Consider the following 126,101-nt stretch of genomic DNA (forward strand, 5'->3'; position numbering starts at 1 on the left):
CAGGACCCCAAAGTACGCTACCCTCAGGCTCTAATACAAGCATGTGCCCAGCTCTCTCCACTCTCTCTTTCACACTCTGGCTTGACTTCCCCATGTGGCACCTTGAGTGAGCCTTGTGCCTCCTCCAGAACCAGTGATTAATAAACCTCTCCATTTTGCTTCCTGTGTGGTCTTTTGTTGAACCCTGGATCAACAACTTACACACCATCTTTACTTAATTAATGATAATTTAACAAAGTCACAGCACAGTAGGAAGCAGAATGGTTTTAATGGATGGGAACTGAAATGAATGTTGGAAAGAGGACTTCTCTATTGAAAGTCATATTCATTTGAAATTTTATTTTAAGCCACACCAAAATGGTAGCACTATACCTATGTGCAGAGTAGAAATAGGGGTCCAGTGAAGTGAAATTAAGGTTCAAATGACAATATAAAAAAATCACATAAATTAACAGTCACATGAAGATTACAGTAAAACAGCAAAATCAAAATTACATTTTGTGTTTAATTTTTACTTATGTTTATTTACTGTGTCTCATATATACTTATACAAGTGTGCAAATGTATATATATATATATTGATACACACACACACATACATACATATACATGTATCTGTTTATGTCTATAGTGGATGATGGAATGGAATACACTCCATTCAGTAGAAACACGTAATTTATACACGACAAAATTGGAAAAGTAAAAGTAGCCCATATTTAATCCTTTTGTACCCTGAATTTATTTCATTTCATAATTTTAAAAAATTCAAACAATTAATAGATGAATCTATTATAATTATTATCTGTCTAAATCACTTCCATTAATCCTGACAATAGCATGCATCTGATGAGACGTTTTGTCTAGGTCTCTGTCTTTTGTGTGTTAGGAAAGCCTGTTACGTTTCCTGCTTCTGAGAATAATGGCTTGGTAAAAAGAAGTCACTTAATGTCCATGGCTTTGAGCTTCAAGAAGTGTCTCTGGTGTATGCTGCATGCACTCTACTGCTGTGTTTTGTCTACTCGATCCCTCAGGTCAGTCCTCTGCAGAGTTTCTCTTTGCCTGCTATGGAGAGTGTTTGGACATTGGACAGAGTGTGGCTAGTTTTACCTAGGTGTGCTCTGGTCTGGTTGTCAAGGGAGACCTGATGCTATTTCCACTAGAGCTGAAGCTCTGCAGAACTCTATGCTCAGTAGAGGTGGTATTTGTGGGATTTGTGCTCATGTTCTGGGGGGAGAGGTCCCACCATGCTGGTTCTCAGGCATACTTGCCCAAGAAAAGCAGAACCATCAGAGAGCGGGTTGACAGGACTTGTGTAAGCAGTAAGTGGCACAGCACACAAAGTGGAGGCTGGAGCCACGTACACCAAGCCCCATACCCTGTGCTCTGCAGGTGCTTCTGAACTAGGACAACTGTGAATGAGAGAGCAGCAGCCAGACCTGTTTGCCAGAAGACCAACACAAACTGTCTACATGCACCACGTCTACTCACCATAGAGTGAAGCAAAGCTTCACCTCTAGAGGAAATAAGATCTAGACTCTTTTAACAAGCAGACTAAAACATACCTAGTTAAAAGTTTCCAGACGTGGAAAAGGTCCAAATGCTCCCCACCTTAGGCAAGGAGGAACTCTGCAGAAGACTGACCTTAGGGAAACACAGCTAAAACACAACATCAGAGGGGCACCTGGGTGGCTCAGTCAGTTGAGCATCCGACTTCAGGTCAGGTCATGATCTCACAACTTGTGAGTTCAAGCCCCACGTTGGGTTCTGTGCTGGCAGGTCAGAGCCTGGGGCTTGCTTTGGATTCTGTGTCTCCCTCTCTCTCTCTGCCCCTCCCCTGCTTTCACTCTGTCTCTCAAAAATAAATAAACATTAAAAAAACACACAACAACAGAGTGCATACAGCATATACTACAAACACTTCCTGAAGAGCCAGGCATTGGACAGTATAGGACCTCTTTGCAACATAGCCATTATTCTCAGAAGCAGAAAACATAGCAGCCTTTCCTAACACAGAGAAAACAAGGACCTAGACAAAATGCCCAGATGGAATAATTCATCTCGAAAGAAAGAACATGAAGAGGTCACAGCCAGGGACTCCACCAAAAATTGCTAGAACTGATACACAAATTCAGTTGCAGGATATAAAATCCACGTACAGAAATCTGTTGCATTTCCATACACCAATAATGAAGAAGCAGAAAAAAAATTAAGGAATCATTCCCATTTACTATTGCACCCAAAACAGTAAGATACCTATGAATAAACCTAACCAAAGAGGTAAAAGATATGTACTCCAAAAATTTTAACTTATGAAAGAAATTGAAGACGAGACAAAGACATGGGAAAACACTCTATGCTTATGGATTAGAAGAACAAACACTGTTAAAATGTCTATACTACCCAAAGCAATGTGCACATTTAATGAAATTCCTATCAAAAGACCACCAGCATTTTCCACAGAGTGGAACAAACAATCTTAAAGTTTGCATAGTATAACAAAGACCCCTGAGTAGCCAAAGCAATTCTGAAAAACAAAAGCAAAGCTCGAGGCATCACAATTTCAGACTTTAAGCTACACTACAAAGCTGTAGCCCTCAAGATGGTATGGTACTGGCAAAAACAGACAAATACATCAAGAGAACTGAACAGAAACCCAGAAATGGACCTACAGCTATATGGTCAACTAATATTTGACAAAGCAGGAAAGAATATCCAACGGGAAAAAGACAGTCTCTTCAACAGATGGTGTTGGGAAAACTGGACAGCAACATGCAGAATAATGAAACTGGACCACTTTCTTACACCATAAACAAAAATAAATTCAAATGGATCAAAGACCTAATTGTGACACAAGAAACCAACCAAATCCTAGAAGAGATCACAGACAGTAACCTCTTTGACTTTGTCTGGAGCAACTTCTTACTAGACATGTCACTGCAGGCAAGGGAAACAAAAGCAAAAATAAGCTATTGGGATTTCGTCAACATAAAAGAGTTTCTGCACAGCAAAGGAAATAATCAACAAAACTAAAAGGAAGCCTACAGAATGGGAGAAGATATTTTCAAATGACGTATCTGATAAATATAAAGAACTTAAACTCAACACCTCAAAACCAAATAATCAAGTTAAGAAATGGTCAGGAGACATCAATAAACATGGTCCTCAAATAAGACATCCAGATGGCCAACAGACACATGAAAAGATGCTCAACATCACTCATCATCAGGGAAATACAAATCAAAATCACTATGAAATACCATATCAAACCTGGCAGAATGACTACAATTAACAGCACAAGAAACAACAGGAGTTGGCAAGAATGTGCAGAAAGGGGCACCCTCTTACACTGTTTGTGGGAATGCAAAGTGGTGCAAAAACTCTGGAAAACAGTAAAGAGGTTCCTCAAAAAATTAAAAACAGAACTACCTGTGACCCAGAAATTGCCTTACTGGGTATTATTCAAAGGATACAAAAATACTGATTTGAAAGGGCATTTGGACCCCCAAATTTATAGCACCATTATGAACAAAAGCCAAATTATGGAAAGAGCTCAAATTCCCATTGACTGATAATTGGACAAAGAAGATGTGGTATACATATATACAGTGGAATATTACTCACCCATCAAAAAGAATGAAATCTTTCCTACTGCAATGATGTGGATGGAGCTAGAGCATATTATGCTAAAGTAAATAAGTCAGTCAGAGAAAGACAAATACCATATGATTTTACTCACATGTCGAATTTAAGAAATAAAACATATGAACATATGTGATATAAAAAAGAGAGAGGAAGGTAAACCAAAGATACCTATAACTATAGAAAACAATATGAGGGTTGCTGCAGGGGATGTGGATGGAGGATGGGATAAATGTGTGATGGGCATTAATGAGGGCAATACTTGTAATGCGCACTGAGTGTTATGTAAGCAAAGAATCACTAGTTTCTACTCTTGAAACCATTATTACAGTGTATGTTAACCAGAATTTAAATAAAAACTTTTGAAAAAGAATATGAAATAAAAGCATATTAACAGTATCTGTGGTGTTAACAAGTTTATAATCTTAAATCATATTCTTTCCCAACTTCATACTAAACTTTAAATTTTTATAATCAGATATCCTCAGGCAGAGTGTCCATCACTTGGACCTATATGTAAGGCAAAACTCTGAAACTCTTAAAAACACAGAGAAAACCTAGATGATTTTGATTTTGGCAGTGATCTTTTAGATACCACATGAAAGTTATGATCCATGAAAGAAATGATGGGTAAGATGGACTTCATTAAAATTAAAAACTTCTGCTGTGCAAAAGATAGTGCCAAGAAAATAAGAAGACAAGTCACATACAGGGAGACAATATTTACATAAAATACATGTGAAAAGTAACTCAAATATACAAAAACTCTTAGAATTCAACAATGAAAATGAGAAACTGAGCAGGGAAGATGGCAGCATAGGGGGACGCTGGGCTCACCTCATCCTGCTAATCACTTAGATTCCACCCACATCTGCCTAAATAACCCAGAAAACCACCAGAAGACTAGCAGAACTAACTCTCCAGAGCCAAGCATAGAGAAGAGGCCCACAGAAGAGCGTAGGAAGGGCGGAGAGGCGGTACGTGCTACACGGACTGGTGGGAGGGACCTGGGGCGGTGGAAGGGCAGCCCACCCAGCAAGGCAGAAACCCGGAGTCTGGCTTGCAAAAGCAGAGGGGCAGGACTGTGTAAGTTCTGACAGCCAGCAGGACTTAACATCTGGAATGTTAAAAGTCAACAGCTCTGCTCTTGGAGAGTGGGGAGAGTGAGAGGACACTGGGAATGAGAGTTGTTGAGCCCCAGAAGGACAGAGCTCAGTGGGGGAACAAAGGCGCTAGTAAGCACCATCTCCCTCTCCCATCCCCCCCCCCCAAATTCCAAAGGGAACCAGTTCCCATCACCAAACTTGCTTGCACCATGCATATGCCTAATACTGTGCTTCTGTGGATCCATCCCTCCTATGGTCCTGCCTCCCTCCCAGTGCTGCAGGGCCCCTCCCGCAGGGGACCATGGACAGCAAAGAAAGCTAAGCCTGCCCCTCCCACACCCTGGCTAATATGCCAGATCCTGTCCAAACAGACTACAAGCCTGGCAGTGTGCAAGTAGCCCTGAGAGGGGCCACCCACAGTGAGTCCTGCCCCTGGGAGAGGTGAAGATAAGGTACATACAAGTCTGACTGTGGCCCCAGCGGTGGGTTAGGGGCAGACATCGGGTCTGACTGCATCCCCTCCCACCAACACAAGTTACTCCGGACAGCACAGAAGTGCCCTGCAGTTTGCAGCGACTGCAGGGACTACCCAAAATGATGAACCAGAAGAATTCCCCTCAACAGAAACCCCAGGAAGTAGTGACAGCTAACAAACTGATAAAAAACAATTTAAGCAAAATAACAGAACAAGAATTTAGAATAACAGTCATAAAATTAATCACTGGGCTTGAAAAAAAGCATAGAGCACAGCAGAGAATCTATTGCTACAGAGATCAAGGGACTAAGAAATAGTCATGAGGACCTAAAAAATGCTATAAATGAGGTGCAAAATAAAATGGAGGCAGCCATACACGGATGGAAGGGGCAGGGGAGAGAATAGGTGAATTAGAAGATAAAATTATGGAAAAAGAGGAACCTGAGAAAAAGAGAAAAAAATCCAGGAGTATGAGGGGAGAATTAGAAAACTAAGTGATGCAATCAAAAGGAACAATATCCGTACAATAGGAATTCCAGAAGAGGAAGAGAGAGAGAAAGGGGATGAAGGTGTACTTGAACGAATCATAGCTGAGAACTTCCCTGATCTGGGGAAGGAAAAAGGCATTGAAATCCAAGAGGCACAGAGAACTTCCTTCAGACATAACTTGAATCGATCTTCTGAATGATATATCATAGTGAAAATGGCAAAATACAAGGATAAAGAGAAAATTCTGAAAGCGGCTAGGGATAAACACACTCTAACATATAAGAGTAGTGGCAGACCTATCTACTGAAACTTGGCAGGCCAGAAAGGAATGGCAGGAAATCTTCAATGTGATAAACAGAAAAAATATGCAGCCGAGAATCCTTTATCCAGCAAGTCTGTCATTCAGAATAGAAGGAGAGATAAAGGTCTTCCCAAACAAACAAAAACTGAAGGAATTCATCACCACTAAACCAGCCCTACAAGAGATCCTAAGGGGGATTCTGTGAGTGAAATATTGCAAGGACCACAAAGTACCAGAGACATCACTACAAGCATGAAACCTACAGACATCACAATGACTCTAAACCCATATCTTTCCATAATAACACTGAATGTCAATGGACTAAATGTTCCAACCAAAAGACATAGGGTATCAGAATGGATAAAAAAAATAAGACCCATCTATTTGCTATCTACAAGAGACTCATTTAAGACCTGAGGACACCTTCAGATTGAAAGTGAGGGGATGGAGAACAATCTATCATGCTACTGGAAGTCAAAAGAAAGCTGGAGGAGCCATCCTTATATTAGACAAACTAGACTTTAAATTAAAGGCTGTAACAAGAGATGAATAAGGGCATTATATAATAATTACAGGGTCTATCCATCAGGAAGAGCTAACAGTTATAAATGTCTATGTGCCAAATACGGAAGCCCCCAAATATATAAAACAATCACAAACATAAGCAACCTTATTAAGAATGTGGTAATTTCAGGGGACTTTAATACCCCACTTACAACAATGGATAGATCATCTAGACACAGGATCAATAAAGAAACAAGGGCCCTGAATGATACATTGGACCAGATGGACTTGACAGATATATTTAGAACTCTGCATCCCAAAGCATCAGAAGACACTTTCTTCTTGACTGCACATGGAACGTTCTCCAAGATAGATCACATACTGGGTCACAAAACAGCCCTTCATAAGTATACAAGAATTGAGATCATACCATGTGTACTTTCAGACCACAATGCTATGAAGCTTGAAATCAACCACAGGAAAAAGTCTGGAAAACCTCCAAAAGCATGGGGGTTAAAGAAGACCCTACTAAAGAATGAATGGGTCAACCAGGCAATTAGAGAAGAAATTTAAAAATATATGGAAACAAATGAAAATGAGAATACAACAATCCAACACTTTGGGATGCAGAGAAGGCAGTCCTGAGAGGAAAATACATTGCAATCCAGGCCTATCTCAAGAAACAAGAAAAATCCCAAATACAAAATCTAACAGCACACCTAAAGGAAATAGAAGCAGAAAAGCAAAGACACCCCCCCAACCTGGCAGAAGGAGAGAAATAATAAAGATCAGAGCAGAAATAAACAATATAGAATCTAAAAAGACTGTAGAGCAGATCAAGAGACCAAGAGTTGGTTTTTGAAAAAATAGACAAAATTGATAAACCTCTAGCCAGGCTTCTCAAAAAAAAGAAAAAAGGAGGGGAGAGTACCCAAATAGATAAAATCATGAATGAAAATGGAATTATTACAACCAATCCCTCAGAAATACAAGCAATTACCAGGGAATACTATGAAAAATTATATGCCAACAAACTGGACAACCTGGAAGAAATGGACAAATTCCTAAGCACTCACACCCTTCCAAAACTCAAACAGGAAGAAATAGAAAACTTGAACAGACCCATAACCAGCAAAGAAGTTGAATCAATTATCAAAAATCTCCCAACAAATAAGAGTCCAGGACCAGATGGCTTCCCTGGGGAATTCTACCAGACATTTAAAGCAGAGCTAATACCTATGCTTCTCAAGCTGTTACAAAAAATAGGGAAGGAAAACTTCAAGACTCATTCTATGAAGCCAGTATTACTTTGATTCCTAAACCAGACAGAGACCCAGCAACAAAAGAGAACTACAGGCCAATATCCCTGATGAATATGGATGTAAAAATTCTCAATAAGATACTAGCAAATTGAATTCAACAACATATAAAAAGAATTATTCACCATGATCAAGTGGGATTCATTCCTGGGCTGCAGGGCTCATTCAACATTCACAAATCAATCAATGTGATACATCACAGTAATAAAAGAAAAGAACATTATGATCCTGTCAATCGATGCAGAAAAAGCATTTGACAAAATTTAGCATCTTTTCTTAATAAAAACCCCTGAGAAAGTCAGGATAGAAGGAACATACTTAAACATCATAAAGCCATTTATGAAAAGCCCACAGCTAATATTATCCTCAACAGGGAAAAACTAAGAGCTTTCCCCCTGAGATCAGGAACATGACAGGGATGTCCACTCTCACCGCTGTTGTTTAACAGTGTTGGAAGTGCTAGCATCAGCAATCAGACAACAAAAGGAAATCAAAGGCATCAAAATTGGCAAAGATGAAGTCAAGCTTTCACTTTTTGCAGACGACATGATATTATACGTGGAAAATCCGATAGACTCCACCAAAAGTCTGCTAGAACTGATACATGAATTCAGCAAAGTTGCAGGATACAAAATCAATGTACAGAAATCAGTTGCATTCTTATACACTAATAAGGAAGCAACAGAAAGACAAATAAACTGATCCCATTCACAGTTGCACCAAGAATCATAAAATACCTAGGAATAAACCTAACCAAAGATGTAAAAGATCTGTATGCTGAAAACTATAGAACGCTTACGTAGGAAATCAAAGAAGATACAAAGAAATGGAAAAACATCCATACTCATGGATTGGAAGAATAAATATTGTCAAAATGTCAATACTACCCAAAGCTGTCTACACATTCAATGCAATCCCAATCAAAATTGCACCAGCATTCTTCTCAAAGCTAGAACAAGCAATCCTAAAATTTGTGTGAAACCACAAAAGACCCTGAATAGTCAAAGTAATATTGAAGAAGAAGACCACAGCGGGAGGCATCACAATCCCAGACTTTAGCCTCTACTACAAAGCTGTAATCATCAAGATAGCATGGTATTGGCACAAAAACAGACACATAGACCAATGGAATAGAATAGAAACTCCATAATTGGACCCACAAAAGTATGGCCAACCAATCTTTGACAAAGCAGGAAAGAATATCCAATGGAAAAAAGACAGTCTCTTTAACAAATGGTGCTGGGAGAACTGGACAGCAACATGCAGAAGCATGAAACTAGACCACTTTCTTACACCACTCACAAAAATAAACTCAAAATGGATAAAGGACCTGAATGTGAGATAGGAAACCATCAAAACCCTAGAGGAGAAAGCAGGAAAAAACCTGTCTGACCTCAGCCGTAGCAATTTCTTACTTGACACATCTCCAAAGGCAAGAGAATTAAAAGCAAAAATGAACTTATGGGACCTCATGAAGATAAAAAGCTTCTGCACAGCAAAGGAAACAATCAACAAAAGTAAAAGGCAAACGATGGAATGGGAAAAGATATTTGTAAATGACATATCGGACAAAGGGCTAGTATCCAAAATCTATAAAGAACTCACCAAACTCCCCACCCAAAAAACAAGTAATCCAGTGAAGAAATGGGCAGAAAACATGTATAGACTCTTTTCTAAGGAAGACATCCAAATGGCCAACAGGCACATGAAAGGATGCTCAACGTCACTCCTCATCATGGAAATATAAATCAAAACCACACTCAGATACCACCTCACGCCAGCCAGTGTGGCTAAAATGAACAAATCAGGAGACTATAGATGCTGGTGAGGATGTGGAGAAATGGGAACCCTCTTGCACTGTTGGTGGGAATGCAAACTGGTGCAGCCACACTGGGAAACAGTGTGGAGGTTCCTCAAAAAATTAAAAATAGATCTACCCTGTGACCCAGGAATAGCACTGCTAGGAATTTACCCAAGGGATACAGGAGGGCTGATGCATAGGGGCACTTGTACCCCAATATTTATAGCAGAACTTTCAACAATCCAAGTTATGGAAAGAGCATAAATGTCCACCAATTGATGAATGGATAAAGAAGTTGTGGTTTATATACACAATGGAATACTACTTGGAAATGAGAAAGTATGAAATATGGCCTTTTGTAGCAATGCGGATGGAAATGAGTGTTATGCTAAATGAAATAAGTCATACAGAGAAAGATAGATACCATATGTTTTCACTCGTGTGTGGATCCTGAGAAACTTAACAGAAGACCATGGGGGAGGGGAAGGGAAAAAAAGTTAGGGAGGGAGCCAAGCCATAAGAGACTCTAAAAACAGCATAAACTGAGGGTTGATGGGGAGTGGCAGGGAGAGGGGGGTGGGTGATGGGCATTGAGGAGGGCACCTGTTGGAAGGAGCAATGGGTGTTTTATGGAAACCAATTTGACAATAAATTTCATATTTAAAAAACAATGAAAATGAACAAGATTAGAAACTGGACCAAAGATCTTAACAGATACCTCACCAAAGATGATACATAGATGGAAAATAAGCACATGAAAAGAAGATCCACATCATATATCATCAGGGAGATGTAAATGAAAACAAGGAGAAACCACTGCACACATATTAAAATGGCCAACCCTAGAACACTTAAATCACCAAAGGTGATGAGGATGTGAAGCAACAGGAACTTTCATTTTTTTGCTGGTAGAATGCAAAATGGTACAGCAACTTTGGAAGACATTTGGTGGTTTCTTACAAATTAAACACTCTTACCATATGATCCAGTAATCACCCATCTCAGTATTGACTCACCAAAATAGGTCACACAAAAACCTGCACACAGATCCTTATAGCAGCTTTATCCATAAATGCCCAAACTTGGAAGCAGCTAAGATACCCTTTAGTAGGTAAATGGGCAAACTATGATGCATCTAGAAAATAGAATATTATTCAATCCTAAAAAAGAAATGAGCTATCAGACCATGAAAAGACATGAAGGAAACCCGAGTGCATGTCACTAAGTGAAAGAAGCTAATCTGAAAAAGCTACATATTTTATGATTCCAACTATATAACATTCTGCAAAAGGAAAAACTATGATCACGATAAAATAAGCAGTTTTTGGGGAGTGAGGGGTGAGAAGTGATGAATAGGCAGGGTACAAAGGATTTATATCTGTATATCTATGTATATCACCTATATATCTATATATCTTCCATCTATATCATCTGTCAACCTACATATCTATCTATCAGTAAGTATACTTTTGTCCAGACCTATAGAATGTGGATTCATCAAGAGTAAACCTTAATGTAAACTATGGACTTTAGGTAACTATGCTGTGTTAATGTAGGTTCACCAATTATAAGAAACATATCACTCTGCTGAGGGATATTGTAAATGGGGGAGGCTATGCATGTTTGAGGTCCATGGTTATATGGGAAATCTCTATACCTTCTTTTCAATTTTGTTGTAAACCTAAAACTGCTCTAAAATTAACACATTTAGGGGCGCCTGGGTGGCGCAGTTGGTTAAGCGTCCGACTTCAGCCAGGTCACGATCTCACGGTCCGTGGGTTCGAGCCCCGCGTCGGGCTCTGGGCTGATGGCTCAGAGCCTGGAGCCTGTTTCCGATTCTGTGTCTCCCTCTCTCTCTGCCCCTCCCCCGTTCATGCTCTGTCTCGCTCTGTCCCAAAAATAAATAAAAAACGTTGAAAAAAAAATTTTTTTTTAATTAACACATTTAAAAACTTGTACTTTTCTGGGACAAATTTCTAGAAATACTTGGCCTGTGGTATTCAGATAAACATTAAGTAAAAACCTAATAGATAAAAAATATAGGGAATGAAATTCTTCTTAGTATTCATTTTCTCTTGCTTAATACCTGAGGACAAAGCCACCAAGGGCCAAGAGATACACAGTGGGGTAGAGAGAGCATTTAGTAGATACGACAATTAAAAAGACTCATCTTGGTTATGAGTATAGGAAATCCAACCTGAAATTCTACGGGATGCTAGCTTTTGTTATTTTTGGTTACTGAAAATGAAAAAAATGAAGGTATTGGTACTCATACTCTCTTATTTTTTTTCCTTTTTGGTTCTGCCTTTCTTTACTCTGGCTTCATAGTGAGGTATACATGTTCTATTTAATGGATCCCTGAAAGTTCTGTATTTATTTTTTATAGCTGTAAACATACAGTAAAGAATATTCTCTCTAATATTTACAAAAATTTATTAAATTGTATTTTACTGAACTGACTTTGGTCTCATGCCTAACAGTAATTTAGTTGTTTGTAGAGAGAATATGGTCATCTGTAAAACCTAGGATACAAGTGTAACCTTGAGCTAATCAGAGAGTCCAATGCCTTGATTGGCTAACTGTGGTTTATGGACTCATATACAAATTATGGAAATCATCCTACAAAAAGAAAAAGAAAAAGAAATTATTGAGGTAGATATAGAGATAAGTATGTTTGTGTGTGTGTATATGCACGTGTGCATGAGAGAAATAGAGACAGAGATAGAGACTGAGTGGGAGAGAGAGAGATTATCTTGGGCATACAAAAGCAATTATCTACTTCAGGACAATTTGACTCTATGACTCGACAGCAGGTCATATAGTAAAACTGTAAGAAGCACCCTACAAGTACATAATTGCTATATTACAAAGCTTTCTAGATTTTTAAGTGGCATGTCACATATATAAAATAACAAGACACTACAGTAAACTACAACACCAGCCAACATAACCAGCTTGAGAGTCTTTTATTGCACCTCTACATCCAACTCCAAAACTGAAGCCATAATCATTTTGGTATACATGTAAACGACTCTTTGCCACAAACTGATTGTGAAGTGCTGGTACCATAGACATAGCCTCTGGAATCAAGCAGAAATGATTTCAATTCTATCTTTCTTACTAGTCATGTGACCACGAGTAACTTATTATACCTCTTAGAAGATCATTTTTTCACAAGATAAAATCAGAATAATTTATGCTATAAGTTTTGTTTTGTTTTTTAATATGGATAGTATACTTATTTTATACTTTCAAATTAGCCTTAAAAACATCACAGAATAAAATACCTGGTTATTATTACATTATAAATGTAGACTCTAAGGAAAACAATTATAACACGTATAAGGAATAGCTGTTAAAGTATCAAATGTGATCTGTCTAGGCAGCATTTTATTCTTATTCAAAGTTACCCAGATTGAGTACACTTACATGAGTCAGTATTTACTTATAATATAGAATAAGATGTAGTTTAAAATATATATACCATATTTTTTATTACACTAGCCTAGTGGGATTTCTTTTTAAATTCTCAAATTGGCATTTTAATCTCAACTTTCTACTCTTAAATATATATATTTAAAAACAGTAGAGAATGAATATCAAGACATAAAAAGCCAAACAAAGGAAAAATCCCAAGGAAGAGACATCATTTAGTTGTTTTGAATTTATCAAGAGTTTACAGAAAATCAAATGTAAGGACAAAATATACTGCACATGCATGGAAATAATTAAGTCTCCATGATCTAACGCATAAAGTTGATGAAAACAATCTTTCATATATTTGCTACAATTAAATGGAAGAAGAGGAGAGGAAAGGGTCAAATTTGAGAATGCTTACAATGGAACAGAAAAATAAAGTGTCAGTATTTTGAACAGGAAGGCATATATTGAGAAAAAAGAGCCAATGTAAACATCATGATACTTCACAAATAAGTGAAAGAACAAGTATGATTATATATTGGATGATGCAATAGTGACATCGGGACCCAATCTAAACACTTCCTTTGCAAATTGCCTTATAAATTTCCTTATAAACCTCATTATGATTCTACTGGGATAAAGACAGGACCCTTTGTAGCAAGTTCTTAAATGCTTGCTTCACCTGTTGGTTCCTTAGAGTGCAAATAAAAGGGTTCAAAAGTGGTGCGACTGAGGTATTGAGAGTTGCTACTCCCTTCATTAAGGATATCCTCTGTTTGACCGAGGGTTTAATGTACATGAAGATGCAGCTGCCATATGAGAGGGAGATGACAATCATGTGAGAAGAACAAGTGAAGAAAGCCTTTTTTCTCTGGGTGGCAGAAGGGATTTTTAAAATTGTCAGGCAATATATGTGTACGGTAGAATCAGTAATGCCAAGGTGACCAGCAGAGTCACCAAAGCTAAGATGAAACTCATAATTTCCAACACATGTGTATCTGTGCAGGAGATCTGCAGGAGGGGAGCAGTGTCACAGTAGAAATGATCAATGATATTGGAGTCACAGAAGTCCAGGCTTCTGTGGACTAAAATGAGTCCTGGAAAGATTATGAGGGAACCAGTGATCCAAGAGCTTAGGATCAGCTGGATACAGATTTTGCTGCTCATGATGGTTGTATAATGCAGGGGCTTACAGATGGCAACATAACGATCATAGGACATGACAACTAGGAGATAAAATTCGGATGCTCCAAGAAGGAAGGCAAAAAATAACTGAGCTGCACAACAGTTATAGGAAATGGTTTTGTCCCCAGTTGCCATGCTTACAAGCAATTTGTAAATACACAGTTATATAAGAAATTTCTAAGAAGGAAAATTTTTGAAGAAAGAAATACATAGGGGTCTTGAGATGAGAACCCAGCAAAGTAAGGGTAATGATAATTAAGTTGCCTGAGATGCTTAGCAAGTAGGTGAGAAGCAGGAAGACGAATAGCACAATCTTCACCTTTGGGTCCTCTGTCAATCCTGCTAAGATAAATACTGTCACAGTTGTACGGTTTTCCATCATTACCTCCTATTATGCTTCTGTTCTGGTAAAAATATCAAGAAAAATTATGTAAAGATATCAATTGTAAAATATTAAAATAACAATGTCAAAATATTAGTATTTGCTATTAATTATATATACTAATGGGACATTATTTGAAATGATTAATGTAAGATAAACTCTAATAAAAGCTCTTACTTTGCTTTTGAGAAATGATAATATTTTCTACAAATCTGATGAAATAAACTATCTTATAAATTATCTTTATATTTTGACTTAGGTATATTTATGGTAATGAGATGAAGAAATGAACATGTAGGTGAAAACAATATTTCCTCTTTTCTCAATATGTAAGAACTAAAATGTCATAATACTTATACTCAGCCTGATGATTATATAAATATCATTGCCTCAAGGAACTGGCCATGAATGCAACAGAAGCAAGATGATAGATATATAAATACTTATGATGGGTGAAAACAGAAATCCAGCTTTAGGTTGGAGATAATCCTGAAAGTCATTCAGTAGAACAACCAGAGCTCTTCAATGGTTTGGCCTTTGCCACATCTGCTCAGGTAATCAACATTCTGTCTTGGTCCTATCTGATTTTTATTTCTGTAAGTCAGTGTAGTCTGTTTTGTCTTTATTCCGTCTCTTCATTTTACCACCTCCTATGCCATTCATTAAATTCATCTGTGTAGTAAACCTGACTTGAACAGAATCAAACAGATTCAGTGTCTCTTCTGGTTACAGTTCTGAAAACAGGAAGAGAATCACAAAGTGAAATGCAAAATGAAGTGAATAAGAGTTCAGAAAGAAGGATAATGAAAAAGGGAAGAAAAGATAAAAGAAGTGGAAAAGAGGTAAGACAGTAAGGGAAGACCATAAATTTAAATACTTACCATTAAGATAGGATTTTTCTTCAGATGAGACAATGACTTGTATCTGGCTCTTGGCTTCTTACCTGATGTATAGAATGAGTTACGGCAAAGCTCTAATTTACTTCTACATAAGAGAGTACAGAGGAGAAACTGTAGGCAACTTTACTTGGATGACCAGTCACTTGGCAAGTGTTCAGACACTTGCAGGTAATACTGACTGCCTCCAAATTATATGGTATTCAAGAGCTAAGCCAATTCAAATGGAGTTGATTGTGTGGTTGAAAATTATATAAGCTCTCATTAAGCTAAATGTCATGAAAACTCCTAGGTATAAACATTTCATCCCTTGGGGGCAAGTTTCTTGTTTGATGACTTCATTGATGCTTCTTTAAGGACTTCATTATCAATACAAAACATTTATTAAACAATTTAATAGATCCATGGAGAATGCATTGTTATACACTGAGGCGTCAAAGCAGTATAAGTCAATGTCCCTGTCTATCGTGCTTTACCAACATATTGAGGAGACAGAATTTCTGCATGAATATAGCAATGTATAATGTGCCATAAATTTAAAGGTAAGTGTGATTGCTTAGGGCAGTCAAGGGAGATTAATAAGAAAATATGTTTTAAAAAAAGATGGATCCAAAGCTGTCTTGGAGACATATTAGGAAGTAAAGTAAGGCATTTTAGGTAGGAAAAGAAGTGTGGAAAAGGTACATAAAAATAAAAACTCAAGAATTAATAAAAACTCATCAGAGAGAATATGATAACAGTTTTCTCCAGGGAATAGTTAAGGTTCTAGACATTCTAGCTATTAGTGCCAAAGTATAATAACATTTTCCTAGTACTTACAAACATTCTCCCAAACCTAAGGGACAATTCCCAAGGAACTTAATTGTATTACAATGGCTATAGTCATCTGAGTCAAAAACAGACCCATCATCCCCACAAGTAAGAATGATATCAAATCAGACCTAGTTTTTCTCCTGCTAACCCAACTCCCTAGAGATACACTGGAACAGTGTATTATAATATGTTTAGCAAGCCTATTACTTTTATTTATGTTTACATTAAAACATGAAAGAGAATTTTCCCTCCTTTCAAAATCATGAACAATTTTTTTATTCAAAAATGGTATCATTTCAGTTCAAAACATTTGGAATGCAGGAAAGGCAATCCTAAGGGGAAGTATATAGCCATACAGGCCTAACTCAAGAAGCAAGACACGTCTCAAATACACAACCTAACCTTACACCTAAAGGAGCTAGAAAAATAACAGAAAATAAAGCCTAGAGTCAACAGAAGAAGGGAAATAATAAATATTAGAGCAAAAGTAAATGATATAGAAAGAAACAAAAAAAAATAAAAAAAGTAGAACAGATCAACAAAATGAAGAGCTGATTCTTTGAAAGAATTAATAAAATTGGTAAACTTCTAGCCAGGCTTATCAAAAAGAAAATTGAAAGGACTCAAATAAATAAAATCACAAATGAAAGAGGAGAGATAACAGCCAATACCATATAAATATAAATAATCATAAGAGAATATTATGAAAAATTATATGACATCTAACTGGGCAATCTCAAAGTAATGGACAAATTCCTAGAAACATTCAAACTACCAAACTTGAAAGAAGAAATAAAAAATTTGAACAGACCCATAACCAGCAAAGAGATTATATCAGTAACCAGAAATCGCCCAACAAACAAAAGTCCAGGGCCAGATGGCTTTTCAGGGGAATTCTGCCAGACATTTAAAGAAGATTTAATGCATATTCTTCTCATATTGTTCCAAAAAATAAAATGAAAACAAAAAAACCCTCCAAACTCCTACTACGAGGGTAACATTACCTTGATTCCAAAACCTGACAAACACCCCACTAAAAGAATTACAGGCCAACATCCCTGATGAACATGGATACAAAATTTCTCAACAAGATACTAGCAAATTGAATCCAACAGTACATTAAAAAGAATTATTCACCACAATCAAGTGGGATTTATTCCTGGGCTGTGTGTTCAATATTTGCAAATCAATCAATGTGATACACCATATTAATATAAGAAAGTATAAGGACTATCTGATCCTCAGTAGATGCAGGAAAAGCATTTGACAAAATACAACATCACTTCTTGATAAAAACCCTCAACAAGGTAGGGATAGAGGGGTAGAGAATGTACCTCATAAAGGCCATTTACGAAAGACCCACAGTTGACATCATCTTCAGGGGGAAAAAATTGAGAACTTTTCCTCTAAGGTCAGGAACAAGACAGTAATAGTGGCTCTCATCATTACTATTTGACACAGTACTGGATGACTTAGCCTGGGCAATCAGAAAAAAAAAAAAGGAATAAAACGTATCCAGATAGTTAAGGAAGAAATCAAACTTTCACTATTTGCAGATGATGTGACACTTATGTTGAAAACCCAAAAGTCCCCACCAAAAAATTGCTAGAACTAATACACAAATTCAGCAAAGTTGCAGGATATAAAATCAATGTACAGAAACCTGTTGCATTACTATATACCAATAATGAAGAAGCAGAAATAGAAATCAAGGAATCAATCCCATTTACATCAGAAACCATAAGGTACCTAGGAATAAACCTAACCCAAGAGGTAAAAGATCTGTACTCTGAAAACTATAGAATACATATGAAGGAAATTGAAGAGGACACAAAGACATAGAAAAGCATTCCATGCTCATGGACTGGAAGAACAAACATTGTTAAAATATCTATACTACCCCAAATAAATTTACACATTTAATGCAATTCTTATCAAAATACCACTAGTGTTCTTCATGGAGTTAGAACAAACAATCCTAAAATTTGTATGGAATCACAAAGGACCCCAAATAGACAAAGCAATGCAGAAAAAGAAAAGAAAAGCTGGAGGCATCATGATTCTGGACTTCAAGCTATATTATAAAACTAGTCATCAAAACTGTCTGGTACTGGAATAAAAAGAGACACCAAGATCAGTGGAACACAATAGAAAACCCCATAAATGGACCCACAACTATATATTCAACTAACCTTTGACAAAACAGGAAATAATATCCGATTGAAAAAAAAGTCTCTTCAACAAATGGTGTTGGGAAAACTGGACAGCAACATGCAGAAGAATGAACACGGACCACTTTCTTACACTATACACAAAAGTAAATTCAAAATGGATGAAAGGAATGAGAGAAGATATTTGCAAATGACATATCAGATAAAGGGTATATCTATAAAGAATTCATCAAACTCAATACCCTAAAACCAAATAATCCATTTAGGAAATAAGCAGAAGACCTGAAAAGACATTTTTCCAAAGAAGACATCCAGATGGGCAACAGACACATGAAATAATGTTCAATATCACTCATCATCAGGGAAATACAAATCAAAACCACATTGAGATACCATCTCACAATTGCCAGAATTGCTAAATTTAAGAACACAAGAAGCAACAGGTGTTGGAAAGGATGTGGAGAAGGGGGATCTCTCTTACTCTATTGGTAGTATTGCAAACTGGTGCAACCACTCTGGAAAACAGTATGGAGGTGCCTCAAAAAGTTTAAAATGGAACTACCCTATGACACAATAATTGCACTACTAGATATTAACCCAAAGGATACAAAAATACAGATTTGAAGGGATACACGAAGGGGTAATTTCAGATCCTCTGTAATTAAAATAAAATCAGAATAACTTAAATATATTAATATAAAGTACTCAGAGTTTTAGAGAGATTTATTTTCAAAATGTGGATTATAAATCAGTCTGCAAAACACTAAAATTTACAAACTATTATCCTTAAAGGTATATAAACAGAATTATTCAGGCAAAGTATTTTGTTTGTGATGGTCTCATTTTTATATTTCTATTGCAGGATGAAGCACTTAGATTTATATCTTTTTTTCTTTCCAAGCATCACACTGAAATGTGTAATTTTTATAATAAATTTTAACACTTATGGACATTTTGTGATTAGCTATTTCTAGCTTAGATCAACAATTTCTAAAAAAAATTTTTAATGTTTATATTTGAGAGAGAGTGCACAAGCAGGAGAGGGGCAGAGAGAGACACAGACAGAGACAGAATCTGAAGCAGGCTTCAGGCTCTGAGCTGTCACCACAGAGCCTGATTCAAGGCTCAGACCCACAAACCCTGAGATCATGACCTGAGCCGAAACTGGACACTTAACTGACTGAGCCACACAGGTGTTACTAGATCAGCAATTTAAACTATCCAGGTATCTCTTTTATTCTTCATATTCAATGTGTTTTTAAGTCAATACAGCACAGTACTAAAATTAAGCAATGATTTATCCTGTCAAGTGATTATGGTTTATTTCCAGGGAATTCTGTAAACTGTGCGCATATGTCTCCAAGGAATTCAGCTCCAAAAGCAATGTTTCCCTGAGGATCTTTGGCTTGCTTCCTATATAAGAGATGCCAAAATACACAGACTCCTTTTTATATTCTTCAACTATGTTCTCAGAAGATTCTGTACAAAATGCAGTATCTTAAAGTACCAAGTGCCCCCTTTACCTTCATTAATTTGTGAATACCTATTTATTGTGTGCTTGAAATGTATCAAGCACTCTTCTGTGTCCAGGGCATACATCCTGACAGCTCCCCTGCTCCCTTCTACCATGTGAGGACCTAGTTAAAAGTGTATGAAATCTATGCAGCAGGCTCTTACCAGACACCAGATCTGTTGGCACCCAGATCTTAGACTTTCTACCTCTAAAGCTGAGAAATAAATGTTTGTTGTTCAAGGCACCCAGTTACAGTATTTTGTGATAGCAGCCCCAACAGACTAAGCAAAAATAAAAACAGAGAATTCATTGCCAACAGACTTGTCCTGCAAGAAATGTTAAACAAAGTTCTTTAGGGAGAATTCAAATGATATAGGTCACAAATTCTGATCTACATCAAGAAAATAAGAGTGTTGAAGAAGTAAAGGGATAAGTACATTCAATTGCATTTTCTACAAAACTGACATTCTGTATAGCACCAACCATTTATTAAAATTAATTACAAAGCCAATACCATGAGTATGTTTCTGTCTTTAATAATAGGCGATATTCTGAGATCCAAATTAGATTATCTCTGAACACCTTCCTCCTTCACTCCCTGTTTTCTTCTTTATTTCCATCATAGACTTTCCTACTTTCCTTTTCCATTATTTATTATTTCCTTCTTTCTTGCTTTAATCAACAGACAGTTTTAAGGAGAAACTTTATCTGACAAGATTGGCAAGTGGGGTTATAAAAATTTACAAAATGCCTTTCATAGTGGCAACCTGGACATGTGATAGCTTTGAAGAGTCAATGGTCCCAAAGTTCATACATTTGAAGAATGACATAAATTTACAGAATCAAGAAACCAAGCTAACTCCAAGCATGACTAAATGCCTAAACAAATCATAATCAAACTACTAAACACCGAAGACAATGAGAAAATCTCAAATCTGGCTAGAGATAAAGGATGAATTACATACTATGACTATTAGAGAACAAAGGCTTAAACAATTTCTGACTTCTTTTCACAAGCTATGGAGACCAGGAAACAGAGGGCACCTTTAGAGTGTTGAAACAAACAAGCAAACAAACAAACAAACAAAAAACTACTTGTCAATTTAGAATTCTATACAGTACAACTATGCTTCAAACATTACAGGGAAATAAAGACATTTTCACATAAAATCAAACTAAGAGCATTTTTCCGTAACACATCTGCACTACAAGAAATGCTGCAGGAAATTTGTTAGCTGAAGAAAACTGAATCCAGCCAGAAAGTTGGAATTTCAGGAAGAAATTAGAAATAGCAAACATTTTAAACATGGGGTAAATATTGAAGACTGCATTTTTAAAATAAGCTTGAAATAAAGTAAAAGTTCATCACAAAGAAATTTAAATATTCACATATTTAAAAGACTCTTTTAAAAATACTGTAACAAAAATTCTATCTTAAGTAAAAGTTCAGTGGATGGGCTGAGGAGCAGAAAGATGATTATAAAACAAGAGTAAAAAAAAAGAGTCAGTTAACTTAGAGATTAATAGAGACCACTCAATTTGAAAAACAAAAAGCCAAATATATATATTTAACGAACAGAGCCTCTGTGACCTATGGGACAATATCAAAAGATTTAACATACGTGTGTAATTTGAATTTTAAAAAGCAGAGGATATTATAAGTCAGCACTGTCCAAAAAAATATAATGCAAAACACAAATGTAAGCAACATTTGTCATTTTAAATTTTCTAGTAACCTTATTTTTAAAAAGTAAAGAGAACAGGTGAAATTGATTTCAATAAGATATTTTAACCAAGTATACCCAAATGATTATCATTTCAACATCTAATACATATTTAAAAATTAAAGAGATATTTTACTTTTTTTGTACTAAGTCTTTGAGATGTGAGGTACATTTACATTCACAGCACATCTCAGTTTGGACTAGCCACATTTCAATTTTTAGTGGCTACCAAATTGGATAGTGTAAACATAGATAATGTAAATGGTTTGTTGTTAACTTCTTCATTTTGGCTTCTCAGAAGCTTCAGATCAAATTCATGGTAAGTATGAAAAAACATGTGGAAATTAAAAAACACTCATAAACAACTAATGGGCCAAAGAAGAAGTTGCAAAGGAAATTCGAGAACACTTGAAGACAAAGCAAACACACAAGATACCAAAACTTATGAAACACAATGAAAGCAGTGTTCAGAGGCAAAATTATAGCTTTAAACATCTGCTTTAACAAAAAAAAAATAGCTCATATCAATAATCTAATTTCAAAATTCCAGATTTAAATTTAAAAAAAAGCAAAATTGGGGCACCTACGTGGCTCAGTTGGTAAAGCTTCCAACTTCAGCTCAGGTCATAATCTCATGGTTGTGGGTTCAAGCCCCATGTCAGGGTCTGTGCTGACAGCTTGGAGCCTGGAGCCTACTTAGGATTCTGTGTCTCACTCTCTCTTTGCCCCTCCCCTACTCATGCGCTCGCGCGTGCGCACTCTCTCTCTCTCTCTCTCTCCCTCTCTCATTACATGTTAAAAATTTTTAAATTAAAAAAGAGCAAAATAAACCCAAAACGAGCAGAAACAAGTAAATAATAATTAGAGTGGAGATAAATGAAGTAGTAGAGAGGGAAAAATTGAGAAAAATCAACAAAACCGAAAGTTGGTTCTTTCAAAAGGTCAACAAAAGCAGACAAGCCTTTAGCTTGATTGACAAGAAGAGAGGAGAGAAGGTTCAAATTGCTAAAATCAGGAATCAGAGTCATTATTACTGACCTTCTGAAAATAGAAAGGAATATAAGAATAAATACGAACAATTGTGCATGGACAAATTAGCATAATTGAAACATTTGTAAAAACCCACAAATTACCACTTAACTCAAGGTTGAACAGAATATCTAATACACCTGTAGTTATTAAGGAAATTGAATCAGTAATCTAAATAAAGAATATTCAAGACCAGATAAATGTTCCTGAAACTTTAATTTTTTTTAATGTTTTGCTTATTTTTGAGAGAGAGAGGACAGGGGGAAGGGCAGAGAGAGAGGGAGACACAGAATCCAAAGCAGGCTCTAGGCTCTGAGCTGTCAGCACAGAGCCCAAAACGGGGCTTGAACTCACAAACCGTGAGATCATTACCTGAGCCAAAGTTGGATGTTTAACCAACTGAGCCACCCAGGTACCCCCTGAAACTTTAAAGAAGAATTAAAGAATTAAATAATTTCAACTTCCAAATATTAGAGATTATAATGCCCTTCTTACTTGATTGCATGAGGACAGCATTATTCTGATACTAAAGCCAGATAAAAACATCACAAAACAGAATAATACAGATCTATATCCCTTAAGAATATAGATGAAAAAATCCTCAACAAAATATTAGCAAATCAAATTTAGCTGCATTTAAAGGTAATACACCTTGATAAAATGGGATGTAATGTACAGTGATCCAACATACAACAATCAATTGGCATAATACACCAATGATAGAAGATAAAATAAAGGAAGAAAAAAAAAACATGGTCATTACAACTGATACAGGAAAAGTCTTTGAGAAGATTCAAATGATAAAACTTCGTGATAAAAATATAGCAAACTTGGAATAGAAAGAAACTTCCTCAAACTGCTAAGTGTTCATGAAAACCCTACAGCTATTGTCACACTTAGTGGTGAAAGATTGAAAGCCTTCCCCAAACCTCCAGGACACAACAAGGATGTCTACATTCTCAACTGCTATTCATTATTGTGCTGGAAGGTCTAGCCAGAACAGTTAGATGAAAATAAATAAAAACACTTGAATTGGAAAGAACTTTAAGTTCTTTATGGAAAAATCAAATAGAAATGGAAAGTCCAGAATAATCTCATACATCAATAGCCAATCAATTTTCTCATAAGGTACATAGACTATTCAATGGAGGAAAGAATAGTCTCTTAAATGGTGCTGGGACAACTGGATAGCCACATACTAAGTATAGTTAGAGCCCTAGGTCACCGCTATTCACAAATTAACTCTAAGTATGTCAATTACATAGAAGTAAGAGCAAAACTATAAATTTCATAGCAGAAAATATAGAGGTCTATTTTCACAACTTTGATTTGGATTTAGCAGTTGATTCTTATGTATGACACCAAAAACGTAAGCAACAAAAGAAAACATTAAATTGGACTTCATCTAAATTTTATCCATCAGAGGGCATTATCATGAAAGTGTAAAGTAAACCTGGAAGGGCAACTGGGTGGCTCAGTGGTTAAGCATCTGACATGATCTCAGGGTTCATGAGTTCGAGTCCCACATCAGGTGAGCACAAGCCCCACATTGGGTGAACACAAGACCCACTTCGGATGAGCCCCGCTTCTCTCTCCCTCTCTCTCTCTTTCTCTGCCCTTCATGGGATTCTTTGTCTCTGCCCCTTGCTCACTTGTGCCCCCTCCCCCCTCTGTTTCTCAAAAAGTGAAAACCTGAAAAAAGTATTTTCTTTTAAAAAAATTTTTTTAAATGTTTTATTTTTGAGACATAGCGAGACAGAGCATGAGCAGGGGAAGGGCAGAAAGAGAGGGAGACACAGAATCTGAAGCAGGCTCCAGGCTCCGAGCTGTCACCACAGAGCCTGACGTGGTGCTCGAACCCACAAACCACGAGATCATGACCTGAGCCAAAGTCAGATGCCCAACCAAGTGAGCCACCCAGGCGCCCCTGGAAAAAGTATTTTCATATCACATATCTGATAAGGTTCTAGTATTCAGAATACATAAAGAACTATTTCAAATCAGCTGCAACAAAAACAATCACAAATAACCCAATTTTAATATGTGCAAAGGATTTGAACAGACATTTCTCCAAATGGCCAACAAGGACATGTAATAATGTTACACATCATTAGTCATTATAAAAATGCAAATTAAAACCACAGTGAATTGCACCTCAATTATGGCCACACTGGGAGGATCCCAGCGTGGCCATGCTGGGAGGATCCCAGCGTGGCCATAATTAAAAAAAGAAAAGAAATTGATATGGAGAAATTGGAAATCCAATACATTGTTAGTGGGAATGTAAAACAGTGTAGGCACTGATGAAAGTTTGGGAGTCTCATTAAAAAAGATAAACATAAAATTACCATATGATTCAACAATATCATTCCTAGATATTCACCCAAATAACTGAAAACAGGCTTTCAAATTCTTGTATGCTATTGTTTATATCAGCACTATTCACAATAGCCAAAAGGTGGAAACAATTCAAATGTCCATCTACAGATAAATGGATAAAATGTGATATATATGCATAATGGAATATTATCCAGCTAGAAAAATGAAGTATTAATTCATGCTTAAGTATGGATGAACGTCAGTATCATGATGCTAAGTGAAAGAAACCAGACATAAGAGGTCACATATTGTATGATTCCATATATATGAAATACCTACAGGGTTAGAATAGATTGGTATATGCCAGGGGCTCAGAAAAGAAGGGATGGGAAATGACTATTAAGTGGGTACAGTTTCCTTTTAGGAGAGCAGTGTTTGGAACTTAATATAGGTGGTGGTTGCTGAACAATGTGGATGGACTAAATGCCACTGAACTGCACACTTTAAAATAGTTGACTGGGGCACCCGGGTGCTCAGTTGGTTAAGCATCCAGCTCTTGGTTTCAGCTCAGGTCATGATCTCACAGTTTCATGAGTTTGAGTCCTGTGTTGGGCTCTGCGCTGGCAGCACAGAGCCTATTTGGGAGTCTCTCTCTCCCCCTCCCTCTCTGCCTCTCACTTGTGCCATCTCTGTCTCTCAAAATAAACTTAAAAAAAATGGTTGATTAAAAAAAAAGACTATAGCAATATAAAAACTACAATAAAAATTTTTAGTAAAAAAGAATATTAGAGAATCATATCATATAGTTAATGCAAATTTTCTTTTCTGGACTTTATGATTTGAATAGCTTAATTAAGTTCTGGGGGTGCCTGGGTGGCTTAGTCGGTTGAGCGTCTGACTTCGGCTCAGGTCATGATCTCGCAGTCCGTGAATTTGGGCCCCGTGTGGGGCTCTATGCTGACAGCTCAGAGCCTGAAGCCTGCTTCGGATTCTGGGTCTCCCTCTCTCTCTGCCCCTCCCCCACTCATTCTCTCTCTCTTTCTCTCTCTCCCTCTCTGTCAAAAATAAATAAACATTAAAATTTTTTTTAAAAAATTTGTGATTGGTTATCCATAATTATGGTATCACATGCTTTCATTGCCCTAAAAATCCTCTGTCTACATCTATTCATCCTTCACCCCTTTCCCTAACCCCTGGCAACCACTGGTCTTTTTACTATTTCCATAATTTTCTTATTCTGTAATGTCATATAGTTGGAATAATAGAGTATGTACTTTTCCAGATTGGCTTCTTTCACTTAGTAATATGCATGTAAGATTCCCCCATATCTTTTCATAGCTTGATGGCTCATTTCTTTTCAACTGGTATTTTTCTCATTTTAAAATACTTTATCCTGAAGTTATTTTCAAATGCTTCCAGAGTTGCATAAGTTTTAATTATTAGTTTTCAGTGTAGATTATTTTATTTGAAAATTGGAAAGAACTATATCAGAAGATTTTTATATAGATGACGCCCTGAATTTAATATTTTAAAAATTAACTCATCATTATTCCCTCTCTCCTCCAAATTTCTTCCATGCTCATTCCAGGCTTCCTGTTATGCCACATCTTACTTAGTGACATTGTCTAATTTCTTATTTCATCATGCTCAAAATTTCAGAATAACCATCAATTGCTCTCATATCCACATAACTCAACTTTTTAATTCATCACATACTTTTTAAATTTCAAGTTTGAGGGCTTTACCAGATCCTAAATATATAGGGATGAATAATATAACAGACAACTCTCTGCCCCTAAATGGCTTAATTATCTAAGAGAACAGAGATGAGAGAGAGACAGAGACAGAGACAGAGAGAGGAGAAAAACACATAAAATAAATATTGATAGAGTTGTAAAGAAAAAAATGTTGAGATAATGACTATAAAGAAGGGGAGGGTCTCCTCACAAATGGTTTCCTCTGAAAATGACTGTTTTATGGAGATGATATTTAATTAGAGCCCTGGAATTTGGAGGCAAAATGAGAGCAGATGTAGGGAGAGAGGTGAAAAAGAGCTTAAGGAATGGAAAGAGAGTCGGTATTACACTGATAACAGCAGATAAGGAAAGAATGGAAGAGCATGAAGAAGGGTAGTGAAGAGCTATGCCAAGGATTCTTATTGGCCACTCATCTACAATTTAATGTGGCTTTGGGACATAATTTTAGCAAAGAAGTAGCATAACTTGAGAAAACATATTTTTATCTTCTCTACAGAAAATAGATTGGATAAGGAAAGGAAGCAAAGATCATTTAGGAGCTTATTAGAGGCTACTATTTAGACCAAGTGGAGGGGAATGGTAGAGTGGATTCAGATCTTAGCAGTTGTAGCAGACACTATGTTTAATCACAAAACGTTTCCTACTGGACACACATCAAGACTGGACATCTGGACATTTTGCATTTTGGTATGTCTGTATAACTGGGTTATTATCAATGGAAAATAAATGGAAATTATGAGAATTACCTCCAAGCCTAGCAATAAAAACCTCCCCTGTGATGATTTACCAGACTCTCTTCTTCTGTCTATTGTAGATATATGTTGAAGAGGCCAGAGCTTTAAAAGTTAATTTCTGAATGGTGGCACAGAATAGAGTAGGCACATCCCACTCTACAAACATAATCTCTGCCATCTGTGCTGCATATTTGACTTTAAATTTCCAGGAAATAACTTTTCATTGTGTTAAATCTGGCAAAAAAAAAAATGACCCAATTCATTGAAAGTAAGAATAGTGGCTAAACCTTGAGAGGGATAATGACCAGAAAAGAATAAAAGGGAGGATTCTGCAGTACTGGTAACATTCTACTTCTTTATCTGAGTACTGCTTATGTGAGTATGTTAAATCTGTGAAAAGTGACCAAGCTATATAGTACAATAATTGCATATTCTATACATACATTTTTACTTAACTGAAATACCTTTAAAAATCTACTATGTAATATTGCAATGATTTTAAGTTTATCTGTTATAACAGGATTAGTTTAAGTACTTGGCAGTAGAAATAAAGGTAAAATGAATTGAAATAAAATTTTATGTAGAATCAACCAAATTTCCTGCAGATTGGGTGAAGACACTTAGATAGCTGGTGCAAAGATTAGACTCTTATTGTCTGTCTTGAGACACTCATTTCCCCTCAATCTAGAGCTCTATGATTTTGATCCTTCCAGGGTAATATCACACACTTAATATTTCCTTTGTCAATGATGACATGTCTTGCTTTCAAATCCTAAAACTAATTAAGTCTCTAAATTCAATCTGTCACTCAAGAAGATGGCCTTGAAAGGTTTAATTTAGGTAAGTATAAGCCCCTTATTGAATCAGGATTCAAATTTTTAGTAATCCCCTTAAAGTCTTTTCACAATATGGATTGGGGAGTTTCACTTTTCTTGTGTAGAATGTATATTTGTCATGGATATGTAAGCTGTAAGTTCCAAAAACTCCGTATGGCTTACAACATATAGCTGCCTCAAAAAGAAGGTTTTGTCTTGTCTTTTAAACTTGAGTTTATGGATTATAGAGTTTTCTCCACTTAATAAATAAGTCATGTATTTTTAATGTATTTGTACAATGGTCTCCCAGGGAATGTTTCCATCTTTTAAAAATTGTTTCATCAGCTAATCCTCTTGAGATCAATGGCAGAGTACACAAAAATGATTATAGTTCTTGCAATCTTAAAAACTACAAAAGAAGCAATAGTGGTTCTCATGGAGGCCAGACACATTTCAAAGTAAACAATGAGACTGAAACATTCCCTTTTTACCACTCCATTCTAAAATTTTTAAAGAGATGTATTTATTTTATATGTAATGCAAAAAAATGTGCTCCAAATTTAATATAGAATAAATTGGAGATATGGCTCTTTAAAGAAAATGAGAAGAAATGAAATTAGATGAACTTCTTGTTATCATAAAAATCTTTGAGCTCATGTGTCTTGAGTGTGAGGTGCTGGGATTAATGTATTTTGGATGAGAATGTAAGATAAAAGTAGGTTAAAGCAATATAAAAAAATATGATGAATATACAACATTCAGAAATTGCCTCTGTTCTGGGACTCAAATCAAAAGAAGACAATTGGGGATGAAATTGCTACTAACAACAATAAGGTTTGGAAAAAAAAGTATTTTGGTCATATTAACTGCACAAAGTGGACAAAAAAAGTTGATTTATTTGTAAGTCATTGAAATATATAGTATGATGTTAAAACTATTTTTTTATCAACTCAGTCGAGTTGTTTTAATAAGAAACCTTTGAAACTGCATTTTGTAGGAATCAAGATTTAAATAGATACCCTTCATAGGCTTCAACAGAATCTCAGAAATGAATTTTATTAAATGAATGTGTTGTTTTCCTCACATAATTATAATTATATATGCCTTTAGTATGCAAAGTCAATGTGAATATCATAAAATATGTCACTAGAAAAATGAATTAGTCTTGAATTTGAGAAACTTCATTTTGTTGAACTCAATAGAATTTAAATATTTCATGAACTCCCCAGTTTTCATATCCCAAAGGAGTCTCCTCTCTCTTACCTATAAATTACCTAAGTAGGTACAGAAGTCCCTAGGACTATAAAAATGGTCAGAAATAATGACTATTTTACTGCCATTCAGCAAGTATTTTATTTGGAATTAAAAGGAAAAAAATGATGTAAAGTAATTTACAGTAGTTTTTGTTGGGGAGGTTGCAATTTTGTAATTTAAATTTAGCCTTGGAATATGCATGTATGATTCACTTCTATCTTTATAATTTGGCACCCTATAGAATTCATCCTCTGCTGATTGACATTTCCCTATGCTTTTGACTTAAATGGCCAGAATGCAGACATTTTTAGAAAAATGATACACTGAGAAGTGTGGGAAAAGAAAGAAAACAAATAAGAAAGGAATGAAGTGAAAGAGGAAAAAAAGAAACAAACCTTAGTTCATTATAATTATTTATAACCATTGGAAATATTTGTACATTCTCAACCTCTGAACTGGAATATATGAAGTGTAAAAAGTTTATTTTTTTCAGTTTATTTATTTATTTTGAAAAAGAGAAAGTACAGATCAGGGAAGGGCAGAGAGAGAGGGAGACACAGAGAGAATACCAAGCCCATGCAGGGCTTGTACCCACAAACCATGAGATCTTGACCTGAGCTGAAGTCAGATGCTTAACCGACTGAGCCATCCAGGAGCCCTAAAGTATAAAAAGTTTAAAATGCAATGTAACATATGACATGATATTCTTCTTAAGAAATATGGTCATGCTTTACAAAAATTTGGTGATAGACTTTCAATATAATACACATGAGGATGTAGGCATGGTCTGGAAAAAGATGGAAAACAAGAAAAAAATGAAAAGGTAACATAATTCTATGTAATTTTTTAAGTTTATTTTGAGAGAGATAGAGACAGCACAAATGGAGGAGGGGCAGAGAGACCGAGGGAGAGAGAGAATCCCAAGCAGGCTCTACACTGTCAGTGCAGAGCCCAATGTGGGGGGGACTCAAACCCACAAAGCAGTGAGATCATGACCTGAGCTCAAACCAAGAGTGGACACTTAACCGACTGAGAATAAGAGAAGAGAAGAGGGACATGAGTAAGAAAGAAGTGAAGAGTCTACCGCGACAACAGGGGAAGCCATGCAGAGCAAGGACACTAAAAGGAACTAGTAGGCAGGGGTAGATAAAATTTTTGTATGGCTTGTTTTCTAGAACCCTTTTCTGTTACTGCAAAAACTAAATAAGGCATGCTACATAAATAATACAATCATCATGCATGAGGATACACTTCCTCTCTGCTTGGTTTCATATCACAGAAAGGAGAATAAACAGGGCTGGTGAGATGAAAGTAAATCCAAAGGAAAAAGGAGAAAGCAGACCTAAAGTGGTCATGAGGATTTCAATCTTGAAGAGTTTGCAAAAGTTTGGTGAAAGTACTGAGTCCCCACTGTATATGGGCCTCAGATGTTTAGGTCAAGTTTACATTTCTTAAAAGTTGAAGAGTCCTCAGCTGAAATCTGACTTACAGAATACTATCATAAGGAGTAATAAATAGAGAAAAGAGACACGATTAGCAAAGAAGAATGAGCCAGCTGATGGTGTAAAATAATGTAAATGTAAACTAAATAGATTGGAAAAAATTGCAACTACAGAAGATGCAAGTTAAAATATTATGACAGTTTTTCTGTTTCTTTCTTTGTTTCTATTTTAATATGACTTTGTAAATGCCATATATTATCCTTTTGGAATGCCTGAATTTATGACACTTGAGAAAAGAAACTCAGAGAGTTGCACTGAGTTAGTGAAATTCTGTGTACAAATTATATGAGCGAATTTTTAGAGGCTGTTACTGCTGACTAGCAGAATATCGAAGGAGTTTAGGTGTCAGTAGCAACATGTATATGGATGATCTCAAGATAATAGGTATCTCATACAGCCTTATCTCCTTTAATTCTCATTTTTTTTCTTATTCCTTATTTTATTATTTCATTGGTAGAAGTCAGCCATGAGAAACCACACCACGGTAACAACCTTCATTCTTCTTGGACTGACCGATAACCCACAATTAATTACAAGTGGTTATTTTTCTTCTCCTTTTTTTCACCTACATGTTGAGTGTCACTGGGAATCTAACCATAATCACCCTCACCCTGTTGGATTCTCATCTAAAGATACCCATGTACTTCTTCCTCCGAAGCTTTTCATTTTTAGAAATCTTATTCACAACTGTCTGCATCCCCAAATTTCTTGTCAGCATGGCAACAGGTGACAAGACCATTTCTTACAACAGTTGTGCAACACAGCTGTTTTTTACTACTGTCTTGGGTGCAATCGAATTTTTTCTTCTGGTTGCCATGTCTTATGACCGCTATGTAGCCATCTGCAAACCCTTGCATTACACCACCATCATGAGTGACAGAGTCTGCAACTTGTTGGTCTTTGCTTCATGGTTGGCCGGTTTTATAGTAATTGTCCCACCACTCCTTGTGGGTCTCCAGCTAGACTTCTGTGCAGCCAACACTGTAAATCATTTCTTCTGTGATTTTACTCCTATATTACAGCTCTCTTGCACAGACACAGCTGTAATAGAATTAATGGCATTTCTCTCAGCCATTTTGACACTCCTGGTTACACTGGTATTAGTGATTCTCTCCTATGCAAACATCATCAGGACTATCCTGAAGATACCTTCTTCTCAACAGAGGAAGAAAGCCTTTTCTACATGTTCTTCTCACATGGTGGTTGTGTCCATTTCTTATGGCAGCTGCATCTTCATGTATGTGAAGCCTTCTACAAAGGAGAGAGTGTCTTTAAATAAAGGGATAGCCTTGCTCAGTACTTCTGTTGCCCCCGTGTTGAATCCCTTCATTTATACACTGAGAAACAAACCAGTGCAAGATGCTTTTAGGCACATGCTCAAAAAGATTAAGATTTTCTCAAGTAAGTGAACCATTTTAGTGATATTACTGAGGTTATGAGTAAAATAAAGCAAGAAGGGTAGAGTGTTTCACAGAGCTCTTCAAAGTTTGTATTCAAAATAATACTGTTTTTCTTGACATAATTTTCATAGTGGCCTGCCTAACTTCCAAAGCCTAATTCTTTCTTTTCCCTTATCTGTCCCTTATTTGGACCAAAATTATTTGCCTTTTTATTTGGTGCTTTTATCTATTTCCTTTTAAAATTCTCTCAGAGGAAGACAAAGTTAGACTTTAATTTTTCCATGTTCCTTTCTGCTCTTCTGGAATTCAGAGATTCAATTTTACATATATTCTATATAGAGTTAATTCACTACCTAGATTTTTAAAACTTAGCTGAAAAGCACATATTTCTAGAAACCCACAAATTATCACTGACTCAAAGGAAAATAAAAAATGGGAATTGACCTATAACTATTAAATAGATTGAATCACTAATCATATGTCCTTAAATAATGTGGATTTTGTTTGTTTGTTTGTTTCTGTAAATAGAGGTCATGGCAAGCATTTCAAACAATTTATAAATTGCTTTTGCTTATTATTACTCTTTATCATATATTGTCGGTAAAAAACAAAACACAAACAAAAATACTTGAATTTCAAAGTATATGTATATTTATTTGTTTATAAATTATACAATTACAGTATAGAATATTTAAACACTTTAATACAAAAATAGAAATTAAGCAAGGAAATTAGGTAAAAGAATTAATATATTTTATAATATAACTATTATATAAATTAATTTTAATATTAATGGTACAACTATTAGATTCAATTTGATAAAACACATATTATTATATTTGCAAATATCAGTTTAGTTATGTGATAAATTATCTGAAAGTCTTATTCCAAGCCTATCTGATCTTGGTACTTATCTAGAAGGACCATCATAGTTCAAAATTGATGCCTTACAATGCATACTGATCACATCGAAAGAAGTAAAAATAAAAATAAGATAAAAACAGAGAAGAAGGAAATCCATAAGAGACTCTTAAATACAGAGAATAAATGGAGGGTTGCTGGAGGGGTGCTGGGTGGGGGGGAAAGGGCAAAATGGGTGAGGGGCATCAAGGAAGGCACTTGTTGGGATGAGCACTGGCTGTTATATGCAAGTGATGAACCACTAAATTCTACTTCTGAAACCATTATTACATTATATGTTAACTAACTTGGATGTAAATAAAATTTTTTTAAAAAAGAAAAAAAAGATTTAGATTGGAAAAAAAGAAGTGAAAACCACAATAATTATTCTTTTGTCCTACTTGAATTTTTGACATTGAGTTACTACATTTCTGTCTTCTCTAATGTTAATCTGCTGCCTAAACTTTTATTTTTATACAAATATTTTTTACAGTGCAGAGAAAGTCTTTGGAATATTTTAATAGAGATTAAAATAATTCTAAGTTTTCCAATGGGTGGATGAGTATTTTCATAATTAATCAGCTTATATACTCTTCAGTAACAATAACCATGGCAAAAATTTCAAGCAATCAGTTTCTAAATTTCTTTAGCTTATTACACCTTTCTTTTGAAAACTGGTTACTTTTTCATTACTATTAAAATACCACATATTTTGGAACAAAATGGTAGGGAAATATCTTCATGAAAGCATACTATTAATGGGTATTTGTTGGGTATTGATGGGTATTTGAAAAGAGAAAATTGGAATATGTTTGTAAAATAAAATTGTGTATTTCTCTTAATGTGTATTTAAAAAATACTTTGCCTGAGAAGTTCTGATTCTCTGATACAGTTTTGAAAAAGATACCTTAACATATCATTACAAGCTTCCTTCTCTCTCTTATCCCCACTCCCTCACCTCCTCCTCCTTACTCCTCTGATCCTTTGAACGTAAAAAAACTATTCTTAGATGAAAGGCTATGCAAAAACAGCCTGTATTTGTCCTGCAGATTATGGTTCACTTGCCCAAGGTCAAAATTATGGCAGAAGGCCAGAGGTGGCCCTAAAGCCTTATTTCAAGGTGCTGAAACCTACCTGTTACACTCCATTAGTCCACAAAATTCAATAACTCAGTATTTAGTGCCAAGATTATTTTAATTTAAACCAATAAGTGGGCCATAACTTAAAATGCAGTTGCAATTGATGTTACCACCTAATTCAGCCTATGAATTTACTGTCACCCTCTGAAATTCATCTGTGATAGGACAGCTAAACATTTGAATTAAATGGCTATATGGAATGGATCACCATTTCTGTATCATTTTTTAAAGTATTAGATGGCAACACCAAGTACTGCAGTTTTGCCAGGGAAAGAAGCTTTAGATTTATTATTTTTTAATGAGGGGGAACTCCATGGTTTTCTACTTGGCCTTGAGTATATATATTTTAACAATATATTCAGGATGATTTTTCACATGCAGTAGAATCACTTCCCACACCCCTATTATCTTCCACTCTAATAAGTGTATACCCTGACATTCTATCATCATTATAATTAAGATTAACTCAGAGATGAGGTCAAACAATACCTCAAAGTTCCAGGTTTTACCCTCTTCAGTGCACAGTTTTCCTGGCAAAGGAATATATATCCATTCAGGAAAACTAAAGGGAGAATTTAGATATTAATATCAATGCATGGCTCTACCTCACAGATAACTTCTTTCATGGGTTCTGGCTCTGTGAACTCACTAAAGTCTTTAATTGGATAAGGATCTCTAACTCCTTATGATGCCTGGATCATCCCTTCTTTCACCTAACCTAGAGTTCTTTTAATTATATAGGTCATATAGGAATTTAGTGGATTGTCCATTTATTTGAGTCTTGGGGCAGCATGATGTTTTATTCAATTTACTACTAAAGTGTATCATGCAATTTTGATAACCACTCTAACCCTACCAACTAGTAAGTAACCAAAACCATCTTGCTAAGGGCTATAACATGGTCTCTGCCCTTCCATGGTCCCATCATTTCCAGTGAAGTGAGGAAGCTCATTTTAATGAAATTATCTCCACTTTCATTTGAGACCAGCAGTTACAATACTTTTCAATGCTGCTCATACCCCCTTGTACCTTGTACAAAGAATTTTCCTCTAGATCTTCACCAGTTACATAGTTAAGGGACATGTAGGCAGATTGCACATGATAAAACTATTCCATATTGTTGTCATTCTACAACTTTGGATTTTTCTTATATTTCAACTTTAATCAGGATAAATCATTCACAAATCCAAGTTGTTATCTAATTGAACAAAAGATTATAGTCATTATCAGAAGCTTGAACTCTTCCACTAAATCCACAATCACTACTCAGACCTCACCCTTACCCATTATTTGCTGGTAAACTAGCTTTCTGAAAGTAAAAGCCTAATAAATAGGAAAAAAATCCACAATTAAAAAAATATATATCAATAAATTAACTTTGGTATATAATTATTTTTACTTTATCTCTGATATATCACCCTTAGAATCCATTCTCCATTCTCCACATTTATTTTCTCAGACTTTTGATTATGTAAATTGATAAGTTATTGCTTTGGTCTTAATATGTACCCCAAAATTCATATGTTGAAACCCAAATCCTGAAAGATAATAGTATGAGGAGAAAGGGCCTTTGGGAGGTGTGTAGGTCATGAATAAGATTAGTGCTGCTGTAGAAAGAATCCCAGAGAACTCTTCTGTACCCCTCTTTCCACCATGTGAGGCTACAATGAGAAAACAGCAACCTGGAAGAGAGCCCTTATCTGGCCACACTGATCTCAGACCTCCATGCTCCAGAATGTGTGAAATACATTTCATTGTATACAAGACGCACAGTCTTCTGATATTTTATTATAGTAGGCCAAATGGACTAAAACAATTATTATAATACTTTTTGATACATAAGTCTTCTCCTTTGAGAAGAATGTTAACCTCTCTAACAGGCTAGGTATGACTTTTTTAACACAGAGATGATGAATTTTGGTAGATATGGGTCAAAAGGACACCTGGATTCACTCTAAAGTTACCTATCATCTCTCTGGTCATTAGGATTTTATTTTATTTTTTTCTGCTCATTTGTTTTTTATTTTCTAATAATTAAAAAAGTGTTTTTAGAAGTTTAGCATAAAAGTGGATGAAATTAAAACTGTATAGTTTGATGATTATTCTAAAAAGACTCAGGTAATAGCTGAACAAAGCTTAAAAAATAAAAATAAGTAATCAAACAAAGATCAAGGTATAAGGCATTACTAACACACTGTAGGAAACAAATATTCTAATACCTATAGATTATTTCTGACTGCACAGGAATGTTATGAATATGGAATAAGCAGTATGAGTTGGGCCTCTTCTGCCTAACATGATGTCTGTAGAATCTCTACAAGCTGTTGTATCTTGCGTGATTTTGGTCATTTTCATTGCTTTATGACATTGCATTAAGTGACTATCCCAAATGTGAACTGGCATATGAATTGTTTAAGTGTACGAATTTCATGAAGAGTATTGTTATGGACATTTTTTGTATATTGTATATTTTTTATTTAGATATCGTTTCTCCTTGGGTTAGTTTTGGTAATTTGTGTTTTTCAAGAATTTGTCCTTTTTCATTTAAATATTCAGATATATTGGCATGTAGATAGCATTTTCATTCTCAAATCCCAGTGTTCATTGCTTGGACCTGGTCTAGTCTTCATCCTCACTCATTCTCCTATGGTAATAATCCCCAAATTCCTTCTGTAGCCTGGAACTCCTCTTTGCATAAAAGAACTACCTGCTTATTCTAAATCTCTACTTGGACGTCTAAGAATCTCAGATTAACAAGCTCTGAATTTAAACTCTATTTCCCCCCAATTTTTTTTTTCTTTCTCAAACATCACCTCAGCAAACAGCAACTGTCTTTCAGTTGTTCAGGCTAAAACCTTGAGATCATCTTTTTTTTTTCTTTTCTTCTTGTTTCCCCTCATACCTCTTAGCAATCTCTTGGCAATATCCGTTGACTATTTTCAGAAAACAACCTCTACTTCTTCTTCCATTGCAGCCACTCTGGCCCAAGTCAAAGTCCCTTTTTGCTGTGATGATTGTGATAGCCCTTTGGTAACTCTTCCTCCTTCTCCACCTCCTCTTCCTCTCTCTTCCCTCTTCCGTTCTTTTTCTTCTTCACCTGCTCCTGTTTTTCCTCTTCTCTTCCCTACTTTCTGTACCTTCTCCTCCACCTCTTTTCATTTCCCCCCATCTCTCACATCATGTATTTCAGCCTTCTACCCAAAACCCTTCAAAAACTCTCATCTTAATCATTTTAAGAGAAAAAAAGCTTTAAAGTGGTCCACATTACAGCTATATGATTTCCAAGGTTTTTTTTTAATTCCATTAGCCTCATCTTTTCTAATTGTTCTTTCTTACTATTCCACAAAAGACAGAACATGTACCTGTCTTAGAGTCGTTTTCACTTGATTTTCCTTTGCTCAAAATATTTTTTTCTTGATCCACATGAATCAAATATTCCTCCATGAATTTCTGTATTGTATTTAAATCATAATTCCACACCAGACACACCATAGTTCCTTCTCTGATTTACTTTTCTTATTATCTACATGGCATATTTAATTTAATTTAATTTAATTTTCAATATATGAAGTTTATTGTCAAATTGCTTTCCATACAACACCCAGTGCTCATCCCAAAAGATGCCCTCCTCAATACCCATCACCTACCCTCCCCTCCCTCCCACCCCCCATCAACCCTCAGTTTGTTCTCAGTTTTTAAGAGTCTCTTATGCTTTGGCTCTCTTCCACTCTAACCTCTTTTTTTTTTCCTTCAACTCCCCCATGGGTTTCTGTTAAGTTTCTCAGGATCCACATAAGAGTGAAACCATACGGTATCTGTCTTTCTCTGTATGACTTATTTCACTTAGCATAACACTCTCCAGTTCCATCCATGTTGCTACAAAGGGCCACATTTCATTCTTTCTCATTGCCACGTAGTACTCCATTGTGTATATAAACCACAATTTCTTTATCCATTCATCAGTTGATGGACATTTAGGCTCTTTCCATAATTTGGCTATTGTTGAGAGTGCTGCTATAAACATTGGGGTACAAGTGCCCCTATGCATCAGTACTCCGGTATCCCTTGGATAAATTCCTAGCAGTGCTATTGCTGGGTCATAGGGTAGGTCTATTTTTAATTTTTTGAGGACCTCCACACTGTTTTCCAGTGTGGCTGCACCAATTTGCATTCCCACCGACAGTGCAAGAGGGTTCCTGTTTCTCCACATCCTCGCCAGCATCTATACACTCCTGATTTGTTCATTTTGGCCACTCTGACTGGCGTGAGGTGATATCTGAGTGTGGTTTTGATTTGTATTTCCCTGATGAAGAGCGATGTTGAGCATCTTTTCATGTGCCTGTTGGCCATCTGGATGTCTTCTTTAGAGAAGTGTCTATTCATGATTTCTGCCCATTTCTTCACTGGATTATTTGTTTTTCGGGTGTGGAGTTTGGTGAGCTCTTATAGATTTTGGATACTAGCCCTTTGTCCGATATGTCATTTGCAAATATCTTTTCCCATTCCGTTGATTGCCTTTTAGTTTTGTTGATTGTTTCCTTTGCTGTGCAGAAGCTTTTTATCTTCATAAGGTCCCAGTAATTCATTTTTGCTTTTAATTCCCTTTCCTTTGGGAATGTGTCGAGTAAGAAATTGCTGCGGCTGAGGTCAGAGAGTTCTTTTCCTGCTTTCTCCTCTAGGGTTTTGATGGTTTTCTGTCTCTCATTCAGGTCTTTTCTCCATTGTGAGTTTATTTTTGTGAATGGTGTGAGAAAGTGGTCTAGTTTCAATCTTCTGCATGTTGCTGTCCAGTTCTCCCAGCACCATTTGTTAAAGAGACTGTCTTTTTTCCATTGGATAGTCTTTCCTGCTTGTCAAAGATTAGTTGGCCATACATTTGTGGGTCTAGTTCTGGGGTTTCTATGCTATTCCATTGGTCTATGTGTCTGTTTTTGTGCCAATACCATGATGCTGTCTTGATGATTACAGCTTTGTAATAGAGGCTAAACTCTGGGATTGTGATGCCTCCTGCTGTGGTCTTCTTCTTCAAAATTATTTTGGCTATTCGGGGCCTTTTGTGGTTCCATATGAGTTTTAGGATTGCTTGTTCTAGTTTCGAGAAGAATGCTGGTGCAATTTTGATTCAGATTGCATTGAATGTGTAGATAGCTTTGGGTAGTATTGACGTTTTGACAATTTATTCTTCCAATGCATGAGCACGGAATGTTTTTCCATTTCTTTATGTCTTCTTCAATTTTCTTCATTAGCTTTCTATAGTTTTCAGCATACAGATCTTGTACATCTTTGGTTAGATATATTCCTAGGTATTTTATGCTTCTTGGTGCAATTGTGAATGGGATCAGTTTCTTTATTTGTCTTTCTGTTGCTTCATTATTAGTGTATAAGAATGCAACTGATTTCTATACATTGATTTTGTATCCTGCAACTTTGCTGAATTCATGTATCAGTTCTAGCAGACTTCTGGTGGAAGTCTTCTATCGGATTTTCCATGTATAATATCATGTCATCTGCAAAAAGTGAAAGCTTAACTTCATCTTTGCCAATTTTGATGCCTTTGATTTCCTTTTGTTGTCTGATTGCTGATGCTAGCACTTCCAACACTATGTTAAACAAGACTGGTGAGAGTGGGCATCCCTGTCGTGTTCCCAATCTCAGGGAAAAAGCTCTCAGTTTTTCCCCATTGAGGATGATGTTAGCTGTGGGCTTTTCATAAATGGCTTTTATGATATTTAAGTATGTTCCTTCTATCCCGACTTTCTTGAGGGTTTTTATTAAGAAAGGTTGCTGGATTTTGTCAAAGGCCTTTTCTGCATCGATTGACAGGATCATATGGTTCTTATCTTTTCTTTTATTAATGTGATGTATCACATTGATTTGCAAATGTTGAACCAGCCCTGCATCCCAGGAATGAATCCCACTTGATCATGGTGAATAATTCTTTTTATAAGCTGTTGAATTCGATTTGCTAGTATCTTATTGAGAATTTTTGCATCCATATTCATCAGGGATATTGGCCTGTAGTTCTCTTTTTTTACTGGGTCTCTGTCTGGTTTAGGAATCAAAGTAATACTGGCTTCATAGAATGAGTCTTGAAGTTTTCCTTCCCTTTCTATTTCTTGGAATAGCTTGAGAAGGATAGGTATTATCTCTGCTTTAAACTTCTGGTAGAACTCCCCTGGGAAGCCATCTGGTCCTGGACTCTTATTCGTTGGGAGATTTTTAATGATTGATTCAATTTCTTCGCTGGTTATGGGTCTGTTCAAGCTTTCTATTTCCTCCTCATTGAGTTTTGGAAGAGTGTGGGTGTTTAGGAATTTGTCCATTTCTTCCAGGTTGTCCAGTTTGTTGGCACATAATTTTTCATAGTATTCCCTGATAATTGCTTGTATCTCTGAGGGATTGGTTGTAATAATTCCATTTTCCTTCATGATTTTATCTATTTGGGTCATCTCCCTTTTCTTTTTGAGAAGCCTGGCTAGAGGTTTATCAATTTTGTTTATTTTTTCAAAAAAACAACTCTTGGTTTCGTTGATCTGCTCTACAGTTTTTTTTTAGATTCTATATTTATTTCTGCTCTGATCTTTATTATTTCTCTTCTTCTGCTGGGTTTAGGCTGTCTTTGCTTTTCTGCTTCTATTTCGTTTTGGTGTGCTGTTAGATTTTGTATTTGGGATTTTTCTTGTTTCTTGAGAAAGGCCTGGATTGCAATGTATTTTCCTCTCAGGACTGCCTTTGCTGCATCCCAAAGCGTTTGGATTGTTGTATTTTCATTTTCATTTGTTTCCATATATTTTTTAATTTCTTCTCTAATGCCTGGTTGACCCATTCATTCTTTAGTAGGATGTTCTTTAACCTCCATGCTTTTGTAGGTTTTCCAGACTTTTTCCTGTGGTTGATTTCAAGCTTCATAGCATTATGGTCTGAAAGTATGCATGGTATGATTTCAATTCTTGTATACTTATGAAGGGCTGTTTTGTGACCCTGTATGTGATCTATCTTGGAGAATGTTCCATGTGCACTCGAGAAGAAGGTATATTCTGTTGCTTTGGGATGCAGAGTTCTAAATATATCTGTCAAATCCATCTAATCCAATGTATCATTCAGGGCCCTTGTTTCTTTATTCTGGTCATTAGGATTTTAAACAAAGCAGTATCGATGTTAAATATAAGACATAATGGGGGAAGAAGAGGGTAGCTTTTGCTGGCAGTGAATTGTAATGTGATTTTTATTTAGGAAAAAATAGAAATATATCAAATATCCCAATATATACATTCTGATTTTCTCCAAACCCTGAACCATTATTTCCAATCTATGAGCTTTCACAAATAAGATCTGGTAAGGATGCAATTTCAATTGATGTTGTTATTTAACACACTACACAATCAGAGCCTACCTTTGATGATAATGCTTAACTGTATATTTGAAAGTTGCTAAAAGTCTAAATCTTAAAAGGCCTCATCACAAGAAAATAAATGCAACTATGCATGGTGGCAGATGGTAACTAGACTTATTGTGGTTGTGATTATGCAGTGTATATAAATATCAAATCATTATGTTATATACTTGAAACCAATATAATATGATATGACAATTATACCTCAATTGAAAAAAGAGATCAGAGCCTACCTTTGTTTACAGCAATACCTAATATAAGGCTATAAGAGGTAATAAATTTCTTCAGAGAAGTCACGGGAACTCCATGGTTTTCTGACTATAAATCAAGCTAAGAATTTAAAGCCACAAATTTGTCATTTTCTTTCTTTAGATCCTTGATATGGTTAGAAATAACCATCCTGCCTCATAGCACTATAGTGACTATATATCTGTCACATTTATCATATTGCTATCATCTCCATCTAGTTTGGAAAAGGTTATCCTTTAATGTAAATTTCTTCCTAAGTGATAATCTAAGTAACTCTGTCAATACTTGATGCCATGGATTCCTGATGTCTTATTATGGTCACAGCCCTATCTTCAAACACTTCATGGTCAGAAAACTACTTAAAAAAAAAAACCCTCCTTAAGCGTATATTTCATGCAACCCCCTGTGCTTTCATGACTACTGAGTGCCAATTTTCCATGGACTTGCTACATACGTATCTTGTATTAGCTCTTGCTCTAGATTATTTTTACAACTGTTTTTATAGCATTCAGCCATGGAGATAGAGATTATATCTCCCTCCAGGCAAGAAGGCAGACTTTTTTCCTGACCAGGATTAGAAAACTCATGCCTCTGCATATGGCAATATTGGCCAGGTTTGGTAGCAGCCTCTTTAAATACTGTGATTTTTTCCAAGCTCAGAGTTTCTCAGCTCTGACACATACCTATTGTATGTGTAGCGTCCATGTGCATCCTCTCTGCATTGCTCTGTGTGGGGACTGGGAGGCAAGGGGAACTGTTGCAAACATGAAGTCTATGCCACCTGCTATGCTGTGAGTAATAATATCTATTGTCTCTGACTCAGGAGTCTTGTGTTTTCTGCCAGAATCTATGAAACTGTGGTTGGGTGACCTATTATCTCCCTCCAAGTTCTTGACAGTTTTGTTGAAGAAGATAAATTGCTAGAAAAGATATGGCTCTCTGGAAAAGGAGGGCACAGGGATCATCCATGGGCAAGGTTAGGAATGTGAAAGATCCCTCATCCAATTATAGATGCTCTTGAGCAGGTAGTAAATGAAGAGGTATGAGTCCCTAACTCACCTACCTCTTAATGAGCCTGAGGGTCAGGAGGTAGGATTGAAACTATCCAACAGATCACTGCTTTCAGTTATTGTTTATTCCTCTAGGTGGAAAGAGGATGGCCAAGGATGCACCAAACCTGACTTTGGATGTAAATGATATACATAATATTTTATATGTTTATATATTTTATATATAATACATATATATAACATATGTATGTTTTATATATAATTGGCAAAAAATGAAAGCAATTCACAGGCTATTCAAAAGGCAAATGGCTAAACATACAGCAAAAGGAATAAGCTATCAAGCCATACAAAGACATAGATGAATGTTAAATGCACACCCTTAAGTAAAAGTCAGCCGACTTCAAATGCTATACAGTGTATGATTGAACTTATATGCTATTCTAAAAGAGACAAATTTATAGAGAAAGTAAACAGATCGGTGATTTCAAGGACTTGGGAGCTGGAGGGTTGAACAGTTGAAGCACAGCTGGTTTTTTTTAAGGTAGTAAAGTTATTGAATATGATGCCATGAAGATGGGTATATCACACTACAGTTGTAAAAACAAGTAAAAAGAACATTGCAACACAAAGAATAACTCCAATGTGTGAAAATTAAAAATAAAAAATTAAATCCAGGATCTTAAAATGGAATGCAGAGGATTTAATTGTATTATGAATGTAAGAAACAACTTCACTGAAGGGAGTAGGGGAAGTGATACTAATCTATGGGTGGAAATGAGTGAATCAGTAAGACTCAAGTCATAAGCCCTATACTCTAGTTGATATAGTTGCTTCCTACTGGACATTTCTATTGGAATTGAATAATTAAGTCAATTGCAGATGGAGGAAGCCATTGTTTCACTGTTGGAGTAATACATAGGAGCAAGAGGACAAAGGTAGAATGATTCATGTGATACTGGGTTAAAGTTGAAGATACTAGTATGAATTCATGTGTAGCATAACATAGATACAGAATGATGCACATGTAAATGCATAATTGTGTGTATAAATCTGGATAGATATAAATATATATTCCCTTGCTCTATCACCTGAGGGTATCCAGAACAGATACTCCAGACACATTCCAATAAAGGGAGATTCTAGAAAATGCCTGACAAGTACTTCTCAGAACTGTCTAGGTTATAAAAAATAAGAAATGTCTGAGAAACTGTCAGTCTACAGAAACCTAAGGGTACAAGTCTAATAAATTTAATGTGATATCACCCAATACATTGTTATATTATTGCTTTAAACAAACTCAAATCAGTCAGGTTTACACATTCCAGGTGGGAACACGGCCACAAGGGGTCTAGTGGATTTAAGTTTAATTCTGGATAAGTTTTTAAAAAAATGTCCTTGTCCCTTCTGCACCTGATCTTTCTAGATGAAAGGTCTCAGTGTGAGTAGGGGATAACTGGAAACTAGATGCAATTATAGCTACTGGAATGGACCACTCAGATTTTGTAGAAGTGGAGAGAGAGAAAAACCTGGTATCAGGCAAGATACCTGCCTTCCTCCAGAAGACAAATACTCCAATGCAAGAGCCTTAAATTTACATGTTAGGTCTGCCATCCTCCACCAGCTGGTCTCTGAGGATATCAGAGACAGGAGGGGACCACTCCAGTACCTCCTGGTCACCCCCATACACCTACCTTCACCCTTCGGCAAAATACTTCTTTTTATTTTTTATTTAATTTTAATTTTTTTTTTACTATTTATTGATCTTTAAGAGAGATAGAGAGCAGAGGAAGGGCAGAGAGAGAGAGAGAGAGGGAGACACAGAATCTGAAGCAGGCTCCAGCTCAGAGCTGACAGCTCAGAGCCTGACATGGGGCTCAAACTCATGAACCCTGAGATCATGACCTGAGCCAAAGTCAGAAGCTTAACCAACTGAGTCACCCAGGCGCTCCAAAATACTTCTTTTTAAAATGTATTTTAATTCCAGTAAATTAACATACAGTATAATATTGGTGTACAATATAGTGATTCAACAATTGTATACATTATTTAGTGCTCATCATAAATGTACTCTTGATCCCTTCACCTATTTCACCCATTCCCTATCCATCTCCCCTCTGGTGACCCTCTGTTCTCTAAAGAGCCTGTTTCTTGGTGTGTCTCTTTTTCTTTCTTTCTTTGTTTTGTTTCTTAACTTTCACATATGAGTGAAATCATATGGTATTTTTCTCTGACTTATTTTATTTAGAACAATATCTTCTGGATCCATCCATGTTGTTGCAAACGACAGGATTTCATTCTTTTTGTGGCTGAATAATATTATTTTATATTTACCACCTCTTCTTTATCTATTATCTATCAGTGGACACTTGGGCTGCTTCCATAATTTGGCTATTCTAAAGTACTACAATGAATGTAGGGGTACATACATCCTTTTGAATTAGTGTTTTCATATTCCTTGGTGGAATTCCTGGATCATAGAGTAGTTCTATTTTTAATGTTTGAGGAAGCTCCAAACTGTTTCACACAGTGGCTGCATCAGTTTGCATTCCTACCAACAGTGCATGGGGGTTCTGTTTTTCTCTGTACTCCTCTGTACTCCTCACTAGTACGTTTTTTCTTGTGTTTTTATTTTAGTCGGGAAAAACAGTTCCAAATGTCTTCCTCACTCGTATTTTGAGTCATAATGAAGCAGACAAATGTAACATGGCTAATGGCTTGAACAAATAGAACAAATTGGATTAAATACACTTAAGCAGTCCCTCCAAAAATAAGTTACTGAATTGGGAGCTCTAAGGCTTACCAGCCAGCTGGAAGTTACATGGGAGTCTTGCTAACCTGTAATCTGAATGATGCATGCTTAATGTGGCTGCCAACCTCTAAAATTGTAAACTCTTTCTAGGAGACCTCATGCACTCTTGGGTTTATACTTCCTGTCTGAGGGCTGGACATTGGTTGGCATCTTGTTGGAAAACACTGTGGTACCTTGGGAGTAATAAGAGAGACCTGCAGGTTAATCAGAGAGGTTAACATAGGAACATGCTTAGGGGAATTTGCAGCTGAAGCCAAGTTGGTATAGAAATGAGGGATGGATTTGGTGGAAGGAAATTCTGAAACATTTCCACATGTTGTGATAGCTTTTGTTCTGGACTCTGTTTTCAAGAATGTTTTGTAATAGATTTGACCTATTTTTCCCCTTAGCAGTATATTAAAGACACTGTCTTCTAGTAGGGCAAAATTAAGCAGATTTTCTCTTCACAGGACTGAGAATTTCCTAACCTGGTGTTTCTCAGCTTTAAATGTAGGTGTATTGTGTAAATAACAATATCTATTAGGGTTAGGGCCCTTCCTTGAAGAGAATTTAGGGGTCAGGAGAACAGATGAGAACATGAAGCTCCTGCTTCCTGCTATATAATACATAATAAAGTTTTCTGTTGCTGACCTGGTAGGCTTGCCTCCCCATCAGTATCTATGAAATGATGGTGGGCCAACCTGTTAGACTCTAGGTAAAAGTTCAGACCCTTCTCGGGTTTTGATTAATACCATAGATTTGGTAGAGTGTAAGAAAGACAAATATCACATCATGGAACTCTTCTATGAAGTCACTGTGTTTCTTAGCTGGTAGGACCTACGATGGTGTTAGGAACGTGGGTCTGCTGTCCCGTATTGAATGGCCAGTGTATTCCTCATGTGCTTGCTCATACTCATGGTTCCAAATGGTTTGCCATCCAACCTGCATCACAACAGTGTGAGGGACTAGCAGAAGGAAGAGGAGGGCAAACCCCTCTTATCAAAGAACAGTCAAAGGAAATTGCACAACATCTCCACTTATGTCCTTTGCTCATAATTTAGTCACATGGTCACAACCAGTTGCAAGGAAGGCTAGTTGTAGACAGAGACAAATATTCCATTAATACAGAGAAAGTGGAGAATGCTTGGGTGTTATGAAATAATCAGTCTTAAGATCTATAAGATCAGATTGTAAAGACGATTTGGAGGAAAGACTGAATTCAGAATAAAAACGAAATGATTATATGGAATAAAATGTTAGATATTTCAGGTGCAACTTTTTCTATGACAGGTTAATAACTTCTCCAACTAATATTGTCACTTGTTATTATCAACTGAAATTTTCTTTTTTGACTTCTAGTTTGTTATCTATGTATTTAGGGTTTCAAAACACATCTGTGTGGAAGGGCAAACACACATTAGGGAAATCTATACTGAAAGCTTTGGAGACAGAGTTTAAAGCAGTTTTGAAAAAAAAGTATATAATTTATTTTTTTTTTAAGTATTTAGTGCCTAGGGAGAACTCGTGCGTAATGTATAAATTTGTGACCCTTTGAGAATGGTCTTCTTGGATCTCATATCCTCTGGGGACTCCTCATAATCTTTAGATATTTTCTTTCAAGATACAGACAGTATAAATATTCAATGAGATCAAGTGCTGATGAATTTCATATGGCACTGTGAATAATACCAAGAAAAGCACTCAAAACATAAATAAGTCAATTGTAGTGACAGGGAAATTTAATAGTCTAAAACTCTGAAAAAAAAAACCTTTTAAAACCATTTACAAAGTTGCCATAAATAAGAAAATCAGTCACAGATTGTGGGGTAGAGGGAGAATCCTACAGAGAAGAATGGAATTATCACTGTGGTCTGTTCAGCATGATAAAAGAGTTAAATATTGAAGCAGAGATAATTTGCTGGAATAAATCTGTTTAATATCTTCAAAAAATGTGTTTGTTTTTTAAAGTGCTTTTGGCAGACTGATTAGGACTCAAAAGAATGAAAAAATTGGTATGTCGAAAATTTAAAGACCATATTTCCATTAGACTTGTTTTAACCCATTTTGTCTTATTTTTACCATTATGGTATTAACCTTATTTTTCTAACCTTCAAATTTTGATTAAGGGGAAATCATGAAAAAAGACAGAATACAATGAAAATTTAGTTTGGAAAAACTTTAACTTTTTAAAATTTCACTAATATTCATAATATTTAACATAAGCTTGACTTCTAATGGTTTTGTGTGTGAGCTTTGTTAATTTTTGTACAATATGTGTTAGGGATAGTTGGTGGGTGTAACTGTTGTAGTTGGACAAAGAAATAATCTGACATAGTAAAACTCTGATTTAGGTGTTTTAGATATAACATTCCTACAGTTGTTGCCTTTGGAGTAATTTCTGTAAATGAAGAAAAATTTATGATTAATCGTTTCACAATTATGTGAATGTAAGAGGAATGTCCAGGAAAAACAACCGTCCTTTCTTTTATACCCATATATGTCTACATTATTAACATGAATTTGACAACAGATCTTATTTTTTACCTACACTTTTAGATATAACTGGAAACAATTTTAATTTGTACTCTATGTTTATTTTTATTTATGTATATATCTTTGAAATTATACTCTGTTTTAGAGATTGAAATAATTATATTGATATTCTCAAAACAGAAAACATTGTCTTATCTATGGCCCATTACTAAACCTTATTTATTTTATGTGTTTGATATGAAGGTACCAAGGAAAGAAATCTTCCTTAGAATCATTATTAAAAAAAGAAAAAAGCACAATAAGCTGTCCTATAATCATTGGTAGAAGTTTTTATTTTTCAGAGCACAATGTAGTGAAAAACACTCTTTCAAACTTAATCTTGGTGTCCAATTTGCTAGCTGTGCAAACCAGAACAATCTGATTGTCTCTAATATATGCCATATGTTGAGATGACTACTGTTATCTATAGTTAATATTTAATTACATTTTAGCCAAACATTTGAATATCCTTATGATAAGGAATACATGCCTCCTAAAATTTTGTCAACACTATTCTGTGATTCATTGTATTTGAAATTTACCAAATACTGTTCATCTCTTTTAAGCCATGCTGACCTCAAATTGTTCATCTTTTCAGTCTGTATTTTACAGAAAGATTAAAATGGTAAGTGTAAAGCATAGAAGCAGAGAGAGAAATTTCATGACAAATATTTTCTTATAATTTGTATTTATTAATACTTACAAACGTACATATTTTTAATTTCAGGATTATTACTAATTTAAATGTCTTAATCTTCTTTCAATTTTTCTTACTAATTTAATTTCTTCCTTAAGCTCAATAACCTATTTCTAAAAATCCCTTCTATATCTCTAGGTTTCCATACAGATTTATCTTTATCTTTCTCCCACTTCATATGATTTCCTGAACTCATATTTATATATTTCTATATGCTTCTATATCCATTACTCTCATTTTTTTTTCATTTTTCAGAATCATAACTTAGGAAAACTGCAGTTTCTTATTAGACACACAAATATTACCAGAATATTCCTGCTGATTTTGTTTGGGAGTACAACGTGGGAAGAGTGGGAATGATAACAGAGTTTGATGGGATGGAAATACTACTAAGGACAGAAAATAAAACTATTCGTGATGTTTCATATTCACTTATTGGAAACTGTATCTCATTAGCCATGAAAGTAAATGACAGAAGAATCAGGCATTTGAATTTGATTAAGTAAAATGGTAAAGTTATATAACCCTGTCTATTGATGATGGTGAGGTGTGTGTGTGTTTGTGTGTGGTGTGTGTATTTTATGAAAACCATTTTCTGATATAATTTTAATGACAATCATTTTGGTTCTGAATGTAAAGCTCTTAAATGAGTAAGAAATGGTATCCATCTCAATTCTTGCTAAAATCAAGAAAGAAGCATTTGTGCATGCTTTAAAACTCCTTCTAATTTCCCTCATATAAAAACAATCAACAACCGCTATCATATCAATCATCGCTATCATTATTCTCTGGCAGAATTGCAAAGTAAACATAAAATTCTCTATCCAGATACTTTGGAAATGCAAAGTATTGTTCTTCCTGGCATAACGTCCTAAAATATGAATGGTGTTACTCTAACTGAAAGATTGCTTTCCTAATTTTAGACACTAGTTACCACTGCTATTTTCCCCTTAGGACTATCAATTTCTTTCTTTCTTTTCTATTTAGACCTGGAAAAGTAGAGGACAGTAATGGGAAATCACACACAAGTGACAGTGTTTATCCTGGCAGGTTTGACTGATGATCCACAATTGAAAGTTGTGCTATTTGTCTTCCTGCTTCTCACCTACCTGCTAAGTGTCACTGGCAATCTGCTCATCATCACACTCACCCTGGTGGATATCACCCTCAAGACCCCCATGTATTTTTTCCTTCGGAATTTTTCCTTCCTAGAAATTTCCTATACTACCACATGCATTCCCAAATTGTTGGTTGCTATGGCAACTGGGAACAAAACCATTTCCTTTAATTGTTGTGTTACTCAAGTGTTTTTTGCCTTCCTTCTTGGTGCATCTGAATTTTACTTGCTGGCAGCCATGTCCTATGACCGCTATGTTGCCATCTGTAAGCCCCTGCACTACACAACCATCATGAGCAGTAAGATCTGCATGCAACTTGTCTTCTGTTGTTGGCTTGCTGGGTTTTTTGTCATCTTTCCACCTCTCCTCTTAGGCATAAACCTTGACTTCTGTGCCTCCAACGTTGTTGATCATTTCTACTGTGATACAACTCCCCTGCTGCAGATCTCCTGCTCAGACACACAGCTCTTAGAGACCATGGGATTCATTTCTGCATCAGTGACACTTGTGGTCACGTTGGTAATGGTGATAATATCATACAGCTTTATTGCATTAACAATTCTAAACATCCCTTCAACTAATCATAAGAAAAAGGCTTTTTCAACATGTTCCTCTCACATGATTGTGATATCTCTTTCTTATGGCAGCTGTATTTTCATGTACTTTAAGCCGTCAGTCAAACAAAGAGTATCTTTTTCCAAGGGAATTGCAGTGCTCAATACCTCCATTGCCCCACTTTTAAATCCTTTCATTTACACTTTACGGAACCATCAAGTGAAAAAAGCCTTCATGAACATGATACAAAGGGTTGTTTCTTTCTCAAGCAAATGAATGTCTTGTTGCATAATGTATAATGCAAATGAACAAAGGAACCCCAATAATACCAATGAATCTAATTATAGCTTCCAATACATAGTTTCTTTCAATGTTTTTTGCTTTCATGTCTTTGATATTCATCTTTATACCTTCTCAAGCTATATTTACAAAAAAAAATCTTTGTTCCAAAGAAGATAATTTTATTGATAACCTTTAACAGATATTTTTTCTCATCTCACATCCATTTCCTATAAATATCTGAAAGAAATGGAGTTGAGATTTTCAATCGGTCTCTGTTGTCTTTGAATGCTAGTCAAGGATCAAAATATTTTTTTATTTATATTATATTTCATGTAACATACAACGTAAAGTATTACATCTTTATTTATTTTAGTTGAACGTACTTACAACTAATATTCATTTATAGTTTTTGTAACACTACCAAATTATTGCTGCATACTCTAACAAAATGAGAGGAAAATTTTGGCAGAGATTAAAGATTAGTGTTGATGCTCAAATTAGAAAATGTTGTCTATTTAAAAATTGTTCATGTGTCTAAGTAGATCCCTTAGAAATTAGTTTTTTAGTTTCTATTAGAAAATTGTTAGCGTTTATAAGTGTATCAATTATAGGTGACAAAATGTGTTATTTCACTGCTATATTTTAAAAATTAATTATGAAATTCAAACTTATTTGGTGTTTCTATGCTCAAAAAATCTCTTCAACAACATGGGATACTCTGGAGCTAACTGGAAACTATAAGTGTAATTTGGAAAAACAATGGTAACTCAGTGTATTTATTCTTTTCAGATTTTTATAGACATATATATAAACACAGATAGTTATCCCAGTAAAATCAAAATAGTAGAATTAAAGTAAAACTTTACTTACAGATTTTTGAACTGTAGGTCATAATTTAGAATTTCAGGGTTTCAAAACTTTTCTGTGTCATGGAAAAAATGTAAAACATTAAATATAATAAAAACATTTTCACAGTTACATATCATGTTTTTTAATAGAAATGTATGTGCATTAGGCCTTTTTTTTCATTTCTTTTTATCTTAATTATGGGTCTTGATTTGAATATTTTGAAAAATACTCTCTAAATACTTCTGAACAGTTCATTAATGAACTGGATCTTAAAAGATATTTGAGTCATGAATGATTTCAGGAATAGTTAATGAAAACATTGATTACATTTTTTCCATGATAATTTATGTATATACTTTTTTTAAGTTTATTTCTTTATTATGAGAGAGCACACTAGTGAGCAGGAGAGGGGCAGAGAGACAGGAAGAGAGAGACTCCCAAGCAGACTCCATGCAGTCAGTGCAGAGCCAGACATGGGGCTCAAACTCTCAAACTGCAAGATCATGACTTGAGCTGAAATCAAGAGTCGGAGGCTTAACTGACAGAGCCACCCAGGCGTCCATATACCTATACTGTTTATATTTTGAGAAAGCCAATCTAATGATCCAGGAGCATTATCTAATTTTAGAAATTAAAAAAGCACAGAAAAATAATAAAAGATACATATGACATATTGAGACAATCTAATAGAGTGAAGTCTAAGATTCTCAATGGTGTTGTTGTTGTTGTTTTAATTCTTTCAGTATCAATCCAATGAGTTTGTGTTAGACACACTGTCCAAGCTAAGGCATTAATTTATCATTCTCATTCTAAAATGCTTTATTTATATATTTTAATGTCTGTCAACTGCTAGTTATTTACCATAGAGGATATTAACATTATTTTTTTAATTATTTTTTTTTCAGTATATGAAATTTATTATCAAGTTGGTTTCAATACAACACCCAGTGCTCATCCCAAAAGGTGCCCTCCTCAATACCCATTACCCACCCTCCCCGCCCTCCCACCCCCCATCAACCCTCAGTTTGTTCTCAGTTTTAAGAGTCTCTTATGCTTTGGCTCTCTCCCACTCTAACCTCTCTCTTTTTTTTTTCCTTCCCCTCCCCCATGGGTTTCTGTTAAGTTTCTCAGGATCCACATAAGAGTGAAAACATATGGTATCTGTCTTTCTCTGTATGGCTTATTTCACTTAGCATCACACTCTCCAGTTCCATCCACGTTGCTACAAAAGGCCATATTTCGTTCTTTCTCATTGCCACGTAGTACTCCATAGTGTATATAAACCACAATTTCTTTATCCATTCATCAGTTGATGGACATTTAGGCTCTTTCCATAATTTGGCTATTGTTGAGAGTGCTGCTGTAAACATTGGGGTACAAGTGCCCCTATGCATCAGTACTCCTGTATCCTTTGGGTAAATTCCTAGCAGTGCTATTGCTGGGTCATAGGGTAGGTCTATTTTTAATTTTCTGAGGAACCTCCACACTGTTTTCCAGAGTGGCTGCACCAATTTGCATTCCCACCAACAGTGCAAGAGGGTTCCCGTTTCTCCACATCCTGTCCAGTATCTATAGTCTCCTGATTTGTTCATTTTGGCCACTCTGACTGGCGTGAGGTGATATCTGAGTGTGGTTTTGATTTGTATTTCCCTGATAAGGAGCGACGTTGAGCATGTTTTCATGTGCCTGTTGGCCATCTGGATGTCTTCTTTAGAGAAGTGTCTACTCATCTTTTCTGCCCATTTCTTCACTGGGTTATTTGTTTTTCGGGTGTGGAGTTTGGTGAGCTCTTTATAGATTTTGGATACTAGCCCTTTGTCCGATATGTCATTTGCAAATATCTTTTCGATTTCTGTTCGTTGCCTTTTAGTTTTGTTGATTGTTTCCTTTGCTGTGCAGAAGCTTTTTATCTTCATAAGGTCCCAGTAATTCACTTTTGCTTTTAATTCCCTTGCCTTTGGGGATGTGTCAAGTAAGAGATTGCTACGGCTGAGGTCAGAGAGGTCTTTTCCTGCTTTCTCCTCTAGGGTTTTGATGGTTTCCTGCCTCACATTTAGGTCCTTTATCCGTTGTGAGTTTATTTTTGTGAATGATGTGAGAAAGTGGTCTAGTTTCAACCTTCTGCATGTTCCTGTCTAGTTCTCCCAGCACCATTTGTTAAAGAGACTGTCTTTTTTCCATTGGATAGTTTTTCCTGCTTTGTCAAAGATGAGTTGGCCATACATTTGTGGGTCTAGTTCTGGGGTTTCTATTCTATTCCATTGGTCTATGTGTCTGTTTTTGTGCCAATACCATGCTGTCTTGATGATTATAGCTTTGTAGTAGAGGCTAAAGTCTGGGATTGTGATGCCTCCTGCTTTGGTCTTCTTCTTCAAAATTACTTTGGCTATTCGGGGCCTTTTGTGGTTCCATATGAATTTTAGGATTGCTTGTTCTACTTTCGAGAAGAATGCTGGTGCAATTTTGATTCGGATTGCATTGAATGTGTAGATAGCTTTGGGTAGTATTGACATTTTGACAATTTATTCTTCCAATCCATGAGCAGGGAATGTCTTCCATTTCTTTATATCTTCTTCAATTACCTTCATAATCTTTCTATAGTTTTCAGTATACAGATCTTTTACATCTTTGGTTAGATATATTCCTAGGTATTTTATGCTTGGTGCAATTGTGAATGGGATCAGTTTCTTTATTTGTCTTTCTGTTGCTTCATTGTTAGTGTATAAGAATGCAACTGATTTCTGTACATTGATTTTGTATCCTGCAACTTTGCTGAATTCATGTATCAGTTCTAGCAGACTTTTGGTGGAGTCTATCAGATTTTCCATGTATAGTATCATGTCGTCTGCAAAAAGTGAAAGCTTAACTTCATCTTTGCCAATTTTGATGCCTTTGATTTCCTTTTGTTGTCTGATTGCTGATGCTAGCACTTCCAACACTATGTTAAACAACAGCGGTGAGAGTGGACATCCCTGTTGTGTTCCTGATCTCAGGGAAAAAGCTCTCAGTTTTTCCCCATTGAGGATGATGTTAGCTGTGGGCTTTTCATAAATGGCTTTATGATGTTTAAGTATGTTCCTTCTATCCCGACTTTCTCAAGCGTTTTTATTAAGAAAGGTTGCTGAATTTTGTCAAAGGCCTTTTCTGCATTGATTGACAGGATCATATGGCTCTTATCTTTTCTTTTATTAATGTGATGTATCACGTTGATTGATTTGCGAATGTTGAACGAACCCTGCATCCCAGGAATGAATCCCACTTGATCATGGTGAATAATTCTTTTTATATGCTGTTGAATTCGATTTGCTAGTATCTTATTGAGAATTTTTGCATCCATATTCTTCAGGGATATTGGCCTGTAGTTCTCTTTTTTTACTGGGTCTCTGTCTAGTTTAGGAATCAAAGTAATACTGGCTTCATAGAATGAGTCTGGAAGTTTTCCTTCCCTTTCTATTTCTTGGAATAGCTTGAGAAGGATAGGTATTATCTCTGCTTTAAACGTCTGGTAGAACTCCCCTGGGAAGCCATCTGGTCCTGGACTCTTATTTGTTGGGAGATTTTTGATGACCGATTCAATTTCTTCGCTGGTTATGGGTCTGTTCAAGCTTTCTATTTCCTCCTGATTGAGTTTTGGAAGAGTGTGGGTGTTTAGGAATTTGTCCATTTCTTCCAGGTTGTCCAGTTTGTTGGCATATAATTTTTCATAGTATTCCCTGATAATTGTTTGTATCTCTGAGGGATTGGTTGTAATAATTCCATTTTCATTCATGATTTTATCTGTTTGGGTCATCTCCCTTTTCTTTTTGAGAAGCCTGGCTAGAGGTTTATCAATTTTGTTTATTTTTTCAAAAAACCAACTCTTGGTTTCATTGATCTGCTCTACAGTTTTTTTAGATTCTATATTGTTTACTTCTGCTCTGATCTTTATTATTTCTCTTCTTCTGCTGGGTTAGGCTGCCTTAGCTGTTCTGCTTCTATTTCCTTTAGGTGTGCTGTTAGATTTTGTATTTGGGAGTTTTTTTGTTTCTTGAGATAGGCCTGGATTGCTATGTATTTTCCTCTCAGGACTGCCTTCACTGCATCTCAAAGCGTTTGGATGGTTGTATTTTCATTTTCTTTTGTTTCTATATATTTTTTTTATTTCTTCTCTAATTGCCTGGTTGACCCACTCATTCTTTAGTAGCATGTTCTTTAACCTCCATGCTTTTGGAGGTTTTCCAGACTTTTTCCTGTGGTTGATTTCAAGCTTCATAGCATTGTGGTCTGAAAGTATGCATGGTATAATTTCAATTTTTGTATACTTATGAAGGGCTGTTTTGTGACACAGTATATGATCTATCTTGGAGAATGTTCCATGTGCACTCGAGAAGAAAATATATTCTGTTGTTTTGGGATGCAGAGTTCTAAATATATCAGTCAAGTCCATCTGATCCAGTGTATCATTCAGGGCCCTTGTTTCTTTATTGACCATGTGTCTAGATGATCTATCCATTTCTGTTAGTGGAATGTTAAAGTCCCCTGCAATTACAACATTCTTATCAATAATGTTGCTTATGTTTATGAGTAATTTTTTTATATATTTGGGGGCTCCAGTATTCGGTGCATAGACATTTATAACTGTTAGCTCTTCCTGATGGATAGACCCTGTGATTATTATATAATGCCCTTCTTCATCTGTTACAGCCTTTAATTTAAAGTCTAGTTTGTCTGACATAAGTATGGCTACTCCAGCTTTCTTTTGGCTTCCAGTAGCATGAAAAATAGTTCTCCATCCCCTCACTCTCAATCTAAAGTTGTCCTCAGGTTTAAAATGAGTCTCTTGCAGACAGCAAATAGATGGGTCTTGTTTTTTTATCCATTCTGATACCCTATGTCTTTTGGTTGGTGCATTTAGTCCATTTACATTCAGTGTTATTATAGAAAGATACGTGTTTAGAATCATTGTGATGTCTGTATGTTTTATGCTTGTAGCGATGTCTCTGGTACTTTGTCTCACAGGATCCCCCTTAGGATCTCTTCTAGGGCTGTTTTAGTGGTGACGAATTCCTTCAGTTTTTGTTTGTTTGGGAAGACCTTTATCCCTCCTTCTATTCTAAATGACAGACTTGCTGGATAAAGGATTCTTGGCTGCATATTTTTTCTGTTCCTCACAATGAAGATCTCCTGCCATGCCTTTCTGGCCTGCCAAGTTTCAAAAGAGAGATCAGTCACAAGTCTTATAGGTCTCCCTTTATATGTTAGGACACGTTTATCCCTGGCTGCTTTCAGAATTTTCTCTTTATCCTTGTATTTTGCCAGTTTCACTATGATATGTCGTGCAGAAGATCGATTCAAGTTACATCTGAAGGGAGTTCTCTGTGCCTCTTGGATTTCAATGCCTTTTTCCTTCCCCAGTACAGGGAAGTTCTCAGCTATTATTTCTTCAAGTACCCCTTCAGCACCTTTCCCTCTCTCTTCCTCCTCTGGGATACCAATTATGCATATATTATTTCTTTTTAGTGTATCACTTAGTTCTCTAATTTTCTCCTCATACTCCTGGATTTTTTTATCTTTCTTTTTCTTAGCTTCCTCTTTTTCCATAATTTTATCTTCTAGTTCACCTATTCTCTCCTCTGCCGCTTCAATCTGAGCCGTGGTCATTTCCATTTTATTTTGCATGTCGTATAAAGCGTTTTTCAGCTCCTCCTGACTGTTCCTTAGTCCCTTGATCTCTGTAGCAAGAGATTCTCTGCTGTCCTCTATACTGTTTTCAAGCCCAGCGATTAATTTTATGACTATTATTCTAAATTCACTTTCTGTTATATTATTTAAATCCTTTTTGATCAGCTCATTAGCTGTTGTTATTTCCTGGAGATTCTTTTGAGGGGAATTCTTCCATTTGGTCATTTTGGATAGTCCCTGGAGTGGTGCAGACCTGCAGGGCACTTCCCCTGTGCTGTGGTGTATAACTGGAGTTGGTGGGCGGGGCCGCAGTCAGACCTGATGTCTGCCCCCAGCCCACTGCTGGGGCCATAGTCAGACTGGTGTGTGCCTTCTCTTCCCCTCTCCTAGGGGTGGGATTCACTGTGGGGTGGCATGGCCCATCTGGGCTACTTGCACACTGCCAGGCTTGTGGTGCTGGGGATCTGGTGTATTAGCTGGGGTGGGTAGGCAAGGTGCACGGGGGCAGGAGGGGCAGGCTTAGTTCGCTTCTCCTTAGGTGATCCACTTCAGGAGGGGCCCTGTGGCAGTGGGAGGGAGTCAGACCCGCTGCCGGAGGGGTGGTTCCACAGAAGCACAGCATTGGGTGTTTGCTCGGAGCAAGCAAGTTCCCTGGCAGGAACCGGTTCCCTTTGGGATTTTGGCTGGGGAATGGGCGAGGGAGATGGCGCTGGCAAGCACCTTTGTTCCCTGCCAAACTGAGCTCTGACGTCCCGGGGCTCAGCAACTCTCCCTCCCTTTGTCCTCCAGCCTTCCCGCTTTCTGAGCAGAGCTGTTAACTTATGACCTCCCAGATGCTAAGTCGCGCTTGCTGTCGGAACACACTCCCGTCTGGCCCCTCCGCTTTTCAAGCCAGATTTGGGGGTTCTGCTTGGCCGGCGGGCCGCCCCTCCGCCCTGGCTCCCTCCCGCCAGTCCGTGTAGTGCACACCGCCTCACTACCCTTCCTACCCTCTTCCGTGGGCCTCTCATCTGTGCTTGGCTCCGGAGACTCCGTTCTGCTAGACTTCTGGTGGTTTTCTGGGTTATTTAGGCAGGTGTAGGTGGAATCTAAGTGATCAGCAGGACGTGCGGTGAGCTCAGCGTCCTCCTATGCTGCCATCTTCCTGATTTCCCTCGGATATTAACATTATTATTAACATTATGCACAGTAGAAGCAATGGTCAGTGAGGCTAAAATCAGTTTGAGGGATACACAGCTAAAAAGATTAGTGAAAATTTAAACTCAGGAAGACTTAGTTTTCATTGGTCCAATTGAAGTTCTTGAGATCTTCTAAACATGTATCTTTAGCCTAATCTCTGTACAGTCCTGAGTTGTGGTAGAGGACATTTCTTTACCTTGTGAACACTCTGAAAACAAAGTAAGGGTATTAACAGTATTAGTTTTGCTTGCAATCATCCTTACCTAAATTACTAAGGTTGTACCATTCCCTTTAAACATCCAATTTGAATAACACCTTTAAGAACATTTTGTCTTTTCAGATTATAGTTAATCACTTAGTTCTTTTTGCAACCCACCCTTAATAGTCTTTTGAGTATCTCAATAACATCTTTCCTACAAGATTACTGTAATTTGCCAGTTGATCTGCCCATAAATTTAGCAGTTTCAAATTAATTTTTCCAAAATAAATTATAATAAATATGGACTTCTCTATTTGATTATGGTCACAGTTTTGCTTGTGTTCATTTATCAAATTAGTCTTCCAGATTTTAAATAAAATACCCATGATTGAAAGACTCATATTTGTTATTCAAAAGAATCTATGGAAACTCCCACACTTTGTCTCAAGAAACGTCTCAATGTTTCTTGGTCAATTAAAACATAATATAAAATCCTTTCTCTTCTAAAAAGGTTTTGTCATTGCCACTGTATGAATACAACATCCATATTTTGTTAGGTTAAACATTATTTAAGGTTAAGTCAATTTGGCATTAAACTATGACTAGACTCTCTAAAAAGTACAGGTATTTCTCCCATAATAAGTTCTTTGCAGAAATTTGTTCTTGTCTAAATTATCTCCAATGTAATTTCCTAATTGTAGACTCTATTTCTCATTTTTAGTGCTCTTTTATCCAATATGACATAGTAATTTCAGATTGTCTAACAAATCTCTATTTTTAGTTAGTTGGTTATACTTTGAAATTTTTGGTAACAAATGCCCTCTTATTTATTAGGATTTAAAATTATACATGATATTATTTACTAAACGCTGAATTAGTTTTTATACTGTGTTCAAATCCTTTGAAATATTCTATTCCTAATAAATGTCTCCTTGCTTGTTCTGTAATCTAAATTTTAAAAAGCATCAACTTTAGCCTACATTTTGCTATTATTGTCATCACTACTTTTTTACTTCACATTTCTCTCCTCAACCCCCTTTCATTAGTTTAAAGCCTAACAACTCAGTAACCTGTGTCTTTCAAACTCTTAGTTTTCCAAAGACGTGAGTGTTCTTTTTACTGTTATCTTGCTCAATCTCAACAATATTTAGCACAATTGATCACTGTGAGCAATGTGGAACATTTGCCCAGAGTAACCTACTTCAGCAACCGAAGGCCGTCCCTGGGGTGCAGAGTGTTGGGGGAGCCCCATTTGAAAATATGATGGTGGACTTCATTGAGCTTCGCTGGGTCCAAGGCTATAAATATCTGTCGGTCCTTGTGTGCACTTTCTCAGACTGGGTGCAAGCCTTCCCTGCTCACACAGAAAAGGCACATGAAGTGGTCCAACTTCTAAAAGAAATCATTCCTTGATTTGGGATCCCTATCACTATGGGATCAGATAACAGGCCAGCATTGTGGATGAGGTGTTGCAGCTGGTGGCAAAGGGTTAAAGATCACCTGGAAGTTACACAGGCATACCGACCCCAGAGCTCCAGGAAGGTGGAAGGAATGAACTGAACCCTGAAGCTGCAATTGAGTAAACTTTCAGGAAACCCACCTACACTGGCACCAGGTGTTTCCAATCACTTTGCTGAAATTCAGACGTAGTCCCACAAAGCAAATGGGGTTCTCCCCTTATGAAATCTTTTATGGGAGCCCTCCCACCATTATCAAGGACATAAATGGAGGGATCTAAATGCGATAGGCAATCTAACGCTAAGGCAACAGATATGGGCCCTTGGCTCTACCCTAACTACCTTACACTGCTGGGTTAGGGAGCAATTACCTGTGAGTCTGAGCACAGATTCTCACCCCTTTATACGAGGAGATGCTGTATGAGTGAAGAAGTGGAATGTCCAACTCCAAAAAACCCCTGTGGAGAAACCCATTCACTGTTATTTAGTCCATCCCTACTCCAGTAAAGATGGTGGGTCCCTGGATTCACCACGGCAGAGTGCAGCCAACATCTTGAAACTGGTAGAGCATTCCTAATCCACCAACGCCATGCAAACTGACCATACAAAGGAAGCAATCTGCAACTCCATAGGCTCTGGAAGACCGCAGCCCTGCTTTAGTCACTCCAGAAGCTGACTAATCTATGCAAGGCAGAAGCTTGATGGGCCAGTGGAACAAATGGACTGTCCTTATTTTCTATATCTGTTTCCTTACTGTGATGCACTGTCACCCCTTGTTTCTCTCTGTTAGTGTGATTCTTGCTCTACTTTTTGCGATAGGATTGGCAGAGGCCGCCTGGCTGGCTGGGAGTGTGGCAAGAGGTTTCTGTTAGCATTCACCTTCCTTTTGTGGGTAGGATGCTTTGTAGGTATTGGTTGCTTCTAATCTGGACCCCTGCTGTAGACCTAGATTCCTCATCATGTGACCCATGTATTCACAGAACCAGGTCAGGCCAAGGAGTCTATATTTAAAATATAGTTTTAAAAAACCTACTTTTAACCGCGTCTCCTGTGAATTCAATACAGATTTCCATAATCTGTGTTTGCCCTTCCGCAGTCATTTTAATTAATTTATTTCCCATTTTTAATTTATTTTATTTTCCCATAGTTAATAATTTATTTAATTAAATTAAATATTAAACATATTTACATAAATATTAAACATATTTAATTAAATTTAACAATTTAATTATTTTAATTTCCCATATTTAATTTACTAATTTTTTTTGAGTATAGCTGACACTGTCATGTCTCAAATACCAAATATACAGGTAAGGACTTAAAGACAGGAAAAAAAGATAATTTTAGTTGGTACATATCCTATACATCTTCAGTTTCTTTTCTGATAGCTGTCTGATAGCTGTCTTTAAGATATAGTAGATCTTAAATTGATATTTCATAACACCCAAGAATTCTCCACTTCCTCTGTATTAATGGAATACTTATCTATGTCTATAGTCAGCCTCCCTTGCAACTTGTTGGGACCATATAACTTAATTTTGAGCAAAAGTTGTAAATGGAGATGTGTGCAATTTCCTTTGATTGTTCTTTGATGGAAGGGGTTTGCCCTCCTCTTCCTCTACCCCTTTTCTGAACAAATCTCTGTATATATCTTCTTTAAGAAAGGTGTTTGAGTTTTTAAATGCTTTTGGCAGAATGAATTTGAAGTGAAAAAGATGTAAAGAATTAGTATGTCTAAAATTTAAGAGAATATATTTCCTGTTGGTTATGTTTTGACCTCTTTTATTCTATTTTTATCATTAATGTCTTATTTTTTCTAACCTTTCAATTTTTGGTATAGGGAAAATGGTGAAAGAAGACGAATGGAATATAAAGTCAATGTAGTATTAAAAATTATTTACTTTTAAAGGTTATCTTATATTCACAATATCTAACATGAATAAACAATACATTCATAGGCTTGACTTTTAATGGTTTTGTAATGTAAACTTTTTTAATTTTTGTACAATGTGTGTAGGAGATAGTTGGTGTCTGTAACTCTGAAGTTGGATGAACCATGAGATCATGACCTGAGCTGAAGTTGGCTGCTTAATGGATTGACCATCCAGGTGCCCCTAAAACATATGTTATTATTAAAAAGGCATATGCATAAATAAAAACATATAAGGACAAATAAAAGTTGCTCCCAGTTATATGTAGAAATATTTATAGGAAAATTCTAAGAAAAAATGAGATTTATTGTCAAAATCATGTTAATAAGATAGGCATATATAAATGAAAAGATTGTTTTTCCTGGACATTTCTTTTACATTCACATAATTGTGAAGCAGTCTATTATATATTATTCTTCATTTACACAAATTATTCCAATGGCAACAACTGTAGGAATATATCCAAACCCCCTATATCAGAATGTTACCTCATCAAACCATTCCTCATCCCAATTCAGAGTTATACACACCAACTACTAACTTTGGAAATAATCAGATAAATTTCATTTTGGCAAACAGGAACTATACAAGTTCATAAAGAGAGAATGTCTCTCAGGTATGGTCATCTCTAAGCTGATCTGTTATATGACTTTATCATTTCATACAGGAAAAAAAAATACCTGCTCATAGATCAGATTCTGAAAAAACTGTCTTTCTTGGTTGTCAGCATCTTTAAAAACTCACCTTGTAATAACATTACAGTTTAGTAAGCTTAGTTTAACTATTTTTATTTGTGTAGTTTTGATAAGACACATAAAAGGGAAAGAGCAATCAATAATGGAGACAGAGTTCATTTGGAATGGATTGACAGATGAAACTTCACTGCAAATTGTTATTTTTCTCTTTTGATTTCTAAGGTACAATGTTGAACATGATGTATAATGTATAATCCCTACTTAAATATTTTAATGTATTTCTTCAGCCAAAATTTCTCCCTTTTTGGAAATCTCATTCACACTGATTTATATATCTAAATTCCTGATAATTCCCATGACTGAAGACTAAACAATTTCCTAGAGTGTTGGTACAACTCGATTATTTTTTTCTTCATCTTTTTGGAAGCTTCAGAATCGTATGTTCATATGTCCTGTCACTAATTTGCTGTAGTCTGCAGCCCACTGCATCACCTGGTGATTATGCCCAGCAAAATGTGCTACCAACTTGTGTCAACTTGTACTTAGTTCATGGGACCTGGATTAATCTCTTAGTATACTTGAGACACAGATTGAAGTTCATTTGATATTATTTGGATATCCAATTATTTCAGCAGTAATTGCTGAATACTATCCTGTATCCACTGAATTACTAAAAAAGAATTATCTGAGACAGAAAACAGAAAGCAATAGTAAAAACCAATGAAGACAAAAGTCAAATCTTTAGAAGATAAATATAATTGATATATCTCTAGTTAGATTCATCAGGGAAAAATAGAAGGTACAAATTACTGATTTTAACATAAGATGACTTCAGTACTGATCCTATGGACTTTGAAAGAATAATGAACAAGTTTATGGCAAAAGTAGATCATTTATATGAAATGGATAAAATCCTTGTAAAACATAAACTTCCAAAGCACCCAGAAGAAATTTATAAATGGAGTACTATATAACTATTAAAGTAAACGACGTGTAGTTAGAAATGTTCCCAAATGCAAAAACAACCTAGGTTTAGATGGCTTCACTTTTGAATTCTACCAAAAATTTATAAAAATATCAACTATACACACAGTCTTCAAAAAATTGAAGAGGAGGGAATACTCAATTCATTCTTTAAATTTTTTTTTTCAACGTTTATTTATTTTTGGGACAGAGAGAGACAGAGCATGAACGGGGGAGGGGCAGAGAGAGAGGGAGACACAGAATCGGAAACAGGCTCCAGGCTCTGAGCCATCAGCCCAGAGCCTGACGCGGGGCTCGAACCCACGGACCGCGAGATCGTGACCTGGCTGAAGTCGGACGCTTAACCGACTGTGCCACCCAGGCGCCCCAATACTCAATTCATTCTTAAGCCATCACTACCATTACACAAAAACAAAGGCAAGGAATTAAAAGAAAAATAAATTCAAAAAATATTGCTTATGATTAGAGATACAGAAATTTTAAAATAACATATATTCAATCCAATAACATACAAAAAATTATAGTATAACATGACCAAGTGGGGTTATTTTTTAAATGCATTGTTCATTTAACATTAAAAAATATACCAATATAATCTTTAACATATATATACCTAACAATAAAGCACCAAACAGTGCAAAGAAAAAATAATAGAATTGTGAAGAGAAATAGATGAACCCACTATCATAGTTAGAAACTTCAGCAACTCTATCCAAAATGGACAGATCCACCAAGCATAAAATCAGTAAGGACACAGTTAAACTCAACAACACCATCAATCAGCTGTATATAATTGACATCCATAGACTATTTTAACCAACAACAGCTAAATACCTTTTCTTCTCAAATTCACCAAGACAGATCACATTCTGGGCCATAAACTACACTTTAAAAATTTTGAAGACTACAAATGATACAATAACTGCTCTCAAACCACAATGGCATTAAATTAGAGATCTATAAAAAGGATGACTGAGAAATCCTAAATTATGTGAAGATTAAATAACACTTCTAAATAATACATGGATCAAAGAAGAAATCTCAAGAGAAATTTAAAATTTTTTAACTAAATGAAAGTGAAATAACACCTTGTTAAAGTTTGTGGGATACGGTGAAAACAGCGCTTAGAGGGAAATTTATAGCATTAAGTGAATCTATGAGGAAAGAAGAAAAATCTATAACCAGTTATCTAAGTTTCCATAATATGACATGGACATTAAAAGGATAATAAGGAAACACTATGAACAATTCTATGATCATAAATTTGCTAACCTAAATGAAAGTGACCATTCCTTGAAAGAAAGGATTTGCCAAAATTCACACAAGAATAATCTGAAAAGGCTTATACCTATTAAAAACTCACTTAATAATTATCTTCTGGGGCGCCTGGGTGGCTCAGTCGGTTAAGCGTCCGACTTCAGCTCAGGTCACGATCTCGCGGTCTGTGAGTTCGAGCCCAGTGTCGGGCTCTGGGTTTATGGCTCAGAGCCTGGAGCCTGCTTCCGATTCTGTGTCTCCCTCTCCCTCTGCACCCCCCCCCCCCGTTCATGCTCTGTCTCTCTCTGTCTCAAAAATAAATAAACTTAAAAAAAAATAATTATCTTCTAAAACAGAAAGCATCAGGCATTCCATGTTCATAGTTCATCAGACAAAATACTGTTAAGGTATCACCCAAAACAATTTACAGATTTAAATCAATCTCTATCAAATTCAGTAGCATTATTTTTTTTCAAAAATGGAAAACTTGATTCTCAAATTCAAACAGAATTACAAGGAAACTTGAATACCTAAAACCATCCTGAAAAAGAAGAAAAAAGTGGGGACACTCACACTTCCCAACATCAAAGCATACCCCAAAGCTACAGTAATCAAAAAAAGTGTGTATTGACATGACAGATATATAGAAACATGGAATAAAATGAGTCCAGAAATAAGTCTATGCACCTATCACTAATTTTTCACTAGGCTAACCAAGATCATTCAATGGAGAAAGAATAGCCTTTTCAACAAAGAGCGCTGGGATAACTAGATAATCACAGGTAGAAGAATAAAATTAAACCCTGACCCACATACTACAAAATTATCTCAAAGTATATCTATTACCTAGATGTAAAAGCAAAACTATCCAACTCTTTTAAAAAGAGTGTATATATGTCCATGACCTTGGATTTGGATTTGGAAATGAATTTTTAGATATGGCATAAGCAACAAAAGGATTAAATTTGGCTTCATCAAAATTAAATACTTTTTATTCAGCTAAGGATATTACCAAGAAAGTGAAAATAAAACTTACAAAAAGGGAGAAAATTGTATAAGGTTCTAAAATATATGAATCCAGAATATATGAAAAACTATTTCAAATCAGAAACAACAACATAAAGAACTAACCCAATCAGAAATGTGCAAGGATTTGAATACAAATTCTTTGAAATGGCCAATGAACACATACAATGATGCTCAACATCATTAGTCATTATGGAAATGCAAATAAAAACCATGAGATACCACTTCAAACCCACTAGAATGTCTATAGTTTTTTTTTTTTTTTAATGTGGATGTGGAGTAATTGGAACCCTTTTGCATTGTTAGTGGGAACGTAAAATTGTGTAGTTTGGCACAGTGTGTGGGCTAGAGATGTTTAGGTCAAGTTTGTGTTATTTCCATAGGTAGAGTCCACTGAAATCTGACTTCTAGAATAGCAAAGTCTATTACAAAGAGTAATAAACAGAAATATAGTTTTGTGTATTTCTCTTTGTGTTTATTTTTATGTGACTCTATTAATGCTATGGGTTATCCTTTAGGAAAGCCTAGATTAAAAGAAAAAAAAAAATTCAGAGACTTTCATAGAATTAGTGAAATTTTGAGTAGAAATTATATGAATGAAATTTTAGAGGCTGTTAACTGCTGACTTATGATACTGAAGGAAGTTGGATGTCAGTAGCAACGTGTTTATGAGGATATTAAGATAGTAGGTATCTCTATAGTCTTTCCTCTTTAATTCTCCTTTTTCCCTCCTCCTCTCCTCCTGCTCCTTCTTTTTCATAAAAGTCAGCTGTGAGAAACCACACAATAGTGACAGCCTTTATTCTTCTTGGACTGACCAATGATCCACAATTACAGGTGGTCATGTTTCTTTTCTGTCTGTTTTAAATCTACATTTGAGTGTCAGGGAATCTAATAATCACCCTCACCCTACTGGACTTTCATCCAAAGACACCCATGTATTTCTTCCTCCAAAACTTCTCATTTTTAGAAATCTCATGCACAACTACCTGCATCCCCAAATTTCTTGTCAGTATGACAGCAACTGATAATGAAGTAGGGAAGCTGAAGGGTATCCATGTTAGAAAGGCTCCATCTCTCCTGGTTTTCTGCTAGGCCCCATTTACTCATGTTTCATATTTTGCTTCTGAATAAGCCAACGAAGCTATGTTCCCATTTCAAGAAGGGAGCAAGAAAGTTAATCATTATCTGAGTTTTGTCCTAGGCCCAAACACCTGTTAACACCTAACAAGAGCCAAATTCAAACATGTTCCAGGACATTAGCTTCAAACAAACCTCAGTTGACACTGGCATCAATACCCCTAACTTTGGTAATTTATGGAATAACATTTATTGTTCACCTGGCATTTGCTTTTCTCTGGATTCCTGAATGAACACATACTCTAGACCTTCTTCTAATATAAACCCCTAGCCCCCCCCCCAAAAAAAAATAACAAACTGACTCATTCTCCTTTCCTTTCCAAGTCTCCCAGATACTCCATCTGCTATTCTTTGTGTGTCATTCACGCTATCCAATAAACTCTGTTGCTACTTTCCCTGGCTTGCATTTGATTTCTACCCTGAGTGAAGCCAAGGACCCTCTTGGCTGGTCCTGTAGGACCCTCCTCTGGAGTCTGTCTGCATCGGTATGATCATTTCTTACAACAGTTGTGCAGAACAGCTATTTTATACTCGCTTGGGTTCAATACAACTTTTTCTCCTGTTTCCTTAGGCAAATGTTTGCCTTTGGACTAGTACTTCATGTACTCTGGGAAGACTTCCTTAAAGATTTCTGTAGTTAAACTATTTCAATAATGTGACCCTTATTAGTGAATGAAAGGATTCAGATAAGGTTACTCTTTTAATGATCTAAACAATAACCTTGTTTTCTGAGGGGTTGAAATTCCTAATTATAAAGCTTTCTGAAGAAATGGAAAATAGAATGATAAGAGTAGATCATTGGAAAAATATTTTTAATAGTCTTAGGAGATTCTTAGAATCATTACATGAAAGTAATAGTAATCATACTTTTAGTAGTAAATAAAAAAATAGTTTGCAAATGTGTAAGTCAAATGAGAATTTCCTGTTGCCTGTGAATTGCTAGTAAAGGACCAAAACCAAAGTTTTCTTGTATATCAGATTCTAAAAACAGCCACCAACAATTAGGGTCAGATGCATTTACACAAGGTTTATAAACAGATGGAAGTATTAGCCTAATTACCATGAAACAAAAGGAATGAGATAGATGAAAGATATGGTTCTATCACCTCCCTAAATCAACAGTAAGGGACGGAACACCTACACAAAGGAAATGTATCCTTCCTGGCTGGAAGTTTGCTGAATTTTTTAATATTAACAGATACACTATTGTTGCCAAAGGGAAAGAATCTGTGCATTATTTCCTCAGGTCAGAATTCACTAACAGTTTTGCTAGGTAGAAAAGAAACTGAAATTGACAGAAATATTTTGGCAAATAAACCTTATATCAGGTAACAACACTCTGTTATTATCAAACACACTGAATTTATTTCATAACAATTTTAGAAAACAGATGGATAACATAGCATATATTGGTTGTATTCCAGACATAGGGATGGTAGGGACAGGAATGATAACCTTAAATTATATTTATAAGACTACCAAAGTGATTCTTACACAAAACCTTTCAAAATTACTGATATACCAGGTTTAAGTCCAAAATATAATTTTAGCATACAGGTCCCTCTAACTTCTCTAGACTTGTTACCTCTATCTTTATAACAGTATATTAAGCACTTGTTGGACCACATTCTTGAATTGTTCAAAATAAGCAATATCTTTTACTGAGTGCTAAATAGTTCTAATAGCATATATTTAATGAACTATGAGCTGTGGATTAAATTTCTCCTATTTTATATATGGAAATTATTAGGCACAAAATTTTTATGTATTCTTTGCAGTATTCTACATTGTGTATGTAAGGAAACATTTACTGAACCCAGGCTGAATATCTCACAAATCCTGTTTGAAATATTTGATATACCAATTTTCCAAATGCATGTAGTTATCTAATACCTCCATATTATCTGCATATATTTGTTATCTGCATATATTTGTACCTCATTCATCTTTCTCTATGTGTATTTTTAGTCTCAACATAATTATTACTTTCTCCTAAAAGGCCTCCCAGATCTCCAAAATTACTTAGAAGCCATACGATATGCCGTAAAGTATTTTAATATTCCTTTATTACAACACTAATTATACACTCTGTAGCAATATTGGAGTTTTGTGTTTGTCTCTGTTAAGCAATGCAAGCTTCTTAAAGGTAAGGACTGAGCCCCTTGCAATGCCTGAAATAAGGGAGATACACAATATGTATTTAACTACCAAATGACATATAACAAGTTATACTTATAAAAGACATACTTTATTTAAAGTATGGTTTCTAGAGGCTAATATATAACAAATAAATGTTACTTAAAGCTTGTATTACAGACTTGAGGGAATAAGTTATTGTAGCAGGGTGCTTTCATTAGGAAGAATAAAATGTATTGGTGGCACTGAGCTGCAAGATTCTTCAAGAGACTGTCCTATATGAGTGGTGCCTGGGTGTCTCAGTTGGTTATGTGTCAAATTCTTGATTTCTGCTCAGGTCATTAATCTCATGATTTGTGAGTTCAAGCCCTGTGAGGGCTCTGCACTAACAGTGCAGAGCCTTCTTGGGATTTTTCTCTCTCCCTCTCTGCCCTTCCCCTTCTTGCTCTCTCTCTCTCTCAAAAAATAAGTAAACTTAAAAAAAAATTAAAGGCGAAACAAAGAGAATGTCCTATATAAGTAATGAGGTAGAAAAACATGTCACAAGAAGTGAAACATTTTTTTTGTTTTTATAAGATTATGATTTGTAGCATTTATTACAATTGTTTTTATGAAAAGCACATCTTTTGTAACGTATCCCAGAAGACTTCTTTTACCTGCTGGTTCCTTAGGGTATAAATGAAGGGATTTAGTAAAGGGGCAACTGAGGTATACAGCAAAACTACACCTTTGGATAAAGTCACTCTTTCTTTAGCAGATGGTTTAATATACATAAAGATGCAACTCCCATAAGTCATGGAGACAACAATCATATGGGAAGTATAGGTGGAAAAAGCTTTGGTCCTTTGCTGTGCTGAAGGGAATTTAATAATGGTCTTAATAATGTAAGTGTAAGACAGAATCACCAACACCAATGTGATCATAAGTGTCACGACAGCGAAGAAAAAAAGACACCAATTCTAGGACATGTGTATCTGTGCAGAATATCTGCAGGATAGGAGGAGTTTCACACATAAAGTGATCAATTATTTTGGAAGCACAAAAATCCAGCTTGAGTCCCATGACCAATGATGGAAAGATGATTAGGAATCCAGTTACCCATGAGGAAAGTACAAGTTGATAGCACACTTTGCTGTTCATAATGATTGGGTAATGCAAGGGTTTATAGATGGCAACATAGTGGTCGTAGGACATAGCAGCCAAGGTAAAACTCCATAACTCCCAGTAAAAGAATAAAAAATAATTGAGCTGCACAGTTGTTATATGAGATGGTTTCTTCTCTAGCCACAATGGTTATCAAGTATCTGGGAATACATACTGTTGTGAATATGATTTCCAAAAATGAGAAATTATGGAGAAAAAAATACATTGGTGGCTTGAGGCGAGGATCTAGCAGAGTAAGGAGGATAATGATTAAGTTCCCCAACAAGCTCAATATGTAATTAAGAAATAGAAACATGAAAACCACAATTTGCAATTGTGGGTCATCTGTCAATCCTTGGAGAATGAAATCTATTTCCATCGATTGGTTTTTCATTTCTCTTTTATGAGACTTATCAAATGTTCATAAGAAGACAAATCAACCTATATATAAATCTATATATATATAAATCTATATATAAATACATAAAACATAAAGATATATAAATTAGCCTAAGTGTATATAAATTAACTTAAATATATATAAGTGAACATAAATAAACTAAATATATATACTAAATCTATAGTTTAACTAAATATATATAAATTAACTAAATATTTATGTTTACCCAAAGCAGAAAAAAGTATATATTCTTTACGAATTTGCAAACGATTTCTCCAGTCTGAAATTGGAGATGCCACATAATTACATGCTACAGTCAATTCTAAATTCTTTCCCATCCATTAGTTCTCCTTATTATATTTCTCACAATTTTTCTCTGGAACTTGGATATTTTCTTTGGTTAATACACATTTTTACCCATTCCCCCTGAGTGGACTCAACTCTGCATGCATAATTTAAATAAAAGAATATGAATTATTTTAAATGTATTTTTCTATCATTTTTATTCCACCTGTACAAATGCACTAGGCTGTTTTGTGTGTTAGAATGTGTATCATGGTGATTTTCAAAGCAAGGATTTAGAATTATATTACAATTCCTGTGGTAGCCAATGACCAGGTAGCACTGATTTACATTAATTAAAGTGAAATTTTTGTGCACTGAAAGTATATAATAATTATTATAAATTTTCTTGACTGGATCTGCTATATTAAAATGTACAGTTGTTTTTTCAGTATATATAATAAAGAAAACAATGCAGCACATGACAAAGACAGACAACATTTTAATAAAAAATATTGTGTCTTTTTTTCAATTTTTTTGAAGTGTATTCCTACACGTGTCTACATAATCTGGGTTGCTGTTTCTTTGTTTTACTTTCTCAATATTCTTTGTAAAATTGTTGAATAATCCAGAAAATATTATAGGGAAGTAAAATGTGCCACCTCAAAATTGTCTCTTTGGCTCGATGATTGATTTAAGCAGATTATTTTTAAGAAATGGAAGACTCACAATGTTTTTCTTTTTACCTCCTCTTCAAATGCCTAAAAGAATTTAGACAGAAGACCTGCTCCAAAAAGGGAACTATCACCATAGATAACTACAGTGTAATATGAGTTAGATGTGGTAGAGAGGGAGGAAGTTAGTCTCATTGTTTCTGTATGGCCCAGCAAACATTTGTTTACCAAATACTTACCCTTTTTCATTTTCCTTTGAATTGTCTTCCTTCTCTTCAAAGTCCCAGCCCCTGGTATACCCTTCTTCTTAGCTCAGAATGGCATGTAAGCCTCAATTGCCTGACTGCTGATAATTCTCATATCCTTATGGAGCCACCCATAAATATGTAATTAATTTGATTTTCTCCTGTTAATCTGTCACATGTCAATTTCATTCTTAAATAAGCCAAAAGAATCTTGACTAGTAGAGTAAAATCCCCCTTTCCAACATGATATTACTACCTGTCCTTTCTATGTATAGCAATTCTACTTATTTCCATGTTATATTATCCCCTTTTATATTAAACATGCCAGTATATTTCATTATATGTATTACTTGCAGACCTTTAAAAGAAATGGTTTACTAAAGCATTTTTTACTAAAGCATGTTATTTTTATTCTTTTTTATTTGTCTTATTAATACTGCTATTTGTTTATTAATTTTTCTTGTTTGGGGAAAAAATAAAACTAAGATGTTCCATGATTAATGTGATTTTCTAAAGCAGATATTAGGGAATAGCTTCAATATTTTTAACAGTAATTAAAGACTTGTAGTCTTTAGCTACTAAGTGATCACAAACTTTTATTGTAAAAAAATATATTTATCTCCTTGTTATAACTCCCATCTTTGCTCTATTTCTGACTTGAAACGGTATGCTCACAGAGTTATTCATACAATTTCTATTACTGTATGGGTCTAACAGAATGTTCTAGAACTATATTATTTCAAATTTTAAAGAAGAATTGCTCAGTATTTTTTCCACATCACTTTACCCAGGGCAATAATTAATAAAGAGAAGCAGAGAAAATGAAGGTTAGTTGCAACTATATATAAATAAAATAGATTACAACATTTGTTAATACACAACCATAAAATGACACTACTATTAAAAAAATTTGTAACTGTAGTAGTCATAATAGTAGTCAAACTCAACTTCTTGAATTGGACTTGTGTATTTGACTTAATTTCCGATTTTGAAGTTAAGTTAAAATTGTAGTTGTCTTACCTCCTTGGATTTATTGTGTCTATTGTTCCTTTATGTATGCATGGCAGAAATGTATTTTAACATAATTAATTATGATTTTACTCTTTTTTATTTTTTATTTTTTAATGTGTATTTTTCAGAGAGAGAGAGCACAAGCAGAGGAGGGGCAGAGAGGGAAACACAGAATCTAAAGCAGACTCTAGGCTGTGAGCTGTCAGCACAGAGCCCTACTTGGGGCTCAAACCCACAAACCATGAGATCATGACCTGAGCCGAAGTTGGACACTTAACTGACTAAGCCACCCAGGTGCCCTATGACTTTACTCTTTTATGATCATAATTTATTATCTAATCTGGACAAATACTATTATCTATTTACTATCATTGATTTTTGTGGGAGCAACCATGTACATATGATACTTCTGTAAAGAATTCCCACATTCCCTCAAATTCATACTTACTTTGAAGGTCAGAACTCAGGTATTAACAGTTTTAATGGACATCCATCTTCTATTCCAGACAAGTTGCATTTTGTGAAATTTTGTTGTTATGGCCGCTGTCATTCAAAACCTCAAAATAGGTACTTATATTTTAAAATAAAATAAAATATGGCAACCGAAACAACTCATGGCATAATAATAAGCAACTGTTCCAAGAAAGACTCCATATTGCTATCTGTACACTTATGAAATGCTGCAGTTTTATCATTTTCTACTTACTACTTCTCATTTCTACTTACTACTACTCAAGTGTTATATTGAAACAAAACAAAGTTGGGGGAAAACCTCTTCTTTGGGGATCCAGGTTCCAAAAATACTAACTATTGTCAATAAAAGACACCATTGTATTCTACTTCAGATAAAAGCTGAAGTGAAAGTATCCCAGAGGAGTATCATAAGTGATTTAGAAAAATAAGTGAAAAATTTAACAGGATCATTAGCAGTTCACTGTCGTAGGGCAACCCTGAAAAATCCCAAGCTGTTTTATACAAGCCCAAGACATTGTCTTGTTTCAAATTAGCAACAGAAGCAATTTTAGACTTTATTGTAAACCATTTTATACTCTGGAACCTAGTGTCCTATTTGTTTATGAATAATAATTAAGCAAAATATATTCTCAGATTAATAAATTGAGAATTCAGTGGGATTTTTGGTGAAATTACTTTGATCTTTCAAGTGAACTGAATTTTATCTATTAAATATATTGTATGTTAATGCTCAAACCTGGAGATTCCAATGTCTATCAACTAGTAAATGTTTTAACAAATTGTGGTATATACATACAATGGAATAAACTAGTCATATGTAAAACAAAACAAAACAAAACAAAACACGATTGAATCTTAGAAATATTATGCTAAGTGAAAGAAGCCAGATATAATATTTAGATACTCTATGATTCTAGTTCTATAATTCTGGAAATATCTGAATTACAGAGACAGAAATCTGATCAGTGGTTTTAAGTGCTAATGGTGAGAAGTGACTGACTACAAAATGTCAAGAGAAAACAGTTTAGGATACTGGAAATATTTTATATCTTAATTGTAGTGGTAGCTGCATTGCTATATGTGTTTGTCAAATTTATCAAACTATATACACCCCCAAAAAGTGACCCTTCTTGTAGTTAAATTCTATTTCAATAATCTATCAAATATATTTAGATGTCGCTTACCTTTTGTGTTGTTGTTGTTACATTACTAATAAGATTACTTAGGTCTGTACTATCCAATAGAATAGCCACTAGCTACATGGGGATATACATATTGAAATTTAAATTAATAAATATTAAATTAAAAATTAAATATTCAGTTCCTCAGCTACACTAGCCACATTTCAAGTGCTTGATAGCTATAGGTGATTAGTGACTACCATCTTGGACAGCACTGACTTAAATAATTTTTAGCTTTTGTCTTTTCTAAAGCATATATTTTATTATATAAATTTTGATATGCTACATTTTATTATCATATAGTTTAAAATTTTCTCTAATTCCTTTCTGATTCCTGTTTTGACCAATTGGCTATATAAAAGTATATTGCTTAATTTCCAAGTATTTGGTCACTTTCTATTTGTCTGATATTAATTTCTTGCTAATTTCCATGATAATTAGAAAGAATACTTTCAAGAATTTATCCTGTGAAAATTTCTGAAACTTTCTTTATGCTAAACTCATAGTCAACTTTGTAAATATTTCAATATTTTTGAGAATATTAAGTATTTTGAACTTGGATGCAGTCAGCATTCTATATTTATGAGGGAGTAAAAAAGAACAGAGCTTAAGATTTTTGGTATTTTTGCAAAGACTAATCATTTTATAGCAATTTAGTTATTGTAATTTTCATCTCCATCATTTCTTTTTGCTTTCTTTTAGGTTTTCTATCTCATTTTTTATATTTCCATCTTGTTCATACTTTACTTTCTTGACTTCGCATCTTCCTTTAATTCTTTTAACACCTTTAGACAGTTGTTCTAAACTCTGTCTAGTGGATCCACCATTAAGTCTTTTTCAGGGAAAAATTCTGTTGATTTCTTTTGAATGCGCCATATTTTCTTGTTTCTTTTTATGACTTGTGATTTGTTGTTGTTGAACACTAGATACTTGAATCCAATAATGTGATAACTCTGGAATTCAGATTCTTCTCCTTCCCCAAGGCTGCTATTTTTTGTTATTGTTTCTGATTTCATTTATTTTTTGATGGTTGTAGACCAGTGCAGACTCTGCCAACACTGCATCTCTGGTCTTGTGCGCTTTGCAGAGCCTCAGTCCCAGTGGTGCTGCTGAGCCCCTCCCGTGGAAGACCTGCACACACCTCATTAAAACTACACAACCCACCCCACCAGCCTGGTCCTAGTGGCAGTGACATGTTTCTTGTCACTGGCACACAAACTTTGCAGGCACTGTGTGCCCCACTCCCTCCAAGATGTTCTTGGAGGCACAAACCAGGCACAAGCCTGACAGTGTGCAAACAGCCGCAACAGGGCCAGGACCACTTCAAAGTGCCCTGGGGCTAGAGGAAGTTTACCACACAGCAGTCCCCTGTGGTCCCAGCAGTGGGCTGGGGGAGGACATTTGGTCTGATTGCAGGCTCCACCCACCAAGGATAGCTTCTCAGGAGACCACACAGGAAAATCACCCTGTACTTGGGTGCCGCTGCATCTCTGGCAAATACCTGGTCTGACCAAATGCAGCCCAAAGCAGACACAGATTGATCCACTAACACCCCAGAGACACAAGGCTACCCACAACAAGCAAAGAGAGCCACTGCAAAAGATTGGAATGTAGGAAAAAGTGGCCAAGACTCAACAGCAGGGCACATGCAACACAATACACATAGGAGACACCCATGAAGCACCAGGTTCTAGTGAGCAGAGGGCATGTCACTGCAGGACACTACAGGACCTCTTCTTCAAAAAGCCATTACTTTCAAGAGCAGGAGATGCAGCTGACTTTCCTGACACAGAGAATTAGAAAAAATGAGATAGAGGAATATATCTCAAATGTAATAATAGGACAAAACCACAGAAAGAGACCTAAGTGAAATAGAGATAAGTAATATGCCTGATAGAGAAGTTAATGATCGTAAAGATACTCACTGGTCTTGAGAAAAGGGTGGAGGATCTCAGCGAGACCCTTAACAAAAAGATAAAAAGGAAACCATCAGGGGCGCCTGGGTGGTGCAGTCGGTTAAGCGTCCGACTTCAGCCAGGTCACGATCTCGCGGTCCGTGAGTTCGAGCCCCGCGTCAGGCTCTGGGCTGATGGCTTGGAGCCTGGAGCCTGTTTCTGATTCTGTGTCTCCCTCTCTCTCTGCCCCTCCCCCGTTCATGCTCTGTCTCTCTCTGTCCCAAAAAATAAGTAAAAAACGTTGGAAAAAAAAATTAAAAAAAAAAAAAAAAGGAAACCATCAGAGATGAAGAACACAATAAATGACACTTTAAAAACCCTAAATGGAACAAATAGCAGACTAGAGAAAGTAGAACAACAAATCAGCAACCTTAAGGACAGAATAATGGGAAGTAATCAAGCTGAGAAGATGAGAGAAAAGAAATTATGCAACATGACAACAGATTTAGGGAATTCAGTGACTACATCAAGTTTAATAACATTCACATTATTGGGATCTCAGAAGGAAAAGAGAGAGAAAAGGAGGCAGAAAATTTATTTCAAGAAATAATAGTTGAAAACTTCCTGAATCTGGGGGAGGAAACAAAAATCCAGTTCCAGGAAGCAGAGATTCCCCAACAAAGTCAACCAAAGGAAGTTCACACCAAGACACATACTAAAATGGCAAAATGTAGTGATAAAGAGAGAATTTTACAAGCAGAAAAGAAGATAGTTACATAGAAGGTAACACTTATAAGTCTATCAGCTGATGTTTCAGCAGAAAATTTGCAGGCCAGAAGTGAATGGCATGATATATTCAAAGTACTAAAAGGAAAAAAACCTTGCAGCCAAGAATACTGTATCCATCAAGGCTATCATTCAGAACAGAGGAGAGATAGAGTTCCCCCAGTAACAAACAAAAGTTAAAGGAGTTCATGACAACAAAACCAGCCCTAAAAACAGTCAAGAGATTCACAAGTAAAAGGGTATAAAGTATGACACCATATACCTAAAACATGGGGGGTTGAGGAGTAGAGAATGGGTTCAAACTTAAGCGACCATCAACTTAATATACACTGCTATATGCAGGAGATGTTATATACAAACCTAATGGTAACTACAAATCAAAAGCAGTAATAGATATACAAAAAATAAAGAGAAAGGAATACAAGTACATCACTAAAGAAAGCCAGAAAACTGAGAGAAGAGAGTAAGAGAATAAAGAAACAGAGAAGAGCTACAAAAAAAAAAACCAAACAGGTATCAAAATGGCAATAAATGCACACCTATTAATAATTACTTTGAATGTAAATGGACTAAATACTCTAATAAAAAACACAGGGTGATGGAAACGTTAAAAACAAGGCCCATCTATATGCTGCCCACAAGAGACTCATTTCAGGCCTGAAGACACCTGCAGATTGAAAGTAAGGGGATGGAGAAACTTTGATCATGCAAATGGCTGTGAAAAAACTGCAGTAGCAATACTTATATCAGACAAAACAGACTTCAAAACAAAGACTGTAATGAGACAAAGGATGCTATGTAATCATAAGGAGAACAATCCAGCAAGAAGATATAACAATGTAATTATTTAAGCACCAAACATGAAAGCACCCAAATACATAAAGCAGCTAATAACAAACATAAAAGAACTAATTGATACAATAATACAATAATAGTAAAGGACTTTAACACCCTATTTACCTCAATGGCTAGATCATCCAAATAGAGAATCAATAAGGAAACTGGCTTTGATGACACATTGGATGAGATGGATTTTACAGATATATCAGAACATACAGATATATCTGTCCTACAACAGCAGAATACACATTCTTTTCAAGTGCACACTGAACATTCTCTAGAATAGATCATATGTTGGGCCACAAAACAAGTCTCAACAAATTCAAAAAGATTGAAGTCATGCCATGCATCTTTTCTGACCACAATGCTGTGAAAGTAGAAATCAACCACAAGAAAAAACCTGGAAAGAACATAAATGCATGAAGGTTAAATAGCATGATACTAAACTATAAATGAGTCAACCAAGATGCCACACAGGAAATCAAAAAATATATGGAAACAAATGAAAATGAAAACACAGTGGTTCAAACCTTTGAGATGCAGCAAAAGTGGTTCCAAAAGGGAAGTTTATAGCAATACAGGTCTATCTCAAGAAGCAAGAAAAAATCTCAAACAACAAATATTATATCAAAATAGGAATAAATAAGACATAAACCCAGTGGAAGAAAGAAAATAATACAGATTAGAGCAGAAATAAACAAAATAGAAACTAAAAAAATAGAGACTGGGTCTTTGAAAAGATCAATAAAATGGATAAACCTTCAGTTAGACTCAAAAAAAGAGGACTCAAATAAACAAAATCACAAAAGCAAGAGGAGAAAGAGCAACTGACACTACAGAAATACAAAGAATTATAAAAGAATATTATGAAAAATTATGTCAAAATATTGGACAACCTAGAATAAATGTATAAATTCTTAGAAACATATAAGCCACCAAAACTGAAACCAGAGGAAAATTTGAACTGATAAATTACCAGCAATGAAATTGAATTGATAATCAAAAAAACAAAAACAAAAACAAAAACAAAAACAAACAAAAGTCAAGGACCAGATGGCTTCACAGGTGAATTCTACCAAACATTTAAAGAAGAGTTAATATGTATTCTCAAAATTTTCCAAGAAACAGAAGAGGAAAAAAAGCTTCCATATTCGTTCTATGAGGTCAGCATTACTCTGATACCAATACCAGATAAAGACATTAAAAAAAGAAAACTAGGCCAATATCTCTGATGAACATAGATGCAAAAATCCTTAACAAAATATTAGCAAACCAAACCCAAAAATACATTTAAATAATTATTCACCATGATCAAGTGGGATTTTTTCCCCTGAGATACAAGGGTAGTGCAAAGCAATCAATATGTTATATCACATTAACAAAAGAAAGGATAAAAATCATATAATCATTTTAATAAATGTAGAAAAAGCATCTATTTGACAAAGTATAATATTCATTCATGATAAAAACCCTCAACAAGGTAGGTGTGAAAGGAACATACCTCGATAAAATAAAGGTCATATATGAAAAACTCACAGCTAACATCATAGTCAATGGAGATAAACTGAGAGCTTTTCCCCTAAGGTCAGGAATAAGATAAGGATGTCCATTCTTACCACTTTTATTCAACATAGTACTAGCAGTCCTAGCCATAGCTATCAGACAAGAAAAAGGAATAAAAAGAATCTAAATTGGTAAAGAAGAAGCAAAACTCACTACTTGCAGATGATGGCATACTATATAGAGAAAACCCTGAAGACTCCACCAAAAAACTACTAGAACTGATAAATGAATTCAGTAAGAAAACAGGATATAAAATCAATGCACAGAAATCTGTTGCATTTCTATACACCAATAATGAAGCAGTAGAAAGAGAAATTAAGAAAACAAACCCATTTAGGGGCACCTGGGTGGCTCAGTCAGTTGAGCAATGGACTTCAGCTCCGGTCATGATCTCACAGTTCATGGGTTTGAGCCCTGCATCAGGCTCTGTGCTGACAGCTTGCTCAGAGCCTGGAGCTTGCTTCAGATTCTGTGTCTCCTTCTCTCTCTGCCCCTCCCCTGCTCACACTTTGTCTCACTCTGTTACTCAAAAATAAATGTAAAAAAAGCATTAAAAGAAAAGAAAAGAAACCCATTTACAATTACACCAAAAATAAATAAATAAATAAAATACCTAGGAAAAAACTTAACCAAAAAGGTAAAAGACCTGTACTCTGAAAACTATAAAACAATGGTGAAAGAAATTGAAGATGACACAAATTCAAAGATATACCATGCTCATTGCCTGAAAGAACAAATATTGTTAAGATGTCTATAGTACCCAAAGCAATCTACACATTTAATGCAATACCTATCAAAATACCAACAGCATTTTTCACAAAACTAAAACAAGCAATCCTAAAATTTGTAAGGAACCACAAAAATAAAAAAACCCAAATAGCCAAAGAATCTTGAAAAAGAACAAAATCAGAGATATTACAATTCCAGACTTCAAGTTACATTAAAAAGCTAGCTACTAATCAAAACCATAGGGTACTGGAAGAAAAGTAGACACCTAGATCAATGGAACAGAATAAAGAGCCCAGAAATAAACACATGATTCAATAACTCTTTGACAAAAAGAAGCAAAAATATGCACTGGGAAAAAATGGGGAAAACTTCACCAGTGGTGCTGGGAAAACTGGAAAGCTACATGCAAACCACTTTCTTACACCAAACACAAAGGTAAACTCAAAATAGATTAAAGACCTAAATGTAAGACATAAAACCATAAAGTTCCTAAAAGAGAGAACAGGTAATAACTTCTCTGGCATTGGTTGTAGCAACATTTTTCTAGATATGTCTCATGACATAAGAAAACAAAAGGAAAAATCATGTTAGGATGGCTAAAAACAAAAACTAAAGAAACAATAAGTACTGCTGCTGATGTGGAGAAAAAGGGACCTTCATGCGCTATTGGTGGAAATGCAAACTGGCGCAGCCACTGTCGAAGACAGTATATATGGAGGTTTCTTAAAAAATTAAAAGTTGTGGGGTGCTTGAGTGGCTCAGTCAGTTGACTCTTGATTTCGGCTTAGGTCATGATCCCAGGGTTGTAGGATTGAGCCCCACACACTCTGTACAGATACAAAGCCTGCTTGATAGTCTCTCTCTCTCTCTCTCTCTCTCTCTCTCTTTCCTTCTGCCCGCCCCCCATCTCTAAATATATATATATATATATATATATATATATATATATATAACTACCATAAGATCCATTAGTTCCACTACTGGACATTGACCCAAAGAATATGAAAATACCAATTTGAAAAGATACATGCACCCCTATGTTTCTGAAGCATTATTTACAATAGCCAAAACGTAGGAGCAGCCCAAGTGTCCATGTATAAATGAATAAAGAAGGTGTATGTGTGTATATATATAAATATACATGTAATGAAATATTAGTTAGCCATAAAAGAGAATAAAGTCTTGCCATTTTCATCAACATGGATGAGTCTAGAGAGTATAATGCTAAGCAAAATAAGTCAGTTAGAGAAAGACAAATACCATTTGATCTCACTCATGTGGAATTTAAGCAATAAAACCAATGAAGAAAGAAAGAAAAAAAAAGACAAACCAAAAACAGACTCTTAACTATAGATAACAAAGTGATGGTTACCAGAGGGGAGGTGGGTGAGGGGATGAATGAAATAGATGAAGGGATCAAGAGTACATTTATCATGGTGAGCACTGAGTAATACATACAATTGTTGAATCAGTATATTGTACACCTGAAACAAATACAACATTGTATGTTAACTACACTGGATTAAAAATTTTTACGTGTGCTTATAGTCAATTTAAAGAAAAAACAAAGAAAAAGGAAAAAAAGAATTTGCAACCAACATTCTTGAAAGTGAAGGAAAGACAGGGATGCCTGGGTGGCTCAGTTGGTTAAGCAACTGACTTTGGCTCAGGTCATGATCGCTCAGTCTGTGGGTTTGAGCCCCGCGACCAGCTCTGTACTGACAGCTCAGAGCCTGGAGCGTGCTTCGGATTCTGCGTCTCCCTCTCTTTCTTCCCCTTCCTTGCTTGCACTCTGTCTCTCCATCTCTCTCAAAAATAAATAAACATTAAAAAAAAAACTTAAAAAAAAAAAAGAAAGTGAAAGAAAGACTAGGGAACTATTCCAAATTAAAGGAGACTAAAACATGGTAATTAAAGTAACATGTAATTCTAAATTGAATTTTTTTTGTATAAAGAAAATTTTTAGACAATTGGTGAAACTTAAATAGGATTGGAGAAGAACATGTTAATAATGTAGCAATGTTAATGTCCTGATAGCAATGGTTATATTGTACTTATCTAGTAGAATATATTCTTTTTTGTCATAAACACATACTACTCTACTGAGAGCAGATGGAGGGAGGATCAAATGGTGCAGGAATAAAAGATCTTCATCGTGTATTTGTTCTTTTTATTTACGTTTATATTGTTTCAAAATTTAAAAATAAGGAAACATGTAGGTACTGCCGTACACCTTCAATTTGGGGCATGTGTCATAAATTAATGAAATCCTAACATTGACTAGGAAGCAAAAGAGAGGTTTCTTTTTGGGGTAAAACCTCTTACATGTAGAATTGGTCATATTGTCCCAGGGAAGTGGAATATGTGAAATTCTTGTTGGCATCAACTTTAGAGTTTAAATTAGTTCTAGCTACCTTTTGGGGGGAATATCTGTTCTGTTTTATAGTCAAAGAAATTAAGTTTTTTAAATTTATTTATTTTTGATAGAGAGAGAGAGAGAGAGAGAGAGAAGTGGGGAGCAGTAGAGAGAGAGGGACAGAGAAGATTCCAAGGAGGCTCCACACTGTCATGAACTGTGAGATCATGACCTGAGCCAAAATCAAGAGTGGGATGCTTAACCAACTGAGTCATCCAGGTGTCCCAAAAAAATTCAGTTCTATGGTTAAAGCAATTCACAGTTTTTATTTCCTTCCTTCTTTCTTTTGGTTGTTATTGTTTTTATTTTATATTTTACATACATGCCCCCTGACACTAGTCTTAGGGGGCATTATTATTATTTTTTTTGTAATTTTAATTAATCCCCGTGTGTCTCTTATGAGCAAAATGATAAAACTGTGGCTCTAATTGTTAGCACACAATTTGAAGCAAGAATTCTTTGTTACAAAATTCGGGTTCCTTTCATATGGGAAACTTCCTAAAACATCTTTCTATTTAGAGCATTGCATTTTCACTTAGAGTTTTTATGGAGATATTCTCCTTCATTTTAATATATAAGAAAAGAAGACAGAAAATGAATCTTATCTGGCCTGAAAGAGGATTTTAACTGAATTATTTGTAATGTCTGGGTCATTTTAATGAGCGTGAGTGAAAGTGAAAGATATTAAAAGATGCAGATAATTTCCAGAATACGTATCTGTTTTAGAATTCTTCTCCAGAAAACCTTTGGAATTAAATTGCCTCTTAAAATATTGAATTTTTTTATAATATTATAAGAGAGAAAATACTCATCATTTATTTTTTACTCCTGTTTTTACCATATTCCCACAGGGAGAAAAGTATATCAACGTATCCAAGATATGGTAAGTCATTTATAATTAGCAATAAATATCTAGATCATATATAAAAAGCAATTCTGCAAGTACAAGTCAGATAATATCCATTGACTTTAGAACTGTCATAGATTTTTCTATTTTCATGCAGATGCAATAGTCAAAACTTCCTGATTAAATGCAACTAATATGAGAAGACTGATGTGTTTGAAACCAAAGAAAAATAATAAAGTGAAATGAGATGAAGGAACAATGGGGATGTACTACATCGGGACAAAATAATTAATGAATATTAATTATTAGAATATTTCAATCATATAAAAATATGTAATTGTCATTATTTCTATATTTCACATATTTTTTAAGTGTTTTAGTGAGCTAAGGACTTTTGAATAAATGCTGTAAGTTGACATTGGTACAATTTTCTAGATGTTATAAGTATTTTTTCAATAATTTATAAGATATACAAAGAAAATACATTTAAAGTCATACTTATGTTTATTTAGAACATTTAAACAGAATTCAGCTCATCTGGAGATGATCAGCTCAAATTTAAATTATCTTTCAATTGCAAATAGGGAAAAAGAAAAAATTCAATACTGTTATAACTGTGGCTCAAATGGAACAATCAGAGGCTGCATAGGTTGATCTATGCTATAATTTTACGTATCATCTGTCTTGTTAAATTGGATCAACCTTTTAAACTTGTTTACATTTCTGACTATGTTTATCTTTCTGTTTGTAGTTTTTTTTTAAAAAAATTTTTCTTCTTTCCACTTTTGGGGTTGTTTTCCTATGTCTATTTCATAGGACTCAAATATGAAATGAGGAATCAGTCAAGAGAGATGGAGTTCATTCTCCTAGGACTGACCAATGACCCACAACTGCATATTGTGATTTTTGTATTTCTCTTTCTAAATTATGTGTTGAGTGTAATGGGGAACTTATCCATCATCCTTCTTACCTTGCTAGATCCCAGCCTCAAGACTCCCATGTATTTTTTCCTCCGAAATTTCTCCTTCTTGGAAGCTTCATTGACAACAGTCTGTATTCCCAGATTCCTGATAAGCATCGTGACTAAAAACAAAACAATATCCTATGATAGTTGTGCATCTCAGTTATTCTTTTTCCTCTTATTAGAAATTACAGAATTTTACCTACTGGCTGCCATGTCTTTTGACCATTATGTAGCAATCTGCAAACCCCTACATTATCCAGTCATTATGAACAACAAAGTGTGTTACCAACTTCTATTCAGTTCATGGACATCAGGCTTTCTATTTACATTTCCACCATTGGCCTTGGGACTCACATTGGAATTCTGTGCTTCCAGAGTAATTGATCATTTCATGTGTGACATTTCCCCTGTGCTGCAGCTTTCTTGCACTGACACTCGTTTCCTGGAATTATTTTCATTTGTCTTAGCTATTTTAACACTCCTAGTCACATTGCTGTTAGTGATTCTTTCTTACACATATATTATCAAGACCATTCTAAAAATCCCCTCTGCTCAGAAAAGAACAAAGGCTTTTTCTACTTGTTCTTCTCATATAATTGTGGTCTCCCTTACTTATGGTAGCTGTATCTTTAATTACATAAAACCAACAGCAAAGGAAAGGGTGACTTTATCCAAAGGTGTAACTGTTATCTATACCTCAGTTGCCCCTTTATTAAACCCTTTCATTTACACTCTAAGAAACCAGCAAGTGAAACAAGCCTTCAAAGATATACTCCAAAAGACTTTCTCTTTTTTCAAAAAATGAAAAGAAACTTTAATTTTTAAAACTTGGAGAGGGGCGCCTGGGTGGTGCAGTCGGTTAAGCGTCCGACTTCAGCCAGGTCACGATCTCGCGGTCCGTGAGTTCGAGCCCCGCGTCAGGCTCTGGGCTGATGGCCCGGAGCCTGGAGCCTGTTTCCGATTCTGTGTCTCCCTCTCTCTCTGCCCCTCCCCTGTTCATGCTCTGTCTCTCTCTGTCCCAAAAATAAATAAAAAATGTTGAAAAAAAAAAAACTTGGAGAAAAAAGTAAATAGAAATGTTTACTCATTTCATAACTTAATCTGCCCTTCAATTAGTTAACCTGATAATATTTTAACCAGAGCTTTCAGCACAATACATCTATCCTTTCCTGTTTCTCTTTATGATTAGCATTCCTTTCTGTGCCTCAGCAGGAGTCCTCTCTTTAGTTAACAACACAAATGTTAAATTTCATTTACTTTACAAAACATGGTACTGACCTCCTCAAAAAAAAAAGTAGTAGATATTCATCATAAGAATGTTATGAATTATACAGACATCAATATAACAACATGTGCTATCACTGGGGCTCTAGGAAATTCTTCAAATGTCATTCCAATATTTTCAACAAGGCAAGAAAAAAAGGCAGGCTTCAAATCATAAAAGGCTCATATGTCCTAAAATGCACCAGGACTTTATCTGGTAGGTCTATAGACCTAAAAATCTGGAGTGAATAAGAATCACACACCTGGTTAGCTCTTTTAAACAAAGTCAATGTTCTTATCCCTAAAATGTCTTTTCAATTTGCCTGGATTGCTGTATAGAAACATGGACTGTAGCTGATTCTGATGCATGTGGCTCCAATGAGAGTTTTATTTCTTGTTGTTGTTTTTTTAATGTTTATTTATTTTTGAGAGAGACAGAGCAGAGGAAGGGCAGAAAGAGAGGGAGACAGGAGCCAAAGTGGCTCCATGATGACAGCAGAGAGCTGGGGCAGCCACAAACCCTAAGATCATGACCTGAGCTGGAGCTGCTTAACTGACTGAGCCACCCAGGCACCCCGAGAGTTTTCTTTTTTAATATAAGAACCTATGCAAGTAGATTTTTATTTTTAAAGACTGCTATGTTAAACATATTGAGGATGGGTTTTTGGATGTTGGAGTCAGGAAGACAAGTTAGAGGGCTAATATTTTAAACAAAATGAGTTTTCTGAGAGTTGAAATGCAATAGTCAATGAATCTGAAGCTCCAGGTGATGGTTCCAGGGATATTTAGGAAAACAAACTGAGCCGAACTGTTGAACATTTAGATATATGGCATAAATGAAAACAGACTTTTTGTGTCTTCCTTGGACTTTTCTTCTGCCCACTCCTGCATGTACTCACTCATATATTTAATTCTTTTAAAGAAGGGAGCATTACTGATACCCTGTCAGATTTTTTTAAAATGACCTTCAAAGAAATCCCTGAAATATATAGAGGCCCATACTGAATATAATTTTCCATCAGAGAAACATGAGTGAAAAAATCACTAAGGTATTTAATGCTGTAACTACTATGCATGTGGCCCTGAAAAGAAAAAAATTAAGTTCAGGTTTGTGTTCTGATTTATTTTACTATTTTAAGCCTGCACTGTTAACCATCTTCTTTTCTATGGCAGTTAGAAGGAAATAAGCTCAAGTTATTATATTCTAGGCCCCCAAAGCTTTCTAATAAGCTCTTTAAAAACTACTAGGCTCTTATTAGATATGGTTTGTGAGTATTTTTTCAGTCGTTGGGTTGTTGTTTCACTTTCTTGATAGTGTACTTTGGCCACAAAAGTTTTAATTTTGATGAAGTCAAATGTATTTATTTATTTTATTTTGTTACTGGTGCTTTTGGTGTCATATTTGAAAAATCATTGCTTAATCCAAAGTTGCAAAGATGTATATTTATCATTTATTTTAAGAAATTTATAGTTTTAGATCTTATATGTAGGTCTTTGATTTCTATTGAGTTAATTTTTATGTATGGTTTGAGGTACAGATTAAAGTCACATTTTGCATAAAAATGTTCAGTTATCATGAACATGATTTGTTGAAAAGGATATTATTTCCCCATTAATAATCTTGGCACCCTTGTGAAAAATCAATTAACCATCCATGTATGGGTCTAGTATAGGGTTCTCAGTTCTCTTCCTTTGAGCTATGTTTGCTATTTCAGTATCTGACTATCTTGATCAAGGTAGTTTTATATTCAGTTTTGAAATCAGAAAGTATTACTTTCAATTTTGTTCCTCATTTTCTTTTTCTTTTCTTTAATTTTTTTTCCAACGTTTATTTATTTTTGGGACAGAGAGAGACAGAGCATGAATGGGGGAGGGGCAGAGAGAGAGGGAGACACAGAATCGGAAACAGGCTCCAGGCTCTGAGCCATCAGCCCAGAGCCCGACGCGGGGCTCGAACTCACGGACCGCGAGATCGTGACCTGGCTGAAGTCGGACGCTTAACCGACTGCGCCACCCAGGCGCCCCTGTTCCTCATTTTCAATACTGTTTTGATTATTCAGGGTCCTTTGAAATTCCAGATGAATTTCAGGATTAGCTTGGCCGTTTATGCAAAAAAAGCAGTTGAAATTTTAATGAGGATTGCACTGATTCCATAGAGTAGATAAGTTTGGGCAATATTACCATCTTAATTAACAATGTCAAATCTACTATCCAGTAACATGGGATGCCTTTATTTATTTAGGACTTTTAAAATTTTTTTGTTTTGTTATTTCTTTTGTACAAGTGTTGCACTCCTTGGTTAAATTCATATAAACTAACTTCTCTAAGGGAACAATAAAAAAAAAACCAAAAACTCAACAAAATATAGACAAAGGCCCCGAGTAGACATTTCTTCAAAGAAGATAGACAAATGGACAAAATGACATGAAAAGATGCTCCAGAACAGTAGTCACTAGGAAAATGCAAGTCAAAACCACAATGACATACCATTTTGCAGTCACTGGGGCAGTTATAATATGTATGTGTGCTGTGTACATATATGTTGGTTATATACATCACAAAAAATAACAAGTGCTATTATACAGAATAACAAGTGATGATGTACAGAAATTGGAACGCTCATACATTGCTGGCGGGAATGTAAAATGTGCAGCCACTCGGAAAAGTCTGGCAGCTCAACAAAAAGTTACATATAGAGTTACCATATAACTCAGACATTCTACTTCTGGGAATTGAAAACACACGCTCACACAAAAACTCTTACACACATTTCCATAGTAGCATCATGCATAAGGGCCAAAAAGTAGAAACAACCTAAGTAACCTTGAAATGATGAATGGACAAAAAAAAAAAAATGTGGTACAAGAACATCTCATTTTATTGAGATATTGCTTTGCTTTATTGCACTTTGCATATATTGCATTCCTTACAAATTGAAATTTGTGGCAATTCTGCATCAAGCAAATGTAGTCACCATTTTTTCAACAGCATTGCTCATCTCTGTATCACATTGTGGTAATTCTCACAAGAGTTCAAGCTTTCTCATTATCATTATATTTGTTATGGTAATCTGTGACCTTTGATGTAGTAACATACAATAGTAATTGTAATTGTTTTAGAACACCATAAACAATGTCCATATAAGGCAGCAAATGTGATCAGTAAATGTCATGTGTGTTCTGACTGTTCCACTGACCAGCTGTTCCCCTTTCTCTCTCTCTCCTCTGGCCTCTCTATTCCTTGACACACACCAATATTAAAATGAGGCTAAATAATGACCCTACAGTGGTCTCTAAGTGTTCAAGTGAAAGGAAAAATCACTTGTCTCTCACTTGAAATCAAAGCTAGAAATGACTAAGTTTAATGAGGAAGACATGTCAACAGCCAGGACAGGCCAAAAGCTAGTTCTCTTGTGCTAATTATTAAGTTGTGAATTCAAAGAAAAAGTTCTTGAAGAAATTAAAAGTGCTACTCCAGCGAACACATGAGTGATAAGAAAGTGAGTAAATTTTCTTTAAATTTTTTAACATTTATTTATTTTTGAGAGGCAGAGCGAGACAGAGCACGAGTGGGGGAGGGGCACGGGGGGAGACACAGAATCCAAAGCAGGCTCCAGGCTCTGAGCTGTCAGCACAGAGCCCGACAGGGAGCTTGAACTCACAGACCACGAGATCCAGACCACGAGATCATGACCTGAGCTGATGAGCCACCTGAACTGACTGAGCCACCCAGGCACTCCAAAAGTGAAACAGTCTTATTTATGACATGGAGAAAGTTGTAATGGTCTGGATAGAAGATCAAACCAGCCACCACATTCCCATAAGCCAAAGCCTAATCCAGAGCAATTTCTTCAATTCTATGCAGATTGAGAGAGGTGAGGAAGCTACAGAAAAAAAAAAAGTCTGAAGCTAGCAGAGATTGGTTCATGAGATTTCATTTTTGTATTTTTGCTGTTTTTGTATTTTTTTTATGCCAGTTAGTTAATATACAGTGTAATGCTTTCAGGAGTAGAACCCAAGTATTCATCACTTACATATAACACCCAGTGCTCATCCCAAGTGTCCTCCTTAATGCCCATCACCCACTAGCCCATCCCCCTACCCAATACCCCTCTAGTAACCCCATTTGTTCTCTGTGTTTAAGAGTCTCTTATGGTTTGCCACCATCTCTGATTTAATCTTATTTTTCCTTCTCTTTCTCTATGTTCATCCATTGTGTTTCTTAAATTCCACATATGATTGAAGTCATATATTTGTCTTTCTCTGCCTGACTTATTTCACTGAGCATAATATGCTCTAGTTCCAATCACATTGTTGCAAATAGCAAGATTTCACTCTTTTTGATCACTGAGTAGTATCTATTTTGTGTGTGTGTGTGTGTATTTATGTATATGTATGTATGCATGTATACACACACACACACACACACACACACACACACACCAATTGCACTACTAGGTATTTATCCAAAAAGGCTCATGAGATTTAAGGAAAGAAGCCATCTCCATAACATAAAATTACAAAATGAAGCAGGAAGTATCATGTAGTAGCTGCAGCAAGTTATCCAGAAGAGCTAGCTGAGATAATTAATGAAGGTAGCCTAAACACCAATTTTTTAAATGTAGATGAAAAAGACTTATAGTGGGAAAAGATGCCATAGAGAACTTCTATAGCAAAGAAGAGTAGCCAATGCCTTGCTTCAAAGCTCCAAAGGATAGGCTGACTCTCTTGTTAGGGCTAATGCAGCTAGTAACTCTAAATTGAAACCAATGCTCATTGACTATTCTGAAAATCCTAGGGCTCTTAAGAATTATGCTAAACCAGGGTGCCTGGGTGGCTCAGTCAGTTAAGCATCCAACTTCAGCTGAGGTCATGATCTCACAGTCTGTGAGTTTGAGCCTCCCATTGGGCTCTATGCTGACAGCTCAGAGCCTGGAGCCTGCTTTGGATTCTATGTCTCCTTCTCGCTCTCTCTGCCCCTCCCCCACTCTGTCTCTGTCTCTGTCTGTCTCTCTCTCTGTCAAAAATAAACAAAAAAAGAATTACGCTCTGTGCTCTGTAAATTGAATAACAAAGCCTAGATGACAGCACATCTGTTTAAAACATGGTTTACTACATATTTTAAGCTCACTGTTGAGACTTTTCAGTAAAAGATTCCTTTTGAAATATTGCTTTTCACTGACAATGCGCCTGACCACTCAAGAGCTCTCATGGAGTTGTACAATAAGATTGATGTTGTTTTCATGGCTGCTAACACAACTATTCTGCAGCCCATGGACCAAGAAATAATTTTGATTTTCAAGTCTTATAATCTAAGAAATACATTTCCCAAGGCTAGATTTGCCATAGATACTAATTCCTCTGATGGATCTGGGCAAAGTAAATCGAAAATTTTCTGGAAAGGATTTACCACTCTGATGCCATTAAGAACATTTGTGATTCATAGGAAGAGGCCAAAAAGTGCCAACATGAACAAGAGTTTGGAAGAAGTTGATTGCAGTATACAGTATTTATAAACATTATCAGTTAGTGTTCTGTGTAGAAATAATCAAACCCTGGACGTTGGTCAAAATCACTATATTATGCAAATGATAGTGACCCTTGGAAGAAATTCAAGGTATAATTTTTTATTTCTGTGTTTGGGGATCTTTCTATATTTTAAACCATTTGTAAATTAAAAATTCCTGATCCATTCTGGTTGTGTCAATGTAATCAAGTTTATTAAGTATATCTTACATAAAAGCATATGCAATCATTTTTATCCCATAGATTTGGGCAAATATGGACAAAACATATACAGAATATCTTCATTATACTAAATAATTCTCTTTGCCTCTTCAAAACCATTCCCTCTACTCTCCATGCCTGCCATTGAATTCAGGTGTCCACTGATGTCCTATGGTCACATACATTACTTTTGTTTTTTTCTGGAATTTCTTTTTTTTTCTTTTTTCTTTTTGGAATTTCTTATAAAAGAAATCACAAATTATGAACTTTAAAGTTTGGTTTCTCTTGTTCAGTCATATTTTTGACGTTTACCCATTTTATTGCATGCATCCTTACTTTTTTCCTTTTTGCTAATGCAATTTAGCCAAATCTAATTTAGCATATTTGATTTAGAAAATTTAGACCTCTGGTGATCTTTTGTGATAGCCAGATTTCCCTCCCAATTCCCACACACTGGTGCCCATATTCTCTGAGGAATCTTTCCACAAGACTGAGTCATTTTCTTTGATCACTGTAACAATCAAGCACACACCATATACTGAAACGTCAATCCCTAAAAGCCTGTATCCTCCCATAATGTCCTTCTGATAAGCGTCTGCCAAAGGGAAACTAATTGGAAGGAGTTATTCCCCCTATGCCTTGGTGAATCTACTACTCAATTCCCATTCTCCATGGCAGTTGGAGTTACAGAATTACAGGAATTATTTTTAGAGGAACATAAGAAGGACACATGTAGAGGAATACCATCACCATTTTGTGGCTTTTTTGGCATCTCATCCCAACTCCTAATTAACATCTTCTATTCTTCTAATGTAGCATGATGCAAAATTCTACCTACTTTTCTCCTTTGTGCTAGCAGCTCAGTTGATCTTTAGGAGTTGATACTCACAAAGAGATGCTGAAGAATAATAGTACACTGTCTTACCTCCTGTCTTTGCTAACCTCTCATGAGTCAGCATATTTATTTGTTTTAGAGTTATGCTGTCAGATATATATGAAATCACAAAATATTGTAATTATAGGAAATCACAAATTTGTAAATTCTTACAGCATGGGTCCTATTATTAGTCAGGGTTCATTTGAAGGTAGGATTTCTGTAACTACTCTGGAAATAAAGGAGATAATGGAGGAATTGTAGCTTTTAAAATAATGAAATAGGGGTGCCTGCATGGCTCAGTCAGTTAAGCATCCAGCTCTTTATCTCCGCTCAGGTCATTATCTCACTGTTCATGAGATCAAGCCCCACATCAGGCTCTATGCTCATAGTGTGGAGCCTTGTTGGTATTCTCTCTTCCCTTCTCTCTCTCTCTCAAAAATAAATAAAAATAAACTTTAAAAATAAAATAAATAAAACTGATGACAGAGATAGAGAAGGAAACGTTTGAACATCAGATAGAATGTTGAGGAAACTAACCCCAAGTATCTCATGTTGAAGCCTTATAGAAAATGGGTCAAGAAAGCTTAATGGGAAATCATAGTGACTCTCAGTTATTTCTGAGAGAGCATATTGTTAAGCATAATCTTAACAATAAAGTGGGTAGGTAGTTCTCAAATACTTCCTGAAAATCCACTATGGATCTAGCCTCCACTCACCAGCCTGACTACAAACTGAACAATATCCTCTGCTTCCCTTCCAACTTTCAGATTTTGTACCAAGTCCTCTCATGGACAAAATATAAATTAGAACCATTCAGAGAAGGGAACTCTCAGAAATAGCATCCCAGTTTTTCCACTCCACTGAAGGAACAACTAAGAAAGTATTTGTAAGGTCAAGCTGGCAACAGACAATGCAGATACTTTAAAAATAACCAAAGACCTAGTCTCAGAAATTGCAAATTATTGCATGGCTTTGTCCATAGTGTGATATCAGTATTGGGAGCAAATTAGAAGAGATGAGACTCGTATTTCCCTGATGAGGAGTGGCATTGAGCATCTTTTCATGTGCCTGTTGGCCATCCGGATGTCTTCTTTAGAGAAGTGTCTATTCATGTTTTCTAACCATTTCTTCACTGGATTGTTTTTCAGCTGTGGAGTTTGGTGAGCTCTTTATAGATTTTGGATACTAGCCCTTTGTCCAATATGTCATTTGCAAATATCTTTTCCCATTCCGTTGGTTGCCTTTTAGTTTTGTTGGTTGTTTCCTTTGCTGTGCAGAAGCTTTTTATCTTCATAAGGTCCCAGTAGTTCATTTTTGCTTTTAATTCCCTTGCCTTTGGGGATGTGTCAAGTAAGAAACTGCTGCGGCTGAGGTCAGAGAGGTCTTTTCCTGCTTTCTCTTCTAGGGTTTTGATGGTTTCCTGTCTCACATTCAGGTCCTTCATCCATTTTGGATCCATTTTATACACAATGGAGTACTACGTGGCAACGAGAAATAATGAAATATGGCCCTTTGTAGCAATGTGGATGGAACTGGAGAGTGTTATGCTAAGTGAAATAAGTCATACAGAGAAAGACAGATACCATATGTTTTCACTCTTATGTGGATTCTGAGACACTTAACAGAAACCCATGGGGGAGGGGAAGAAAAAAAAAAAAGAGGTTAGAGTGGGAGAGAGCCAAAGCATAAGAGACTCTTAAAAACTGAGAACAAACTGAGGGTTGATGGGGGGGTGGGGAGGGTGGGTGATGTGTGGAAACTAATTTGACAATAAATTTCATATATTAAAAGAAGCAGAGATGAGACTCATTCTGCATCTTTTTGTTCAATTTATAGGACATTATTTCAAGATCCTGACACTATGAATATTTAATCCATGTAACCCACTCATATAAATTCCAATATCTTTTGCAACCTGGTTGAAAATTATATTTCTAATGTAATGGAGGAAAAAAATGAGAAAAAAAGAGTGATAAAAGCAGGGTAATGAATTATGTCACCACTAAAGTAGATTAATTTCCCATGAGGGTAGCACAAGTCTAAATATTAAGCTCTAGAATATCCCAGGGAGAGTAAGACCTCTGCAACAAGGTATTCTAAAATAAATTCTTTTTACTCAGTAAATACCAGATCATGAAAGGAGAAGTGTTTGTTCATTTATTCCTTAATAAATCAATTAACTATTTTGATTGTTTATTTATTTTTAAATCTTTATTTAAATTCTAGTTAGTTAACATATAGCGTAATATTAGTTTCAGGTATACAACTCAGTGACCCAACACTTCCATACAACACCCAGTGCTATCACAAATGCCCTCCTTAATCCCCATTAACTATTTCACCCATCCTCCACCACCTCCCATCTGGTAACAGTTTGTTCTCTATAGTTAAGAGTCTATTTCTTAGTTTGCCTCCCTCTTTCTTTTTTTTCCATTTACTCATTTGTTTTGTTTCTGAAATTCCACATATGAGTGAAATCATACAGTATTTGTCTTTCTCTGATTGACTTATTTTGCTTAGCTTAATATTTCTTACCTCCATCCACATCATTGCAAATAGCAAGATTTCATTATTTTTCATGGCTAAGTACTATTCCACCATATATGGCTAAGTAATATTCCATTATATATGCATAATTATGTATACATATATTGGGGTGCATGTATCCCTTTGAATTTTTGTATCTTTCAGGTAAATATCTAGTAATGCAATTGCAGGATCATAGGGTAGTTCTATTTTTAACTTTTTGAGGAAACTCTATATTGTTTTCCACAGTGGCTGTACCATTTCGCATTGCCACCAACAGTGCAAAAGGGGTCCCCTTTCTCCCCATCCTTATGAAACTTGTTATTTCTTATATTGTTGATTTTAACCATTCTGACAGGTGTGAGGTGATACCTTATTGTAGTTTTGATTTGTATTTTCTTTAGGATCAGTGATGCTAAGCATCTTTTCATGTGTCTATTTCATATCTGGATGTCTTCTTTGTAAAAAAATGTGTATTCATGTCTTCTGCCCATTTTTTAACTGGATTGTTTTTGGAGTGTTGAATTTTATAATTTCTTTAAAATTTTTGGATACTAACCCTTTAGCAGATGTATCATTTGCAAATATCTTCTCCCATTCCATAGGTCGCCTTTTAGTTTTGTTGACTGCTTCCTTTGCTGTGTAGAAACTTTTTATTTTGGTGTAGTCTCAATAGTTTATTTTTGCTTTTGTTTCTCTTGCCTCAGGAGACATATCTAGAAAATAATTGCTACAGCTGATGTGAAAGGTTACTACCTGGACTCTCTTCTAGGATTTTTATGGTTTCAGCTCTCACATTTAATCAATTTTGAATTTATTTTGGTGTAAGAAAGTAAGAAAGTATGGTGTAAGAAACTAGTCCAGTTTCATTCTTTTGCATGTTGCTGTGCAACACCATTTTTTAAAGAGACTGTCTTTTTCCCATTGGATATTATTTCCTGTTTTGTTGTAGGTTAATTGACCATATAGTTGTGGGTTCATTTCTAGGTTTTCCATTCTGTTCTATGGATCTATGTGTCTCTTTTTGTGCTAATACCATACTGTTTTGATCACTACAGCTTTGTAATGTAACTTGAAGTCTGGAATTGTGATGCCTCCTGCTTTGCTTTACTTTTTCAAGGTTGCTGTGTCTATTTGGGGTCTTTTTTGTTTCCATACAAATTTTTATGATTGTTCTAACTCTGTGAAAATTGCTGTTGGTATTTTGATAGGGATTGCATTTGTGTGGTATAGACATTTTAACAATATTTGTTCTTACAATCCAGGAACATGGAATGTTTTTCCATTTGCTTGTGTCATCTTCGATTTCTTTCATCAGTATAGTTTTATAGTTTTATAGTTTTCAGTATAGTTCTTTCACCATTTTGGTTAGGTTATTCCTATGTATCTTATTGTTTTTGGTATAATTGTAAATAGGATTGTTGTTTTAATTTTTCTTTCTGCTGCTTCATCATTGGTGTATAGAAATGCAACAGATTTCTGTAGATTGATTTTGTATCTTGTGAGTTTACTGAATTCATTTTTCTGGTTTTGTTTTTTACATTTATTTTTTCATTTTGAGAGAGAGAAAGGGGCGGGGGAGGGAGAGAACAAGCTGGGGAGGAGCAGAAAGAAAGGGAGAGAAGGAATCCCAAGCAGGCTGGGCGCTGTCTGCACAGATCCCAATGTGGGGCTGGATCTCACAAACCATGAGATGATGCATGACCTGAGCCAAAATCAAGAGTCAGATGTTTAACCAACTGAGAGCCACACAGGTGACTCTGGGTTTCCTATATATATATATATATATATATATATATATATATATTATCATGTCACCTCCAAATAGGGAAAGTTTTACTTCCTCCTTGCAGATTTCGAGGACTTCCAGTACTATGTTAAATACCAGTGGTGAAAATGGACATCCCGGTCTTGTTCCTGACTATAGAGGAAAAGCTCTCCATTTTTCTCCATTGAGGATGATATTAGCTGTGGGTTTTTCATATATGGGTTTTATTATGCTGAGGTATGTTCCCTCTAAACCTACTTTGTTGGATTCATACTTTAAATAACCACATTGTAGCACACTGTGAAACTTATTCTAGGAAGGATGACACCTTGTTAACAATCAAAATATAATTACTACTACAAAGAGGTAGCACAGGGAATTACCAAAGTTTGAGAAAATCAAAGAATCAAGAAGACTACTATAAAGGGTAAAATTAAACTAGCATTAACAAAACAAAGGAATAAACAAACACAAAAAACAGACAAAAAGACCATAAATAGAACAAAATGAAGGTTGCCAGAGGGGAGCAGGGGTACAAAATGGCTAAATAGGAGTGAGAGGTACAGGCTTCCATTATGGAATGAATGAGTCATAGGAATAAAACATGCTGCATGAGGAATACAGCCAATGTTATTGTAATAGCATTGTATGGTAACAGCATTGTATAGCTACACTTGTGGTAAAAGTAGCATAATGTGTAAACTTGTAGAATCACTACTTTTCCACCTGAAGCTAATGTAATAATGTAACTAATGTACCAATATAACTAATAGTTTTGTGTCAACTATACTCAAATATAAGCAAATAAACAGATAAATTAACATTTATGAATGATTAGAAGTGAATTTAGATGCCAAAGAAACCAGTTCCAGTAGGGAAAATAACATATGTGAGGGTGAATGACTTCCATTCATTATTTCACTTAATTTTTACAATATCCTAGGAGTTAAGACTACTAGTCCTCCCATTTTATGAATAAAGAAATTGATATAAAGGATTAATACATTTTGTAAATTAAATAAATTTTGCAATTTTACTAAGATATTGAGTCACTTTAACCTCAAAATCTAGGAACTGTGATCTGATCTATATGATACTATATCATTACGTGAATTATGGCTCCATTTTTGTCTCTCTTTTATAAAATGTAATGATTTTTAATACCTGTGATGGTTAGGATGCAATGAAAAGGACACATTCTTGTCTGTAGGAGTGAAATTTTGAAGTATCTATCAAGATTTGGTACTCATATATATTTTCAGGTAGCACTTGTATATATGCAAATGAGCATAAAAATGGACTTAGCATTGTAGCAAATGATGGAAAATCGATGGCAAGTTAATCCCCTGAATCTTAACAAACAATGTAATTATTAAATTATTAGAAGTCTCCTTTGGTGTTCCATGAACTCGTTATAAAAGGATGAGTCCCATGTAGAAAATTTATAAGGAATGATACCCATTGTATATTGTTAACTGAAAAAGAAAAAAAGAAAAATTGCAAAAATATTTTCTGTAGTAAAACTGCATTACTATATTTTAAAAATTGCCTCTGAGTGTGTGAATATGACTGTGTTTGTGAGTGAATATACAGAAAAAATCTCTGAAAGGATATACTATAAATATTTAATACTGGTTGATTTGAAGCTGTGAGGGCAAATGGAGGATGAGTTAGAAAACATAAGGGCCATGCCATCTGACATCATATACCATTGATTTGATAATTGATTCTCTGACATTATTTCTCAAGGCATTAAGTCTATATAACTCTTAAAATTTAAAAATGAGTTTAAAATACCTTTCTGATTTTTAAAAATATTACGGGGGCGCCTAGGCGGCTCAGTCGGTTAAGCATCTGACTTCGGCTCAGATCAGATGAGATCTTCAGATCTCATCCTTCATGAGTTTGAGCTCCACATCAGGCACTGCACTGACAGTTCAGAACCTGAAGCCTGATTCGGATTCTGTGTCTCACTCTCTCTCTGACCCTCTCCCACTCACACTCTGTCTCTCTCTCTCTCTCTCTCTCTCAAAAATAAAGAAACATTAAAAAAAATTTTAATATTACAATTCTGTCTTGACTAATTCATTCTTCTTTGTTCTGGTAGAGATGTATAAATGAATAAAACCTGAGTGCCACCCTCAATGAAGGGTTTACTGTGGTGGAGTTCAGCTCTATATTTAATGAACCATGAAGCAACTGAGAATAAATTATCTCCTGAGTATAGATTGAATGCCATGTGCATACTAGAAAAATTAAATACAGCCAAGGGGAAACCAGGTTGATTGTACACACTGGTAGGTACATTTTTGCTTTTAGTCTCACTGTGTTGCTTAGCTTTCTGGAAAGATGGATGTTATGACATCACTATACCGCATAAGACCATCTTGCCTGCATTCTGATTTTCTTTATTCTGGTCTCTCATACATTTATAAGAGTGACTAGAGAAGGTATATTTGTTTTATCTTCAGATAGTATTAATCTTTATCATATCCAGTGAGCTTTGAAATGTTTTACCTTACAGTCAGGAAGCAGTATTCCCTGGAAATTTACTTAAAGCACTCTCAGGGTTACAATAGTAATTTCTTGAAATTTAGGTCACAACAATGTTTATGCTTATATGGAAAGATAAAAGAGATAAAGAAAAATTCCTTTCCTTTTAGCAGAGGCTATATAGCAATCAAGCCTGCATTTTCTCTGTGTGAAAATGCAATAGACAGAGCAAGGGTAAATGAAGGACAAAAAGTCTCCTGAAGTATATTATGAATGCATTGCCTCCCATATTTTAAGCAAATTAAGAAAATCTGGGATTATATTTTTGTCTGGGATCATTAGACATATCAGAAATAAAGTATGTTTTGTATTTGTGAATACATGTATTTTTATCTTTCTCCCATTAATAAGGTTATTTTTTGGAATACATTGCAGGGATCTCCAAATTACTACTTTAACATATTTACTATTTTTAATTTTATATTTTAATATTTCAGTTTGTTCAAAAACTATTAGCAGTCTCTGTCTTTTGATATGCCAATTTTGCTGAAATGTGTCAAAAATGTGTCTTTTTAAAAAAATTGTTAATGTTTATTTATTTTTGAGAAACAGAGAGACAGTGTGAATGGGGAAGGGCAGACAGAGAGAGGGAGACACAGAATCCGAAGCAGGTTCCAGGCTCTGAGCTGTCAGCACAGGGCCCGATGTAGGGCTCGAACCCATGAACTATGAGATCATGACCTGAGCTGAAGTTGGAAGCTCAACCTGAGCCACCCAGGTGCCCCAAAAATGTGTCTTTTTCTAAAGGAAGACAATGCTGATTGTCAAGGAAATAACATAAAAGAAGGAAAATAAGGCACAATACAATCTTTGACACTTACCACCTACTGACTTCTCCAATTAATGCTGTAAAAAGAAGTACAGACATAAAAAGGAGCTCTTTGAAATGTGACAATGCATAATAAGTGAATTTCATTCTAATGTATAAAATGTGACATGGGAGAATTAATTACTGATACTAACTTGATTCACATTACATTGCCAGTGATTTTCATTTTTTAAAAAAGTACAATAAATAGCACAAATAAAAGCTGGTTGCTAAGATAAAGAGAGAACAACATAGACAGAAGTCATATAGACTACATTTTAGCAATTTGTGGTTTCTATAAAGTAAATCTTATAGAGAATTTTTTACTTAGTCTTCTAGAAAGAAGGCAATGAGATATTTTGTGATAAAAAAAAAAAACTCCTTTATGAGTCCCTTCTTGTACTCAAACAAGTTTAAGAGTGAAAAGACAAAGTGAATATAGTTACAAAACAAAGTCAATTGTTAATTTAAATGAGGAACATAAAAATGATATAAAGGGACTATATTACTGATATAGCTCTATCTATGTAAGTATGGATATCACTGGCTTCAAGTTTTTTTTTCCCATAAATTAAGAACTTTACTCTTATTACAGCTAAGACAATTCTAGTCCTATATTTTTATGATTAGAAATACATTTATCTAATGAGCATATTAAAAAGAATGTATATTAAGAATAAAAATAATGACAATTATTATTAATTAAGCTCAGGAATTGTGTTTGAGTCATCAGTTTCCAACAAAGCTTTACAACAAACTAAAGTTTATACATGGCATGAAAATTAAAACTCAAAATTAGATATTTCAGTCCTAAAAGCATGCAATCCTGGAAACCTGAAAACAATATCTCAATATCTAAATTACAGATATAATTACTAAATATTGTTGTAGAAATATATAAATAAGAGATATATTGCACATATAGAAAATTTGGTTACAAGTACAGATGCTATATAAAGTCACTCGTGAGTGGACTTTTAATATAGACCTAAGAATACATTTTTCCTTTTCAACAGAGGATGTGCAAAATATTTCTACTTAATGGGATTGAATGGATATTGCAAAAAGGCAAACAGGAAAAAAGTTCCATTGGCTTCATTTCATTGGAACTAATAGTGCAAACATTTGATCTTCAATTCCTTTACCATTCACAAACTCTGTTTTGTTTTTCACAGATTTTGCTTAAAGATGATAAAAATCAGTATGCAAAACCATACAATGATTAGAATTTGTTCTCTTGGGCATCTCAGATGACCCAAAGCTTTAAGCTATAATCTTTATCATTCTGCTTAAGGTTTATATATTAAGTGTCACTGGAAACCCAACCATCATCATCCTCACCTTGACAGACTGTCCTATGTATTTTCTTCCTGTGGAATTTCTCCTTAGAAATTACATTCACCAGTGTGTCTATTCCCAGATTTTGGGGGACAATCATTACTAAAGTCAAGACCATTTCCTATAACGATTGTTTAGCTCAGCTATTTTTCTTCATCTTCATGGGTGTGTCTGAGTTTTTTCTTCTCACTGCCATGTCTTTTGATCGCTACGTTGCCATCTGCAGGCCTCTTCGCTACACCACCATCATGAACAAGAAAATCTGCACCCTACTGGTCTTTGGGTCATGGCTGGGGGGATTCCTTACCATTTTCCCACCACTCATGCTCATCCTCCAGCTAGATTTCTGTGCTGCCAATGTAATCGATCATTTCTCCTGTGACTATTTCCCCATTTTACAACTCTCGTGCTCAGATACGTGGCTTTTAGAGATGATTGGCTTTTACTTTGCTTTTGCTACTCTGCTCTTCACGTTGGCATTCGTGATTCTTTCCTACATGTGCATTCTTAGCACCATTCTGAGAATCCCGTCCTCTACTCAGAGGAAAAAGGCTTTCTCCACATGTTCCTCTCACTTGATTGTCATTTCCATCTCTTATGGGAGCTGTATATTCATGTATGTCAAGCCTTCAGCAAAAGAAAGAGCATCACTGACCAAAGGGGTAGCTATTCTCAACATCTCAATTGCCCTATGTTGAACCCTTTTATTTATACCCTGAGGAACCAGCAAGTAAAACAAGCTTTCAAAACTTTACTTCATAGTGTTTTCTAGAAACAAATGAAAGTATGTATTAACAAGAAAGGATGTTATTGGGAAGATCCACTAAAGGAAAAACAAAATTTTGACTTCTACAATATGCTCCCATATCCAGCTCACAGATATCTGCAAGGTGCCAGAGTCCAACTCCAGCTTAAGGAACCTTATTTTCTTTCCCCAATGGTTCTTTTCCCAGGGGGCCTGTCGAGGGCAATTCCCCAACAGACAATTCCCCAGGTACTTTTATTAAGGCCAAATTACATAAAAGTGGGAGTACAAGAAGTTTCACTGTTGATGGGCAGCCCTGCAGTCCTGATCCGTCTACCGCCTGGGCCCTGCCATCAGGCTGGTTGGATAACTCAGCTTCCGGCAGCAAGACTGTGCTCATTTGCTTAAGCTTTCTTGTACACTGAAAGTAACTATGTTGTGTCTATCTTTCAAACTGTCTGTAGGTTCAATTTCCTCACTGATTTACAATTCTGAATATAGCCAGTAGCTATAAAGTATAAATCATTTTCCTGATTGTTCCAAATAATAAAAAGGTTTTAAAAAGACTTGAGGAAACACTCTTTTAATTGATTTATCCTTAAATTTTATCTTCTGTTACTAATATCACATTTTCCTTATTTTTTTTTTACATTTCCTTTTTAAAGCTATAAATAATATGAAACAAATTCTCTAACAATTATATTTTTTGCACAATATCTATAGTATCTGTCTAGTTCTTCTCACTCAGCTAATAGAGTTGAATGTCTATTTTACTGCTTATAAATTATTTAAAAGTCATATATCTTTTGCTTTCTAATTATGCTCAGGGCATGTGTTATTTTTTTATATACTCCCCCTTGTTTATTTCTATTATATTTTATAATATATAAAGACAAATATTTAGGCAGTCACTATTATATTTATGCCACATGAAAGTTTGATAGGAATTTCATGAATAATACTATCTCTTCTTTAGAGAGCGGTTATTCTGTGCCATATGCTCAACTAGGTATGTCCTAGGTATTTAATCTGCACAGCTATATGGCATCATAGACTAATTATATCTTTCCTACAAGTGGGCAAACTGATGTTCAGAAGGGCTGAGTAATTTGCCTTAGGTCTTGAGGCCTAACAGCCAGTGTGATAACCTGGCTTGAAAAACAAAACAAAGGCAAAAACTTGTGTTTATTTCACACACATTTAAGAATCTGTGGGAACTTGCAAATATCTATAGCTTTTACCTAGGACATGCACAATTTTATTGGTGTTTTACACTCACATTATACTACTTGGGCATAATTATATTATTATAGTCTAGTAGGAAAGTAGTAATTCCTAAGATTATACTTGGCACATAAATTGGAACTGTAATCGTTCAAAACCAGAAACTCTTCAACTGCCATTACTGGTGAGAAACAGAGGGAGAAGGAAAAAAATTATAAAGTATTAGCCATATTATAATACCAAAAATTCTTACTGAAAGGCAGATTAAGTTATTGAAATGCAGATTAAAATATGGAGTAAAGAAAAGACTTAGTACTAGGTAGTAGATTATCAGTTTTTTAAAGATGGCACAGGTTAGAGACGCATTCAGTACAGCTATGTGTTATGAGCTAGGTTGTTAATCTCTGAAAAATACTGTCAGGGGACATGAACTTTCCCTTTAGTGTGGTTGTTTGCTTGCTTTTTTTTTTTTTCCTGTCTCATCAGACACAGTCCCACAGCTTCCTTTTCTAATTTTAATACTAATGTGTATTATGTTTTATATTCCTTAGTGTTTTGTGTATAGTTCTGTTCTGGCAATTTGGATTCACTGAATTATCCCCCTTGAGGCAGCAGTGAAGACAATATATAAAACACTAAGTAGTTTATATTATACAGAATCTGTGTAGCAGCCATAGTGGATGGTTTTAAAACATCTTCTGATTTTTTTCCCCTTTTATACATGCATTCCTTTCTCATTCAAAGAAATATATTCCCTCTAGATAAAATGAAAACTTAAGACCAAAATATTAACATAGAAAGCAAAGGGGTTCACGGAGAGGACGTATGTCCAGGAACACTGGTTTCCTTGGATTACAACAATAGCAATTGCTAGTATTTTTTGTATCCAGCCATTCTGCGTGTGAGTGAGCCTGTATGAAAATGAGAGGTAAGTCAGACATATAGAAGGCAATGGAAGTCTCCCAAACCGTATCATTGATTCATCAATTATCAGTTCAACTTTTAATTAGATCAAATAGGGTATATTGGAGTTTTATTTTGTAACTGGATATATTTTTTAAAATGTAAAGATATGTTAGTATATTTTGCTTTGTTATATCAATTCATTCATTCTCTATTAAATAAAAAGCAGAAAATTACCATCTCTGTGCTTGTGTTTCTAATTGAATACAAGTTATATCATACTTTCTTTAAGAGAACAGACTTTAGAGAATCTGTGATTATATTTATCACTTGTCAGCTGTATAAATATATCTCATGTACAAAACCACACTGACCCTGGTGCTTCGTTTGCAAATAAAGATAAAAGTTCCAAAGATGTGTCATAAAGGCTAAATGAGATAGAATATAAAAGTCCTTAGAATTTCATTGGAATCGATAATGGCTTTGCTCAATCACAGATAGTATGATGTTCCCACACTTGGAAATCAATTTCAACTAAAAGAAAATAAATACACCAGCTCTTCTTAAAGCATAGTAAGTGCCACATAGTTTATAGAGCACTTGCATTTATATTATTTCAGTTAGTTCCCAAAACACCCTTCAAATTTCAACTCCATGAGAAACAGAACTGATGCTTAGGGAAACTGAGTAAAGTCCAAACTCACACATCCATTAAGCAGCCCATTCGTATTTTTAACTCACGTTTCTCTGACTGCAGAGCCCACATACGCTCTGTGACAGTAATTTACCCTAGAGTGTCATGAATAAGCAATTAATAGTGTTTTGATACCATAATCATTATCAGTTTATGCACTTTCCCTCTTTTCTTTGCTTATTGATGTCTAAATAAAGAACTGAAAGCTTGAGGTTAGGAACCGGTATTTGCCACCAACTCCTACAGGTACAGTCCTTCCAGTGGCTCACTAGGTTCTCCGCGGGAGACTTTGCTTTATTCAGTCCCAAAGAAGTTCTTAGAGAACACCTGTGTCATGGCCCAAAGCCCAAGACTGAACACTGCAAGTAAATTTAGAGTAATTATGAAGCAGAACTAGATGTTACCCATGACACTGAATTAAACAATTTTCTTTTCCTCTAATGTATGAGCCTAATCTCTGAACAACTCTTTACTCATGAGGTAAAAAAAAAGAAAAAAAAAAGAGTGATTTGATCATAAAGCACATTGCTTGGAAGCTATGATTTGTGAAGTTTTGCTAATGACCTCTAACGAAGTTTAACTTAGTAAACAGAAAAGTTGAAACAATTAAATTCTCAAAGTTATTGCATTACTAAGGGATATGTCCATCCAGGGCAACTGAGACATTAACAACAACAACAACAAAATTCACCACAAATAAAATGGAATCAGTCTAAGACTCCTAGTTTCTCAAAAAAAAAAAAAAACATCCTTTTTGTCTGTAATGTATCCTTTAAAACAAATTCCCTTTCTCATCTTGGGCATCAAAGAAGTCATCAGTATCTAGTTTATCTAAAGGCCCATTGTCTTTTTTTTTTTTAATTTATTTATTTAAATTCAAGTTAGTCACAATACTAACAGGTCATTGTTAATACTAAATTGGTGGTTAACAACTTTGAAAGGGCTTATGCAGGGGTGCTTTCAGAATGAAACCTTGAAGGTACTTTGTGGCCATCTTATTCAACAAAAATGAAGTATTATTGTTAACTTTCATTTTGAATATGTCAAAGAGCCAGTCTCAGGGGTCCTTGAAGGGATTCTTGATTTTGACTAAACAGGTGGAAGATAATATAGAGGTTAACCTAAACTGTGTTCTTCCAGGGGGAAATATGGATCTGCCTTCAGAAACAATAAAGAGGAGTTAAATGCTTAGAGATATCCTTTATCCACTGCATGAATACATCCTTGGGATGGCCTTAGGCTTGAGGAATCATATGCACCTTGTTAAACACTGAAGTTTATTTCTCCCAAAAGGCTGCTGAATGAATGAAGGCATAACATGTATCAGGCTTAGTTGATGTTGGTAAATGAATACAACTCATTGAATTTTCATTAACATCTTTACATAAATAGTATAGCATATCTCCCCCAAGTCTGTGATAGTGGATCATCTCTTCTTACAGTTCTTTTTAAAAAAATTTTTTTATGTTTATTTTTGAGAGAGAGACAGACAGAGTGCGAGCAGGGAAGGGGCAGAGAGAGAGGAGACACAGAATACAAAGCAGGCTCCAGGCTCTAAGCTGTCAGCATAGAGCCCAAAGCAGGGCTCAAAACCACCCACCGTGAGATCATGATCTGAGCCAAAGTGGGACGATCAGCGGACTGAGCCACCCAAATGCCCCTCTTTTGCAGTTCAAGTGAGTTCTCTAGTCCTACAAAATTGGCCTGTCAGTATTCACTTTCAGATGTTCACATGAAGTCTTCCTTATCTATTAATACCTTCCTTCACAGCTCTTTGTGCATTCCTACAAAGGGTTTAATCAGTAGCCAGAATGTGTAAGTCCGTCATGGTATTATTTTTCAAAAATGTTTTAAAATTGATAGGAATGTAAGAGGAAAAAAGAAAAAGCAAAAAAAAAACAAAAACCTTGAAATTGTGGTAAAAATACAGTGCACTGACACATTATGACCTATGGAAGAGTAATATACACTATTTTTATTCCTGGATCTCCAATGCCAGTAAAATAGTACAGAAATTTCAATTTTCAGAATATTTTCTATTTGATAAGAATGCCTTTTGGGATTTCCAGGTGTTAGGAAAAACTAGCACTTTCAATGAAAAGGAAACCCTGATCAAAGATAAGTGATGTTATTGAGCAGAAATGATCTTAATTAAAAGAATGAATGTTAAAGAAATTTAATGAAAGTAATTTTATTTAAAGATTATTTATTTATTTTGAGAGACAGAGAGAGAGAGGGAGAGAGAGACAGTGTAAGTTGAGGAAGGGCAGAGAGAGGAAGAGAGAGAGAATCCCAAGCAGGCTCTGGGCTGGCAGCATGGGGCTTGACCCCGAACCATGATCTCATGACCTGAGCCAAAACCAAGAGTTGGACACTCCACCAACAGAGCAACCCAGGTGCCCCTAAGGAAAGTAATTTTAAAATAATATTTTATGATGTTTTTAAAAATTATATATCCAAAAATATTGGGCTCCTTTACATGTCCTTTGTTATAAATTTACTCAGTACAGGGAATTTAGGTCCAGTAGGTAAATACACTCTGAAAAGTAGATAAAGTAGGCAACTACACCTTGTAAAAGAAAGACACAACCTACATAATGCAGGTAGGAATTGGGCATACAATGGAGAATCTCACCTGTTGGTGTGATTCAACAACAAACTCAACATCACTTAATTAATGAATTAAACAAGTGTTTATTTTAAGCCTACTGGGAATCTTCTGGGCATTAGATTGTGTTACATGGTTTTGAAGGCAACACTGCGTCCTAACTTTCAGACACGCACAATGTGGTGAGGAGTTCACAGGAGATGTCAGCACAGATGTTTGGTGGGCTGGGAAGAATAAGTCTAAGATTCTTAGGGGACTGACTCGTACTAAGGGTATTAAACCTAGTGTTGTGAAGTTGGGAAGAAGGTGACTTGAGGTGTCATTGAAATCTGCTACCCACAAGGCTAGTTACATATACATATTTTATTTAAGGCAAGTTTCACAATCATTCTCAGAAAGATTACTGTTACTAAGGAGGGGCAGAGAAACTAAGCGGCCATTGGCAGCCATCGGTAGCAGTGTTGAAGTGCAGCAAATTTCTACATGTGGTGATTGTATCTTAGCTGATTGAGAGAAGTGAATTGTTGGAGGGCAGAGAGTGTGATGGAGTGCAGGAAGCAGATACACCATGGTGGCGAGAGGTTACCATGGTCATAAAGTGGAAAAACAAAGCTAAGATTTTCACAGGTACAATACATCCAGGTGATTCCACCTCATTTTTGTTGTTGTTATTGTTCCCATGTGATTCTCTCCGTGTTCATTTATTCATTACTATTTATTTTAGGTAAATCTTTTAAAAAAAGACACCATCAAATCCCAGAGGTTTTCAGCTCAGGGGTTAGAGAACATTTTCTCCACTGAGCAATCTTATTATGGCTTTTTAAAAACACTAAGCATGTTTCTAAACGCTTCATATATATTAACTCATTTAATACTCATGATGACTTTGTAAGATAGGCCTGTATACAGAGAAATAAACTGTATTTATACAAGTAACACAGAGAGACCACATGGCTTCATACCTAATAAGTGGCTTGGAATCAAACCTAGATATCGTCACTCTTCCTTACGGAAATAACTATGATAATATCATTTAAATTTTGTTTTAAAAAAAGAAATTAAAACTCACTATTTTGAAACCATATGCAAATAAAGAAATTAAACTATTTACCCCATCTTCTTGCAGAGCACTTATGTAACTCTTTAACTGAGGGAAATTCTTCAACAACAACAATATTTTAAATAGAAGGAAAAATCATTTGTATAGGAACATGGGTCATAATAATTACACATAGGCTGAAAAATTATAAAATATTGCCAGGGATTCAGATGTGATCAAGCTCATTTCTAAGCTCTTCCAGCTTAAATTATTTTCTGCCTCTTTCTTGCCTGTAACTCTAACACCTAAGGTTGCTGGTAGTGATGACTGTAATATATCTGACTTTGTGAGGTACTAGGAAGAATTGTAAAAGCTGAGCGTTAGCAAAAGTTGATCAATGGTGAAAGACAAAACACACTCTATATTTAAAAAATATAGTATCTTTCCATTTTTTAGGATTCTCAGTGTAATTAAGGTTTAAGTTACAGAGAAAAAGAAACTGGTGTACAATTGGAACAAAAGCACAAAGGTAGTTCTCACTGGAAAGAAACGTCATGGGCATGTCTCTGAAAGTTGAAAGGTAATATTTGGAGTCAGAAAAGCCTGGGAAAAAACCCTGCTCTAGCACTTCAAGTTTTGTGATATTGAATGTTTTCAAACCTGCCTAAACAAGAGTTTTCTCCTATAAAACAGAAGAAATTAACAGGTCATTGCTATTATCAATTCACTTAAAATTTCCCCTGCAGAGGAAATGACATACTATTTAAGCAAAATTCTGGCTTCACACTTGGACCTTTGTTAACCACTCTTCGAGTTTGTTCCTTGGGCTTTCTTCTGGAGGTTTGGAGAAAACAATAAATAAGCAACTGAGGAATGAGAAACCACACAGAAATAACAGAGTTTATCCTCCTGGGATTGTCAGATGACCCACAGCTTCAGGTGGTGATCTTTGTCTCTCTGCTCATCACCTACATGCTCAGCATCACTGGCAACCTGACCATTATCACCCTTACCCTGCTGGATTCCCACCTCCAGACCCCCATGTATTTCTTCCTCAGAAACTTCTCCTTATTAGAGGTTTCATTCACAACTGTCAGCATACCCAAGTTCCTAGGCACCATGATGACTGGAGATAAAACCATTTCCTTTAATGACTGCATTGCTCAGCTATTTTTTTACATTCTCTTGGGAGTCACTGAATTTTACCTTCTGGCCGCCATGTCCTATGACCGTTACATTGCCATCTGCAAACCTCTGCATTACACGACCATCATGAATCACAGAGTCTGCATACTCCTTGTCTTCTCTTCGTGGCTAACGTCATTCTTAATCATATTCCCCGCACTCATGTTGCTCCTAAACCTTAATTACTGTAGGTCTAATGTTATTGACCATTTTACCTGTGATTATTTTCCCCTGCTGCAACTTTCCTGTTCAGACACAAAATTCTTAGAGGCGCTGGGGTTTTCCTGCGCTGTGTTCACTTTAATGTTCACTTTGGCCTTGATATTTCTGTCTTACACATATATCATCAGAACAATTTTAAGAATTCCTTCTACTAGTCAGAGGAAAAAGGCCTTTTCCACATGTTCATCCCATATGATTGTCATCTCCATCTCCTATGGCAGCTGCATTTTCATGTACATTAATCCATCAGCAAAAGACACAGTGTCTCTGAGCAAGGCAGTTGCTGTGCTAAACACCTCAGTGGCCCCCATGCTGAACCCCTTTATTTACAGCCTAAGGAATCAGCAAGTCAGGCAAGCCTTCATGGACAAGGCAAGGAAGATAGTATTTTTCTCAAGCAAATGAAATGCTGTGGTGTCATAAATTAGACACACACTTGCACAGCAATTTAAAATATACAAACATGAAATTCAAAGAACTTCTTCAAATCACAATGGCCTTCCTGTCATCCTTATACTTTTGTTCTCTGTTTTTAACAGCTTACAAGCACTATAATATATTTCCCATTCAATTGCAGAAATTTCATACGTCTTTCTAAAGGTTCCATTTTCTGAACACTTTGTTAGTTGCAACTTCTCGAGCAATAATTGTTTTATAAGATAAAGTTGTACTTTAAGTTTTGTTTAGGAAAACCATTATCACCAGGAATGGAGTGGACACTGTGTAAATATTGTTATGATATTTTACTTACTCTATACAGAAAACACAATTTTATTATTTCATTGATATTTGACAGAATTTTCCTTAAACATCTTACCATTTCTCTAGGGAAAAAATTATTCAACTGCCATATGATTTATGGAACATGTGAATGCTTTCATTTAAAAACCAAGAAATACTGCTCACTTAATGGAGTATGTGCATGTAATTTACCTATTGGCTAAAAGAAGTGTAGATCTTTAACAATATAAATACATCTTCATATTTCCAAATCCTGTACTCAGTAGATATAGGTAGATATACAGGTAAATATATATATGCATATACATGTGTACACATATTGTGTGACAATATTGAAGCAATATCTGTTTTAGATATGTAAGATAAGTCACTTTCTCTAATTCCATGGAGGGTAAGCTCCATTTTCTGACTATGCTGAAATACATATGTATAGCTTCTTCTCTAGTTTTGGACAAGTTTCCAACAGGACATGTATCTAAATTATTTAATGCCTAAACAAAATCATTTAGGTTTCATAGAAAATAAAAGCTTCATAAGAAGAAAATTTATCTATTTCATATAAAATAAAATATCACCTGATAATATTCTTCCACTCACTCTATGTAAGGCATTAAGTGCCTAAAGTATTTTGGAAAGATGTGTATGTATGTGTGTGTGTGTGTGTGTGTGTGTGTGTGTGTGTGTGTACATTAAATAAGAATTGTGGAAACTTAAAATGTAATCTAAATTATATGAACTACTTTTTAGTAATAGAAAATATACTACAATCCTAATTAGTAGCCCAACATGCCTAATGATCACTATGCAATTTATTCAATTGAGGAATACATCACAGGAGTTGTTGAGAGACAAACAAAATAAATTATAGAAAAATGAAGGAGACTCAAAATGTAAGGGAAAACCTATGCATGGTTTCTCAATTTCATCTTCTCTGAAGTATAATTTGTATGCTAAATAAGGCAAATAGTTGGCAAACTGAGGGTTTCTATAACCTCTCAACATATACTTCCCCATTGATAAGGCAGGTGTCGGATAAATCTGGCATATATAATGTACTTAGGGATGGAAATGAACCTGTCAGGCATATAGTATAAACAGCTAACAATAAATAGCAGTGATTGTTATTGTTAATATTGGTCTTTATATCTAACCTCTACAGTTTGGAATCAGTACAAATTATATTTATTAAGTGGTGAGAATATTTAACACAAGATCTACCCTCTTATTTCTTAAAAGCACAATATAGTATTAACTGTAGGCAAATGTGCTACAGCAAACAATGTTCTTCAACAATATTCATCTTCAACATTCTCAGAACTTATTCTCTAGCAGAACTTAACTTTTTCTTCTTAATGTGTATTTTTGAGTGAGTGAGTGAGAGAGAAAGAGAGAGAGACAGAGCATGAGTGGGGGAGGGGCAGAGAGAGAGGGAGACAAAGAATCCAAAGCAGGCTTCAGGCTCTGAGCTGTCAGCACAGAGCCTGACACAGGGCTTGAACTCATGGACCAAGATATCATGATGTGAGCCAAAGTCAGACACTTAACCAACTGAGCCACCCAGGAGCCCCACAGAACGGAACTTTATAGCAGCTACCATCAATTCCCCATTGGCCACTCCAACCTGTCCCAAGGCAGCCACCATCTATCCTCCATTTCTATGAGTTTGACCAATTTTAACACTTCATAAAAGTGGATTTATCCGGGGCGCCTGGGTGGCGCAGTCGGTTAAGCGTCCGACTTCAGCCAGGTCACGATCTCGCGGTCCGTGAGTTCAAGCCCCACATCAGGCTCTGGGCTGACGGCTCAGAGCCTGGAGCCTGCTTCCGATTCTGTGTCTCCCTCTCTCTCTGCCCCTCCCCCGTTCATGCTCTGTCTCTCTCTGTCCCAAAAATAAATAAACGTTGAAAAAAAAAATTTAAAATAAAAAAAAAAAGTGGATTTATCCTTTTTTTGTTCTTCTGTCATGTGACTGACTTATTTCATCTAACCTAATGTTCTCCAGATCCATTAACACTGTCACATATTGCTAAAAAAAAGAGGAAAGAAAAGAGAAGGAAATGAACAAGCACAATATGATGTTTGTCCTGCTGGGCCTTTATGATGATCCTGATCTTCTGATTGTGATTTTCATCTTTTTATTCATCACATACATATATGTGTCACTGGAAACCTGACTAATCATCACTCTAACCTGGTGATGATCTATGGATCTACACATGCCTATGTATTTCTTACCTGGAACTTCTCTTTCTTAGAACTCTCCTTTACAACTATATATATTCCTAGATTTCTGAGGGCAATTATTACCAAAGACAAAAACATTTCTCATAATAATTGTATAGCCCAAGAATTTTTCTTTCTTTTCATGGAGGTGGCTGAACTTCCCATCCTAATTGCCATGTCCCTTGACCACTATGTTGCCATTTGCAAACCCCTTCATTACACAACCATCAAAGACAGGAATCTCTGCAACCTGTTTACGCTCTGTGCATGAGTGGGCATGTTTCTGGTCATTTATGCTACCCCTTATACTTCTGCTCCAGCCAGATAACTGCGCTTCTAATATCACTGACCACTTTGCATGTGACTATCTTTCCCTTGTACAACCATATTCTCAGATGCAAGGTTCCTAGAAGTAATTGGCCTTTACTTTGTTTGGATTACTTCGCTATTCACTTTGGCATTTGTGATATTGTCCTACATGTATATCACATCTGTCAGTCAGACAAGAAAAAGTTTTTCTCCTCTTGTATTTCTCACATGGTTGTTACCTCCATTTCCAAATATGCTAATTATTCTGCAGGAAAAAAGGGCATCATTGGCAAAAGTAGTAGCTATTCTCAATAACTCCTTTGTCCCCATGTTGAAACACTTCACGTACCCCTTAAGGAACCAGAAAGTACACAAACCTTCAAAGATATGGTCCTTAAATTACTGTTTCACACAAATACATCAAAATTTTGATTAAGACGAATATTATCATGAATATTTAATAAGAGAAAACGAAATTTTAACCTTCTAATCTCCACTATCTTGCTATATACAGCTATAGGAAATCTTGAGTTCATTAGCTAAACATTCCAAGTTCCCATGTAAGTGATTTATGATTGTGAACATAAAACCAGTGGTTATGGAACACAAATCATTTTTCTTACTATTCTAAGTAATACAAATATTCAACTAAAAATACCAATTCCAAAAGATATATGCAGCCCTGCAGTTTTTGGAGCATTATTCACAAAAACCAAGATATGGAAGCAACCCAAAGTGTACACTCATAGATGAATGGATAAAGACGACATTATACATACATGCACACAGACACACAGACACACACACACACACACACACACACACACACATATACAATGAAACATTATTCAACTATAAAAGAGGATGAGATATTGCTATGTAAAACAACATTGATGGACATAGAGGAGATTATGCTACATAAAATATGCCAGACAGAGACAAATACCACCTGATTTCACTTATATATAGAATCTAAAAAAAAAAAAAAAAAATTAACAAACAACCAAAGCTGAAACAAACTCATTATTACAGACAACTAATTGATTTTGCAAGATGGGAGGGGTTGGGGTGATGGGCAAAATAGGCAAGAGGAGTGGGAGGTATAGGCTTCTAGTTAGGGAATAAATAGGTCATGAGAATAAAAGGTACAGAATAAGGAATACAGTCAATGCTTTTATAAATGTGTGGTATTGTGACAGGTGGTAGCTACTCTTAGGGTGAACACAGCACAGTGTATGCACTTGCTGAACTGCAGTATTATAACCTGAAACTCGTGTAACTTTGTGTGTCATCAATACTCAAGTAAAAACAAAGAAATAAATATAAATAAAGTATCATTGATGAATGAGTAGAAGTGAACTGAAGTGCCAACGTTTTCCTCATTTCCAACAGGGTAAAGATCATAGGTGACTGTGAATGTCCTAAAGGAGAAGAAAAAGTAAGATTATTACAATAAATACACAAATAAAACTGCAGGTATTCTGGAGTGGAAAAAGTGAGGGTGGATGGTAAGAAGTGAGTCCGAAATGGCAGAAAGGGGTCAAATATTACTGTGCCTTAGCCCTGTTAAATTTAGACATATATTTAGGGGCGCCTGGGTGGCGCAGTCGGTTAAGCGTCCGACTTCAGCCAGGTCACGATCTCGCGGTCCGGTCCGGGAGTTCGAGCCCCGCGTCAGGCTCTGGGCTGATGGCTCGGAGCCTGGAGCCTGTTTCCCATTCTGTGTCTCCCTCTCTCTCTGCCCCTCCCCCGTTCATGCTCTGTCTCTCTCTGTCCCCCCCAAAAAATAAACGTTGAAAAAAGTTTAAAAAAAAAAATTTAGACATATATATATTGAGGGTACTAAGAAACCTTTTTTTCCCTGAAAAATGAGAAGTATGAGACCACATGAAAGGACACAGAAGGCATCATGTAAAGTGAAATGACTCAGACCAAGAAAGAAAAATGCCATATGATTCTCCTCATAAGTGGCTTGTTAAAAAAAAAAAAAAAGTAAACAAACCAAAAGCACAATCACATCTGTAAATACAGAGAAACAACTAATAGTTGCCGGGGGGGGGGGGGGGGGGGGTAGGAAAATGGGGGAAGGGGAGAGGGAGATACAGACTTTGTTATGGAATGAATAAATCATGGAAATAAAAGACACCAAAAGGATTACAGTCAAAGATATTGTAATAGCAAGTAATGGGAGCTGGTAGCTATACTTGTGTGAACACAATGTAATGTATAAACTTGCCAAACACTAAGTTGTACACCTGAAACTAATGTAACAGCGTGTGTGCACTATAACCAAATAAAAAAAAAAACCTCAATAATAACTTGAAAAAGAGAGCAAAAGTAAGTTTGTTGAGCACAGAACAGGCATTTTCAAGGCATAATGAGATCCACAGTTGGGTCACAAGGAATACAGATGTAGTAAGCTGGTTGGGGCTGACAGGTGACAAGATGAAGGATTTCTGGGAAGATTTTTATATCTGGCAGAGGATTTCATCCACATGTTTTTGGGAGAGCGTGGGCAGTAACCTAACACTCAAGTCAGAATGTTTTTATGTTTTATGATTTTTTATAACAAATTTGGTAACCATTGAGGACATTTTCATTTTAAAGTTAATAATAAAAATGCACAACAAAAATAAATGAAATAAGTTGTTCGTGTATTCATTCTACTTTATACAAGTGGGGATGTATCAATTAATAAAGCTTTGGTGCCACCTTCAATGAAGAGTCCACTACCATGTGGCTCAGCTCTGTATTTAAAGAGCCCCAAAGGAACTGAGAATAAATTACCGCCCAAATGTAGACTAAGTGCCATGGGCATATTAGGAAAAGTAAGTACAGCCAAAGGGAAACCAGGGTGATTGTATACGCTAGCAGGTACACTTTTGCTTTTACCTCACTGTATCACTTAGCTTTCTGGAAAGACGCGTGTCATGGCATCACTACACATCTGAGTTTATCTGTCCTTGCACCTTTCCTTTCTTGACCGAGGTCTCTTGGGGGATTTATACAGTGACCAGGGAAGGTAAAATTGTTTTATATTTGGATAGTAGTCAATCTTCCTCTTATCCAGGGAGCTTTGAAATGTTTTAACTTCCAGTCATAAGGCAGTATTCCGTGGAAATCACTTAAAGAACTCTCAGAACTTAAGAACTTAAGAACTTCATTAAGTTCAGGTCAGAACAATGTTTGTGGTTATATGGAAAGATAAAAGTGATAGAGAGAAATTCCTTCACTTAGAGCAGAGGCTATAGAAAGCTTGCATGCACTCAAGCCTGCCTTTTTCTCAGTATGAGAGGCTTTTACATAACAGAGGCAAGGGAGAACTGATGACAAAGTATCCTGAAGTAGTTTATGAATGCATTCTCTCTCACATATTAAGTAAATAAGACAATCTGGGGTTGTATTTATGACTGGAATCATTAGACATATCAAAACGTAAGTATGTTCCAGATTTGTCAATAAATGTGTTTATCTTTCTCCCATTCCAAAGGTTACTTTGTTGGAATAAAGCAGGGTGATCCCCAATTTATCACATCAGCATATTTACTAAAACAAATTTTATATGTTAGCATTCCAGTCATGTTTCAAAATACAATAATAGTCTCTGCCTTTTGATCTGCCAATTTTGCCGGTATGTTACAACAAATATGTGTCTGTTCCTAAAGGAAGAGAATGCTGATTGTCAGGAATAAAGAAAATAAAATAAAAAGACACAATAGAAGCCTGACAGTTACTCCTACAGACTTACCCAGTTCACCCCATGGGGAAAAAAAAATACAGCAAATATTATTGAGGACTTAGACCGTAGATAAAATCTGATTGATTTTTAAGAATAAAAAGAGAAAAAGACAGGTAAAAGTCATATAGTTTACATTTTAGAAATTTGTGGTTTCTATAAAGTAAATTTTACAAAGAATTTTATTCATTCTACTTATTTAGTCTCCTAGAAAGAAGACAATGAAAGGTTTTGTTAGCAAAAACACTTCCTTATCAGTTCCTGCTTGCCCTCAGACAAATTTGAGAGTTTTAAAAGATAAATAGTGGAAAAAGAAAAAACATAAAACAGTTGTTAATTTAAATAAGGAACATAAAAATGACATAAGTGAAACAGTATGCTGTCAAAATATATTATTGATATAGCTCTACCTATGTGAGTATTAACTAATATCTCTGGCTTTAGTTTTCTTTCTCATAAATAGAGAACTTTACTCTTATCTATCACTAAGGAGATTCTAATATCTCCTGATAGACAACACATTTATTTCCTCTGCTCATATTTAAAAGAATATATATTAAGAATAACATTAATCATAGCTACTATTAAGCTCAGGAATTGTGATTTGGTCATCAGCTTCTACCCAATTTTATAAGACAATGAGGTTTGTAAATGGCATCAAAATTAAAACTCAAAATTGGACATTTTGGTCCTAAGAACACAGTCTTAGAAACTGGAAAACAATGTCTCAATATCTAAATTAGAAACAGAGTAAGTATTGTTGCAGAAACATATTTCCTTTGACTCAGGAGACATATCTAGTAAAATGTTGCTAAAGCTAATGTCAAAGACATTGCTGCCTGTGCCCTGCTCTAGAATTTTTATGGTTTCAGGTCTCCCATTTAGGTCTTTAATCCATTTGGAGTTTGTGTATGGTCTAAGAAAGGGGTGTATTTTCATTCTTTTGCATGTCCTGACCAGTTTTCCCAATACCATTTGTTGAAGAGATATTCTTTTTCCCATTAGATATTCTTTCCTGCTTTGTCAAGCCAAGAAACACACTCTTAACCATAGAGAACAAGATTATGGTTACCAGAGAGGAGGTTTGCAGAGGGATGAGTAAAATAGGTGATGGGGTTTAAGGAGTTCATTTGTCAGGATGAGCATTGGGTGATGTATGGAACTCTGGAATCACTATATTGTACACCTGAAATGAACATAACAGTGTATGTTAACTATACTGGAATTAAAATAAAATAAAAATGAATAGCTAAATATTAAAAGATGTAGTGCGCTATTAGAAATTTGGTTACAAATTTGCTCACAGGTATAGATGTGGTATACAGACACTCATGAGGGGACTTTTAACATAGATCTGTGAATAAATTTTTCCTTTTCAACAGGATGTGCAAAATGCTTCTGCTGTAATGGGACTGAGTGGATACTGCAAAAATGCAAACAGGAAAAAAGTTCCATTGGCTTCATTTCTTGGGGCTAATAATACAAACATTTAAATCTTCAATTCCTTTACTATGCACATTTTCTTTCCGTTTTGTTTTGCAACAGATTTTGCTTAAGAAAATAAAAAATCAGTATGAGAAACCATACAGTGATTACAGAATTTGTTCTCTTAGGCATCTCAGATGACCCAAAGCTTCAGATTATAATTTTTATCTTTCTGTTTATGGCTTATGTATTAAGTGTCACCGGAAACCTAACCATCATCATCCTCACCTTAACAGACTTTCATCTCAAGACTCCTATGTATTACTTCCTGAGGAATTTCTCCTTCTTAGAAATTACATTCACCAGTGTGTCTATTCCCAGATTTTTGGGGACAATCATTACTAAAGTCAAGACCATTTCCTATAACGATTGTTTAGCTCAGCTATTTTTCTTCATCTTCATGGGTGTGTCTGAGTTTTTTCTTCTCACTGCCATGTCTTTTGATCGCTACGTTGCCATCTGCAGGCCTCTTCACTACACCACCATCATGAACAAGAAAATCTGCACCCTACTGGTCTTTGGGTCATGGCTGGGGGGATTCCTTACCATTTTCCCACCACTCATGCTCATCCTCCAGCTAGATTTCTGTGCTGCCAATGTAATCGATCATTTCTCCTGTGACTATTTCCCCATTTTACAACTCTCGTGCTCAGATACGTGGCTTTTAGAGATGATTGGCTTTTACTTTGCTTTTGTTACTCTGCTCTTCACATTGGCATTCGTGATTCTTTCCTACATGTGCATTCTTAGCACCATTCTGAGAATCCCGTCCTCTACTCAGAGGAAAAAGGCTTTCTCCACATGTTCCTCTCACTTGATTGTCATTTCCATCTCTTATGGGAGCTGTATATTCATGTATGTCAAGCCTTCAGCAAAAGAAAGAGCATCACTGACCAAAGGGGTAGCTATTCTCAACACCTCAATTGCCCCTATGTTGAACCCTTTTATTTATACCCTGAGGAACCAGCAAGTAAAACAAGCTTTCCAAAACTTGCTTCATAAAGTAGTGTTTTCTAGAAACAAATGAAAGCATGTATTAACATGAAAGGATGTTATTGGGAAGATGCACTGAAGGAAAAACAAAATTTTGACTTCTACAATATGCTCCCATATCCATCTCACAGATACTTGCAAGGCTGTGCTCATTTGCTTAAGCTTTCTTGTACGCTGAAAGTAACTATGTTGTGTCTTTCTTTCAAAGTGTGTATACGTTCCATTTCCTCATTGATTTACAATTCTGAATAGGAAGGCAGTGGATATAGAACATACCATTTTGCTGATTGCTCCAAATAGTAAAAATATTATATACTATAATGGCTAATGGAGTAAAATGTTTTAAAAACATACTCTTTATATTTTATTTTCTTGTACTAATATCTAAGTTTCTTTCTTAAAGTTATAAAATATATGAAATACAATATCTATAACAACCATATTTTTTGCATACTATCTGCAGTATCTAATTCTTTCCACTCTGATATAGGCTTGAGTGTTTATTTTACTGTATATAAACTATTTGAAAGTCATATGTCTTTTATTTTCTACTTATGCTTAAGGCATACATCGTCTTATTTTATATGCTCCCCTTGTTTATCTGTATTATATTGAAACATACGAGATTGATAAATATTAGGCAGTCACCAAGACATGGCACCTGGAAGTTTGATAGGAATTTCACAAATAATAGTATCTCTTCTGTAGAGAATATTTACTCTATGCCATTTGCTCAACTAGATATATCCTAAATCATATCATATTTAGCTGTCACAGCTATATGGCAAATTTTAGTGATTATCTATTTTTCACACATGTGTAAATTCTAAGCTTGAGGAACTTGCCCAAGGTGTTGAGCTATCACAGTCAATGTGATAACCTGATTTGAAAAATGAAACAAAATGACAAAAACTTGTATTTGCTCTATTGTGTACATTTTTCAAATCTAGAGACCTGCATATTTTGCATAGCTTTTACTAAGGACCTGCTCAATTTTATTGGTGTTTCGCACTCACATTATCTCATTTGGCCATGATCATATGATTATAGTCTGGTCAGGGAAGGTACTCATCCCTAATATTGTCGTTGGCATATACTTTGGAACACTGATCAATCAAAAGAAGGAACGCTTCAACTGCCATTGCTGGTGCCACCAGAGTGACAAGGACAAAATATAAAGTACTAGCAGTATTATAGTCCCAAAATTCTCTGTGGAAGGCACATTTAAGTTAATGGAGCCAATGAATGACTTAATACAATGTGGTAGATTCTCAGTTTTTAAAAATGGCATGGAGGAGAGATGCATTTGGTAGAGAGCTGATGTAAGAATTAAGATACTTTATAGTAATCTCTATCTGGAAAATAATCTGTTGGTCTCCGTTTCTCAAGAGAAACAAATCACACTACGAGGTTGTTATTTTTTTCTGTCTCATCGGACACTGTCCCCCAAGCTTCCTTTTCAAATTTCTGTACAAATGTGTTATGTTTTATATTCCTTAGTGTTTTGTGTCTAGTCCTGTCCTGGCAATTTGATTCACTGAATTATTCCCCTTGAGCCAGTGGCAGAGAATAGATAAAACATTAACTAGCTTATGCTACATAAAATCCATGTAGAAACTGTATCAGACAGTTTTAAAACACCGTCTGAAATTTTTCTCTTTCATATATTTGCTTATTTCTCACCCTCTGTACTCAAAGAAATCTATTCCCTCTAGATAAAATGGAAAATTTAAGTCAAAAACATTAACAGTAGAGAGCAAATGTGTTCAGTGAGAGGAACTGTGTTCAGGACACTGATTTCCCTGGATTACAACAATGGAAACCACTAATATTTTTTATATTTCAGCCATTCTGCATATCAGTGAGACTGTATGAAATCAAGGTAAGTAGGACATAGGGGAGGGAATGGTAGTTTCTCAAACCTTATCATTGATTCATTACTTATCAGCTCAAAGTTTAAGCAGATTCAGTAGGGTATATTGGAGTAGTATTTTGCAACTGGATAGATTTATAAATTAAAGAGATCTTAGCATATTTTATTATATAAATTTATTCCTTTTCTTAAATAAAAAGCAAGAAATTACCACTCTATGCCTGTGTTTCTAATTTAATATAGACTATGTAGCACTATCTTTAAGAGAACAGACTTTAATTTTAGGTATTCTCTGATTAAACACTTGTTAGCTATACGAATATATCTAAGGTACAAAAACACACTGACCCTAATGCTTCATTGGGAATAAAGATAAAACTTCCATAGGTGTGTCCTAATGGCTATATGAGATAGAATATAAATGTCCTTAGAATTTCATTGGAATAATGGTTTTGGTCAATTACAGTTAACTATGAATATTCTGCCCAAAGTTGGAAATCAATTACAACCAAAAGAAAATAAATACACCAGTTCTTCTTAAAACATAGAAGTGCCACATGGTTTATAGAGCACTTGCATATATATTATTAAATTCATTCTGAAGATGCCCTTGAAATTTTAACTCCATGATAAACAGAAAAAACTGATGCTTAGGGAATTTAAGAAACTGCCAAAGTCACACTTCCATTTGTATCTTCAAATCACATTCTCTAATTGCAGAACCCATATACTTTCTGTGATAGTAATTTACCCTAGACTGTCATGAATAAGATACTAAGTGGGTTTTTTTCAATGTTTATTTATTTTTGAAAGAGAGAGAGAGAGTGAGTGGGGAAGGGGCAGATTCACACAGAATCTGAAGTAGGCTCCAGGCTCTGAGCTGTCAGCACAGAGCCCAATACAGGGCTCCAACCCACAAACCACGAGATCATAACCTGAGCCAAAGTTGGATGCTTAACCAGCTGAGCCACCCAGGCACTCCAAAAATTAATAGTGTTTTGATATCATAATCTTATTATCACTTTATGTACTCTTCCTCTTTGCTTATTTTTGTCTAAATAAAGAACTGGAAGTTTGAGGTTAGGAGTTGGTATTTGCCAACAATTCCTACAGGTACAATCCTTCCAGCCACTCATTGGTTTCTCCAGGGGAGTCTTAGCTTTATTCAGACCAAAAGAAGTTCTTAGTGAACACTTGTGCCATGGCCCAAAGCCCAGCAAGATCGAACATTGGAAGTAAATTTAGAGTAATTATGAAGCCAACCTAGATGTTACCCACAACAGTGAATTAAACAATTTTCCTTTCCTCTAACGTATCAGCCAAAATGCTGAAGAACTCTTTACTCATAAAGTAAAAAAAAAAAAAAAAAAGAGTGATGTGATCATAAAGCACAATGCTTGGAAGCCATGATTCATGAAGTTTCTCTAATGATCTCTAATAAGGTTTAACTGAAGAGTGAATTTAGTAAACATAGAAAAAGTTGAAACAATTAGCCTCTCAAAGTTATTGTATTACTAAGGGATATGTCTATCCAGTGCAACTAGGTCATTATTAACAACAACAAAATGCACCGCAAATAAAATGGAATCAGTCTAAGGCTCTTAATCTCTTAAAGGAACATCGTTTTGGTTCTTCACATATCCTTTAATACAGAGTCCCTTTCTCATCGTGGCATTCAAAGAAGTTATCAGTTTCTACTTTATCTAAAGGGTCATTGTTAATACTAAATTGATGGTAAAAAATTTGAAAGGGCATTAACTAGGGGTGCTTTCAGAATGAAACCTTGAAGATACTTTGTGGCCGTCTTATTCAACAAATATGAAGTATTATTGTTAACTTTCATTTTGAATATGTCAAAGAGCCTGTCTCAGGGGTCCTTGAAGGGATTCTTGATTTTGACTAAAAGGGTGGAAGAGAATATAGAGGTTAAACTAAACTGTGTTCTTCCGGGGGGAAATATGGATCTGCCGTCAGAAACAATAAAGAGGAGGTTCCTCAAAAAATTAAAAATAGATCTACCCTATGACTCAGCAATAGCACTGCTAGAAATTTACCCAAGGGATACAGGAGTACTGATGCATAGAGGCACTTGTACCCCAATGTTTATAGCAGCACTCTCAACAATAGCCAAATGATGGAAAGAGCCTAAATGTCCATCAACTGATGAATGGATAAAGAAATTTTGGTTTATATACACAACGGAGTACTACGTGGCAATGAGAAAGAATGAAATATGGCCCTTTGTAGCAATGTGGACGGAACTGGAGAGTGTTATGGTAAGTGAAATAAGCCATACAGAGAAAGACAGGTACCATATGGTTTCACTCTTATGTGGATCCTGAGAAACTTAACAGAAACCCATGGGGGAGGGGAAGGAAAAAGAAAAAAAGAGGTTAGAGTGGGAGAGAGCCAAAGCATAAGAGACTCTTAAAAACTGAGAACAAACTGAGGGTTGATGGGGGGTGAGGGGGGGGTGGGTGATGGGTATTGAGGAGGGCACCTTTTGGGATGAGCACTGGGTGTTGTATGGAAACCAATGTGACAATAAATTTCATATATGGGGGAAAAAAAGAAACAATAAAGAGGAGTTAAATGCTTAGAGATATCCTTTATCCTCTGCATGAATACTTCCTTGGGATGGTCTCAGACTTGAGGAATCATATGCTCCTTGTTAAACACTGAAGTTGATTTCTCCCAAAAGGCTGCTGAATGAATGAAGGCATAACATGCATCAGGCTTAGTTGATGCTGGTAAATGAATATAATCCATTGAATTTTCATTAACATCTTTACAAAAATAGTATAGTATACCTTCCCCAAGACTGTGATATTGATCATCTCTCCCTACAGTTTCTTTTTTTTTTTTTTTTTTTTTTAATTTTTTTTTTCCAACGTTTATTTATTTTTGGGACAGAGAGAGACAGAGCGTGAATGGGGGAGGGGCAGAGAAAGAGGGAGACACAGAATCGGAAACAGGCTCCAGGCTCTGAGCCATCAGCCCAGAGCCCGACGCGGGGCTCGAACTCACGGACCGCGAGATCGTGACCTGGCTGAAGTCGGACGCTTAACCGACTGCGCCACCCAGGTGCCCCTCCCTACAGTTTCTTTAAGCATGTTCTCTGACCCTACAAAACTGGGGTATCAGTATTCATTTTCAGTGATGTTCACATGAACCCTTCCTTACCTATTGTAACTTCCTTCATAGCTTTTCATACATTCCCTCAAAGGTTTCATCAGTAGCTAGAGTATGAAAGTCAATCATGGTATTATTTTTCAGAAAAGTCTTAAAATTGAAAGGAAACATGGGAGAAAAAAAGACTATGCAAAAATTTTAAATAAGGGTAAAAATACAGTGCACTGATACATTATTAACTATGGAATAGCAATAATAGATTTTTAAAAGCTGGCTCTCCAATGCCAGCTAAATAGAGCAGAAATTTCAATCTTGAGATTGAAACCAAATATTGTCTATTTGATGAGAGTGCATTTGAGGATTTCTAGGTGTTATGAAAAACTAGCGCTTTCAAAAAAGCAACCCCTGATGAAGGAAGACTGATGTTACTGAACAGGAATAAAGTTAATTGAAGGAATGAATTCTAAAGAAATTTAATGAAAGTAACTTTAAAATAATGTTTTATGAAGTTTTCTTTTTTAAATTGCATATTCAGGGGCACCTGAGTGGGTTATGCATCCAATTTTTGGTTTTGGTTCAGGTCATGATCTATGGCTTCATGGGTCTGAGCCCCACATAGACCTCCTCACTGGCAGTGTGGAGCCTGCTGGGGATTCTCTCTATCTCTCTGCCCCTTCCACTTGTGCTGTCTCTCTCTCACACAAAATAAATAAACAAACACTAAACACTTTTAAAAAACTAAATTGTATATCCAAAAAATTGGGGTTTCTTTTACATATCTTTGTTATATATTTACTTGATATAGGGAATTTAGGCCTAGTAGATACATACATCTTGAAAAGTAGATAAACTAAAAAAAAAAAAAAAAAAAAAAAAAAAAAAAAGCTTTTGCAAAACTAAGACCCACCCTGTGTGATCTGCAGCCTGGAATTTGAAATACAATAGAGAACTTCAC

General features: G+C 35.6%; 6 protein-coding genes and 3 pseudogenes across 6 annotated transcripts; 7 read left to right on the forward strand and 2 right to left on the reverse strand.

Annotated features, from left to right (window-relative positions):
• Window positions 1–13,682: 13,682 nt before the first annotated feature.
• LOC125170726 (olfactory receptor 6C74-like) lies at window positions 13,683–14,621 on the reverse strand (annotated as a pseudogene).
• Window positions 14,622–31,611: 16,990 nt separating this feature from the next.
• LOC125170730 (olfactory receptor 6C74-like) lies at window positions 31,612–32,557 on the forward strand. Its single transcript, XM_047867431.1, is given in 2 exon segments — window positions 31,612–31,674; window positions 31,676–32,557. Coding segments are annotated over 2 exon segments (942 nt in total). The 5' UTR covers window positions 31,612–31,614.
• A 17,709-nt stretch (window positions 32,558–50,266) lies between these two features.
• LOC125170727 (olfactory receptor 6C74-like) lies at window positions 50,267–51,205 on the forward strand. Its single transcript, XM_047867427.1, has one exon. The coding sequence runs from the start codon at window positions 50,267–50,269 to the stop codon at window positions 51,203–51,205; it is 939 nt and encodes a 312-aa protein (XP_047723383.1).
• Window positions 51,206–70,333: 19,128 nt separating this feature from the next.
• On the reverse strand, window positions 70,334–71,262 carry LOC125170728 (olfactory receptor 6C6-like). The gene is given in 3 exon segments (XM_047867429.1): window positions 70,334–70,663; window positions 70,665–70,929; window positions 70,931–71,262. Coding segments are annotated over 3 exon segments (927 nt in total).
• Window positions 71,263–84,843: 13,581 nt separating this feature from the next.
• LOC125170729 (olfactory receptor 6C6-like) lies at window positions 84,844–85,980 on the forward strand. The gene has a single exon (XM_047867430.1). It carries the CDS (start codon window positions 85,042–85,044, stop codon window positions 85,978–85,980), a length of 939 nt encoding a protein of 312 aa, XP_047723386.1. The 5' UTR covers window positions 84,844–85,041.
• Window positions 85,981–101,899: 15,919 nt separating this feature from the next.
• Window positions 101,900–103,340, forward strand: LOC125170251 (olfactory receptor 6C3-like; annotated as a pseudogene).
• Window positions 103,341–109,890: 6,550 nt separating this feature from the next.
• On the forward strand, window positions 109,891–111,251 carry LOC125170225 (olfactory receptor 6C1-like). Its single transcript, XM_047866623.1, has one exon. The coding sequence runs from the start codon at window positions 110,121–110,123 to the stop codon at window positions 111,057–111,059; it is 939 nt and encodes a 312-aa protein (XP_047722579.1). The 5' UTR covers window positions 109,891–110,120; the 3' UTR covers window positions 111,060–111,251.
• A 2,109-nt stretch (window positions 111,252–113,360) lies between these two features.
• Window positions 113,361–114,359, forward strand: LOC125170623 (olfactory receptor 6C3-like; annotated as a pseudogene).
• A 4,877-nt stretch (window positions 114,360–119,236) lies between these two features.
• LOC125171201 (olfactory receptor 6C3-like) lies at window positions 119,237–120,175 on the forward strand. Its single transcript, XM_047868408.1, has one exon. It carries the CDS (start codon window positions 119,237–119,239, stop codon window positions 120,173–120,175), a length of 939 nt encoding a protein of 312 aa, XP_047724364.1.
• The last annotated feature ends 5,926 nt before the right edge of the window (window positions 120,176–126,101 follow it).

This window comes from Prionailurus viverrinus, chromosome B4 (genome assembly GCF_022837055.1).
Source record: "Prionailurus viverrinus isolate Anna chromosome B4, UM_Priviv_1.0, whole genome shotgun sequence".
Lineage (NCBI taxonomy): Eukaryota > Metazoa > Chordata > Mammalia > Carnivora > Felidae > Prionailurus > Prionailurus viverrinus.

Coding starts and splice junctions, on each gene's coding strand:
- LOC125171201 (XM_047868408.1), top strand. CDS start 119,237: ATGAGAAACCATACAGTGATTACAGAATTTGTTCTCTTAGGCATCTCA.
- LOC125170727 (XM_047867427.1), top strand. CDS start 50,267: ATGGGAAATCACACACAAGTGACAGTGTTTATCCTGGCAGGTTTGACT.
- LOC125170225 (XM_047866623.1), top strand. CDS start 110,121: ATGAGAAACCACACAGAAATAACAGAGTTTATCCTCCTGGGATTGTCA.
- LOC125170729 (XM_047867430.1), top strand. CDS start 85,042: ATGAGGAATCAGTCAAGAGAGATGGAGTTCATTCTCCTAGGACTGACC.